General features: G+C 42.7%; 1 protein-coding gene and 1 non-coding gene across 2 annotated transcripts; one reads left to right on the top strand and one right to left on the bottom strand.

The window, feature by feature from the left end:
- Positions 1 to 30255: 30255 nt before the first annotated feature.
- Positions 30256 to 137709, bottom strand: LOC124788955. The gene is made up of 2 exons (XM_047256243.1): positions 137545 to 137709; positions 30256 to 30573 (listed from the first exon to the last, which is right to left on the bottom strand). Exons 1-2 carry the CDS (start codon positions 137707 to 137709, stop codon positions 30256 to 30258), a joined length of 483 nt encoding a protein of 160 aa, XP_047112199.1.
- On the top strand, positions 33297 to 33371 carry Trnas-uga. Its single transcript has one exon. It is a non-coding gene; the product is annotated as a tRNA-Ser (tRNA).
- Positions 137710 to 144179: the final 6470 nt, after the last annotated feature.

Genomic DNA, 144179 nt, shown 5'->3' with positions numbered 1-144179 from the left:
TTAAATCTGTCAGAGACGGCAAAGGACTTGGAAGAGCAGTTGAGCGTAATGGATAGTGTCTTGAAAGGAGGATATAAGATGAACATCAACAAAAGCAAAACGAGGATAATGGAATGTAGTCGAATTAAGTCGGGTGATGCTGAGAGTATTAGATTAGGAAATGAGACACTTAAAGTAGTAAAGGAGTTTTGCTATTTGGGGAGCAAAATAACTGATGATGGTCGAAGTAGAGAGGATATAAAATGTAGACTGGCAATGGCAAGGAAAGCGTTTCAGAAGAATAGAAATTTGTTAACATCGAGTATAGATTTAAGTGTCAGGAAGCCTTTTCTGAAAGTATTTGTATGGAGTGTAGCCATGTATGGAAGTGAAACATGGACGATAAATAGTTTGGACAAGAACAGAATAGAAGCTTTTGAAATGTGGTGCTACAGAAGAATGCTGAAGATTAGATGGGTAGTTCACATAAATAATGAGGAAGTATTGAATAGGATTGGGTACAAGAGAAGTATGTGGCACAACTTGACTAGAAGAAGAGATCGGTTGGTAAAACATGTTCTGAGGCATCAAAGGATCACCAATTTAGTATTGGAGGACAGCGTGGAGGGTAAAAATCGTAGAGGGAGACCAAGAGATGAATACACTAAGCAGATTCAGAAGGATGTAGGTTGCGGTAGGTACTGGGAGATGAAGAGGCTTGCACAGGATAGAATAGCATGGAGAGCTGCATCAAACCAGTCTCAGCATTGAAGACAACAACAAAAGTGGTTTTGTACACTGTGACAGGTCCACCTTTACTAATGTGATGCCATACAATACTGGCGTTTATGAAACAGTTTGTCAGAGTCTGTCTCGCCCTGTGTAGGTGGAGATTGAAATTTCGTTAAAAGATACCGCCACAGTGAAAAAAGGAAGGAAACACCTGTCAAGAATCATTCCATGGTACCCTAACCAGTTCCTCCACCCACCATCTGGCATGTCATTGATACCAATTTCATAGGCTAATTAATGAAATTGATCTTCCGAGTCAGAAGCTCACCACATACATTTTGCATAAGTAGTTCGCTGTTAAAAACACGATCATATTGCCTATGTTACCATCACCCTGCGTAAAAAAAAGGAGTCTTGAGTCTACAGACACACATGAGTCGCTGACAGTGTCGAACTTTCCGATAGAAATGCTGTCCGCGATTTAGGATCTAGTCTATCTATTTAACCACATACTTGCATTGGATTCTGTAGAGACCTCTGTTAATGATTGCAACCACTGGTGAATCATATTTGCGTCACCCTCGTATCTCGAAACGAGTCTTCTTTTTTCGAACCTATCTGCTAAAGAACCCATACACCAAGAACTCCAGCACTGTTTTTTAGACAGTGCCTCTGCATCTTCTAACTGCTCCTAAAAAGTCTGTCCCGTCCTCCCTGCAGCTTCGTCCATGTGATTATCCTAATTTAAGTCGGACCTCAACGGAAGTCGGAGAGCACTATATCTAAGACTTTCTGCACACTGTGGGAGAATGGAACGAGCTGACCACTTAGTGGTAATGGAAACATGTTGTCATAGCTCTGCCATCCATATACAGTGTGTAAGGCCAGCGTCAAATAGAGCAATCCTATGCAATACAAGGTAGCAGAATAGACAGTATGAGCAGTTATGGTGGTGTTTCTTGTTGGGAAAATTAGGGAGACTCCACATCATACATGGCACAGAGGACGAACAAAGATTTTGGTACTGCATTGCACCACAACTCCAAACTACATACAGATACTGCAGTCCGAAGGAGATCTTCTTCTCTCAAGGTGCATTCATGTCTGTCACCCATCATATGTGGCGATCCTATTAAATATACAGAAATTGGTTCATTAGAGCAGTTGGTTTGTGATCGAAGTCGCTTCTACAGACTGGTATAAAGTTTCGTCACCTGTCCTGTAGGGTGCCGCACGGAGTGTCCGCGCGGTCCAAGGGGCCATACCACGGATTGTGAGGCGCCTCCCGCCAGAGGTTCGAGTCCTCCCTTGGGAATGGGTGTGTGTGTTGTTCTTAGCATAAGCTAGCTTAAGGTAGTTTAAGTAGTGTGTAAGTCTAGGGACCGATGATCTCAGCTGTGTGGTCCCTTGGGAATTCACACACATTTGAACATTTTTCTCCTGTAAGGTGACCATATCCAACAGACTATAAATCATACGAGAGGGTTCTTGTATTGTTCCTTGATAAGCAGTTTAATACATTGTTTTCGGTTGTGACACACCCAATCAGTGAACACCGCCATATACTTCGTTTTTTCTACCATGGCTTAGGGATCCATGTCAGCTGCTGCTAAACCAACATTAACATGTTTTGATCCACTGGCTCTCACAGAAAGCTGAACATTGCATGGCATGAAGTATACAGCTGCCACAACACAGGCTGGTAGAAATAAAACACAGAGGCGATTTTTCTCATTGACCATAATGTGGTAGACATAGCAACATACGGAAACTGCAAGAGTTTGCGATATTGTAGAGCACTTCCAACAGCTATTCGAAGGTGATGACCTGTACAGTTAGTCTCATCTTCCCTGTCAACAGTGTAGAGCATGTCTCGGTGTTCCATTTCGAAAAGTATTGTTCCTTCATTTTTCAGTCGTGTATATGATTACTGTTCCAGTGTCGACTATCACTGGAAGGTGCTGTTCACAATATGCAAGGGGTAGTACAAATAAGAAGTGGTACTGCCACCTTATTGGTGAGAAAAATAAAAAAAACATGTGGAGGGCATCGCAGCATATTGAAATAAGACCACTCTGTAGTGTGGAGGAACACTACCAAACAACTGGGTAGAGCTGATGACCTCTACATTTAATCCCATACTCTACAGCGACAAGTAGCAGATGTCCGGTGTTCTGCCAAGGCTCCCTCCAACCCAACGAAGCGGTGTCAGTCAATCATTATGCAGTAATCATCAGCATACCCAGTGGACGGTCGGGATGGGAAAGACACCGTTGATATGGAACGATGTACTGTAATACACACTGCACTTGATAGACACTGCACTTGATAGCGAGATCAATTCTACCCATAAGTCGGAGGGAGCTATATCTACCACATTCTGCAACCTGTATAGAATTAGAGTAAGCTGAGTTAATGCTATGTGACCATGTTTTGACCACTCGGTGGAAATGTGAACATGTTGTTGTAGCTCCACCACCCTTACATGATGTGTAAGGTCAGCTCCAAATGAAGCCTGCTCCTGCAACACGACAGCAATACGAACAGTTACGGTGGTGTTTCTTATAAGAAAAATTAGGAAGACTCTACACCATACAGGTAATGCAGACCAAAGCAGATCCGCGTCTCTCGGGGTCCATTCACGTCTAATACCCAAATATTCTATCATCGATATTCTGTACCATTCAACAGATAAAAATTACGAACTATAAAAGTTCCTCTAACTTCGTCCGATAGATTTTTACCGCATCCCCCTCTTCCAATATATCGTAAACGAACACTGTCTACGTGCTGGCATCGAGCATATGCAGCGATCCTATTAAATATACAGGTATTTATCCATTGGAGCAGGTGGGCAGTGGTCGACGTCACTTGCACAAACTGGTGTAAAGTTTCATCGCCTGTACTGTACGAGAACCATCTCCCACAGTTTATCAGTCGCAGGAGAGGGTCTCTCTTTCGTTCTTTGATACACGGATTTTTCTGCTGGCACACGCTTTGTACACTGCAATACATTTCTTTCTTTTCGCTACGACTTCGACGTTTGCGTCAAATTCTAACCTGACATTAACACGTTTAGGTCCATTGACTCTGCCAGAAAACTAGGCATCGCACGGTGTAAATCATGTTGTTGCTGCTGATCCCTCAACACACCCACACACTGGGTGACTGAAATAAGAGACAGTCACAACATAAGAACCTGGATGAGTTTTTAGGCACTTTGGAGCGTTTCCAAACTGCTGTCCGAAGGTGATTGACGACCTCTACATTTAAACTCATCTTTGACAGTGATAGGATAGCTGATGGCGCTGTGTTCTGTTTGATTGATTCGTCATATTGCTGCCATGCAGGTGATCATTGTTTTGGTGTTAACCATCCCCAGAAGGTGTTGCCTCCTCCACCAAGATTCTTTCTCCTTCTGAAACAAGCGATGTCAGTCAATCATTATGTGGTAATCAACAGCTTACCAGTGAACTGTTGGGATGGAAAAGACACCGTCAATGTACTGTAATAATAAACATCATAGTTTATAGTGCGATCAATTTTAACAAATTTTATCGTAATTTCAACACCGACCAATGACGCAGCAGCATACATACCAAATTCTGTATCAACGCTACACAGCACCCTCCACTACTGTGTGAGTACCATCGCGAATGTAAATAGATGACTGTGAGGTATGATCATTCATTGTTAATCCTCGAACATACAAACCAAAGTATACCAGACAGTGACCTACATATCTCTAGCACTTCGATCATAATGCATAATTTATGATCTTTCTCTATGTGGATGGGAGTCATAGTACACTCTTGCATCCTAAGGTTAAAGTTAGAGACCAAAAGATCTCCTCAGCAGCACTCAGCAGCACTGGCATCGATTTAATCTGCAGCTGACCAGAAGTAGACAGCTACATTCCACGTTTCGTGCAGGAATAGTTCAAATTGAGGCTGTAACTGCTGTCCCACCCCCATCCAGAAAAATGGTTCAAATGGCTCTGAGCACTGTGGGACTTAACATCTGAGGTCATCAGTCCCCTAGAACTTAGAACTACTCAAACCTAACTAACCTAAGGACATCACACACATCTATGCCCGAGGCAGGATTCGAACCTGCGACCGTAGCGGTAGCGCGGTTCCAGACTTAAGCGCCTAGAACCGCTCGGCCACAACGGCCGTCCCGCACCCATCCAAGAGCACAAGATTTCTCCATATGCGCGAATGTCGAGGACGTTAGCAACCCCTTATCAGTGTATATTAGATAGGAATCTGTTGCGATGATGTAATAGATGGTTAAGAATAAGAAACGGGTGGTTTTGGCAGAGCACTGTACTCGAATGCAACCAGTCTCTTCCAACCACATATTCTACAGTTACAGCACATTTGCTCTGTTTTCTGTACGTCTGTAACTGCATTTGTCGCAGAAGGCTCCCATGACGTGCTCTTCCCGCTCGTGGATCCAACTTCAAACACAGAACACATCTCTGGACGTCACACATGATTGATCCACCTTCGAGCCCTATCCCATCATAGCTACAGATATATTGCATGGCGGATCCTCCTCCAAATCTTGTTCTGGACATGGAATATTGTGGATCAGCATCCAAATATCACTCCAGGTATAAAGCTTGGCGGATCCACACTCTAACGCTAACTCGGGTCAACTGTGAAACCTAGGAGCCATCCGTGACACATGCACAGTCGCAGACATACAGAAAACAGAGCAAACGTGCTGTAACTATAGAATATGTGGTCGGAGGTGACTGGTTGCATTCGCTTACACAGCGGTACTTTGCCGCACGACGAGAAAATAGTGCATTTGTGCTGGGTGCTAAATTTACAAGCAATTTTAGAACACGGAACGAAAAGCGATGTTGTGGTTGCATGGACAGAAGTGGTATAAAATCGATAAAATAACGGAAAATACATATGAATTGAGGAAAAATACGCCGAAATGCGGGGAAATTGTGGGAGTACTTGCATGTCTTCTGATTGGTGCATAGCATATCTTGTACATGCGAACGAGTATACGACAGCAAGGGGAATATGGGAAAACATTGAGATGCAAGCACCGGGAACCGGGGAAACAGTCTTTTATTTTTCGTCGAGGAAACATTCTGCTGTATGTCTATTGAGGTAATAGTGACATGTGTGAGTTGACTGCTGTCTTTGATGCTTTCCTGAAAAAAAAAGAGAGCCATCTGCCGCTAAACTTATCTGCATATGCGTTAAAGGATGACAGAGAGTGGATGGAGTGATCGGTTGAGATGGGGCTGTAACAAGGGAGGATTTAATGGTAGACTGATGATGCATACTAGAGAGAGAGAGAGAGACATGTCGCTGTAGTTCATTTGACCGTTTTACTCACTGTTCTGTTGAGATGCATCAGTTACGTGACATAACCGGCGTTCGACTTGCATACAAATGTGTGTTCTGAGTGTGACTCAGAACACTGTCTACTTGCGATCGTTAACAGCAAACCCCTCGGTCATCAGAGGACTTCCATCCTGTTTCGACACATTCCTCTAGACGAACAAAGATTTATGCGACGTACTTCATCTCCCTGTCACATCTTGGGCATAAAATCGAGTCTTCAGTTTCATAACTGCGGTGATTCTAAGTTAGCGACAGGTATTTGTGAGGTACTACAATTCCTGTGTGTATATCTGCTTGACAGATGTCTTGTTTGTGGAGTTAGTGGCGGCATGACATGTAATTTCACATGTCAAACAACGCTGCTATGCGTTTGTCTCTTTCTTTCTAAGAGACATTCTCCGTTACTAACAATCATTTTATATAGGACTGATGTGAGCATATTAAAATTTCGAAACTGTGATAGGATGTGAATAGTGGGGGCTATACACCTCTGGAAAACTATATTGTACATGTATCACAAGGAATCGATGTTTTAAGGAAGTAGTTTTTCATTTCACAGTTTATCACCATAGTTTATCGTAGATAAACCTGTAAGGAGAATGTATGCCAAGAGTTGGGAATATATTTCTTACATTGGGATAGTAACAACGCTGCATTACATATGGCTAATAGGTCGGAAACCGCAACGATCTAACATTATAGTGTGTTCTAAGTGCAGAAACTTGTAGCCTTAGGAGTGCTTGTGTTTATGTTCTCTCTTACCAGTACCTTCTTGGTAATGGTGCCAGGCACTAGAACAGTACTTCAGAATTTATAGCGCAGTTGATTTACGTAAAATTCAGCAAACTCCATCTGTCTGGAGCTCCATCATGCATTTATTTCTACCATCTTGTGTCGCGGTAGTTGTATAGTTTATTCCATGCGATGTTCAACTTTCTGTCAGAGCCAGAGGATCAAAACGTGTTAATGCCAGTTTAGCAGCAGCTGACAAAGCGAAAAAAACAATGTATTAAATTGCTTATGAAAGAAAAATACAGGAACCCTCTCGTGTGATTGATAGTCTGTTTGATATTATCACCCTACAGTACAGGTGACGAAGCATTACACCGGTCTGTGGAAGTGACTTCGATCACAAACCATCTGCTCCAATGAACCATTACATATGATTGGTGACAGACATGAATGCACCCTAAGAGAAACAGATCTCCTTCAGACGGCAGTACCTGTCTGCAGTTTGGAGATGTGGTGCAATGCGATACCAAAATCGTCGTCCTTCCTGCGTGCCATATACTATGTGGAGTCTCCCTAATTTTCCCCAACAAGAAACACCACCATAACTGCTCGTACCATCTCTTCTGCTACCTCGGGTTGCAGGGGCAAGCTCCGTTTGCCGCTGGCCATACACACTGTATATGGATAACGGAGCTAAGAAATCCGAGCGGTCAAAACGCGCCCATTTCGCTCTAACTTAGCTCGTCCTGTTTTCCCACAATATGCAGAGGGTCTTAGATATAGCGCTCTCTGACTTCTGTTCAAGTCCGCCTTAAATTGGGGTCAGCACAGTCCTGGGATAAAGAAATTCCCGCCAAAATTCGAAATTCCCTCCAAAATGGGTGGGAGAGTGGTGAGCGAGGGGAGGGGGAGGGTTGGCTGGGGCACATGTGCAGGTTGGGAAAAACACATGACATCATCCGTGGGTTGGAGTGGGCATAATCGGGGGCACGAGTGGGCAGGGGTTGGCAGGGGTGGGCGGAGGCTGCGATGATTAATTGATCAATTTAATTAATTTTCATATCAATTTGATATTAAATTGCATTGTGAATCCCATCTCCCTACTACTACTGATCAAGAAATGTGTTTTAAAGACTAAACAACTTCCAGAAGACACGAAGTAGCCGGTGACACTATTTCATTCACTTTACAAAACAAATTAGAAGTAAATCTACTTGAAATACGCCAAGTAAATGCTAAATTTATCCAACACCACACTTCCCTAGTTCACAGTGAAACATATTATGAATTTAACCATTGTTCCTGCTGAGCTGTGGGAAACGAGTTGCTGGTATTAAGTGTGAGCAGGGAGTCGTGGTTTTTTGCTCCTATTTTTCTTAATATTAGTATTCTGCTCAGATTCATTTGAAAATTACCTGCCTATACACCTTCACTTCTTGATGGGTCGCATACAAATGACTTACGGAAAACAAATTCTTTCGTACCTACACAAAAAATATTATTTATTAAGGGAGTTACTTCACTGACGAAGACCTACCGGTACGTTAGACCAGAATTGAAATACTTTAATTCTGAATCTCTCTGAAATTATTGTAGAGAATGTACAATGGATAAAGGGTCATCTGTCAGAGTAGCACATACGGAGAAATACATGTCTAGAGTGGTGATAGGACGACGAATTTCAAATTCACAAATTAAAAAGTTAATTATTTCTCGGATTTCAATGATAGTTGGTCGGAGAATGTTCTATACATCTCATATGGAACGTGAAGAATTAAAAGTTAGCAACTTCCTGATTTTATAACTTAATTTACAATGCGTGCCAATAAGATTAATTTTCAACAATTTGGCTCATGTCGGCAGTTAGGTGGAATACAATGTGCTCTTTTTGGGACTGCTTTGACGTATATTTCTGTTCTAAAAGAAATTTTCACTGGGTGTACAACCGAATTGTGTCTGCATTTTATGAATAAATTAAATATAATTCGGGTGAACACCCATAAGTACATCAATAACAGAAGAGTCTGTTAGTCGCAACTCCTGTTATATAAATAGTGATTCACAGCTGAAACTATTAACTCTTCCACAAACACTACTAGCAATGACGTTTCTTGGAGTCGCTGGAATTTGGGAGCACTCGTGTTTTTTGTCAATGTTCACCTAATATCCATTTATGTCTACACGTCACGTGCATTCGAGAAAAGATAAGAATAGTAACAGGAGGCACTCCTAAAGAGCAGTATACGATTATCCTTCACTTCTCACAGAAATGAACGAAAGAGCCTTTATTGAAAAAAAGTACTCCCATACCGCCGTTTGAGTCTCGTACAGATTCTCGTATGGAGGACATAGTGATAGACATCATTGGGGTTGTGAAGCAGCTGAATGAGTTGAAAATAAATAAATCACCAGGTCCTGATGGGATTTCAGTTCGGTTTTACAGAGAGTACTCTACTGCACTGGCTCCTTACTTAGCTTGCATTTATCGCGAATCTCTTGCCCAACGTAAAGTTCCGAGCGACTGGAAAAAAGCGCAGGTGACACCTCTATATAAGAAGGGTAGAAGGACGGATCCTCAAAATTACAGACTAGTATCCTTAACATCGGTTTGTTGCAGGATTCTCGAACATATTTTCAGTTCGAATAAAATGAATTTCCTTGAGACAGAGAAGTTGCTGTCCATGCATTAGCACGGCTTTAGAAAGCATCGCTCCTGCGAAACGCAACTCGCCCTGTTTTCACATGATATCTTGCGAACCATGGATGAAGGGTATCAGACGGATGCCATATTCCTTGACTTCCGAAAGCGTCTGACTCGGTGCCCCACTGCAGACTCCTAACTAAGGTACGAGCATATGGGATTGGTTCCCAATATGTGAGTGGCTCGAAGACTTCTTAAGTAATAGAATCCAGTGCGTTGTCCTCGATGGTGAGTGCTCATCGGAGGTGAGGGTATCATCTGGAGTGCCCCAGGGAAGCGTGGTAGGTCCGCTGTTGTTTTCTATCAACATAAATGATCTATTGGATAGGGTGGATAGCAATGGGCGGCTGTTCGCTGATGATGCTGTGGTGTACAGGAAGATGTCGTCGTTGAGTGACTGTAGGAGGATACAAGATGACTTGGACAGGATTTGTGATTGGTGTAAAGAATGGCAGCTAACTCTAAATATAGATAAATGTAAATTAATGCAGGTGAATAGGAAAAAGAATCCCGTAATGTTTGAATACTCCATTAGTAGTGTAGCGCTTGACACAGTCACGTCGATTAAATATTTGGGCGTAACATTGCAGAGCGATATGAAGTGGGACAAACATGTAATGGCAGTTGTGGGGACGGCAGATAGTCGTCTTCGGTTCATTGGTAGTATTTTGGGAAGATGTGGTCCATCTGTAAAGGAGACTGCTTATAAAACACTAATACGACCTATTCTTCAGTACTGCTCGAGCGTTTGGGATCCCTATCAGGTCGGATTGAGGGAGGACATAGAAGCAATTCAGAGGCGGGCTGCTAGATTTGTTACTGGTAAGTTTGATCATCACGTGAGTGTTACGGAAATGCTTCAGGAACTCAGGTGGGAGAGTCTATGGAGGAAAGGAGGCGTTCTTTTCATGAATCGCTACTGAGGAAATTTAGAGAACCAGCATTTGAGGCTGACTGCAGTACAATTTTACTGCCGCCAACTTACATTTCGCGGAAAGAGCGCAAAGATAAGATAAGAGAGATTAGGGCTCGTACAGAGGCATATAGGCAGTCATTTTTCCCTCGTTCTGTTTGGGAGTGGTACAGGGAGAGAAGATGCTAGTTGTGGTACGAGGTACCCTCCGCCACGCACCGTATGGTGGATTGCGGAGTATGGATGTAGGTGTAGCTGTAAATGATAGACAAGAATGTGAAGAAGAGTTGTACTCGACCCGTACTGTCCGCTGTTTCACAGGCCACTCAACATAATACATCATGACAACAGACGATGAGACAACTTGCGGTGCACACGTAAAACAAATCTCTTCGGTGAAGTCGCTGCGGAAATGGCAGATTCTGTGGTGAGACTGCTGCGAAACTGGCACTCTGTCGCGAGGCGATCGTCAACATAAAAAAGTAAGGTAGTACCTCCGGCGACTTGATCCTGCAGCACTGAATTCAGCGCAAGTAAACATCGACTCACTCAGCAAGTGACGTACGTCTACTAAATCAAGCAACAGATTCTGTTAAAGCGAGGTATACTAAAACTGTACATGCCATATTGCAACCGAGATTTTTGCTGTTTAGCGACAGTGGAGAGTAAATATCTTCTTGTGAAAAAGCACAGAAGCAGAAAATAAAATTCACTTTCTGCGACGAAATGTTGGAACGAAGAAGGGTGAGACTGAAGTATTACTCGTACAGCTCAGGTGGTAACGGCGTCGTCAGCGGAAGACACAGTTTTGGTTTGAAGTCAATGTTTCGCACACGGTTTCAGCTTGACTAGGAGGCCTATTACAGCAAACACATCGCTACAGAGTGACAGATTCATCTTTGAAAGGTAATCGGAATTTTATACGCTGTTAACTAACTGTTGCATAATGTATGCAAGTTTCTGCTTATTCCAATCACATTGCACATATAACGATGCGTTAAATTGCAGTTACAAAGTCAGTTACCAGTTCTGCAAATTATACATGTATCAATGCAGTTCACAAATAATGTACAACACAAAACCTTACGTTTCTATAAAATGTTTGATAATCCGCATAATGTGTGGAACATTTTATACGAGCACAACGGCCGCCAAGTATACTGATAATAAAAAGTCCATCTAAAGGCACGGACCTATAAAAATATGGTACACGATAGTGTTAAATGATTATACAGTACATACCGTGAACGTTAATGAAGGACGAAGTCAGATGATTTTGTAAAGCTGCTCTCTTAGCTTTAACATGGATCACTAGAAGGAACACTTTAAATGGATAAAAGAAAGGCTTATACTTTTTAATGAACAACTTACATCACAGCGTTCAGCCGTATTAAAGTATAGTGCATGCCCACATCCGAACGTCATTGTGTGGACATTCAAAGACTGAGAAATCGTGGTGACTGCTCACTTACTTGTTCCTCAACAAAATCCTTTCTGATACTGGCTTTCCGTCCTCTTGTTAGAACTCGAAAAATTTCGAACACCCTTCGAGAGTAATTATCACTGTAAGTTGTTAGTTAAATAGCACGCAACACTTAACAAAGCGCAAACAGACACTCAGAACGACTTCACTCGTCGCAAACAAATATCGCAATGGTGCCAGGCAACTGTCCGTGACGTATCGCTCGTTATTCTATTGTTGAGAGCCTCGTCCAAGGCCAGTTATAAAAAGCTAAAACTCGCACAGACTGGACGACAGATTTTATTGGACATACTCAATAAGTATCTGATTTAGCACGAAGATGGTTGTTTGTAATGTAAGAGACGAGTACCAAAACCATTAACATGGGAATTTTCTCTGAGAAAGCTAGTATTGAATTTAAACCTTGCCTAAATTTTATCACTCCTGGTTTCTGTAATGCAACTGAAATGTTCTACTTTACTCAAAATCACATATTACGAAAAAATGTGGCTTGGAACGAGATCTCGTTAAGAGACATCTCTAAAAGCTACAGCACAACCATGGCAGAATTGAGACCTAGAGCTTTGACAGTCTTTTTCAGAAACTACAACACGTCACTTTGTGTAGGAATGTTCAGTCACACTCAAAAGTATGCGAACAACACGAACTGCGTTCCGCCTGATTTCTGTGCATCCCACATAATGTAACTTTCTTGCAGGTCATCTGATCTCTTTTTTTATTTAGTAATTTCATTATACAGGATGGTTATTACGTATCATTAGAGAACACTCCTCTGTACATCAGTCAGTCCCAATGCAAATTAATACTTCGATAATACAAATAGCAGGAAATAAGTTATTAGGGACGACGCAGTCTCTAAGACTGCAAAATGATAGTTAATACAGTAAATGGCATTTCAAAAAATAACTTTGAACTTTAAATTACACGACGAAAACTTTTATGCGTGGCCGGCCGTTGTGGCCGAGCACTTCTTTTCGCTTCAGTCTGGAAGCGCGCGACCGCTACGGTCGCAGGTTCGAATCCTGCCTCGGGCATGGATGTATGTGATGCCCTTAGGTTAGTTAGGTTTAAGTAGTTCTAAGTTCTAGGGGGCTGATGACCTCAGATGTTAAGTCCCATAGTGCTCAGAGCCACTTTTTTTATGCGTGACTGGGATCTGGGACACCTATCCAGCAAGTGTTGCCCTGTTAACCAACCACGAAAGTAAGTAATGAACTGTGCGCATGTTTAAACTTGAAACGAAGTGGCGTACACTTTTGCGTTGGATGGATATTCGAACCCAGAACCTAATCGATTGTTTACCAAGCGCAATCAAATGATGCATATCGAAACTTTTCACAGGCACAGAGATGACTGAAATTGAAATGACAAAATAAAAACGTTTTGCCTATAGGAATTTAAACCTGGCATCCATCGCTGTCGTTTTCTGGCCACTAATACGCATTAAAAATCGTGATATGCGTATTGAACTTACTAGGTTACGTAAAATTGTATGCTGACTCGTGGAACTTGCCCATATCACCGCTGTTAACTACACGTAAAGACACATTGACAATGGAATAGCCGGCCGTCCTGACCTAGCGGTTCTAGGCGCTTCAGTCTGGAACCGCGCTGCAGCTACCGTCGCAAGTTCGAATCCTGCCTCGGGCAGGGATGTGTGTGATGTCCTTAGGTTAGTTAGGTTTAAGTAGTTCTACATCTAGGGGACTGATGTCCTCAGATGTTAAGTCCCATACTGCTTAGAGCCATTTGATTTTTGACTATGGAATTCTTTTTCAACACTCAACACTAGCCATGAATGGCATTTTCAACCTGAAATTACAAGATGAAAAGTCTGTATGTAACTGGAAGTTGGAACTGGCATCAATCGTTATTGCTGACAAAGCATGGAAGGACGTTAAAAGTCAAAATTATTTTTCACCCGTAGTTTGAAGTGTGCATGCTACAGTATAAAATGAGATGATGAAAATTTTTGTGCTTGGCCAGGATCCTAAGCTAAACATGATCTCTTCATGGAGACCTTGCGGAGTTTCGAATGTCGAATAAACAACGAAATGATGGAACTGTATAGTCCAGAAGGCTTTCAGATCCAATGAAGGGGATATCTGATCGAATCCTATTCCAGCAACAATAATTTCTACAACTCAAGTTGAAGTACAATGATAAAAAGCGGTCTGTTACCTTACGTTACGACTAGGTCATTAACAGAATAAAGTATTTAATGTAAGAAACATTACTAGTGACATAGTTTCTACTCTTTCAGTCGGTAGCAAAGGGACATAGTGTTTAATGTGGATTTGGAAGCGCAGTGCAACCCTATGGTGTTAAATTGGCGTTGCTAGATGTGGAGAGCGCATGTTTCTGCTACTTATAAATTTTTGACTTAAGTGTGAAACTAACCCAGACCTTAAACATACCAAGCATATCATTTGTACAGTTCACTGAAATGCACATGTGGCTGACATGATTTTATCGTAATGGAGCAGGCACCGCACTCGATGAGAATTCTGACTTCCTGCAGGTGGACTATAAAGTATACAATACTTCCATTTCCTTCTTCACGAGCAAGAATTTTTTAATCACTGGAAGAAAATCACATAGCAGCCTTCGGCATGCAGTGACATGCCTGGAGGAGGGATATTCTTCCACAGGGAGCGCTGTCTCCCGCACGATACGCTCTGGTACTCTGTCTGCCGGCCAGGCCTCCGTCCGCCCACGTGGTCACGACACATGGCGCACGGAAAGGCAACAGCGGGCTTATGAAACTTTTGTGCCTTGTATGGGCCTTTTTACATCGAGGAAATCACCTCAGAAAATGGTTTTCTCGTTTCAGGTAGGGCAGACTGACGTGAATTATTCGCCATTCCGGAAGACAATGGGCACCAATGAAGAATATTCTTACGGTTACCACTTTGCTCCAAGTCCGTGATGACCGTGATCATTTAATGTTATTGTGAAATTTGCGTTGAGTCGGCGAGTTTGGAAATTTGGTTGTATCTCAGAACAGAAAACAAAATTGCTTCCATTGTTGGATTGCCATTCAGTCTCATTTTACTAACATGAGTCAACTTACATCTACTGATGCAGTATGGTGGTGGATATGGCTACTCAGCAACTGCTGATTAATAAACTGTGTACAGCATTTGATTCGTAGTAGTTTATTTTTTACTGTTGGCTCGTTCTCCACAACCCTCTCCAAAGGTACCTACTATTCTGGAGAAGTTTGATTTAACGTGCTGCTCACTGTAACGAAAAGTAGAAGGAACGGTCCGCAGGCGAGATGCTGGATGTTCCTTGACGTTTAAGCCATCCTTGCTTTCAGAAGGATTGAATGTAAAGTTCTAACACTGGAATATTCAGCCTGGACAATTATGTTTGGTACGATGATATGTGTGCATTACAGAATTAAGCACATAAATATGTGAAAGAACAATCACATAATTCACAGTCTACAGTGTATTTTTACAATGTTCCTACAGTATTATATTTACTGAAAAAAATATTATTAGCAGAAAGAAAGTAGCCCTCGATGCTGTATTCTGTATGTGTGCTGAAGACTCCGTGTAGGTCAGTGCCCGGTAGCTCAATATAAGCGATGCCTAGCTGATTTCGCTTCTTGTAGCAGATCGAGTGCGAGAAGTCAAGAGATCGTCACAGAAATCCTTTCTACCTCTGGAGCAGCTGAAACTTACATCATCGCGTAACATATTTGGTAACTCTGTAATCGATGAACTTCATCCTCGTGTGACAGAGCTATCATGCAAATGCACTTGAGACTCTCTCGTCAATTCGATGAAATATTCCGAACATTTCGTACGCAAGGTTTAAAGTAGGAACATCTACGTTAATTTTTCAACTGCAAGAAGGTAATTTTACCTGTAAATCACAATATCTCCTCAACAACTCCATTTCGTCAGATGTGTGTCAGAGCTCGAGTTTCCTTTAGTTAATACAGCAGCTATCCAGCTATCGCCTAAGACCTTCCTTCTTCTTTATAACTGAAAACGACCACAACGCGTCTTTAGCACATAGCTGAGTTCGTGTTAGGATTGTTATGGAAGAAACAATCAGAATTTGACGATTATCAGTCTTCTGCTAGAACGTCGCAAATTCCAATACTTACTACGATATTATCACTTCGGCAATATGTTCTTCTCTCTCGTTCATGCTATAATGGTTTCCTATTGCACAAAGGGTGGTACAAGTCTTTCAACTGATCACCACTTCGGCGACCTGCGTGTCCCTACCTACTCCAGTCATTCAACAGGGGAAAGTGGACCTAGAGTTTAACGTGGAATCTGAACCACGTGTCGTTTTGGTGACTCCTCACATCGCTGAGAGGTGAATGCTAGATTAAAAGCAAGACTGAAAAATCCGTGATCCGACCGAGATTCCATCCCGCGACCTCTTGGTTTCAGGACCTGGAAGAATGGGAGCACTGGGTGTACTGGACCCACAATTCTCCAATATAACGTTAGCTCTTAGCGTCCAGTAGGACAAAGAACGTGGTGACTAATTTCAATGATGTCCTATTTTCTCAAGATGAGATTTTTAGGATTTATAGGGCTAGCAAAGCTTTCTTTGTGGTGCGGAAATACTGCCACAACTACATGTCGCTCGTTCCCTTATGGGCCGCGCGGGATTAGCCGAGCGGTCTCAGGCGCTGCAGTCATGGACTGTGAGGCTGGTCCCGGCGGAGGTTCGAGTCCTCCCTTGGGCATGGGTGTGTGTGTTTGTTCTTAGGATAATTTAGGTTAAGTAGTGTGTAAGCTTAGGGACTGACAACCTTAGCAGTTAAGTCCTATAAGATTTCACACACGTTCCCTTAAGGAGTGATATCAATAGTGTTCGACTTCCGAAAGCGAGTGTTTTGATAAGATACAGATGTGCGAGGTTTGACAGTGGACATCTACCATTATTGGTATCTGGCAGGTAATTGTGGGGACAGGATGATACGACATCTGTTAATATATCGTGGAATAACTTCCGTGGTACTAGAGGGAACTAGAGAGGGTAAAAACTGTAGAGGAAGACAGAGACTGGGATACATTCAGCAAATAACTGAGGATGTAAGTTGTAAGTGCTACTTTGAGATGAAAAGGTTGGCACAGGAGACGGTTTCGCAGTAACCTGCATAAGACCTGTCAGAAAACTGGTGACTCAAAAAGAGATGTGGTTTTCAAGGTGGGCTGTGAGGAGACGTAGTAGAGGCTGGTGATATTAATCGAAGGCAACGTTGTAGAGAAAAAAACTGGTGGTGTTAGGTATCGGTCAATGAAAGGGGTTGGCGAGGCTGGTTACAACAAGACTAGACCATATTGTTTCCGTGGGAACTGACGTATTTTACTTCCTCTGCCTTGTAGTTTATTTTCATTTTCTTCGCTCTTTTTTTGACTGGCTTCCTGAAACTGTATGTTTGGTGAGCTTTCCGGTTAAACTGCAAGATTTTTGTTAAGCGTTATGTGGAAATTGGAGGCAATGAATGTTTCTGGTTCAGCAGTTTGAATTTGGAACTTATCTAAGGGCAGTCGGGCTACTGCAGACATGGCGGTGGTACAGAACTGGTGATGTGATTAACCTCACCCCATGAGCCAGGGCCAGAATGGTGAGTGTTATCTATATTATTTCATTAACAGGAAAGCTAGGGCAATTGGTCCAAGTCTCCCAGTAAATTTTTCTTGTAATTGTGTAGTTGAATCTCGTAGTTTGATGGCATGCTGCTTCTCACCGGGTCTGCGATGACGATAGTGGCAGGTGGCAGACGCTCCCTCACATGAGCTCCAGTTATCAGACTACGTGGAAAACAACTCAAATATACCTTAAGGAGGATGCACACCTACACTAAAATCTACATGGCAAGGCCGCAGTTCACAATTAAGTGCCTGGTGGAAGTTTCACCGAACGACCTTTAAGCTATTTTTCTACTGTTCCACTCTCGAACAGCGGGCGGGAGGAACGAACAGTTAAATCATTCCGTGCGAGCTCTTGGTTTCTCTTCTTTTACTGCGATGATGATTTATCCCTATGTAGAGGACGCCAAAAACATTTTCGCACTCGGGGGAGAATTGTTGGTGATTGAAATTCACAAGAGGATATTACCGCAACGAAAACCGCCTTTGCTTTAGTGACAGCCACCCCAGGTCGGTGGCACTCACGCATCTACTTCGCAAAAATACAAAACGAACTGCCCTTCTTTGAACTTTTCGGTGTGCTCAGTAAATCCGGTTTCATCAGGTAAAAAACAGCACCGCAGTATTCCAGAAGAGGACGGACAAGACCAGTGTAGGTAATTCCTTTAGTAGATCTGTTGCGTTTTCCAAGTGTACGCCAATAAATCTCACTCTTTGATTTGATTTCCTCGTAATATCATCCATGTGGTCATTTCTATTTAAGTTATTCGCAGTTGTAATCCCTAAGTATTCAGCTGAACTCCAGCCTTTAAATCTGTGTGATTTATCGTTTTATGGTGCAGGGGGGTATTGATTGTGTCTTACTGCTGGTGTATTTCCCTCAACGACCAAAATCTCTTTGAATTTCCTGTGGAAACTATTAAAAGCATCTCGCATCGGAGTTGTGCAGCGTTGTTCTGACCTGTTTTGTATGCCATCTCTTATTAATTTGTTTGATGTATATGCTCAACTGACTCAACTGCCATCGGAGTATTTCTTTGAATTAAAACCGTATCTGGTCCACGCTAACATAGTCATATTGGAAGGAGAAGAGACCACCTCTTGGGGAGATGTGAAGCTAATTTTTATGTGCTTTTATTTTTTGGTACATACACCTTCCGTTTATTTTTGGTGGATTTGGATGTTACGGTATTCAGTATTTCAACAACGACGTTGTGGTCATTAATCCCCGTACCAGTCAAGATGTCCCTTTTTTCTCAGGACTGTTTGTTGCTAAGAGGTCAAATATGTTTCCGCAACCATTTACTCATGTTGTTATAGAATTGTTCAAAATTATTTGGGGAGAATGCATTCATTATGATTTCGGGCGATGTTTTATGCCTACTACCGTCTTTAAACATGTATTTTCGCCCATATATCGAGGGCCGTCATAAAATATAACTGGGGTACCTATTTGAAACGAGACGCAAGTTTTCTTTGAACTGTTCAGCAACTAAATCACTAAATCATGTGAGTCGGGAGGGGCGGGGGTTCTGTAAGAGGTACCAATTATTAAAGTATTCCTGTTGTGAAGTATAACCTCTAACCATACTAACTCGCAGGAACTATCTACTTCAATTTCACTACAAGTTAAACTATATCTGACAGCAACAAACACTCCGCCACTAACCGTATTTAATCTAACCATACTGAATACGATTAGGTTCTTTCTAAGAATTTCAGCTTAACTTACCTCCGGCGATAGCCAGTTTCCAGTACCTATATTGATCTACGCTTAAGTGCTTTCTAACAGCGCTTGGAACTTGGATCTTTCCATCACAGCTACGATAATTTACAATTAAACTACCTATTATTGATAAGTCTACTTACTCCTGTGTTTGCCCTAAACCCTTTTAGAATGAAGAACTTTCTGTAGTTTTGTGAGACTCTCGGCCCTATAATGCCGTCAAGTCCCCTCAACACAGCCCCCACCACCCGCGTAGTTTCATCCTGTGTGCAATGAACCCCTGATCTATTAAGGGCCGTTGTCAAAGACGCCGTGTAAGGGTGATTTCAAAACGGGAATACTTGCGGAAGCAATGAATTCGGGTTAATTCATTTCATCAGCGTCGTATCGACTAGAACCATTGCCTCATCAGCTTTCCACTTCTTAGCGAGTTTTTCAGATTTTTCGCTGTGATGTCAAAAGTGATATTTCTTGTCTCCACGTCCGTCTGTCGTTCTGATTTTGCTCTATTTTCTTGCCAAGAGCCGCTACTATCAGACATATTTATGTGTGGAGGAGCTACCTTGAAACCTTAGACCTTTCCAGTAGTCTTCGAGATGAAACGGCTGTAGCGGTCCGAGCTACTGTTTGTTAGGAAGAAGGCTTAGGAACCTGTGTGGCGTCATCAAACGCAATGAAATATGATTAAATATTACGTCACTTATTTCTCCGAATACATCCCGTCGGCGTATCGCAGTTGGTGGCTGGTCGTTTAGGAAACTAGCGAGGAATCTGCTGAACCCAGCGGCTGGCCCAGACTGCCATACCTCTGACCTGTGCTCAGGCCTGTGACTTCTAGAAAGAGGGTTTCCGCCCATGGTGTGGAAGGTGCACCCCTCTGGAAGCTTCACTCGGAGTTGGTGGCGACCAAGATGTGGATGTATTTTGTCTCACAAGCCGTTCTGGGAGCACTCTGCATCTCCAGGTCAGTGACTGTGTTGTCCCACCAGACACCCGCGATATCGGATGCTTTGAGGACATGAACGCTGATCTTGAACCACTGGTTCAGTAGGTCGTCTGACCTAAGCGCTGCTGGAGTTTAGGGCAGTTTGTGCCCCAGGCTGGAATGTTTTTGGTGAACCTTAGACTACACATCAGTGGCGGCTGGTAATGGAGAGTAGCTTCGACCACCCGTGGCTACGAATCGGTAGTCATCTCGTAAGGCCGCAGGAGTATGACCGGTACCCATACACGAGGCGTTACAGTACTGTGATCAGAGAAACCTTTGGGCACGACATAAACGCCGTCGATCCTACTGATCGACTGACTCCAGCCTAACAAGGTAGAATATTTATGGTGTTGAGGAGAGGCTCTGCTTCTTGACGTCATTCGTCGTGATTGAATCGGTTTTGCTCTTTATGAGATGTCAGCGGTCTCCCATTTTGCTACTATTCCTTAACAAATTTATTTCAGTGTTTAAGTGCTTTGTCAAACCACTGATGAGTGTTGCTGCGTGCTCATTAGCTCTTTTTAGGTAATGGTATGAGAGCAACGAAGATAGTTTGGTATGCAATCATCTAACCTTTTCCCTAAGCTTGCTCCACAATCACAAAGAATGTTGATGTCTCACTCTTGGTGACTGATTACGCGTGACTTAATGTTCACGCGTAGCGGCTGATTTGTGCTGATCCTGAGCAATTCCAACATGTTCGGATATACAAAATTTCACTCTTCTTTTGCCTTCCTTTCTTGATGTGTAACATTACAGCCAGTATTAGTCACTGACGTAGAACATTTCCAAGTATAACTAAACGATCTTGATCAAACTTAGCTGGTGTGTAGAGAGGGCAAAATAGAGCAACCCGTATGTTTTTGTTCGCGCACGATTTCCCTGTTAAGGGATAAAACACACCTTAAAATGTAATTTGGCATTGTAGCTTTAGAGAGAATATCTTTGGAGCAATGATATACAAGAAATTGTTTTTCATGTAATGATTGATGTGCAATTAATGTTCTTGAAAACTGTATAAACAGCTTTTGTAGTAACCTGAAATTTTGCAAAATACACCACCACCCTTACTTAATTTTAAAAGTGAATGTTGTTGTTAAAACATAAATTAAAGAAGCTTTCAAGCCACAAACATCCCTTTGTAACAAAGCTGGTTTCTGAAATATCGCTTTTAGAAAATTTGCTGAACAAAACGTGCTGTCAGAGTATTTTCAATGTACGTGATTAAAATATCTAAATATTCATTTCTAGTCTAATTATCTATTTTACTTACATTTGTTTTATGTTTTAATTCTTACTTTACATTTTACATGCATGGTACTTTTAGTTAAACATTTCACATACGTTTATCATGTTAACTGAAAATAATAAGTAACGCATTGTTATACAAGAAAATAATTACAATAACGCTAATCCGTAAAGAAATGCTTGAAACATAACGTCTTTTTATACCATGCACATAAAATGAACAAAATTTCTTCACATAATATACACCATGGAGGAGACAATATAAACTAAATTTCAGTAATATTTCAAATTATAGGGGGCGATCCTCTAAATATCCAAATTCATATCAGTGATATTCCAGTACATTGGTAAGCCTTGGTGAAGAGAATTGATCATATGCTAGTGACTGTAGCCGGATTATATTGCTTCTCAACTGGAGAAGGACATCATAATCGTTCAACAAAATTATATCCGAACGACTCCTCAAAAAGTTCTTCCAACACTGAAACCTGTACGCTTTCCACAGCTGTACGTGTGTTGTCAAACCTTTTGGGATCATCAGATGAACAAGTTCCTTGTCGTTCCATAAAAACACGGGAGAACTGCCGGATATCAGTAACGTTCTGCCACGATATTTCGGCGCAGAGTCTTCTGGCCATCTTCAGGTGAATGCCACTGTAGTAGTACTGGCGAGTACGCGCTGAGCTCCGCTATTTAAAGCCTTCTGAGGTGACATTGCGCATGCGCTGCTCAGCGTGCGCCTTCATAACGGCTCCGTGCGCTGCGCCTCGCGCCCTCCACTGTGAAAGCTTGGCTTATCGGTATCTCTAACGCCAACAGTCTTCAAGTGGAACTGGAACACCTGCAAAAAGTATTTTTGAAGAATGGCTTTTCACCTAGGCAAGTGAACAGAGTGATGAAGACCTACAAACGACGGAACAAGGAAGAGGAAGAGGCTTTCAGGTCGACTGTTTATCTACCATTTATTGGGAATATTTCTTCACAGATAGGCAGAATATTGAGAAAGTATCAAGTGAGAGTCATCTTTCGTCCTCCTTCCAAAATTTCATCACTGGTGGGATCCGTTAAAGACGACCTGGGCCTGCGTAAACCAGGTGTTTACAAAATTCCGTGTGAATGCGGCAAATCATATATAGGGCAAACGACACGAACTGTGCAGGAACGCATTGTGGAACACCAACGGCATACTCGCCTTCTCCAACCCACCAAGTCCGCAATCGCCGAACATTGTATTTCCACAGACCATTCCACGAATTACGACGACACAAAAATTTTGGCCCATACATCAAACTTTTGGAGCTCGATTATCAATGAATCTGTGGAAATAAGACTGTCTGACAACGAGACTCTCATCAATCGAGATAGCGGTTATCATCTAAACTTTGCTTGGAATCCTGTTATAGAGAAACTTTGTAGTCGACGTAGTTATCTACATAAAGATGGAAATCGACCTGACACCGATACGCCAGGCTTTCACAGTGGAGGGCGCGAGGCGCAGCGCACGGAGCCGTTATGAACGCGCACCCTGAGCAGCGCATGCGCAATGTCACCTCAGAAGGCTTTAAATAGCGGAGCTCAGCGCGTACTCGCCAGTACGACTACAGTGGCATTCACCTGAAGATGGCCAGAAGACTCTGCGCCGAAATATCGTGGCAGAACGTTACTGATATCCGGCAGTTCTCCCGTGTTTTTATGGAACAATCAGTACGCCGGGAAAGCTTTAAACATCACATCAAGCAACTCCACGGGGAGCAAGTGATGGAATGTATTCGAAGATTCGACAAGTTACGTGAAAGAAGAGCGAGGCTGCTGAGCTCGTTGATATTCTCATTAAGTTGCAGAGACAAGGGCATTATTCCAACGTATGCCAAAATTGTGCATTTCATAAACACCAATGCTGCAAACAACATCAAACGTAAAGTAAGCATGGCTTTGGTGAGAGAAAGGATTCGTTTTACTCGGCGTGAATTGGATTCTGTGTCAAAGGACATGTTCCACATACATTTGGAATTGGCAGCAATACTATCTTCTCTGTCGTGGGACTGGGTGGATGGTGTGACATCGGCTAAAGCAAACTGGAGCCATGATAAAGCTGTGACGAGGCAAACTGCCAAGATTGACAGACTTTCTAAACAGATGCAGCAGGAAGTTCCAACTCGACGATCTGTTGTTAATTTGACAGAGAAAACTTTAGATGGCGCGACTGTGTCTGTGCTAGCAAAAGGACTGAATTTTGCTCCCACACCTGTTTCACCGCCACTAGTGGATTTCATCAGTGCCATCGAAGAAGCTATACGCCGTCTTGATACAGATGAAGCGGAGGAAGTTCGTCGAGAGTCTTGCCGTGTATTGACCAGGGGTGCACCAATGAAGAATAACATCTCGCCCATGGAGAGGATAGCCCTCCGTAACTTACGAGCAGATGTGGATACAGTAGTCTTAAAATCTGACAAAGGAAACGCTACTGTCCTCATGCCAAGGGATGACTATATTAATAAGATCAATGTTTTATTGTGTGATTCAACGTATCGCAAAATCGATAAGGATCCCACGAGCCGAGTAGTGCGAAAAACAGCAGAATTTTTATCAAATAGTTCTCTACCGAAGGAGGTTATCAAGAGACTGAAACCAAACAGTTCAGTTCCAACTAGGCTATATGGACTGCCTAAGATCCACAAGGAAAATGTGCCATTACGTCCAATTGTGAATAACATTGGAGCAGCCACCTACGACCTAGCAAAATTCTTGGCATCTTTGCTCAAACCAATGATAGGCAAGTGTGCACATCACATAAAGAATTCTGGTGATTTTATCAGTCAACTACAGTCACTACAACTGCAAAGTAGTGACCTATTGCTCAGTCTTGATGTGGTTTCACTGTTCACAAAGGTGCCTCTGGTGGACTCACTACACCTCATGGGCAATATGTTTGGTGCAGACATTACAGCGTTGTTTGAGCACACTCTCTCCTCTACATATTTTATATTTAACAACGAATTTTATGAACAATCTGATGGTGTCACCATGGGGAGTCCTTTGTCTCCCCTGGTGGCCAATCTTTTTATGGAGGATTTTGAGGAGAGAGCACTCGACTCAGCCACTTTTAAACCGACAGTATTTTGGCGGTACGTTGACGACACTTTTATAGTGTGGCCTCATGGTCTGGACCGTCTCCAAGAATTTTTACGTCACATGAACCCTATACATGAAAACATAAAGTTAAGCATGGAGATAGAGAAAGGTGCTTGTCTGCCATTTTTAGACGTCTTGGTGCGACGGAAGAGTGATGGCACACTTGATCACTCGGTGTACAGGAAGCCCACTCATACAGACCTATATCTACAAGCTACTAGTTGCCACCATCCAGCACAAACAATGGGCGTTCTCAAAACCTTGGTCCACCGTGCCCATACTATCTCTGACGCCAACAGTCTTCAAGTGGAACTGGAACACCTGCAAAAAGTATTTTTGAAGAATGGCTTTTCACCTAGGCAAGTGAACAGAGTGATGAAGACCTACAAACGACGGAACAAGGACGAGGAAGAGGCTTTCAGGTCGACTGTTTATCTACCTTTATTGGGAATATTTCTACACAGATAGGCAGAATATTGGGAAAGTATCAAGTGAGAGTCATCTTTCGTCCTCCTTCTAAAATTTCATCACTGGTGGGATCCGTTAAAGACGACCTGGGCCTGCGTAAACCAGGTGTTTACAAAATTCCGTGTGAATGCGGCAGATCATATATAGGGCAAACAACACGAACTGTGCAGGAACGCACTGTGGAACACCAACGGCATACTCGCCTTCTCCAACCCACCAAGTCCGCAATCGCCGAACATTGTATTTCCACAGACCATTCCATGAATTACGACGACACAAAAATTTTGGCCCATACATCAAACTTTTGGAGCTCGATTATCAATGAATCTGTGGAAATAAGACTATCTGACAACGAGACTCTCATCAATCGAGATAGCGGTTATCACCTAAACTCTGCTTGGAATCTGGTTATAGAGAAACTTCGTAGTCGACGTAGTTATCTACATAAAGATGGAAATCGACCTGGCACCGATACGCCAGGCTTTCACAGTGGAGGGCGCGAGGCGCAGCGCACGGAGCCGTTATGAACGCGCACGCTGAGCAGCGCATGCGCAATGTCACCTCAGAAGGCTTTAAATAGCGGAGCTCAGCGCGTACTCGCCAGTACTACTACAGTGGCATTCACCTGAAGATGGCCAGAAGACTCTGCGCCGAAATATCGTGGCAGAACGTTACTGATATCCGGCAGTTCTCCCGTGTTTTTATGGAACAATCAGTACGCCGGGAAAGCTTTAAACATCACAATAAGTTCCTTGTCCTCAGGTACTGTTCTGTAAAAGGTTTGTTGTCACTGAATAATGCAAGAATCTAACAATGATGCAGATATTTCTCCCGCACTGGGAAAGAGAAAATCTTTCAAATATCTTTTGCCCTGGTCAGCCGGTTGTTTACCAGATTTCGATGCTGTCGCAAAGACATTTGGAGCATCTAAAAGAGATTCTAGAATTCTCAGTCCAAACTCAATACTACTTTTTTTCAAAACTATGAAAAGGCAGGTGGTATATGTGAAATAAAAAAGTTTTCAGTGTCATATCTCAGGACAAGAAACGTCTGGTGACCAAAAATGGCTCAAAGCCACAGATAATGCTGTGAAACGTGTACTAATTTCGATGTTCGAAGATATTTTTGACATAGAATGAGATTTTCACTCTGCAGCGGAGTGTGCGCTGATATGAAACTTCCTGGCAGATTAAAACTGTGTGCCCGACGGAGACTCGAACTCGGGACCTTTGCCTTTCACGGGCAAGTGCTCTACCAACTTTTTTTTTTTTTTTTTTTTTTTTTTTTTGTATTCTTTATTATTGAACAAACGGAGAGTACATATATATATACACAAAGCAAAAGTTCTTCAAGGTACCAGTTAAACATATACAAATGAGTGTTAGGTAAACAAATTATTAGAATAACATGAAATACAACAAATTAGAACATATCCTGTTTTCCTTTTTTTTTGTTTTTTTTTTGTTTTGTTTTTGTTTAAAAATTTGTATTGAACAAACTAAAAGTACATATATATTCACTATGCAAAAGTTCTTCAAGGTACCATTTAAAAAATATACAAATGACTGTTAGTTAAAAAAAATTAAATACAACAAAATATAACATATTCTGTCTTCTTCCTAAAAAAAAAAAAAAAAAAAAAAAAATTGTGTTTGTTTTTGGTCGATGCATGAGAACGTGGATAAGGGTGTTGCATCATGTGACAGGTAGGCATGGTACACCCCAACTTTGAGGGGGGTCAAGGAAGACGCTGCGGAGATAACCGGCAAAAGTTTGTCGGTAAGATGGTTTTCGGGTGAGGGTGCTATGCGCGGTCACAACTTTGTACCAGAAGTCAAGGACTGTATGCGGACCACTCCGAAAGAGATATTCTAAAGCCTGTCCTCGAAACCAGATTAGGGTATGGTGCTTAGCAAGAGGGTAGTGAAATGTCTGGGGCAACAACAGGAAATCCGGGGTTACCGTCGTTGGCGGGGCACGGAGGTAAAAGCCCACGATTCGTTGGATGAGGAGCCATACGTTTTGTTTCAGGGGGCACGTAAGACGGTGCTCGTCGGTGTCTTCGAGCTGACAGTCAGGGCAGAGTGGGGAGGTGGCCAGTCCTATGCGATAAAGTCGACTATTAGTCGGGAATTTTCCATAGACTAAAACATACCAGAGTGCAGACACAGACGACGGTAAAAAGGGTGCATGCACACACCCCCAAACCGTGCGCCAGTGAATGTCAGGATGCTGTAGCACCATGGGGTCGCAAGGGTTGGACAGCATAAACAAACGATAATAATCTTTTGTACGGGGAGGACGGGTGACTGGAAGATCGGCCCGAACGTAGCTGAGTTCTATGAAACAATTCGCGACGTAGTACAATAATGGAGAAATAGGTGCCACATTGATCGGTGGATCGAGAGAAGCTGGTCGGAGGATATCTAAGAGACTGCGTGTTTAGGACGGGACCGGCCCCTGCCAGTGCCGCAACAGAGTGTGGACAAAGAGTGCAGAAGAGCGTGCCCGCACGTTGACGAGTCCGAGGCCACCTTTTGCAGGAGGCAGTGTTAGAGTGTTGTAGCGGACTTTGAAAAGTGCCCCTGCTGACACGAAATATCCAAAGGCTGATTGGATGCGGCGGCCAAGGAGTAACGGCATTGGGAGGATCTGGGCGACGTGTACCAGTTTAGGGGCGACATAGATGTTGACATAGGACACACGTTGGAGTTGGTTTAAGTTACGGTGCACTTGACCGCGAACATGGTGCCGAATCGACTGCAAAAGCCGCCGGTAAGCCAGGGCCACTGTGCGGTGTGTGGAGCTCGTAAATTCGATACCCAAGTAACGAAGGGTGGCACTAACTGGGAGTGGGGTCGGCACCATAGCCGGGAGGCCGCGCCCAATGTGCATCATAGTCGATTTACTGACATTAAGAATGCTACCAGAAAGACGTCCATACTGGTGGATCCATTGGATGGCATCATTGAGTTCCGTGGAGGAGCAGGTGAGAAAAAGGAGATCGTCCGCATAAGCCCTACAGTGAAAGGTGTTGTCACGCAAAGTGAGGCCCTGCAGTCTAGAGGTAAGTCCAGTGATGAGGGGCTCAAGTGCAATGGCATATAGTAAAGTAGACATAGGGCATCCTTGACGCACAGAGCGGCGTATAGGAATCGGTCCTACAAGCCTGCCATTGACTTGTACCATCGAGACCGCGGGAAGGAGTAACCGGCGAATGGCATCGACAAAAAGCAAAGGGAACCCCATACGTGTCGCCACCATGAGGAGGAATGGGTGTCGAACGCGATCAAAGGCACTCGTGAAATCGACGGATACCAGTGCTGCACGAAGGCGACAAACCGACGCCAGTGCAATGAGGTCACGGCATTCTCCTAGGGCTGTTTGTAAGGTGGCCCCACAACCACGTGCAGTCTGCTCAGGTGAAAGGACCGTAGGTAAGACGGAGCGTATGCGCGCTGCTAAGAGGCGTGCATAGATTTTATAGTCTGCATTCAGTAGTGTAAGGGGGCGATATGCAGAGACATGAGACCCTCCCTTCGGGTTAGGCACAGGTAGAAGAATGCCAGTGACGAATTCAGGTGGAATTGGGAAGGACGGAGTAAAGAGTTCCTGAATCATTTCCGTCCAGCGAGGAAGCATTAACGTGGTGAACGCCCGGTAAAATTCCACTGGGAGACCATCTGGTCCGGGTGATTTGTTCTTGGCCCCTTTGTTGATCGCATCTACCACCTCTTCTGCGGTGATTGCAGACATCATGGACGTTGACTCCGCTACGGTGAGAGTCCGATCAGGGGAAGGACGGAGATCATCAGGAATGGGCGTCGCCATCGGTTCGTCATCATAAAATTGGCGATAATGTTCAGCAAAGGCGGACACGACCGCCGCCTGTGTTGTGTGGTGAACACCATCGGAGGTCGTGATGTTGGGGACGAAAAGCCGACGTCGACGACTATGGTCGGATGCAGCATGGATTGTGGATGGGGTTTCGTCGTGGAGGAGGTCTTGTCGTCGGGAACGCACCACGGCACCATGCAGTCGTGCACGTTGAAGAGAGAGGAGACGAGCTTTAGTACGTTGTCGTTCCCTGTGGGTGGCAGGTGATGGAGGGAGCGCATCGAGCTCACGGAGGACGGCGTAGTGAAAATTTGTGGTGTCTCGATGCCATGCTGCTGCTTCCTTGCCACATTGTATGAAGGCCTTTCTGATCGCAGGTTTGGCACATTTGAGCCACCAATGGAACGTGGATGTGTACTGCGCAAGGCGTCTTTCGCAAGACGCCCATGTAGTGGCAATACATTGTCGGCAGTGTGGATCATTAAGGAGGGAGGTATTAAGCTTCCAGTAACCTCTGCTGCGCCACACTGACTGAGGTGGCAGAGCCAGAGAGCAAATGACGGCGCAATGGTCCGAAAATGCAAGGGGCCATCGTTCAGCTTGGGCGACTTCATTGCCGAGGTGAGCAGAGACATAAAACCGGTCCAGTCTGCTCGCAGAATGTGCTGTATAATGGGTAAAACCGGGGGTATTGCCATGAATTTTCTCCCAAACGTCCACTAGATGAAAATCTTCGATTAAGGTGAGCAGCGCCGGGCATGGCGAATAACCAGGTACTTGGTCCTGCGGATGGAGGACACAGTTGAAATCGCCTCCCTTGACAAGGCGATCATAGCGTCCAGAAAACAGGGGCGCCACGTCATGTCCGAAGAAAGTGGACCGCTGCCGACGGTTCGTGGAGCCAGACGGAGCGTAGATATTGATGACGCGCGTGTCGAAGATGGTAACAGCCATGCCTCTTCCACAGGGAAGGATTGTCGTGTCCGTGAGTGGGATTCCTTCGCGTATGTAGAAAGCCACTCAGCGCCCTGATTGATCACATGTGGACGTGTATGAGTCGTAGCCGTAGACTGGTGGTAGTGTGGCAACGCGTACTTCCTGAAGAAGGGCGACGTCGACGTCAGAGGCCCGAAGCATGTCACATAGGAGTTGCAGCTTGGGTGCAGTGCCGATCATGTTGATGTTCAGTGTGGCAAACCGGTATGTTTGTTTCAGTGGTGGTGGACGCGCATCTACCATCACCAAGGGAAGTAAGAGGAGGGCACCGACAGGAAGTCCCGTCCCATCAGCTGCAACGCCTCGCTTTTGATGTTAACAGGTAGCCTCGTCCGGCGGAGGTAACTCATCCGGAGGAGGGGGCGTACCTTCCTCAATGTCGTCGGCCCATGCTCCTGTGCCGTGGGTCTGTCCAATGTCCATGGGAATTGCGTCGTGGTGAGAGAGATCTGGAGTTGTCGGCGGGGAGACAGGCGTCTCAACCGGCGCACCGATTGTTACATTGTGCGTGGCGATCTCCATAGTGGTCCCGTCCTGCGAAACGTCTTGTTCATCGTGAAAGTTGTCCGCCGACCTCTGCGTGGAAATGTCGGCTGCTTGGGTGTCGTCGTCGTCGTCGCGGGTGGCAACGCTCTAAGAGCCCGTGGGTGAACGGCGACGGCGTTTGCGCCTACGTGGCGAGCGTTGTTTGCGCACGTGTTCCTCAGTGTCGGACGACGGCAAGGAGGAGCGTCGACCTGGTTCGAAGGCGTCGGTGCGTACAATGAAATTGTCAAACAGGTGTTGTGAAGATGTACTGGTCTCCTCAGCATCCGGTGCGGGAGCCTGTTCGGCGGCAAGGTTGTCAGGTGGGACGTCTGTACCGTCCGTTGGTGACTGGGACGGTGGGACGTGCCGATCGGAAGGACCGGGCGACGGACTGGACGAAACTGTAGACGTGGCAAGAGCCGCTGCGTAAGTGACCGGTAGGGCGGTCATCGTGGGTGTGACGGACGCTTCCGACAACGGGAGCTGCGCGACACGTCGTTGAATGCATTCAGACCGTAGGTGACCTTCTTTCCCGCAACCGGAACAGGTCCGAGGTTGGCCGTCGTACATTATAATGGCACGGCAGCCTCCGATAAGTAGATAGGAAGGCACGTGTTTCTGCAATTCGATGCGGACCTGTCTAACACCGTTTAAAACTGGATAGGTCTGAAATTGGACCCATCGTTCGGCAACATGTTCCAGAACGTTGCCATAGGGACGGAGCGCCTCGATGACGACGTCTGCAGGTAGTTCGAACGGCAGTTCGAAGATCCTTATCGTCCGTGTGCCGAGACCTGCGTGATCGACGGTAACGGGTCCGACGTTGCCGTCGGAATGACAGAAGCGCAGTCCACGTTTTGCCTCTTGAAGCACCTTGTCGCACGCCGCATCGTTGATCATTTTGACGTAGACGGTACTACTAACTATGGACAAGTGGATACCAATTAGATCCGTTGGTGGTATTTTAACTTCATCGCGTATAAACCGTTCTACCTCCAGCTGTGAGTACCGGGCGTGAGTCGTGCTTCGGTAGCTCAGTTGGTAGAGCACTTGCCCGCGAAAGGCAAAGGTCCCGAGTTCGAGTCTCGGTCGGGCTCACAGTCTTAATCTGCCACGAAATTTCATATCAGCGCACACTCCGCTGCAGAGTGAAAATCTCATTCTGGAAACATCCCCCAGGCTGTGGCTAAGCCATGTCCCCGCAATATCCTTTCTTTCAGGAGTGCTAGTTCTGCAAGGTACGCAGGAGAGCTTCTGTAAAGTTTGGAAGGTAGGAGACGAGGTACTGGCAGAAGTAAAGCTGTGAGTACCGGGCGTGAGTCGTGCTTCGGTAGCTCAGTTGGTAGAGCACTTGCCCGCGAAAGGCAAAGGTCCCGAGTTCGAGTCTCGGTCGGGCACACAGTTTTAATCTGCCACGAAATTTCATATCAGCGCACACTCCGCTGCAGAGTGAAAATCTCATTCTGGAAACATCCCCCAGGCTGTGGCTAAGCCATGTCTCCGCAATATCCTTTCTTTCAGGAGTGCTAGTTCTGCAAGGTACGCAGGAGAGCTTCTGTAAAGTTTGGAAGGTAGGAGACGAGGTACTGGCAGAAGTAAAGCTGTGAGTACCGGGCGTGAGTCGTGCTTCGGTAGCTCAGTTGGTAGAGCACTTGCCCGCGAAAGGCAAAGGTCCCGAGTTCGAGTCTCGGTCGGGCACACAGTTTTAATCTGCCACGAAATTTCATATCAGCGCACACTCCGCTGCAGAGTGAAAATCTCATTCTGGAAACATCCCCCAGGCTGTGGCTAGGCCATGTCTCCGCAATATCCTTTCTTTCAGGAGTGCTAGTTCTGCAAGGAACGCAGGAGAGCTTCTGTAAAGTTTGGAAGGTAGGAGACGAGGTACTGACAGAAGTAAAGCTGTGAGTACCGGGCGTGAGTCGTGCTTCGGTAGCTCAGTTGGTAGAGCACTTGCCCGCGAAAGGCAAAGGTCCCGAGTTCGAGTCTCGGTCGGGCACACAGTTTTAATCTGCCACGAAATTTCATATCAGCGCACACTCCGCTGCAGAGTGAAAATCTCTTTCTGGAAACATCCCCCAGGCTGTGGCTAAGCCATGTCTCCGCAATATCCTTTCTTTCAGGAGTGCTAGTTCTGCAAGGTACGCAGGAGAGCTTATGTAAAGTTTGGAAGGTAGGAGACGAGGTACTGGCAGAAGTAAAGCTGTGAGTACCGGGCGTGAGTCGTGCTTCTGTAGCTCAGTTGGTAGAGCACTTGCCCGCGAAAGGCAAAGGTCCCGAGTTCGAGTCTCGGTCGGGCACACAGTTTTAATCTGCCACGAAATTTCATATCAGCGCACACTCCGCTGCAGAGTGAAAATCTCATTCTGGAAACATCCCCCAGGCTGTGGCTAAGCCATGTCTCCGCAATATCCTTTCTTTCAGGAGTGCTAGTTCTGCAAGGTACGCAGGAGAGCTTCTGTAAAGTTTGGAAGGTAGGAGACGAGGTACTGGCAGAAGTAAAGCTGTGAGTACCGGGCGCGAGTCGTGCTTCGGTAGCTCAGTTGGTAGAGCACTTGCCCGCGAAAGGCAAAGGTCCCGAGTTCGAGTCTCGGTCGGGCACACAGTTTTAATCTGCCACGAAATTTCATATCAGCGCACACTCCGCTGCAGAGTGAAAATCTCATTCTGGAAACATCCCCCAGGCTGTGGCTAAGCCATGTCTCCGCAATATCCTTTCTTTCAGGAGTGCTAGTTCTGCAAGGTACGCAGGAGATCTTCTGTAAAGTTTGGAAGGTAGGAGACGAGGTACTGGCAGAAGTAAAGCTGTGAGTACCGGGCGTGAGTCGTGCTTCGGTAGCTCAGTTGGTAGAGCACTTGCCCGTGAAAGGCAAAGGTCCCGAGTTCGAGTCTCGGTCGGGCACACAGTTTTAATCTGCCACGAAATTTCATATCAGTGCACACTCCGCTGCAGAGTGAAAATCTCATTCTGGAAACATCCCCCAGGCTGTGGCTAAGCCATGTCTCCGCAATATCCTTTCTTTCAGGAGTGCTAGTTCTGCAAGGTACGCAGGAGAGCTTCTGTAAAGTTTGGAAGGTAGGAGACGAGGTACTGGCAGAAGTAAAGCTGTGAGTACCGGGCGTGAGTCGTGCTTCGGTAGCTCAGTTGGTAGAGCACTTGCCCGCGAAAGGCAAAGGTCCCGAGTTCGAGTCTCGGTCGGGCACACAGTTTTAATCTGCCACGAAATTTCATATCAGTGCACACTCCGCTGCAGAGTGAAAATCTCATTCTGGAAACATCCCCCAGGCTGTGGCTAAGCCATGTCTCCGCAATATCCTTTCTTTCAGGAGTGCTAGTTCTGCAAGGTACGCAGGAGAGCTTCTGTAAAGTTTGGAAGGTAGGAGACGAGGTACTGGCAGAAGTAAAGCTGTGAGTACCGGCCGTGAGTCGTGCTTCGGTAGCTCAGTTGGTAGAGCACTTGCCCGCGAAAGGCAAAGGTCCCGAGTTCGAGTCTCGGTCGGGCACAAAGTTTTAATCTGCCAGGAAGTTTCATATCAGCGCACACTCCGCTGCAGAGTGAAAATCTCATTCTGGAAACATGCCCCAGGCTGTGGCTAAGCCATGTCTCCGCAATATCTTTTCTTTCAGGAGTGCTAGTTCTGCAAGGTACGCAGGAGAGCTTCTGTAAAGTTTGGAAGGTAGGAGACGAGGTACTGGCAGAAGTAAAGCTGTGAGTACCGGGCGTGAGTCGTGCTTCGGTAGCTCAGTTGGTAGAGCACTTGCCCGCGAAAGGCAAAGGTCCCGAGTTCGAGTCTCGCTCGGCCACACAGTTTTAATCTGCCAGGAAGTTTCATATTTTTGACATGTCTTTCAGATCTAGTTCTGTTGAATGATTATGATGTCAATCTCTACACGATAAACAATACAATCAAGCTACAGTCCCTACTACATAATCAGTTCTCTTTGCCAAGGCCTACCATTGTACTGGAATATTCCTGATATAAAACAGGATATTTAGAGGATCACCTATGAGAATTTGAAATCTTGCTGAATTTTGTTTTATATTGTCTTCTCCGTCGTGTATATTACGTGAAGAAATTTCGTTATTTTATGTGCATGGCATTTAGTTGCAAATTATCATTATTGTAGTTATTCTCTATTACAATAATGAGTTACTTGTAATTTTCAACTTGCAAATACACTTATGTGAAACAGTTAATTAAAAAGCAAAAAAAAAAAAAAACATAGACGTAAATTAAAACTTAAAACAAATCTAAGTAATATAAATAACTAAAATAGTAATGAATATTTAGATAGTTTAATTAGGTACATTCAGAACACTTCTGGTATGTTTTTTCTTTTTAGTAATTTAATTGAAAGCTTTGTTGCTTTGGTAAAATAAAATTGGTTCTTTTTGTCGTGACAGAATAAATTACTATTAATCACACCAGATTTGTCGGAGAACAGCAGCAACATGTGTAATTGATCCAGCTTTAAGTGATTCTATTACCTTTTAGCGGAAAATTCGTGCGGTACTCTCCGACGTTCGAAAAGTCGTGGTGTTCCGTTCGGAGCAGGAGGCGGCTGTCTTTCCTCATTCGCGATATCGAAAATTACTAAAAAATGAACAGAAATTTTTTTTCGGAGGAAGATCGCGCGGAGAAAACAGACAGAAGTTACATGAAAGAAACCTAAGGGACCAACTAATTGGATTTGTACGAACCTATAAACGGAACTGAAAGAACTTGAAATAAATACTATAACGATGTCGTCACGACAGCCTCCTGTTCCGACAGAACACACGCTGGATCATAAGCTGCATAAATCTTTTAAACAGAAAAGATTATCACAAGTATAATCAATGAAAATAAGGTTGAGAGATTTTCTTTGAAACTAAATAAACTTCAAGGCTTCAAGTATTATATTATGAAACGGAAACTTACATTAACATGGCCACCCATTGTGGCGGTGGAGCGAATTTTCATGATACACATCCTCGCTTGTTTGTGGCTACATATATTTTTGATCACTTAAACTCTTAAATTTACAATAAAATGATTATATCAGTATGGAGCACAATACTTTTGCGTCCGACTCGCAACACATTCACAGAAGAACAGCTAGAGAGCGGCGCGGCTCCCTGCAGAAGTAAAAATTGGCAATTGTTATTTTGAAACATAGGTGCATCGTTTTTTTTTTTTTTTTTTTTACTGATCGATAGCAGCGTATAACAGTTTATAGCTATCGTGATATTCTGCGCTTTTCAGGAGCGCGGCAAAGATATCTGGCTACAACATTCATTGGTATATGTTAAAAGTTCGCACATACTATACTGACGCGAATACAGAAAAAAAAATTTACATGTTAAAAATCGCAGTGATAAAGGCTGTAATGTCACACACTCTTTGAACTGCATATTTCTCAATAATGTTATTTCAGAAACCAGCTTGTTACACAGAGATGTACGTGGCTTGAAAGCTTCTTTAACTTATGTTGCAGCTAAAGTTTTCTTGTTTCAAAATTAACTGATGGTGATTGGGTATTTAGAAAAATTTTAGATTATTACTAAAGTTGATTATACAGTTTTCAAGAGCATCATTTACATATAAACTATTATGTGAAGAACATTTTCTTTTGATATCATCGTTCCAAAGATATTTCCTCGAACCCTAAAACACCAAATTAACTTTTGTGCTGAGTTTTATCCTTTAAAAGTGAAATTGGGCACAAACAAAAAACTACAGGTTGCACTAATTTGTCCTCTCTACACACCCGCCAGGTTTCATCAAGATCGTTTATTGGCACTTGAGAATGTTCCCTTAGTCAGATTCGACAGCAAATGCTGTAGTATTTAATGCAACAGTTTGTTGTAACAGTAACATGTAGGTAAGACTGTACAGGAAGTTCAGCAATATGCGAGGATGACTTCAGAAACCGTTATGCGATACTTATCAACGACAGCTGTTAAAAGTGCCCGGGGTTTTTCCATTAGAACGGTAGTTAATAACAATAATTCATGAAACAATAGTGTTTCGAAACTGTGACAACTTTGTGTAGAAAAAAAATGGTTCAAATGGCTCTGAACACTATGGGACTTAACTGCTGTGGTCATCAGTCCCCTAGAACTTAGAACTACTTAAACCTAACTAACCTAAGGACATCACACACATCCATGCCCAAGGCAGGATTCGAAACTGCGGCCGTAGCGGTCGTGCGGTTCCAGAATGTAGCGCCTAGAACCGCTCGGCCACTCCGGCCGGCCTTTGTGTAGACACTGAACGTCTTACATTGAAATACTTTAACAGCAGCTAAGGTATCTCACACGTAGATCTATTACTGTTTAGGAGCAATCATATTCACTAGGTAACATTTGATGTTTGTATGCAAAAAAGAATATAAGCAACAAGTCTTTGTCTTCACGATCTGTGGCGAAGAGCACAGTGTTTTACGTAATTGCTTTGCTGATAATTCAGTGAAGGTACACATTTTGCTGTATCATTTACAAGAATTTTATGTTGCTTTGTGGTGAAACGGTTGCATAAGATAAACGGGTTGGGGGAGGGGGGGGGGGAGAAGGTAGAGAGGGCGGTCAAGAGAAACTTGTGAGTTATGGCAGAATAGTAAACAAGAACAGTTACAGCGAATTAACACCTGAATAGCTGCGATGATGTTTGTCAGTAAGGTACTACACACGGCTAACGTACCGGCCGTATTGGAAAGTTGTGGCTCCTGCCCGCCTTGGTCAGTCATGAAGAATTGTGTAAGACTGAAAGAGCCCAAGCGCCACCAACCACCTAAAGCACATGGAGTATCGGAACTCTAACGAATCTTCAGGTAATATTCACAATGAAATTATCATCCGTCGTATATGATATTAATCTACTACCCAGTCTGTGATTACGTAAGGCGAAATTTGTGGAGAACTGTTGAGCGTTACCCGTACTTGATCCGGAAACGAAACATTAGTGCATAACTGCGGGAATAAAGAGTTACATTTTCCCGTACAATTGTCTCTCCATTGACACAATAACGGGCTAGTAACGAAAGAACCTAAGTGATACTTTACTGGAACCGTAGGTGATACACACTGGCAACCCTACTTGCAATGTGAACTGTTTTACTTTGACTCTCTCAGATTTTCCCCGTATGGAACTTGACAGTAACTTGCACTTTTGACTCGTACTGTGTAATTCTCAGTAAACGCGAACTGTTCTTGGTATCAATAGTAAAAAGAAAGTTTCTTTCTTGGTTTAGTACTTCTACTCAACTCGCTAATGAATGAGATAGACAAACAAGTATGAGAATTTTGCAGTAAAAAATTGAGTAATGATTTTCAACGACTCCCCTGTTAATACACGAAAACGCCAAAGAAAATGGTATAGGCACGCCACAGATGGGCGTGGGCAGACCATTGTTTGTATCGCACATTCCTTTTCCGATTTCTCCTACTTTACTCATTGCCAAGGATCACCACCCCGTGCATCTTACTGCACCTAAGACCACTGTTGGAACACTGTATATCAAACCTATTAAACATGCATATTAAAAAACCTCACATTACTTTGAGTGAATTCGTTACCTTACCACACTGGTACCGGCGTATTCTTTTACGATATTTACATGAAGCCCTTCCCTGTTGTTCTGTCGGTGAAGATCGTATTCCTTCGTTACATAATGGCAATAAGAGGAAAGATCAACAGAATATCTCTCGGCAACATGCCAGTTCCTGATAACCTGGTAGACGTCCTCAAAACTGCTCTCCACTGGCAGCTTGGTATGTGAAGATAATAAGACAGAATCCGACCCACAATTCGATGGGCACGTTCGAGGTGGCCATTTCCTTCATGACAGAAAAATGTTGTCCTCCATTTTTAATTTCAAGAGCTTGCACAACTGTACAATCAAGACGGACATGAAATTAGCCCCCTGATGAAATAGTATCAGAACTTCCGAATGGCAAGACTAAATTATTGCAAACGCACTAGCTGCTACTTCTGCGGTTATGTCAGCTAGTGGCAGCAGATTAAATATCTGTAAAAATGACTGATTGGATATATTTATTTTCTTGTGTAATTTGCGGAAATGTGCCTACGATATCTTGTGTAATGATTTGAAACAGCTTTGAAACCACAGGAACAGTTTGCAAAGACATTTGCGTTCTAAGGGATTGTGCCCTCTGTGCACAAAGGAAACAGTTCGATCTATATTTCTCACCATCACTCTGTCCCCCTTTTCACCAAAATCACATAGCGGCTCTAGCGCTGAGTCGTTCCTTTCGTGGTTTGATTACCTTGGAATCTATTTATGCAATTCAAAATAATTATCGAAATGAAGCACCCCAGGAATTATAGGGGCGGATTTCTTCATTCTAACAGGATAATGAAACGATTTAAATCTGAGCTTCAGGTTTTGATATTTCCTGTTAAACTACTCTCCTTCAGTAAAGTTTCATATGTAGTCCAGGCCAAAGAGCAAGGTTGGCTGGCAATACGCTTGGTGACACTTGACCACATTTGTTAATAAATACAATGCTTATGTAAGAATACTTTAAAAACATGGCTATTGGACTAAGTTAGAAAATGCAGGTTCAGTTTAAACATTACAATACTTCAAACAAACCAACTTCAACTCTGCTTAAACGGCCAAAAAATATAATGATCTGATATTCCTCTTGAAAGGAAAGTATTATTGATTTAATTAAGATCAAAGTAAAAGCAGTTCAATTCGTAAAGTGGTTATTATTTCAGATAATGACAGTACACATGGCACTTAGTCTATTCTAGTCGGCATCCATAAAGAGAAGAAGTGCAATCAGGAAACTATCTCGGAGCATCTCCGAATATCGTAGGTCTAATTTCACTGAAAACTTATTTCTATTGTATCATTGTTCCACTTGTTTTTCATCGGTAATAAGACATTAAAAACGCAAGGGTAATTTATTAATGATTAAATAGTAATTCATAATGAGTATGATACATATGGTATTCGTTCTGAATTTACGTATTTGTTCGTTGTAAGGGGTAATTACACATCAAATAATTCCTTATTGCCACCTTGAGTGTTGTACATAGCATCCGTCCTATACTCTCACTTACAACATTCAGTTTATTTGTTGTAAATATGGACAATACATCATAAATAATTAGTTTTACTTGAATGTCAGTGACGATTTACACGGATTGCTGTATGCTGGATAACTTCGTCAAAGTACTTTCGGATTATATAAGCTTGGCTGTAAGGTTTTATTTTAAAACCAAGTAACAAACATTTTACATATGACAGCTAGCTTTGGACAGCGTCAGTAAAGTCTGGATAGCTGCTGCAACGCTCAGGAATTAATTTTTGCCCCCCCCCCTCCCTGTAGGCATAGGGAAAAGCCAAGCTCAAAACCAAGACAGGGCCTCCAGACTTTGTTTTCTCTGTTTATCGTTTTATGTATGATGGTAGCATCAACACACATAACAAGGTAGTTCAAATTTTGTTGATTGTCTAGGATCTTACATATGTTCATTGGTAAGATCATGTGATTATTTTTTATATCACAATTCACGGAATTTAAATACGTTTGTATAAGAACTGTTATGTTGTAAATACAGAAATATGTCAGTATTGGCCGAATTTCTATGATCATTTTATGCTTCAGCAGCGAAGAGTTTATTTGTTGCATATATTTTATAGATTGTAACTATTTGTTATGGAACACAAGTTTATGGTTAAGTGGTGAGGATTAACTGGATGGATTACAAGGATCTGATGTTTGATGACTGCAGACGCTGTTTTGCTGGTGTGGTGCAGTGATCTGGAACCTGTTAGGAAGATGGTATTCATGATGGAAACCTGGACCCTTGGTAGGCAGGAATGAACTCTGATGAGTAAGCCAGTTCTTTGGTAGACAGTTAAAGCATCGAAACAGGATAGTTATATCCCAAGGAGAAGCTCATCTAATAGGGCTACATGAAACAATTGTACAGTCTTATTCATGATGTCTTATGCATAACTTACTTTACTCCATCCTCTAATAGAATTTCGTTAGTACACAGACAACTTTATAATATACTTTGCAAATAGATTCATTAACGATATATATATGTAGAAAGAGAGAGAGAGAAAAACAGGTTTACCTAACAACAAAGTTGAAACATAGCCCCATGGTAATCACACACAAACACACACACACACACACACACACACACACACACACACACACACACACACACATATATATATATATATATATATATATATATAACTAATTTTATTTGTGAACAGTCTTTCATAAGTTTTACTACAAAAATAAAGATGGCATATAATATGATTGTTCTAGGAAATCTGAACTATTGCATTCTATGTAACTGTTGGCTTTCTTGCACAGCTGTGCTAGTAAAAACGAAATAAATGAATTAACTTTACCTTACTTAAAAATAATTATTTTAATCATCTTTGCATCGAATCTGCTGCCCTCTACTGAAATTACGAACAAATTATATAATGTGGTTCTATATGACATTGTTGTAAATGGAATGTGATGTACTATTATACTGTATTTTACAACTGACTTTCATGCACATTAGTGCTGATTGAACTTTTATTAATTTATTTTAATATTTCTGTTTCACATATCATCAGAAGTGCTGCCATCCACCGATAATAGTTTGTGTTATGGTTCCATTAGCATTTTATCAACACTTACTGTAGTCAGCTGCTGGTTAGGTCTCCTCCTTGTGCATGAAACACTTGTTTTGCTTGACCTTTGTACTTACATTGTTCAATGTACTTCTCAGTGCTTTTAATGATCTAAATGGTATGTACTTATGTTGTTTACAAGTGTATTCAATTAATTTCATCTGATCTATATATAATCTCATTTATTTGATTGCACTGTACTGTATATCATTATTTCCACATTTCTTTACTGTATGTCGCCAGGTCATCTGATGCTGATCTATGCCCAAAACATGTCATGAGTGTAATAAAGGATTCAATACCATCTGGATCTGTATTACTTATGGGACCTACCACCATCTTTAAATTCATTTTCATAGTTCCTTTTATTATGGTCGATACCTCTATGAGGACCTCAGGTCCAATTTGCAAAACATATGATCTGTGTTTGTCATTATGCTTGATTTTCATTTACAGTTACATAAACAACACCTTTACACACACATAAACTTATTACATTAAACTATTTGCATACTGACTTTGCCTTCAGGAACTTATACAGTGGAATCTTTGTACAAATATCACAAACATAAGTGAATATGTACAAAATTAAAAAAACTTACTTATGTAAGTGATAACTGGACAGTAATTGTGCAAAAAAGTATTCATTATTAATATATATATATATATATATATATATATATATATATATATATATTCAGGTTGGTAGGAGGCTTCGTACACAATGAATAAGCTGTTTTCAATATATATATATATATATATATATATATATATATATATATATTACTTTTCTTTCAAACCCTGATGTGTATACAGTCCTCTGTATTCATTTCATTCTAGATAACCCAGTAGATAACTCCCTTAATCAGGTACTTTAACTGCCATAAATGGACCAAAAAATAGTAACTGAGATTTGTGATTTCTCCTTAAAAGTACCTTTCCATCCGTTTAAATTCTTGTTGTTTTGTTAGATTTTTTATTGTAAAGGACTGTGTGACTTTTTTTTTCCAAAGAGTCCTGAGTCCTTGAAATACTAGGAAGTGAGTTTCTCCATTCATTAGATTCTTTAACTTTACGCAGAAGTTCAGCAGGAGTGTATGGCGTAGAAATGTGTGGAAGGCTATTTATTATTTGCTCGAAGGGCATACTCCACCCACTTTATTTGTTGATTCACAAAATATGTATGAATAAACCTATTGAATTCCCAGAATACTTTGCAACTGTGTTCGATTCCGGGTTAAAGTTGATATTAAAATACGTCTGATTCATTATTCTTTAAGCAATAAGTTCCGCTTAGTGCTGTTAAAGTTGGAAGTATTATCTGAAAGGACAGTATTTGTTTTCTGAATCTTTGGTATTTAATCACCAGCAGTTCTCTATGTAACGAGTGTGGTAGTATCCTTTTTGGTAGCATAAAGAATGATGTATTTTGAAAATGTGTCAAGTAATGTAACTAAGTATCTCACTCCTATCTAGCTTGCAGTATAAAGCCTGGCGCATCAATAGACCTGATTTGAAGGGGTTTGAGGGTAATACCGTGCGTCATTCAGTATAAAACCACAAATACTGCACGAAGAGGCAAGGAGGTAAATGCACCTGTAGAAAGTCGCGCGTGCCTCTGAATGGTGAGCACGGGGACGCAGGAGTGTCCCTATATACCAGTAAGAGAGGCACGTGCCTCTACTTGAGTGTGGAGCAAGCACAGACGCACGGCGACTAGCCGCAAGGCGCACAGGCTTAAACGTAACTTAAGCTCCTTTTAGGTGGCGTCCTACGAGAGCGAACTGTTGCGAACGAGGCACGGCGACCGCTTGAAAATATCGAACAGTGGCCAGCGGCTGAATTGTTCTGCGTCCGTGCACACGCACCGCGCATCGAGCACGCGCTGTGCGGCGTAGAGGAATCGATCAGTTGGTTCGATATTTCGGCGCGAAGTCGACGCGGTTGGGGTTTGTGATTCAATTTTTCAATTTGCAAAGTCTGAAATTTTGAACACAGCTGTTCAAGAACGTTGTGTGTTGGAGGACAAGGGAAATGAAATTGCCAATTAATGAATTGTGGTTAGTCTTGTTAGCAATTTAATTTATTGACGCGTTTTGATACACCATCAAAACATAGCGGCATAAAACCTAAAAGGAAGAACTGCAAAGTGAAATGTTACAGAACTACTATATGCACAGTGGTGGCTGTTGCATCAGTACAAAGAACTACAAGGACGAACCACACGGCCACATAGCAGTTGACACAAAAGGTATCGAAAACAGCTCGTACATGTAGGAAGCGTAGTGCCGAACTGGGCGTACATGGAGACCATCAGTGGTGAGGAAAACTCCAATCATCAGACGGTGTTAGCCCCTACTACAGCGCAGCAATGACTATTGATAAATGGATATCATACATTCAATATCGTTTAAGTACTACAAGATTTGAAAACCACGGGGAAACCCTGCAAGCATAGCATTTTTTTTTAAAAAATTGCATGCTACACAGTTACTAAACATAGAGCAGATATCAATAACACGTAAATTATAACGACATGCAAGACATAAACTACGGAAATGATATGACTTTCGCTGTTCCATGTTTATTTATTGTAGCAGCTAACACTCCACTTGAAAACTGTGTATTTTGTTACATTACTTACTGTTACTCTCTGAATCACATTTTTTAAAAGTATTATGCCTGCATGGTCCTTTCGTGGTTTTCAAATTGTAAAGCTCATCATGAATGCTCAATATATGATCTTCTATTGGTTACATTTCTCGATAGTCATTTATGCACTCTATCAGTTGCCAGGGCCGTTTTGAGATGTCAGTTGTTTTCCTCAACCACCACTGCCTCCTACGAACATTCAGGTTGGTAGGAGGCTTCGTACACAATGAATAAGCTGTTTTCAATACCTTATGTGCCTACTGATGTGTAGCTCATTCTTGTGTTTCATTCCAAATGTTGATTCAATTGGTAATCATTGTGCATGTGATGATAATGATGATGATTGTGATGACAATGTACTGAAAGGCGTCAATAAATTAAATTGCGACCAAGGCTTTCCCCAATTAAAAACTAGAAATAACATAATCCAAAAACTGACAGGAAATGGCTGGGGAACGAATGCGATAACCCTCACGACAACGGCCCTTGTTCTTGTCTATTCAGCAGCAGAATACTGCAGCTCTAGGTGGTTAAATAGCGCCCATACAAGAGCAGTAGATACTAAACTCAATAATACTATGAGGCTGATAACGGGAACTATCAAGTCAACACCAACCCAGTGGCTCCCTGTTTTTTCCAACATCCATCTTCCACACTTACAAAGACAGCTAGCACGGAGAAAAGAGTGGCAAAAATGCCTAGACAACCGTCAACTTTCTAACCATCAAGACCTCATCTCCCAATCTTGACTAAAGCCTCGTAAACCATCATGGAAGGTTAGAGAGGGTTTAGTAAAAGACAATTTTAACATTGATGATGCTTGGCGCCGAGAATGGTCTTCCTCCAACTCAGACTCAAATAATCTAATCAATGATCCGAGCATACGCCCTGCCGGATTTGAGCTACCAAGGAGATCACTCAACCGGTTCCGAACAGGCTATGGAAATTGTCACTACTGGAAACATAAATGGGGCGTGGTTGATAGACCTGACTGTGACTGCGGACACATAAAACAGACACCACAGCACATCCCCACTGAATGCTCTTTAAGGAAATTCAAAGGCACCTTCAATTGCTTAAGGGAGAAGTTACCGCCTGGCTGAAAGGACTGGAGATCCATCCTTGAGCAGTACAGTAAGGCAAAGTACATGCTCACCATATGGAAGTATACAGGACTTATTATTTTATTCTATGTGACTTGATATTGTCACATTTGTTTTATCAGTACTTTATCTTATAATCAGTATGTACTGTATATATATATTTTATCACAAAATGTACCAGATGTAATCTAATGCTGTATTGTCGATGTAATCTGAAGCTGTGTTTAAAGCCATACGAAATAAATAAATAAAAAGAAACATGGCCGAACAGGCGCGACCTGTCGCGGGGATCGGCGGGCGCACAGGTTGGTCGCGCGACGAATCGCCCAGTGTTTAGGACTTACGGGAACTGCTTGCTAAATGAAGAACGCGACTCTGCGGCTCGGGAAAGTCGCGCGACCATATCGTCACTACCGAACAGGCATAAAATCCCAACTGCACTCGAATGCTTCTTAGCGCCGGTGACGTTGCAACCCATGCGCATACTCACGCACTGTGGTGCACACAGGCGCAAACGCCAACGAAAGAAGGGGAAACACTTCATCACGAAGTCGAGCTCTTACTCGTCACATTGTCTACACAGCCAGTCGTACTTACAGTCTAAAACGACGTACAGACTATAGTTCTCGCGCGAGGATTTTCTATGCGGCAACCATCCGCAAAAGATAAATAAACTGGATACAGCATCAACCGGTGCATACTGTCCCAAATTCTGAAATCAGTTGTACAAGCTGGCTGATGGAAAGGCGGTTAGGGTCTAGTGGGCATCCGGTTAAGAGGATTATTTAAATGGCGACGTGTTATTCATGCTGTAAAACTCGCAGACCGTCCAGCATTATTTCCATTGTTTAATGGAAACATTAGTGCCTTGAGAAACCAGCAACAGACTGAGTCGTCATTGCGTGCAAGAGGACAGGAAAGGAACGTCTGTTCGTGTCGAGGGCTGGCTGGGAAGAGAGGCAGAGCTCCAGGCTGCACAGCCTCCCAGTCCGTGCCCTGGCCTCACGTGACAGTTCCAACCCTTGATCGGTGAGCTGCTTCTACCAACGCTGTTCTGGAAGCACCTCGTCAGCGACGCCGAGCCAAAACATCACCTCATGAGTACTGCCGACTGTGAGAATGGGATTTGCACTACTTCACCTAACAGGAATGGTTTGGTGTTGGTATCCGGTTGGCGTCCAGCACGAGGCGCCCAGGCCCAACCACAGTTCCCAAGAAAGTTTAGTTACTTCAAATGAAGAACTAAAATTCGATTAAAATTTTTGTTTTCCACACAGTCTGTCGGATCATATTTACAGCTGATGGACAAATAGCAGCAAAAAGCAGCATATTTGAAGAATGTGGGTTGGTGACGTTTACTCAGGATTATATTTGAGAAAACGATAGTAGGAGACAGAGATGAGTTAACGAGGAGGCGAGATGATCAATCAGTTCTTTTAAGTTCACAGTTATTGGTAGCACTGCCGTACAGGTGCTACTATCTCTTTAATAGGTTGGACACTAAAACCTCGCACAGTGTAGTTAAGTAATTGTAGTGTACACTGCCTATCATGCTACAATTTTTAAGGCATTGAAGATAAACTGTCTTGAAATAATAGGTTAGTTATTAGATTATTCTTTGTTACATAACTATCTCATACATTATGTGTTTCACAGCCACTATTCACTCAAGTTATTGCTAATACTTCTCCACAATCCAAAGAAGTTTAACTTTGCCGACTGACGCAAAATGAATAATACAAGATGACGACCTGGTCATCTACTGACCATCTACTGAACACATTGCAAAGCAGCTGCAGTCGACAAATCAGTTATGAGCTGAAAGAAAGTGGCATCGAATCTTATGATCTCCTTAAGTTGAACGAGCACGATTTACCTGTGGCGAAAACAACACATCGCGTTCTAATTTTTTTTTCTTTTTTAAATTTTGAGCATAATCGCTGTTCAGCAACAGTGAATCTGAATTAATGAGGTGAGAAAATCAGTCATCCAGTATCAGGTGTAAAGGTTTATTAACAGCCCTTCGCTATGGTTGTAATAATTGTAAAATTGTCTTCTCCGAAAGTACATGGACCTATTGTGGAATCTTTTTTAAATCATAGTTAAAAAGAATTACCATGCTGAAAAGAATGTACAGAACCCGTGGATGAAAATATAACAAACAAAGAATACCTACCAGCAAAATCACATAACGGCTACAATCAGTTTCAGAGCAAAGAAGCTCATATCAAGTAACACGATATGTGTGACCATAGTTACTGAGTGTGTGTTTAACGATTTCCAATCCTTCCTGTAAGTCTAATTTCCTTCCTGTAATATCGTTACGCAAAACACCGCGCGTTCTAGGGTTAGCCGGCACTGTAGCTAAGCGTGTTTGGTCAGAGGGATAGCTGCCTCCTGCAGTATAAAAACTGAGTGAATGGATCAACGATTAACTTGAACAACTGCGATGGGACGTCCGCCCCGAACAAATTCAACGACCAATAACGAACAAAGTGAGATTTTAAAAAAAGGGGGGAGGGGTGGCGTCTTTGATTAGTAACCAAAACGTCCTCGGTCACCGGTTCGAAAACCGCCCCCCTTAAATTTTGATCAATAATAAGCACTAGTGGCGGAAGACTTCCGGCATAGGAAGTCACTCTCATTCTCCCAACGGCCTTGTCAAGGAGGGCGGAAGAGCGGACAGAGATGTAGGGCACTCTCTTGTCCTTGGGGTGGGAAAGTACCTCTTAAGGCGGAAGAATCAGCAATGATCAATGGCATGGGGATGCAAAAGGGAATAGAAACCACTGCATTAAAGACACGGAACGTATATCCGTAGCACACATGGCCCGTAATTGAAAAAGTGTCATGAGGATCTCTCCATTGGCAAAAGATTCCTGAATAGTCCCCCATTCGGATCTCCGGGAGAGGACAGCCAAGGTAGAGGTGACCATGAGAAAAAGACTGAATAACCAACGAAAAGATAACGTTGTACGTGCCGGGGTGTGGAATGTCGGAAGCATGAACGTGGTAGGAAACCTAGAAAATCTGGAAAGGGAAATGCAAATTCTCTAGCTAGACTTACTAGGGATTAGTGAAGTGAAATGGAAAGATAATAAGGATTTCTAGTCAGATGAGTATAGGGCAACATCAAGAGCAATAGAAAATGATATAAGTGGAATAGGATTCATTATGATTAGGAAGATAGGGCAAAGAGTGTCTTACAGTGAGCAGTTCAGCTATAGGGTTGTTCTTGTCATAATCGACAGCAAACCAAAACTGACAACGATATTTCTGGTATACATGCCCATGGAGAAGTCTCAAGCTTAAGCTGAAGATGAAGAGAGAGAGAAAGTATATGAGGATATTGAATGGGTAAAACAGAACATAAAGTGAGTTGAAAATCAAAGTGCCATGGAAGATAGGAATGCAGAAGTAACATAAGGACTAGAAGAACTATTTGAAACAGTTAACGCGGAACAGGGTATCAGCGATCATAAAACGGTTACTGCAACGATGGTTTCAGCAGTAAATAGAAATATTAAAAAATTTAGGAAGATTTTTCTGTTTAGCAAAAGTGACAAAAAGCAGATTTCAGTGTACTTGACGGCTCAACACAAAAGTTTTGTCTCAAATACAGATAGTATTGAGGATCAGTGGACAAAGTTCAAAACCATCGTACAATATGCAATAGATGTGTATGTGCCAAGCAAGATCGTAAGAGATGGAAAAGAGCCACCGTGGTACAACAACCAAGTTAGAAAACTGCTAAGAAAGCAGAGGGAACTTCACAGCAAACATAAGCCCAGCCAAAGCCTTGCAGACAAACAAAAATTACGCGAAGCGAAATGTAGTGTGAGGAGGGCTATGCGAGAGGCGTTCAATGAATTCGAAAGTAAAGTTCTGTGTACTGACTTGACAGAAAATCCTAAGAAATTTTGGTCTTATGTCAAAGCGGTAGGTGGATCAAAACAAAATGTCCAGACACTCTGTGATGAAAATGGTACTGAGACAGAGGATGACAGACTAAAGGCCGAAATACTAAATGTCTTTTTCCAAAGCTGTTTTACAGAGGAAGACTGCACTGTAGTTCCTTCTCTAGATCGTCGCGTAGGTGACAAAATGGTAGATATCGAAATAGACGACCGAGGGATAGAGAAACAATTAAAATCGCTCAAAAGAGGAAAGGCCGCTAGACCTGATGGGATACCAGTTCGATTTTACACAGAGTACGCGAAGGAACTTGCCCCCCCTCTTGCAGCGGTGTACCGTAGGTCTCTAGAAGAGCGTAGCGTTCCAAAGGATTGGAAAAGGGCACAGGTCATCCCCATTTTTAAGAAGTGACGTCGAACAGATGTGCAGAACTATGGACCTATATCTCTAACGTTGATCAGTTGTAGAATTTTGGAACACGTATTATGTTCGAGTATAATGATTTTTCTGGAGACTAGAAATCTACTCTGTAGGAATCAGCATGGGTTTCGAAAAAGAAGATCGTGTGAAACCCAGCTCGCGCTATTCGTCCACGAGACTCAGACTGCCATAGACACAGGTTCCCAGGTAGATGCCGTGTTCCTTGACTTCCGCAAGGCGTTTGATACAGTTCCCCACAGTCGTTTAATGAACCAAGTAAGAGCATATGGACTATCAGACCTATTGTGTGATTGGATTGAAGAGTTCCTAGATAACAGCACGCAGCTTGTCATTCTCAATGGAGAGAAGTCTTCCGAAGTAAGAGTGATTTCAGGTGTGCCGCAGGGGAGTGTCGTAGGACCGTTGCTATTCACAATATACATAAATGATCTTGTGGATAGCATCGGAGGTTCACTGAGGCTTTTAGCGGATGATGCTGTGGTACATCGAGAGGTTGTAACAATGGAAAATTGTACTGAAATGCAGGAGGATCTGCAGCGAATTGACGCATGGTGCAGGGAATGGCAATTGAGTCTCAATATAGACAAGTGTAATGTGCTGCGAATACATAGAAGGAAAGATCCTTTATCATTTAGCTACAATATAGCAGGTCAGCAACTGAAAGCAGTTAATTCCATAAATTATCCGGGAGTAGGCATTAGGAGTGATTTAAAGTGGAATGATCATATAAAGTTGATCGTCGGTAAATCAGATGCCAGACAGATTAATTGAAATAATCTTAAGGAAATGCAATCCGAAAACAAAGGAAGTAGGTTACAGTACACTTGTTCGCCCATTGCTTGAATATTGCTCAGCAGTGTGGGATCCGTACCAGATAAGGTTGATAGAAGAGATAGAGAAGATCCAACGGAGAGCAACACGTTTCGTTACAGGATCATTTAGTAATCGCGAAAGCGTTACTGATATGATAGATAAACTCCAGTGGAAGACTTTGCAAGAGAGACGCTCAGTAGTTCGGTGCGGGATTTTGTTGAAGTTTCGAGAACATACCTTCACCGAGAAGTCAAGCAGTGTATTGCTCCCTCCTACGTATATCTCGCGAAGAGACCGTGAGGATAAAATCAGAGAGACTAGAGCCACACAGAGGCATACCGACAATCTTTTTTTCCACGAACAATATAAGCCTGGAATAGAAGGGAGAACCGATAGAGGTACTCAAAGTACCCTCCGCCACACACCGTCGGGTGGTTTGTGGAGTAAGGATGTAGATGTAGATGGTTACAGGAGAACATGGGCTTAGGACTAGGAGTAAAGAGATAAGAAAGACTAATTGAGTTCTGTATTAAATTTCAACTAGTAATAGGGAATACTCTTTTCAAGAATCGCAAGAGGAGGAGGTATACTTGGAAAAGACCGAGTGATACGGGCAGATTCGAGTTAGATTACATCATGTTCAGACAGAGATTCCGAAATAGATTTGATTGTAAGGCGCACCTATGAGCTGATATAGGCTCAGATCACAATGCAGTGGTGATGAATGATAGGCTAAAGTTCAAGAGATTAGCCAGGGAGAATCAATAAGCAAAGAAGTCGGAAACAGAATTACTAAGGAATGACGAAACACGCTTGAAGTTCTCTAAGGCTATAGATACAGCAATAAGGAATAGCTCAGTAGGTAGTACATTTGAGGAGGAATGGACATCTCTAGAAAGGGCAATCAAAGAAGATGGAAAGAAAAACATAGGTACAAAGTAGATACTGCGAACAAACGTGGGTAACAGAAGAAAGACCTTGATCAATGAACGGAGGAAATGCAAAAACGTTCGAGGAAATTCAGGAATACAGAAATAAAAGTCGCTGAGAAATGAAATAAACAGGAAGTGCAGGGAAACTAGGACGAAACGGCTGCATGAAAACTGTGAAGAAATCGAAACAGAGACGAATTGTCGGAAGGACTGACTCTGCATATAGGAAAGTCGAAACAACATTCGGTGACATAAGAGGAGGGTTGCTAACATTAAGAGCGCAACGGGAATTACACTGTCAAATGCGGAGGAGAGAGTGGACAGGTGGAAAGAGTGCATGGAAGGCCTTTATGAGGGCGAAGATTTGTCTGATGTGATAGAAGAAGGAAAAGGAGTCGATATAGATTACATAAGGGATCCACTACTACGATCAGAATTTAAAAGAACTTCGAAGGAATTACGATGAAATAAGGCTGGAGGGATAGATGACGTGCCATCATAATTTCTAAAATCATTGGGATAGGCGGCAACAAAACAACTGTTCACGTTGGTGTGTAGTATGTAAGAGTCTGGCGACGTACCATCCGACTTTCGGAAAAATATCATCCACACGATTCTGAAGACTGCAAAAGCTGGCCGGCCGGAATGGCCGTGCGGGTCTACGCGCTACAATCTGGAGCCGCGTGACCGCTACGGTCGCAGGTTCGAATCCTGCCTCGGGCATGGATGTGTGTGATGTCCTTAGGTTAGTTTGGTTTAAGTAGTTCTAAGTTCCAGGGGACTGATGACCTAAGATGTTAAGTCCCATAGCGCTCAGAGCCATTTGAACCATTCACTGCAAAAGCTGGCAAGTGAGAGAATTATCGCGTAGTCAGCTTTACAGCTCATGCATCCAAGTTTCTGACAACAAGAATATACAGAAGAATGGAAAAGAAAATTGAGGACACGTTTGATGACGATCAGTTTGGATTTAGGAGAGATAAAGGCACCAGAGAGGCAATTCTGATGTTGCGGTTGATAATGGAAGCAAGACTTTAAAAAATCAAGACACGTACGTAGTATTTGGCTGACCTGAAAAAAGTGTTGGGCAGGATACAATGTTGCAAGATGTTCGATATTACGAGAAAAACAGGGGTAAGCTGTAGGGAGATACGGGTAGTATACAGTATGTACAAGAGCCAGGCGGGCATAATAGTGGAGGACCGAAAACGAAGTACTCGGATTAAAACGGGTATAAGACAGAGATGTAGTCTTCCGCCACTACTGTTCAATCTGTGTATCACAGAAGCAATGATGGAAATAAAAGAAGGGCACAGGAGTGTAATTAAAATTAAAGGTGAAACGATATCAATGATATGGTTCGCTGATGAGATTACTATCCTCAGTGAATGTGAAGAAGAATTCCATGATACGGTGATAGGAATGAAAAATCTAATGAGTACAGAATATCGACTGACATTAAATCGAAGAAAGACGAAAGTAATGAGAATAGCAGAAATGAGAACAGCGAGAGACTTAACATCAGTATTGATGGTCACGAAGTTGATGAAATTAAAGAATTCTTCTACCTAGGCAGCAAAGCATCAAATGACGGACGGAGCAAAGAGGACATCAAAAGCAGACTAGCGCTGGTAGAAAGGGCTTTTCTCGCCAAGGGAAGTCTACTAGTATCAAACATAGGCCTTAATTAGAGAAAGAAATCTCTGAGAATGCACGTCTGGAGCACATCTTGTATGGTAGTGAAACATGGACTGTGGGAAAACCGGAACAGAAGAGAGTCGAAGCATTCGGGATGTGGTGCTACAGGCGGATTTTGACAATCAGGTAAACTGATAACGTAAGGAATGCAGAGGTTCTGCGCAGAATCGGAGAGGAAAGGAATATGCGAAAAACACTGACAAAGAGAAGGGACAGGATGATACGACATCCGTTAAGAGATCAGGGAATGACTTCCATGTTACTAGAGGGGGCTGTAGAGGGCAAAAACAGCAGAGGAAGACATAGCCTGGAATACATCCAGCAAATAAGTGAGGGTGTAGGTTGCAAGTGCTACCTGATATGAAGAGGTTGGCACAGGAGATGATTTTTTTGCGAGCCGCATTAAACTAGCCAGAAGATTGATAACACACACACACACACACACACACACACACACACACACACACACACACACACACACACACCTCCCCCCCCCCCCTAAAACTATTCTGAGTCCCTTTTCTATATAACGTGGCGATTGACGGTTAACACTTGATTTAACACTTGATATGTTTGCTATTCTCATATGTTTTCGCGCAGTTACGCCACCTACCCATGTCTCCTATTTGGTGGATTGTGACCACTTTGTCAGTCGCCGTGTGGCACCAGCCACACGGCCCTATCACAGTCTTCTGATTGTACGTACATTTTAATGTGTTATTGTGAAGTGCTTTACATACGAATCTCTGGTTTTGTTGTCAGGTTTCTAAACGGAGTTTCGTTGTGAGGACTATTAAATGCATCTCGGCTTGATGTTCGCTCTTAATTTTGAGCTTCTTTAAAATATGCCAAGACTTAGAGATTTTGTGTTCTTTTAAGTTACGCATGTTTTTGCGCTGCTTCCGCAAAAGTGAAAGTGTGTTGTGACCTGTTCTGTGTACCATCGGAGATCAGTACCATCTCTTATTAATTTATTTGGTATATATTTCTCAATTGCCGTCGATAAGATTTCTTTGAATTTAAGCCATATCTGGTCTACGCTTACATAGTAAGTTTGGAAGAAGTGGAGGCTACCTCTTAGGAAGCTGTCAAGTGAATTTTTATTTTTTTAATAGATGTATTCCATATTTATTTTTGGTTTATTTGGATATTATTGTTTTCAATCTTGCACCAACGATCTTGTGGTCATTAATCCCTAAATGTGTCATGATTCTCATTATTCGCTCAGAATTATTTGTTGATAATAGGTCACCAATGACAAAAAAAATGGTTCAAATGGCTCTGAGCACTATGGGACTCAACATCTTAGGTCATAAGTCCCCTAGAACTTAGAACTACTTAAACCTAACTAACCTAAGGACATCACACACACCCATGCCCGAGGCAGGATTCGAACCTGCGACCGTAGCAGTCCCGCGGTTCCGGACTGCAGCGCCAGAACCGCTAGACCACCGCGGCCGGCCAATGACACACTAATCTTTTATTCTATAGCGTTCAGTGAGATATACATAATACGACAATATTTTATTGATTCATGCATTGTCCTATACATTCCAAGAATAAAAATGTATTTCACACATATCACACATATCAGTATTTTCATATTGCTCTGTGGTCAAAGTTATCTTGCCCCAGTACTGGAATGAGATGACGCTTTTGTATTAGCCCGCAAAAATGGAAGATTAACTGTCATTATATTAAAACAGAAAATGGTAAACCTTTGTAGAAATGAAAGGTTATTATATTAATACCCTTTTACCCTACTCCCCCCATGAACCATGGACCTTGCCGTTGGTGGGGAGTCTTGCGTGCCTCAGCGATACAGATGGTCGTACCGTAGTTGCAACCACAACGGAGGGGTATCTGTTGAGAGGCCAGACAAACGTGTGGTTCCTGAAGAGGGGCAGCAGCCTTTTCAGTAGTTGCAGGGGCAACAGTTGGGATAATTGACTGACCTGGCCTTGTAGCACTAATCAAAACGACCGTGCTGTGCTGCTACTGCGAACGGCTGAAACCAAGGGGAACCTACAGCCATAGTTTTTCCCGAGGGCATGCAGCTTTACTGTATGGATAAATGATAATAGCGTCCTCTTGAGTAAAATATTCCAGCGGTAAAATAGTCCCCCATTCGGATCTCCGGGCGGGGAATACTCAGGAGGACGTCGTTATCAGGAGAAAGAAAATTGGCGTTCTACGGATCGGAGCGTGGAATGTCAGAACCCTTAATCGGGCAGGTAGGTTAGAAAATTTAAAAAGGGAAATTGATAGGTTAAAGTTAGATATAGTGGGAATTAGTGAAGTTCGGTGGCAGGAGGAACAATACTTCTGGTCAGGTGAATACAGGGTTATAAATACAAAATCAAATAGGGGTAATGTAGGATTAGGTTTAATAATGAATAAAAAAAATAGGAGTGCGGGTAAGCTACTACAAACAGCTTAGTGAAAGCTTTATTGTGGCCAAGATAGACACGAAGCCCATGCCTACTACAGTAGTACAAGTTTATATGCCAATTAGCTCTGCAGATTATGAAGAGATTGATGAAATGTATGATGAGATAAAAGAAATTATTCAGCTAGTGAAGGGAGACGAACATTTAATAGTCGTGGGTGACTGGAATTAGAGAGTAGGAAAAGGGAGAGAAGGAAACACAGTAGGTGAATATGGATTGAGCGTAAGAAATGAAAGAGGAAGCAGTCTGGTGGAATTCTGCACAGACCATAACTTAATCATTGCTAACACATGGTTCAAGAATCACAAAAGAAGATTGTATACATGGAAGAATCCTGGAGATAGTAAAAGGTATCAGATAGATTATATAATGGTAAGACAGAGATTTAGGAACCAGGTTTTAAATTGTAAGACATATCCAGGGGCAGATGTGGACTCTGACCACAATCTACTGGGTATGAACTGTAGATTAAAACTGAAGAAACTGCAAAAAGGTGGGGTAATAGAAGAAATAGAATAAGATAGATACTGCCTACAGGAAAATTAAAGAGACCTTTGGAGAAAAGAGAACCACTAGTATGAATATCAAAACCTCAGATGGAAACCCAGTTCTAAGCAAAGAAGGGAAAGCAGAAAGGTGGAACGAGTATATAGAGGGTTTATACAAGGGCGATGTACTTGAGGACAATATTATGGAAATGGAAGAGGATGTAGATGAAGATGAAATGGGAGATACGATACTGCGTGAAGATCAGTTTGGATTCCATAGAAATGTTGGAACAATACTGACCTTACGACTTATCTTAGAAGAAAGATTAAAGAAAGGCAAACCTAAGTTTCTAGCATTTGTAGAATTAGAGAAAGCTTTTGACAATGTTGACTGGAATACTCTCTTTCAAATTCTAAAGGTGGCAGGGTTAAAATACAGGGAGCGAAAGGCTGTTTACAATTTGTACAGAAACCAGATGGCAGTAATAAGAGTCGAGGGACATGAAAGGGAAGCAGTCGTTGGGAAGGGAGTGAGACAGGGTTGTAGCCTCTCCCCGATGTTATTCAATCTGTATATTGAGCAAGCAGTAAAGGAAACAAAAGAAAAATTCGGAGTAGGTATTAAAATCCATGGAGAAGAAATAATAACTTTGAGGTTCGCCGATGACATTGTAATTCTGTCAGAGACAGCAAAAGACTTGGAAGAGTTGTTGAACGGAATGGACAGTGCCATGAAAGGGGGATATAAGATGAACATCAACAAAAGCAAAACGAGGATAATGGAATGTAGTCGAATTATTCGGGTGATGCTGAGGGAATTAGATTAGGAAATGAGACACTTAAAGTAGTTAAGGAGTTTTGCTATTTGGGGAGCAAAGTAACTGATGATGGTTGAAGTAGAGAGGATATAAAATGTAGACTGGCAATGGCAAGGAAAGCGTTTCTGGAGAAGAAAAATTTGTTAACATCGAGTATAGATGTAAATGTCAGGAAGTCGTTTCTGAAAGTATGTGTATGGAGTGTAGCCTTGTATGGAAGTGAAACATGGACGATAAATAGTTTGGACAAGAAGAGAATAGATGCTTTCGAAATGTGGTGCTACAGGAGAATGCTGAAGATTAGATGGGTAGGTCACATAACTAATGAGGAGGTATTGAATAGAATTGGGGAGAAGAGGAGTTTGCGGCACAACTTGACAAGAAGAAGGGACCGGTTGGTAGGAAATGTTCTGAGGCATCAAGGGATCACAAATTTAGCACTAGAGGGCTGCAAGGAGTGTAAAAATTGTAGAGGGAGACCAAGAGATGAATACAGTAAGCAGATTCAAAAGGACGTAGTTTGCAGTAAGTACTGGGAGATGAAGAAGCTTGCACAGGATAGAGTAGCATGGAAAGCTGCATCAAACCTGTCTCAGGACTGAAGACCACAACAACAACAACATATTAATACACGCAAAGAAAATACAACAATCTCAAAATTAATTAACTGCAATTGTTTAACGTGCTAACGATACAAAATATCTATAACAAAATTTCTCCTCTGCATAATCTCGCTATCACCAAAGAAAGAAAATGTTGCTAAAGTGAATCATGTGTCTCCTCAGTTAATATAATGAACATCGCTACCCAATTAATGCATAGAGAAGTGTGCTGATTTTGAATGCTCGTGGCGGAGCGTTTGATTCCAAGTGCAAGCATTTATGTTTTGGTTTTTGCTAAATCTAGCCTGTGTAGAATCGTAATCTGGCTTCTTAATCGATATAGGAACATCACAGAAAGTGCAAAACATGTGGAATGATAAACCCTAACACAGAAATGAGAATAAGTGACTGGTGGTGAAAAATGAATTAATGACATAGCATTACCTTTTACATTTTACGTTCTACACTTAGTCGCAGAAATAATGTCTTTGCAGAAAAATATTAAGAAGACAGCATTATACGTTAGCGGTAAACCGAATAAGGTTGAGCTCTTTTAAAATGTCTGGCCTTGTATTTTGGAAGACTGAACTCTAATGGTTAATGGTTAATCGGTCTTCCTGATTTAGGTTTCCCGTGGTTTCCTTAAATTCCTTTTAGAAAATGCAAGGATGGTTCCTACCATAAGGCCAGTCTTGTCAGTCCAGATGTAAGTATGTAAATGCCTCTATATATTAATTATGTTTCTTTTATTCTGAACCTGTAGTACCAAGAAATCTCCCATATTTTTACAAAAATGGCTCATGGATATAGAAAACTGTTACCACTATTTTATTATTCCTCTTCTTAACCTGTATATTGCCTTTAATGTTGATTCTGATCCTTACGATGCACAGAATTCCAGCATCTACTATCAGCATTGCTTTTCCCTCCTTCAGTCTTATCACTTCTACCAAAGTAAAATATACGTACTTCAGCCATCCCGTTAACGGCGTACCGATGCTTTTCCTGTCCTTCACTGTAGATTCACATTTCTCATGTGAAAGCTTTCATCAAGCGTAAGTGTCACATTAATACATCATTTAAGTGTAATGTTTCACCCCACTTCAGTTACTATACTGGAATCCACATTACGACGTGTGTACCACTGCCAATCATTTTCTTTTCCGTTCCGTTCAGTAACAGAGCGAGGGGAAAGATGACTGTCTAAATGCTTCCGTACCAGCCCTGATTTCTCCTGACTTGTATGTTAAGTTACTCGCAGTACAATCGTTCTGCACTTAGTCGCAGATGCCGTCTCTATACTTTCTCAATAATGTTTCGCGGAAATAATATCTCCTGCCCTTCATGGATTCTCATTTGAGTTCAAGGAGCATTTCCGTAATACTTACATGTCAAACATTTGAGCAGTACTCAAGAATTAGTCACACAAGCGTTCTCTACGCAGTCTCCCTTATAGATAAGTAACACATTCCTAGTTTTGTCCCAGAAAACCTAAGTCGGCCATTCTCCTTCCCTACAACCGATATTACGTGATTTTTCTATTGAATGCATTTTTGCACCATTACGCCTTGATACTTCGTCGATGTAACTGTGTCAAACACAACACCACTAATGCTGTATTCGACAATTAGAGGATGGTTTTCTCTTCTCATCTTCATTAATTTACACCTTTCCACTTAAAGCGTACGGTGTCCTCCTACAGTCTTTCTATGATGTGACATTCAGGTACACTACAGAATTAATATACATGTCGTACAATGTTGCTAGGTATCCATTTCTAACGTTCGTTTCTATTGAAAATAAGCACGTGACGACATTTTGTCACAGGCTGCATTCTTTCGGTTATTATTATTATTATTATTATTATTGCTGGTAAGCGAGAAATAACGACTGTAAGTCCAAATCCGAGAATTTATTTTCCTCATGTGGGTCAAAATGTATCCAGTTATTGCTAATTTGATACACACCACATACATTGCATTCCTTGAAATTAAACATAAACCGCGGTTTCCAAACCGATAATACAATCGTTCAGGGCTAAAAGCATTCCTTAATCCTGAGACCAGTCTTACTCCTTCTCCTCCTAAGAATAAAGGCCCCTGACGAAGTCGTCGCTCTCACCGCACGGTACTTGCAAAATTCTGAAGAGAGAAGGAATAGGAGGAGGGCACATTAATTTCGGACGTCTTTTTGGTGTGGCGCGGCACAAACAAGCGTTGGTACCTCTGATAACGGAGTCAGCAGTCGTAAATTACTCGTCTCGAACGCTTAAATTTGGACTTTTATCGGTCGAGCTGAAAGCGCGAGAGAAATTTATACCCGATGGCTTAGATTTCGATCGCTTGTCCGGTATTTTAACGAGGTGACGACCGCTATCACGCTAATAAACCGTCCGATAAATTGACTGGCGCAGCGTTTCGAGTTCATACGAAGACGTTATCCGAGCGAACGGTCACTTGCCGATCGCTCAAACTAGTGACAGCCGATTTGTACCTCGTATCTGATGTCGTTTATTCACCTGGGCTCTTTAAATTTCATTGCTGAATTGTATCAAATCTAAGTAGAGTCAAGATTGTTTCGCAAGGAGTATTGTAGTATTTACAGAACGTATGCTGAGTTCACACCAAGTGTATTTAATCTGGGGATATTTATGAGCTCAGTAGGCAAGTGGGTGTCATTTCTAGAAGGTTCCAGGCTAAGAACGGAGCTAACGTTATTCACCAAGAAGGTATATGTCGCTTTTTCCTTGATACAGGCTAACTGATTCGATAACAATTTTGCTATGTTTTAAGTTTTCCTCTATGCCGTTCTGATTCTACTCTGATACAGAGAACTAATGGTAACAGTAATGCCGAACTCTGGTCACAAACAAATGTGCAGCAAATGACAGAATTAATTCCACATTATGTGTAAAATCAAAAAAAGTAAAATTCGAAAAAGAGAAACTTAAACGAGATGAGTTATATGAACGTAAACGATGGCTAAGAAGGCATTCAAAAAATGGTTCAAATGGCTCTGAGCACTATGGGACTTAACATCTGAGGTCATCAGTGGGTACTGAACTACTTAAACGTAACTAACCTTAGGACATGACACATATCCATACTCGAGGCAGAATTCGAACCTGCGACCGTAGCGGTCGCGCTGTTCCAGACTGAAGCGCCTAGAACCGTTCGGCCACAACGACCGGCAACAAGGCATTCAAACAGTAAGATAAAATCAGAATCATAATGAGAGCATCCAACAGGAGCTACCGTCACCAAGTGCTGAAGTTAAAAGATGTCTTAGGAAACTTCTCCTCGTATATAGAAGACTGTATACGACATTTAGAGTGTTTAATATTAAGAAATATGATGCAGTATCTACGTATACCGATGGAAATGTAAGATGTTACGCCATGAAGCACTAGTCCAACACATATCAAATATCGTAAACGTTTTCACCACATCATGTGTATTAAACGATTAAACTTTCATTCCAGTCGGAAGTGGCGTGACGAGTGATTCTCAAGGGCACGAGTTCACACTTGTATTCCTTGTCGCATTGAAGCACTCTCCGAATGTCATCCTGGTGAATTTCTTGCCCCATCTGAGAAAAATTCAGCGTCAGCTGATGGAGGCTTCTGGCTTGTGCCAGTAAGAAAGTATACGCCTTCCAATCGCACCCCAGACATGCTCCGTGGGTGACACATCTGTTGACTGGACAGGCCAATTAGGGACTGGCAGCCTGATCATGAAGGACACGAGAGCTAGGATCATCAGTCTTGTCACATACTAGCAAAAATTCAGGCTCCAACAATTACCACTCAGGCTTCAACAGTGGCCAAATCAGCCCTCTTCTCATATCCATTAGAGACCAACGGCATTATTGCAGGACTTGGCAATGTATGGGTCTCGTGAATTGTTGCGTCCTGTGATCGTCAACACCTCGTCTGTGGACACACTGGCATCGATCTGACTGCCACAGCCAGAAACGAGACTCGTCGATGAAAACCAAAGAACGCCACTCACTATCCCAGTTGACTCCCCGCTCTACGCTGCACAAGTTTATGTTGCTTCTGGCACCGTACTGACAAACGAAGCATGGCAAGTTGAGATCTCAATCTAGTTCCTGGTAATCTGTTCCTGGGCCTGCAACCACCTGTCCGTGTATCAACTGTTGTCATCGGTCTATTCGTTTCAGCTAGTCGAGCAGTCATCTTCTCCTGGCGTAGTCGTGCTTGAAGGACCTGTGTCTTCTGTTCTTGCCACACTGTTGTGTCCTGAGTCCGATTCGTCAGCGGTCATTCTGCCATCAATGCATGGCAGCCAGGTGTCTACTCGAACTGTTGATGTGATCTTACCATGCCCTCAATCCCATGATTCGACCTTTCCCAATCCGAAATACTGAACTGTGACTAGTGGTCAACAGCACCAAGAACAGTTCAACAGTTGTGAGGCATACCCCTCCCCCCCCCCCCCCCCTTCACAACACTTCCGTTTCCAAACTTTATACGCAATTATCTAGTTGAAAAAGTACTAGACAAAAAAGAGGCAACGGTATGTGAGGGGGTGCGTGCGGAGGGAGCTGTAATCAGATCTGTCAGATCCCTCAACCAAACCTATTAGGTATGTCGGAAAAAAGTTCAAAATATGGTGATAAGTTGCACCTGTACCTCCTGTGGGAATTCTGTGTTGCGATCTGTACTTAAGAATTTCCATTGACGTTAGAAACACCCAATAGCCGTCGTGTACTCACATCATTTTTCCTCTGAAGGAATGGATTTTTTCTGTACCAAAAATACTAAAAATAAGCTCGCATAGACGTGAATTTTAATCATTATATACAAAAGGCCTCAAAATTGTGCAGCATCAGTAAGATAGCGGTCGTTCAAAGTGTTCATGGTAGATAACTTTTGATTACCGTCAGGATACTATTGATTCGGCAATGTTGTAGGGCAGAACAGGAACCTGTGCTAAATGCAGGGAACTAGGATTTAAAAAAAGGATAAAACTTCTTATCTCATATGCAAAAAGAAACAAAGAATACATGAGAAACCAAAAATAATTCTCGGTCCTACTGATGCTTCTAGAACGACATAGTAACAGAACAAATTATTAGCAACGTGAGTTTATACGTACAAATAGAACAGCGTAGAAGAGACATATGCAACTGAAAGATCATAGCTAGTAACAACAGACTGAACGCACCCAAAGCTAGGGCGACAGTGTCAGAAATTGGCGTCAAGCGATTGTATCTCAAAACAAGCACTACAAGAAAATAGGAAAAGGGCCAACACCATCACAACTTCAGTTTTTGCGGATTAATGGGAATTATTGTCTAGACATAACAGCGTAAATCGATTCCAAGATTCTTCCAATATCCTGCTGCTTACTTTAATTACCAGCATTGTATTTACGTATTTTACCAGGTATCTCATGATCAACTTTTCCTTGATTTTAAATGAAAAATTAGGTTAGAAACTGATACTTGTTCTGTAGCAAAATTTGTTTTTATGAGACAGAGCAGTTCCCTGCAATAGATATGTTTTCAACGTCTTTATCTGCATCTACATACGTTCTCCGCAAGCCAAACCCCATGCATGGCGAAGAATACTGTGTACCAACTACTAGTCGTTTCCTATCCCCTTCCACTAGCAAACAGAGTGATGAAAAAGCGACTGACCCTATGCCTTCGTCATCAGTCATCAATCAGTCTTCTAACTGGATTGATGCGGCCCGCCAAGAATTCCTCTCCTGTGCCAATGTGCCAACCTGTTCATCACAGAGTAGCACATGCAACCTACGTCCTCAATTATTTGCTGGATGAATTCGAATCTGTCTTCTTCTACAGTTTTTACCGTCTACAGCTGCCTCTAGTACCATGGAAGTTATTTTCTGATGTCTTAACAGATGTCCTCTCACGCTGTCCCTTCTCCTTGTCAGTGTTTCCCACATATTCCATTTATCTCTGATTCTGCGCAGAACCTCTTCATTCCTCTCCTTATCATCGTCTATAGCATCACTAATATACAGTGTCGTGCTCCAAACGTACATTCCCAGAAATTTATTTCTCAACTTAAGACCTATGTTTGATACTAGTAGACTTCTCTTCGCCAGGAATGCCCTTTTAGCCCTTACTCGTATGCTTTTGATGTCGTCCTTGCTCCGTCGGTCATTTGTTATTTTGCTGCCTTTGTAGTAAAATTCCTAAGCTTCATCTATTTCGCGACCATCAATCCTGACGTTAACTTTGTCGCTGTTCTCAATTCTACTACTTCTCATTACTTTCGTACTTCTTCGATTTACTCCCTAGCCACTGTTCTTTCCACTCAACAGATCATGTAATTCTTCTTCACTTTCACTCACGATAGCAATGTCATCAGCGAATTGTATCATTGATATCCTTTCACCTTGAATTTTAATTCCACTCCAGAAACTTTCTTTTAATCCCACCATTGCTTCTTCGGCGTACTGATTGAACAGTAGGGATGAAAGACTACACCCCTGTTTTACATCCTTTTGAATTCGAGCACTTCGTTCTTGGTTCTCCACTCTTATTACTCCCTCTTGGCTCTTGTACATATCGTATATTGCCCGTCTCTCCCTATAGCTTACCCCTATTTTTCGCAGAATTTCGAACATCTTGCACGATTGACATTGTCGAACGCTTTTTCCAGGTCGTCAGATCCTATGGATGTCTCTTGATTTTTCTTTAGTCTGGCTTCCGTTAACAACCGCTACGTCAGAATTTCCTCTCTGGTGCCTTTACCTTTCCTAAAACCAAACTGATCATCTTCCAACACATCCTCTGCTTCCTTTTCCATTCTTTGGTGTAGTATTCATGTCAGCAACTTGGATGCATGAGCTGTTAAGCTGATTGTGCAATAATTCTCACACTTGTCGGCTCTTCCAGTCTTGTTTCAAGATATTTTTCCGAAAGTTAGATGGTACGCCGCCAGACTCATACATTCTACACACCGTTGCCACTTCCCACAATGATTTTAGAAATTCTAATGGAATGTTATTTATCCCTTCTGCCTTGTTTGGCCTTAAGCCCTCGAAAGCTCTCCTAAATTCTTATTCTAATACTGGATCCCCTATCTCTTCTAAATGGACTCCTGTTTCTTCTTCTATCACATCAGACAAATCTTGCGCCTCATGAGACCTTCAATATACACTTTCCACCTGTCCGCTCCGCATTTAACAGTGGAATTCCAGTTAGTTCTTAATGTTATCACTCTCGCTTTTAATTTCATCGAAGGCTGATTTGACTTTTTTATATGATGAGTCAGTTCTTCCGACAAATATTTCTTTTTCGATTTCTTCACATTTTTCATGCTGCCATTTTCCTTATCTTTCCAGCATTTCCTATTTACTTCATTCCTCTGCGACTTGTATTTCTGTATTTCTGAATTTCCCTGAACATTTTTGTATTTCTTCCTTTGTTCGCTCAACTGAAGTTCTTCTTCTGTTAGCCAAGGTTTCTTCGCAGTTACCTTCTTTATACTTGCGTTTTTCTTTCCAACTTCTCTGATTGCCCTCTCTAGAGATGTCCATTCCTCTTCATCTGTACAGCCTACTGAGCTATTGCTTATTACTGTATCTATAGCCTACAGATTTTCAAGAGTATCTCGTCATTCCTTAGTACTTCCGTATCCTAGTTCTTTACGTATTGAGTCTTCCTGAATAATGTCTTAAACTTCAGCCTACTCTTCATCACTACTATATTGATCTGAGTATATCTGCTCATAGGCACGCTTTAAAATTCAGTATTTGATTTCGGAATCTCTGTCTGACCATGATGTGATCTAACTGAAATCTTCCCGTATCATCCGGCCTTTATTACAGAACTCGATTACTCTTTCTCCTTTCTCATTCCTTAGCCAAAGCCCATATTCTCCTGTAACTTTTTCTTCTACTCCTTCCCCTACAACTGCATTCCAGTCCCCTCATGGCTATTATACTTGTCCAGAGCTCGAATTATAGTCTTTTGAAACTTTGCCTATAATTCCTCGATGTCTCTCCTACTGTAACTAAATGTTATCAGTTTATTGTATAAATGATACGCTAGCAAATGCTTATCTGTTATTTCTAGCAGAAACATTCTCCATACCTTCTTTATTGATTTATTAGCTTTCGTAACCATAGTCGCTATGATGACATCATAATCGCTGATCCCCGTCCCTATACTAACGCCACCGACAAGGTCCGGCCTGCTTGTAGCTGTAAGGTCTATTATATTTTTGTTGCGTGTGGGCTGTCGAACTAGCTGATCAAGACAGTTTTCGGGAAAGGTATTGAAACGTACTTCGCATGTTTATACACACTCTTCATCTAACTCCAAAACTGTTTTTTAATCATTTCCAGTTATGCTGCCTGTTCCTCTCTACCAAGATCATTTTTTATAACATGAAGCGTTTCTTTAATCCATTGAATAAGGGAAGTAATAAAATGCTGAGTATCACCGACAGACGTTATATTGAAAGGATCGTCACAGCATAGTAATCCCCAACTACATCTACATCAACATAGATACTCCGGAAGCCACCACCAGACGGTGCGTATCTGAGGGTGCCCTGTACCACTAGTCATTTCCTTTCCCGTTCCACTCGCAAAGAGAGGGAGGGAAAAATGACTGTGTATATGTCTCTGTATGAGCCCTAATTTCTCGACTCTTACCTCCGTTGTCTTTCTGCGCAAAGTACGTTACCGGCAATAAAATCGTTCGGCGGCCAGCTTCAAATGGAGCTTTCCAAAAACAAAGTCCCTCCAAGGAATCCCATTTGATTTCCAGAAGCATCTCAGCAACGCTTACGTGTTGTTAGACCCTACCGGTAACATATCTCGCAGCCCGCCTCTCAATTTCTTCGGTGTTTTAGTTCCATCCGACCTGGTACGGATCCCAAACACTCGAGCAGTACTCAAGGATAGCTCGCACCAGCGTCCTATATGCGGGCTTCTTTACAGGTGAATCACTCTTCCCTAAAATTCTCCCAAAAAAAAAAAATTCTCATCTTCCATACCGCAGTCCTCACGTGCTAGTTCCATTTCATATCGCTCGACTTAACTGTGTCAGTTAGGACACTAATAACAGTGTAACCGAACATTACAGGATTGTTCTTCCTGCTCATACGCATTAACTTACATTTCCCGATACTCACAGCTAGCTGCGATTCATCACACCAACCAGATATTTTGTCTAAATCGTCTTCTGTCTTCCTACAGACACAACTTCGACACATTACCATACACTACAGCATCATCAACAAACAATCACAGATTGCTGCCCACCCCGTCCACCAAATCGCTTATGTATACAGAGAACAACAGCGGTCCTACCGCACTTCCCTGGGGCGCTCCTGACGATACCTTTGTCTCTGATGAACATTCGCTGTCAGTTAGAACATATTGGGTTCTGTTATTTAAAAGGTCGAACCACTCACGTATCTGTGAACTTATTCTACGCTCTTACCTTCGTCAACAGACTGAAACTGGGCACCGTATCAAATGCTTTCCGGAAATATAGAAATATGGAATCCTCCTGTTGCCCTTCATCCATATTTCGCCATATATTTTGTGTGAAAAGGGAAAGCTCAGTTTAACACGAGCGATGCTTTCTAAAACCATGCTGATTCGTGGACTGACGTTTCTCACGGTATTTTAATCATTCTTACTTTTGGGCCGTCTAACTGCAACTGAATGAAACACAGTTTTCGTTCCATACCCGTTTCGCCTTTATTCTTTATGTTCAGTGGCCTGAAATATGTACGTATTTTTATTATTTAGTTTACTTTTTGGGACACTGTATGTATAAGTTGTTAAGAGTTCTGGTGGTTGGCTATTCGGTGTGTAGGAATAATTTAAATTCTGCTTGAAGATTCCGTCCATGATTTTCTAAATGTTGTGCTTTTTTCCATTTTTGGGGCTGTTCTTCTTCTTACAATTGCCATTTGGGTTTTTGTTTTTAGTTTTCCACACTTCTTAGCAATGGGAATTGAGCGCTTGTTTTGATGCAATTTTTTGGTTTGTGTTGCCCACTGTCTGATGTTTTTGCCAAGATCGAATGTTACTGCCATCTTTCGAGCGTAATTTTTTAGATATTTGTGGTCTGTTTGTGTATATATTTGTGTGTAGTGGGGGGGGGGGGGGGTGTACGCGTGTTACCAGAAGGTGGAAATAGAGAGAGAGAGAGAAACAGACAGGGTAAGTGTAGTAGGGTGTCTCTACTGATGTGTGTTTACTTGTTTATCACATGTTTGATTTCAGCAATGGCTTTCTGAATGTGGAAGTTCTCTTGCATTTGTATAAGGTATTTGTCATGATTGTTTATTCTCATTATTTTCATACCTTGTTCCATGTTTCTCGGTGGTGGTTACGGTGTTTAGGCGCTCTGTAAATGTGGACTGGTTTGTTTCATACTTCAAACATCTGATGTGTTCTATGTACCCTGTTTCAAAATTTCTGCATGTCATTGCATCATAGTTGGTATGGAATATACGTAGTCATGAAGGAAAATCATAGAGTAAAACTGAAGTAATATCTGGCGTTCTCCAAGGATGTGCTGTGGGCCCCTGTCGTTCCTGATGTACACAAACGCTTTAGGAGACAATCTGAGCAGCCCTCTTAGTTTGTTTGCAGATGATGCTGTCATTTTCTGTAGTGTAAAGGCAGCAGATGATAAAAACGAACTGCAAAACGATTTAGACAAGACACGTGTATGGTGCAAAATGTGGCAGTTTATTCTAAATCATGAAAAGTGTGAAGTCAAGCAAATGAGCACTCAGAGAATCTGACAAATTTCAGTTACATGATACAACATACGTATCTAAAGGCTGTAAGCTCAAATAAACGCTTATGGATTACAACTACGAATAACTTACATTGGATCGATCACATATTATTGTATCGAAAGCAAACTAAAAACTGCGATTTACTGGCAGAACATTAGAAAATGTAACAAGTCTCCTAAAAGAGACTGCTTACACCAAGATTGTACTCTCTATTCTGGAGTATTGCTGTGTGTGTGGGATACGCAACAGACAGATCTGACGCAGGAGATCGAAAAAGTCCGAAGAAGGGCAACTCGTTTGGTATTATCACGAAATAGGAGAAAGCGTGCCAAGGGCATGATACGCATTCTGTGGTGATAGTCATTAAGACAAAGGTGTTTTTCGTTGCGGCAAGATCTTCTTATGAAATTTCGACCAGGTACTTTCTCCCCAGAGTGTGAAAATATTTTGTTGTCACCCACCTACATAGGGAGAAATCGTCATTATTAGAGCTCTCACAATAAGATTTGTGAGTTTGTTTTTCTCGCAAGGTGTTCGAGAGTGGAACGGTAGAGAAATAGCTTGAAAGCGGTTCGATGGACTCTCTACCAGGCACTTAACTGTGACTTTCAGAGTAATCATCCAGATGTAGATGTGGACGCGTGTGTGTCTTAGGAGCGTTGCTTATTCTTCGTAGCACCTTGTCTGTACGACCTACGTGTTGGTCGCAAGTCATAAGAAGTGTAATAAGTGTCATTTACACGGAAATCAACACCCTATTATTTAGTGTGCTTTTGCGACATATTGTATGTGGTATCCCCCCCCCCTTCCCCCCCTTGTGAATTTGCGGTCAAGCCAGACACCGAGGTATCTGACTTTCTCACGGAAGCCTGCTGGACGTGCGCGTAGTGTTATTTGAATAGTGTGTTGGTTTTTGCGTAGCTGTTTGGATCTGCGCTTGGACATTACTTTCTCCCACTTCTCGACGTTAACGTCCCGTCTGTAGTCGTGAGTTGTTTGTTTCATGTCTGTGGCTGTGTCATCTGCGTAGATGGAAACCATCGTGTTGTGTTTTGCTGGAATATCGTTAACGTGGAGTTTAAAGAAGAGGGCCCTGGTATGCTGCTCTGGGGTACACTGACTTGTATACTGCGTCGTGTTGATTGTTTACCCTGAAGCCCCACTACCACTGTTTATCGAATAACATCGGGTGATGATGATGTTTGGTTTGTGGGGCGCGCAACTGCACGATTATCTGCGCCCGTACAAACTCCCATGCCATGTTCATGAATGATGATGAAATGATAAGGACAACACAAACACCCATTCATCTCGAGGCAGGTGAATACCTGACCCCGCCGGGAATCGAACCGGGGAAAATATCGGAGCCAATCACAAAGTTTTAATTATCACCTCGAAAAAATCAGACTGAAACCATGGACCTTGGTGTTTGTCTTCTCCACACATTCACCCTTCAATGCCACAAATTTCTCCCATCGAAGGCCGATTTATCAGAGGGCTTGATTATGAAAGACTGCATTTTTGGATGATCAGGAATCGTTCCATCTTCAAAATCACCTCAGCCTCGTTCGGGAAATGGATTCATCATCTGAGAAAAGAGGAAAAGGCCACTGCATGTCACTTCATGACAGTGACTGCCTTGATACAAACTGATAAACCAGAGAACCAGCATGTGTGACTGTGTTCGGTGCAGTACGAGCTGGTGCGTTGTTGTGCAACAAACACGCTTCCTTGTAGAGTCTCCCGCTTCGCTTCGTACTGGCAGCTTTCCTTAAACTCGTCAGATTTTAGCAGCACGCTCCTACGGCGGTTTTTTCTTATGGATGTAATCTGTCAGTACTATACTACTGCAGTCCGGAAAAGTAGTCAGCAACAGTTTTCAGATGATGTTTGGGTGTACGCCTTTTTCAGTGATGATATATCTGCCTCTTTCCATTGTATGATTGAGGTGCTGCACCCAGCACTCGTCCATGGTGGCTAGGGACCTAAGTAAATACTCAAACAGCTGAAACGCTTGCACAACTGCATCGGTTCGGTAAACTTTCTGATTGGCTGTGAGCAGTGGCGGAAACCGGAAGGTGACGAATTTTCTCATGTTCAAAGAGTCGTGCAAGGTATCAAAAACTGACCCATGCCTGATTTTGCCTTTTCCGCTATTCTCAGTTCTTCACAGAGTGATGGTCTGGCACTTTGCTCTTCGCCATTCAGTCTTGTTTGAAACATTTGCGAGGGTTGACATCTGTCTCGTATGATTGTGCATTCTCGGAGTACATTTTCACCAAATAAGCATGGGTTTTTGCCCTGTTGTTTCCCCTCAAATTCTGAGCACGAAACATTGCACGATTATCCACTTTGCACTTTGCAAATGGGGGCCATTATGTTTAGCTCTTCTAGCTGCGTACTGTTGTGAAACTACAATTTAAGTCAGCCTCACATATACCGAGACACATGGATGAGAGCTTACGTGAAGCCAAACAGGAAAAAATAGGTTCCAGTTACTTAAAATTACATGTATATTCCTATGTAATATAGATCGCCTTATTACAAACTACCGCTCTGTTGTATTTCATTTCTTATATTAATTTCATTTCACTGTATGTATAACTTTATAAGCAGGTTTCCCCATAAAAGAAAAATTGGAAAGTAAAGAGGCAATCACAGCCAGGTTCCTTATAGACTGCATACCTGATCTTTTACACGAACTTAGCAGCTTCTCCAAAATGGCGACAATTGGACAAAAAGCGGCCCGCGGGCAGGATCCGGAGCGGCCCGCGGCACAAATTGGAAGGAGAGAAAGCGAGCAGCTCGTATTGTATTTATTTACTGCTACAGAAACAACCCACACCTATGCAGTCAACTATCGTACGTATTTTTAGACTTTTTTGTAATGCTGTTAGTAGGGTGTGTGGGTGTTGACACCCTAAATTCCAAATGCTCGAATTTGCTGCATGTAGGCAAAAATCGCAAACTTACTCCTTATTGGTCGTCGACTGGAACTGCCTAAATCATTGCCGTATTTTGTTTTTCTATCCTTCCCTATACCTAACATTATTAAATGACTCTTCTCCATTGTGGATATACACTACTGGACATTAAAATTGCTACACAAAGAAGAAATGCAGATAATAAACGGGTATTCATTGGACAAATATATCATGCTACAACTGACATGTGATTACATTTGCACGCAATTTGGGTGCATAGATCCTGAGAAATCAGTACCCAGAACAACCACCCCTGGCCGTAATAACGGCCTTGATACGCCTGGGCATTGAGTCAAACAGAGCTTGGATGGCGTGTACACGTACAACCGCCCATGCAGCTTCAACACGATACCACAGTTCATCAAGAGTAGTGACTGAAGTATTGTGACGAGCCAGTTGCTAGGCAACCACTGACCAGACGTTTTCAGTTGGTGAGAGACCTGGAAAATGTGCTGACGGGGGCAGCAGTCGAACTTTTTCTGTATCCAGAAAGGCCCGTACAGGACCTGCAACATGAGGTCGTGCATTATCCTGTTGAAATGTAGGGTTTCGCAGGGATCGAATGAAGGTTAGAGCCAAGGGTCGTAATACATCTGAAATGTTGCGTCCACTGTTCAAAGTGCCGTCAATGCGAACAAGAGGTGACCGAGACGTGTAACCAATGGCACCCCATACCATCACGCCGGGTGATACGCCAGTATGGCGATGAGGAATACATGCCTCCAATGTGAGTTCACAGCGATGTCGCCAAACACGGATGCGACCATCATGATGCTGTAAACAGAACCTGGATTCATCCGAAAAAATGACGTTTTGCCATTGGTGCACCCAGGTTCGTCGTTGAGTACACCATCGCAGGCGCGCCTGTCTGTGATGCAGCGTCAAGGGTAACCGCAGCCATGGTCTCCGAACTGATAATCCATGCTGCTGCAAACGTTGTCGAAATGTTCGTGCAGATGGTTGTTGTCTTGCAAACGTCCCCATCTGTTGACTCGGCGATCGAGAAGTGGCTGCACGATCCGTTACAGCCATGCGGATAAGATGCCTATCATCTCGACTGCTGGTAATACGAGGCCGTTGGGATCTAGCACGGCGTTCCGTATTACCCTCCTGAACCCACCGATTCCATATTCCGCTAACAGTCACTGGATCTCGACCAACGGGAGCAGAAATGTCGTGATACGATTAACCGCAATCGCGATAGGCTACAATCCGACCTTTATCAAAAATGGATTCAAATGGCTCTGAGCAGTATGGGACTTAACATCTGAGGTCATCAGTCCCCTAGAACTTAGAACTACTTAAACCTAACGGCATCACACACATCCATGCCTGAGGAGGGATTCGGAACTGCGACAGTTGCGGTCGCGCGGTTCCAGGCTGCAGCGCCTAGAACCCCTCGGCCACAACGGCCGGCCCTTTATCAAAGTCGGAAACGTGATGGTACGCTTTTCCTTTCCTTACACGAGGCTTCACAACAACGTTTCGCCAGGCAATACCGGTCGACTGCTGTTTGTGTATGAGAAATCGGTTGGAAACTTTCCTCATGTCAACACGTTGTAGGTGTCGGCACCGGCGCCAACCTTGTGTGAATGCTTTGAAAAGCTAATCATTTGCATATCACAGCATTTTCTTCCTGTCTGTCAAATTTCGCGTCTGTAGCACGTCATCTTCGTGGTGCAACAATTTAATGGCCAGTAGTGTATTAGAACACTGCGACTGTTGAAACTGAAGATAATTTATAATGAACTGGTTGCAACCGGTAGCTTCTATAAAGGTTTATTTTTCGAGGATGACATTTCAAGATGCGTGACATCCCATCTCCAGGTCGCTAACATCGTTTCTCTACTAACAGTGATGCAGAATTTCACAACGGAAGTTTTGAAAACATCTTTTGTAAAACATCATAAGTAAAGAAACAATGTTCACGACGCATAAATAAATGTAAATATCTGAAGATGGGCTGAACATATAGGGTGATTCAGCCGCGCCCACCTATGCGCGCCTTTTTTTTTTTTTTTTTTTTTTTTTGCACTGATAATCTAAGATAAAGTTCAAAGTACGATCAATCATAATCCCCAAACACATCCGTTATATGTATTTTCGTCGTTTGAAAAGTTTGGCTATTTTTTGCTCATTTGACTGAGAACCTGGCCTTAAACGTCCGCCCTCTTAGCTGAGTGGTCAGCGCGTGTGACTGCTATGCAGTCACCCGGGGGTTCGCTTCCCTGCTGTTTCGGATATTTTCTCCGCTTGGCGACTGGGTGTTGTGTTGCCTTCATCATCATCGTCTGGCAAGTCGCCCAGCGTGGCGACACCTCAAAAGGTGCAACTTGGCGGCCGAAATACCCTAGGTGGGATCCGCTGCGCACCAGTGCTATACGAGCACATAATTTCATTTCACCCCTTAAACATTAACGTCACAGACGCTACAGTTTTGATTTTATGTGGTAGGAACACTGCTTTTACGTCACGTGACGAAGCTGCTATAGAGCTGAAGAATGTTTGTAGATCAGGCCCGTAGGTTACCAAAGGTTGCTCATGCCTGGTGTAATCCAATGAAAATTTAAGCGGCTCCTTCTCCCTCAAAGAGGCACATTGATGCAGAAAACTTGCTCCATTGCGTCTTTGAGCGCCTCGGTAAGATCGAAATGTCCGAAGAACGAAGGCATTATCTGCTTTCTATATCTCAGTATGCATAACCTGGCAGAAGGCCATTTTTGACGGACACAGAGTACCCTCCGAGGTCATTAATCTCCGGAGCGCAACCATCTTGCCCCATTCATGTTGTTCGGACTTCAGCAGTTTGCTGTTAGACTACACGGACAGAAGATGCCATAGATTACCGCCACATCATGACGATCAGTCGATAACGTGCTATCGTTTTAATATAGCGCGAGCAACTGCTTCGGCCAAGAGTGCTGTAGCACCCTACTAGATGCTGCAAGCCACTTTCGACATAGACATGTTGTAAGGCAACGCAACCTCTCCCCTTTATCGCCTGAATCGACTTCCCACAGGTGTATTTATCCCCATGATCTCTCTAGGTTATGAGGAAAGCTTTCCTTCAACAGTATTTTCAGTGCAGGGTTTACATTTATCTTCTAAATGTCGGTACGTTGGCCACCACTTTGTAACCTCTTCTTGTTTAATACCAGTAATTCATTAACATTACCAGACCCTCACGCTAAATGATAACAGCCAAACAGTTGCAGAATAAAGACTTACTGAAATCCTTGAGCACGGTTTCGGTATAGCTAAATATACCTTCGTCAGATGCAAAAATACGCCTGAAACTACAAGACACCTTCATTAACAAAAAACTTAGTAACATAACTGAGACAGAAGAAAACATAAACACTTATAGTTTTAAGTAACCATGAAAATTACCAAAATATTACAAGCACAAAAACTTTTAGTCATTTACTAAACCACATCCTGCAGTGGAGATGCATAAAACAATCGTGCCAAAGGCGTCGTCAGTGGTTAAAATTAAAATATCACCCCTATCTCTAGAGCATAATTATAAAGAGATGGTCGATGCAAACACGGCATACTATCAGTACTTGGCCTGTAAACTAACGTGAAGACGGTGTGGAAGCACCAGGGCAGACAATTTCACCGAGAAAGGGCACTTGTAATATGCACGAGACACTCGCGCACATTGAAACACTGGGATACATACTCATGCGCATCAAATTTTAAAGGTTGTACTAATTTTAACCCTCCGTCTTAATAAATGAAATATATCAGAACCATTTAAAACACCCGCATACAATAGAAAATATGAACAACAATTTGCCTGTGTCCTAGTGTCAAGCAGGTGAAGCTTACGCTAAGAATCAAATCTCACGAGAGAGGACACCACTGTTATGCATGAGAATCTCGCGCAAATTAAACTTAGTAACCATTACTTACAGCGATTTCCTTAATACGTGCTGTTTCGCTTTTCCTATCTTGCTCACTTAATGGTAGCTTAATGAAGCCGTTAGTTAAGGAAAGAAAATATGCCACTTTGTACATAGCTAGCCACCACGAGATAGAAGCTACAACAAGAACTTTCATACATTAATGTTAGATGCACAACCTAGTTTCCTTCAGATGGAAGAAGCTTCATTCCAGGAATCAGCGTGCTTTTAGGAAACATCGCTCGTTCGAAATTCATCTTCCCTTTTCCCACCTGCGAACCATGAATGAAGTGCTACGAATGCATTCCATATTCCAAGATTTGCAAAAAGCATTTGACACGGTGCCCCGATGGAGATTGTTAACGATGGCACGCGCATGTGGAATGGGTTCCCAGATATCGAGTGGCTCGAAGACTTCTTGAGTAATAGAACTGAGTGTGTTGCGCTCGACGGAAAGAGTTCATCAGAGACACGGGAATCGTCAGGAGTGCCCCGGACAAGTGTGAGAGGATCGCTATTATTCTCTATGTACATTAATGATCTCGCGGACTGGGTGATCAACAATCTGAGGTTGTTTGCTAATAATACTTAGTTGTACGGGATGTCGTCAAAGTTGAGTGACTGTACGAGGATACAAGATGACTTGGACAAAGTTTCTAATTTATGTGAAGAATGGAAGCTAGCTCTAAATATAGAAAAATGTAGGTTAATGCGGATGAATAAGAGAAACAAACCCATAATCTTCGGATACAGCGTTATTAGTACCCTGCCTGACACTGTCAAGTCGTTTAAACATCTGACGTAATGTTACAAAGCGATATTAAATGGAATGAAAATGTAAGGATTATTATAGGGAAGGCGAAAGCTCGACTTCCGTTTATTGGGAGAATTTTAGGAAAATGTGGTTCATCTGCAAAGGAGACCGCTTATAGGACACTAGTGCGACCTATTCTTGAGTACTGCTTGATTGTTTGGGATCCGTATGTAGACATAAATAGCTTCTTAATTTTAAATTTCTTCTTAATTTTAAAGGAATTATGTTAAATGTTTTAAACAATGTCTTATTTACATTTTATTACCACAAAGTATCAGTTCTTCTCCTTTCTGCTTCCCATCTTGCTCCCTCCCCTACACGTCACTCATGACGCTGGGATCTCTATGAAGCGTAGCGGGTTTAGTAAGATGCCTGATGCCGTGAAAACAGTCATAAATGGACGATAGTCATGTTCCTTCTATTTCCAAGGAATTTTTGCTTATCACAGCTCGTGATTTATCAGGCATAATTTTAAGAATTTTTAATTTTACATATTGTTCGTCTATGTTATCGGCTATTCACGTACAATTTTAAGAATTTTAAATGTTTTCAGTGTTATCCACAGAAATATTTATTTGTTAATGTTTTATTTTCATTTTATTTTTAGACTTGAATCTGATGATTAACTGTCATCGAAACTAGTTAATAAGCGTGACTATTTGACTCTGAATCTGTTACAATAAATATATTAAAAAATTAATTATGTAGTTTTATTATTTCGTGACAATAATTAAAAATTTATGACTAGCCCCTGCAGCAACAGATGCGGCGTTCTGCACTACAGAATTCAGATATCGCTTCATGAGGCTATCGTATTTCGCTATTTCGATCTCTCGGGAGATAGTGAGAGCATCAGAACTGTCACGGGAGATCGGGCGTTCTCTCTCTCTCCCTCTCTCTCTCTCTCTCTCTCTCTCTCTCGTTCACTTTCTGTGTATGTGTGTGTGTGTGTCAGGCAGCGTTAGGAAAGGCACTCGGTAACTTCCTGATTGGATCGCGGGACGGACAAGAAATTTCACTCTGCCCGTGAGCCGAGTTTAGCGAGACGTTGCGGTCGGTCTGCCGAGCCGCGGCTGTCGCCTTCTGTGACAACTCGTCTGCTGGCAGCGGGAGAATCCGCTCCACAGCCACAAACCGCAGCTTAACCAGCGCGAGCCTGGCTCCTGTAAGCCGTAATAGGCTAGGCGCAAATTGAGACGCGTATAGCACGTGTGACGTCACACGAAACTAGGCTACGCGCAAATTGAGAAGCGTATAGCACTTGTGATATGACACGACACTACAGCGCGACACGCACGTGCCGTACGAGTCGCGCGGGTCCAGCGCATATTGCGTACACCGTACTTCGCACGCGCCGACTGGCGACGCTCTGCGCTGACAGAACCGAAGCGCGCGCAACCTGTTATCTTTCTCAAACGATTGTACAGAAGCTATTCACTGACAGTATTTGATTTTTGCCTTACTTGTAGCGTTATATGTCAGCTTCATGACGAAGTTCCCATCAACTCGCTAATGACCATTCTTATTGTGATGTACACATTTTAGTAAGACACTACCCAAAACTCAAAAAGTTTGCAACGAAAATTGAGGGTCACTATGATTTTGCGTTTGGTGCGTATTACACCATATGTTGCTGCGTATGAAATTTAGCTAACATGCTGAATTTTTGTTTAGATTTGGAAGGAGGTAGCTATCTGCCTCCGATCTCGAGAAAATGGATCCCATGGAGCGGCTTCACTTCCGATCTCACGCCTACTCGCAACATCTCTCATATCTCCTAAACCGCTCGAGACATCGAAACGATTGTTTGGCGAATGATAGCACACAAGGAGGAGAGTGTTTTGTAAATTCTTAAACACACCGAACTTTCTTATCTATGGTGATATATCAGTACTTATACTTCCCTTTTTATTTATTTCTCTCCAGTGACTGTAATTTTATAAGAGTTATCGATAGCTAGCGAAACAAGACCTTCCTAGTATGAAAATAAACATGAAATTTCTTCTTTTATGTTACTGCATTATGAGATTTTTCGTAAGCTATTGAGCACTGTAATTGCCAATCACTTGTTTAATGAGGCACTCCGTTTCCGAATTCTGTCTCAATAGCTGCTGTGAGATGAGTTTGGCAAATTACACTGTGACAAAGGAAGTACAATTAAACCATTCTCCAAGAGAAATGTGGCCATTACTCACATACGGTGATGCTTCTTCGAATGAGAAAAGATTAACAACTCACACAAAAATAGATTGCCAATTCCGTTGGAATTTTGATGGAATCCACGTAACCCAACGTATTTTTAACACTGAGCGACTGGAATTGAAACTTACCAAAGGATTTTATTCCTTCTCTTGATCTGAGCAGTATAAAAATAATGACGGGCGTTCCTTCAGGCGGAATGATAGACAAATGCCAGATACTGGTCGCTCACCTACGGCTTGTCAAACTGACAATGTGTGATCGCGAATAAAATAGTTGCTATAGATAAAAGAAACAATTGATCTGTCGCACAACATAATGGTCAGTGTATTGTCAGCAGCGGAGGATAATGCACACGACAGGAATGCATAAGCTAGCCATGTGTGCCTTATGAGATGGAGTTCGAAAAACATTGTCATGAAAGTAGATCTGCCTTTGTCAGCAGTACATTTCAACAAATTAAATATATCGAATCATAGTACTCTTTTAGGATATTCCTATTTTCGTAATAATACCGACCATTTTCTTCATTTGTGTAGCCTCTTGTTGTATAATTAGTTTATTAATGCTGATAATATCTATGCAACAATTGAAATGCTTTTTCTCATCACGGCGAACCAATTAAAACATTGTTATTTGTGACTGCTTTTCGATTGTTTCTAGCTTGCAGTGGAAATATGTTGTTCACATGCTTGTAGTAAAGTGTGTCGTATCACATTATTACATCCATATCAGAGTACTATACTTCAGATCTTGGACGCTTTTTACCACAAGAACAAAGGGATCACACCTCTGGAGATTATCCCCTTTCTAAATTTTTGTAACAGATCGTGCAGATACGCTAGCTTACTAGGCGGCGAGAAGATAACCTTGTTTTACTTTCCTGCCTGGCTTCTTAATCACATGATTTTATAATGTTCCTTGCTTCCTTATTCACTACCCTCTGTCCCTTCTTGCTATCTGAAAACATCGCGGAGGCATATGGTACAATTCCAGCACCCAATGGCTCATCAGTTACTGAAGTACGCATTTTTCTTGACAGAAGAAAAACAAAACAGAACAAAACAAAACTATACAGATATAAATAACAGAAAAGTATAACGTACTAACGAAGAAAGCTGGAGCGTTTAAATGGCGAAAAACGAAACACTACCCAAAGGCAATAAAATTTAGTACACACTACTGCAAAATTTATCGTATGGGCAATACTACCACTGCTCATATGCGCCGTTCCGGTGTGAGCATATGGCGGGGCTACTTTTCCGCTCCCCGCCCCACATTTCCCACGGTGCTAGCGAAGAACGCGCGACGCGCGGCGCGAGAAACTGTGCCTCAGCCACAACGCCGCGCGACCTGGCGCAGGCGCGTGTCGCGTCCCAGTCGCGTCGCGTCGCAATTTGCGCGCTCTCGTTTGAACCTGTGATGTTAAAAAAACGCGCGCTGCGCTGCGTCGCGCCACACGCGCTATACGCGTGTCAATTTGCGCCTAGCCTAAGCCAGGCTAACAGCTCGGAGGCTATACCCAACCAAAATCCGCTCCCATCGCCAAACCTACAAAAAAAAATTTAAGTGCACTTCGAAATGTCCTTTTCGCTTTCATTGGTGTTCTGACATGTTTGACGCATCCTGCCGCTTCCTCTCCTGTGCCAATACTTAGAGCAGAATTTAAAAGCATTGTTGTCAGTTGCTTGATAATCCAGTCAACGAAAGGAAGTTAGGGAGGGGCGGAGGGGTTACGTACGTATAGCCACAGACTTTCTTACTGCGGTATGGAAGGGACGCGGGGTGGGAATGTAGTTAACAACATCCTAAAATCCTGACCGATGGGATGTGAGCGAGTTGGTGGGAGAGCGTTTAGTAATAATCTTTTGTGTTTCTCTGGTCTCTCTCGAAAATTGCAGTTTCTAACTCAAATGTTTCCCAGTTCAAACTTAAATTACATTAAATTTGCTACAAAAAAAGGTTCTACTCATTTTTACCCAGTACTAGTAGCATCCGCTTTTCAGGGGATAGAAAAATCAGTGATTACTAAAAGTAGTGTTTACTAGCATAAAACTGATATTTATTGTTAAATGAAATGGCTTAAGGACAAATATTAAATCTTTGTTCCACACCTAAATGCAGTAGAAACACATTAAGGGATAAATTTTGTTCTGGGGCTGTAACAGGTTTCCATGGTGCGGTTTGGAGGTTAGGAAAGGGTGGGAAGGTAGATTGTTGTCATGCACTTCCTCCTTCATAGGTCTCCAAGACAGAGATCTTGGAGACAGTTCCCCTTCTCTCTACCGCACTACATAAAGAGGAAAATAGCTACAGGGTCTTTAACAAAGTTATGCTGACCCTTCCGCAGCTCGTCTTTTGAATCACTGCCGACGTAGTGTGGAGACATGCCCGGAGGGAGTTTATACTGCAAAAGTCCGTTACTACTACATAGAATACTGATATGAATCACTAATAATGCTAACACAAGAAGCGTATGGACAGAATTTACGTAAATCTCTGCACACTGTTCTACAGTGGTAGAGGGAAATTGATTCGCAGTCGTTCTGTGTGGCACCTGCTGCTTTCCTCCGGAAGAGGAAACTTCTCCCATCAATAGTGCTGCTCGATTTTCAGTTTAGAGACAGACTCTGCCTCCTCACCATTTCCTGTCCAGTTCTCTCATGTCAGAAAACGATAACTTCACTGACCTCGTGATTATATAGTGGGCTTATTTTCGGTTTATTATTTATTTGCAGTTGTTAAATGCGCTATTGTGTATAAAAAGCTCAGCTTCTGGAACTGTCAGCTGTCTATCACACTGAGGAACCTGCCCCCAGTGTACCATACTGTCAATATATATTCGACAGTGTCGAGTTCACTGCCTCTACTACCAATGGCTAGAATAATTTTCGTGTCTTGAGGGTATCAATTGCATCACCACCACCAGCTCAGCTCTTCCAGCATCTGAAGAGGCCCAGAGGTTTAAACAGGCTCCTTTGCAACAGAAGTCAACACAGATCAAGCAATGCTTCACAGAAGATTACTGCTCGACATTAAAAACAATCAGTCCTATCCTATCAGACATACTGTCATTCACCTTCCAATACATACCGTGGACGTGTGTTAAGCGACTCCACTCAGTGCAGCCCACTCCACCACTGCCCACACATCCTGAATTGAAGATTCCAACATTGTTTCGCGATTGCTAAATGTGTGTTGGATGTAACTACTGTTCTCCTTCTCCTCTCTCTAACAGTCTCTTCCTCCTTCCCCTCTGTGTCCACCTCGCCCTCTTCCCCCTCTCTCTATCCATCAGCACTGTCCATGTCCATTTCCTCCACCCACCACTCTGTCCACCTCATATCCCCCCCCCCCCCCACCCTCCGTCCTTTCTCTGGCAATAAGCCTTAATTATTGTCACTACATACAGCACCTCGATTGGAAATTAAAGTCATTTAACATGGTAAATCGCTTGGGATCGTTTGTACATGGGCTACGAAAGAGACCTCTCTGGCTACTGGACCTGTGACGATGGCAGCTTTTTCCATAGTATTAATCTGTGAACAGATACGATTACAAAGTTTCGACCGATTTAGATTCCCTGGTAGCACTGTAATCATAAACTGATAAGCCATCAATACAAATTTCCTGTTTTATGTTAAGACCTACTCCGAGAAAGAAAACCATTAGCTGTTCTTGTGTGTACAGTGTTTGTTTAAAATTATATACAAGGGGAAAGAATGTATATGGAAGAAACAGTTTGTCTAATGGTTTCAATGTCCTACTATTTTAGTTAAAACTGACTGCCATAAAGAAAACTAAATCACACATTTTCACAGCACAGCATATTTTCATCCTTGTAGTCGGTTTTAACAAAAAAAACTGGACACTGTTGTTTGAAACATGCATAGCCTGTGTCCATCTGTATGTGTATTAGGATATCTGATCTAATTCAGTCAAAATCTTTCGAGGTATTTATTAACAACGTTTCCCTTTTTTAGATGCATAGTGCAACAAAATTAAAGGACCACTTTTTTGGAGAATCTTTAACTGTTTTCCATTGCGATACCTCTTCTTCTTCTTGTTTTCCTTCAGCGTTTGTCCCGCGTGCCTGCAGGATCCGCTACATGGGTCCGTTGTCTCCATTTCGCTCTACCACGGGCTGCATGTGGGTGGATGTTCACTCACTTAAGGTCTTTATGAATCGTATCAGCGCAACGTTGCTTAGGTCGCCATTGGGTCTTCTCTCGACGACTTCAAGTGTGTAACCCGCCTTGGGAATAGAGTTGTCACCGGCCCGTAAAACATGTCCAAACCATCGAAGATGACTCTCAAGCATCTTGTCTTGTATCGGTGCTACACCAAACTGTTTCCTAGTGCTGTCATTGTAAAAGTGATCTAACTTGGTGAGGCCCACTGTCCACCATAGCATCTTCGTCTCCATTACACTTCGGTGGCTTTCTGACCCAATTGTAGTCGGCCAGAACTCACAACCATACAAGGCGACGGCTCGGATGACAGTGCGATAGATTTTTTATTTTAAATTATCTTTCATTCTGCGGTCGCAAGTGACTCCGGTTGTTGCTCGCCACTTCCTCCAGTCTACCTGAGTTCTGGTGTTGCCCTCTTCGGGGAGTCAGCCGTCAGCAGTGATCGTGGAAACAAGGTACGTAAACTTACTCACACGAGTCAGAATTTCACCATTAATCGTGATAGTTCCAATTTCATGTCTGTCTGACGTAGTGTACTCGGTTTTCTTCAAATTAACGCGCAAACCGTGTTGCGGCAACCGGTCACTCGATTTTTTTTTACTTTGGCTCTGCAGATCAAGCTTGTTTTCTGCTGCAGCATCACGTCGTCAGCATAAAGTAGGTCCACAGTAATGGCCGGTGCAGGTCAGCTATCACGGTGTCCATTACGAGAATGAACAGGACTGGTGATAATACAGAACCTGATGGACGCCGACTGTGATGGGGAAGTCCTTGGATAGTCCTGAGGTTGTACAGACGTAACTCCTTGGATCTGCATAAAGTAACTGCACCCAGTTAATAAGCTGCTCTGACACGTCATACTGTCAAAGTGCTAGCCAGATGAGACTGTGTGGCATTCGATCAAAGGCCTTTTCGAGATCCAGCAATGCTATATGCAGCGGCTTGGCTTTCTCATGATGTTTCTCGACTAAGAGTCTTGCAGCATGAATCGCATCAGTTGTGCCGCAGTTCTTCACAAACCCAGCTTGGTTTCCAGAAATCTCTGTGATCTCGCGGATCCTTTGGTCCGGAACATGCGCAAAGATTTTCATGGCGTGGCAGAGAAGTCGAATTGGACGGTAGTTGGTGCACTCAGCTGGATTTCCCTTCATCTTAAAGACAGGCACGGTGGTTCTCAGTTGCCAATGAGTTGGTGTTTGTCCCTCGTCAATGATCTTATTGAAGAGTTCCGTTAACCATTCGGCTGCCTGCCAGTGATGGAAGCACCATAACTCTGCCGGAAGGTCATCTGGGCCATTGGCTTTCCCAGGCTTCATTTTCCTCAAAGCAGTCTTGACCTCTTCGACTGCAGTTTCTCATGCGGGCCCTTCAACAACATGGCCGATGGGTATTGGTGGATGAGGGAACTCTTCTGTTGAAATCTTCTTGTAGTAGCTGCGCCATCGTTCTCATGTCTTCTTCCAACCATCTAGCAGATTACCGGTTTTATCACTGACTCCGTAGAACTGATGAACATCTTCCGAATTGCGATGCCTTGCTTTAGCAAGTCGATATAAGTCCCGCTCTCTTTCACATTTGTGAAGTTTTGTGTATAGATCAGCATAACGTGAGGATTTGTTTGCTTCTATAACCTGTTTTGCATCTCTTCGGGCTGTTCTGTACGCATTCAATCGCTCCGGCGTATTATCGGCAAGAAACTCATGATACAATCGTTTCTTTGTGTTTACTGCATCTTTGACGGTGTCATTCCAAAGCCACGTATCTCTACCGATCCTCCGTCGTCCTGGTTTTGTTGTCCCAAGAATTGTATGTGCAACTTCGTGAGCAGACTCTTTCAGTTTCTCCCAGCTTTCTTCAACTGTAATAACTGGTGGCAAAGTAATTCGGGTTATGATGTCGGCTTCCTTATCCTTGAATTCCCACCATTTGATTTTCGCAGGTCTGCCATTGCGATACCTAAATTTGAAATTTGGATCAGAGGTGCCTACAATCTTCTTCCGTAATGGTGAGAAAGCATGTCTCCTCGAACTTCACCCTCCGGCTCGGTGACAGTTCAAACACCAAGGTGTCGACACATGAGAAAAAATGACCACAGAGATGTTGGTGTGAGCTGTAAGGTAGGTTAATGATATCACATAGCTACTAAATTTCCCTATAGTTTTTCTCAGCGCCGCCGTAGACGTATCACACGATGGGAAAGCCGTCACACACGCTCTTTAACCACATTTCATCCCTTCTTTTGACACCTCTGCAATGGAGATGCGGTTCCCGTATGGGTGAACGAGGTAAATATTTCAGGCACATCGCCGCTCAGGATAAAAACAAAAAGGCGGGGGGGGGGGGGGGGGGGGGTAGAACAAAGGACGTCAATGAAACCACCTCTTCCTTTAGGGTGTTGATTCCCACACATTTCGAGATCGAAAACGACTTTTCGCAATGTGATGAGCAAAAGGACCGCGTTCTGGACGAATTAGACCCCTGGCCGTTTTAATCCTACTTTAAGAATATCGCGGGTCTGAACTCCAATGAACGTGACCTGACCCCTTTAGAGTGTCGCGTGACAGCAATTTTTGCCGTGCCGTAGAGGGTGGAACCACAACTGACCGTTCGAAATCATTCGACGAAATTTTAACTTGATCCCAAACAGCAAAGTGTTTTGATGTTTTTCATCCCCCCCCCCCCCCCCATTTTCGCCTCTTGTATGGCGTGATGGTTGGAGGGTTCGACATTGATACATGGGGTGAATAAAATGACTAAGTGTCCCTCTGAGACCACCCAGTTTGGCAACAGCCTCGGTGTTACTCTTGCAATTTTCTTGAGCACGTTGAAAATGTACCCATCAGATACTTCGACACCAGTCTTGTGGCTGCACTAAAGCCTGAAAGTAGGAACTTCGCCTAAGGGTGTCGAAGTGGTTGCTAACCCACAGGCGCAAGAGCAGCCGCTAGGCTGAAACGGGTCCTGACATTACTGATAGGTACACTTTGACGTGCTCAAGAAAGCTGCGTGGATGGAACGGAGGATGTTGCTGAACTAGGTGATGTTCGATGGGTACTTGTCATTTTATTCACGTATGTGTTATCGTCGAACCTTCGCGTCATCACGCCACAGGCGTTCACGTAAAAGGAGGGACGGAAAAGCATAAAACCACTTTGTTTCGGATTACGTTAATACGTCCTCGAATGGTTTTGAGCAATCCCTAGAAGTTCCATCTAGTAGGGCACAGAACAAACTGCTGTCACCCTACTGTCCGTACACTCCAAAGGGGTGATATCACGTTCAGTGGTGCCGCAGCCTCATGATATCTTTAGAGTTAAAACCCCAGGGGCTAGCAAAAATGACCGTGCTTGTCAAGAACGTCTTCATGCTGCTGATCGCACTGCAAACTGTATTTCTCGACCTCGACATGTATGACCACCGTCCAGCCAGGGGAAGAGATGGTTTCATTGACCCCCTTTATGCCTCCCCCTAAGGCTTCTTCATGTCTTTTCTGAGCTGCAGCGTGTCTGGAATATTTTCCTGGGCCACCCATACGAAACCCGCGTGATTTCAACGCTGGAGGTCGCGGTTCACAACAAGGTGTGAAATAGGGATAAGAGGGCGTGTGGTGACTTCCATGGTAGCGACGGACAGAATTGTGATGAAATTTGGTCTCAATGTGACAACATTAACCCGCATTACGGCTCCCGTGAACCACTGAGATGTGTCATTTTTTTTCGCATGCTGTTCGAAGCGTCACCGATCCACAGCGTGACGTCGGAGGGCGCGGCCCTTTTGCATTGCTACAGAGGGAGGTTGTAGGCATCTTTGAGACAAATTTAAAATTTATGCGTCATAATGGGAGGCAATTACACGGTTTCGAAAAAGTTATCCTTCATTTGTGTTGCACAATATATGGTGTACTACATGTAAGTGCAAATATTTTTATGTGTAGTACATTAATCTCTAGAAACATCAGGGTGTTGGTTGTTTTTCCTCTACGTCAAACCCACAAATCGTCACAAACTTTATGACCTGATGCTTCCTGCGCTGCCGTAACTACATTACTAAGTGGTCCACACTTCTGATGTCAGTCTTGTAGCAAATCTCATTTCTGATCCCCTTTAATGCTCTCGTCTATCTTTGATCAGCTCCTAATCTGTATTTTGTGTTCAGCAAAGCGTTCAATCCATTCAACAGGTACTTCAATTCTTCCTGTCATTTGCCGACGATTGAAACAAAATTAGCTCAATTTCAAGTACAGTTACGTTTACCTGACATAGCCACTAGCTGATACGTCAAATGTAAATGACAGGAAAAAGCAAAACTTTTTTAAAAAATAAACCTTTAGTCCGGTGACATGAATGCTGTTGAGCACGTCTGGGACACTATTCAGGCAGTGTGAGAGCCGTAGACCAAACCAAGTTAGAGGGAGGGGGATTAGCGATTACGCATGAAATAGGCTCCCCAACGTTTTCAATGCCCCGACTTTGCTACGAGACGTCTCCCCCATTATTAGGCGAAAAGAGAGATCTCTAATTAAAACTACTAACGACTGTATTAAAGACATATAGCTTAGCAGTATGATTTTAGATTGTGAGTACAATCTGCAATAGGTAGTATAATGCGTAGTCCAGATATGCAAAGACTACAGTTTAATACAACTTCATCCGTTCGAGAGGTGAGAAATTACGCAAATGTGTAAGAGATGTCACAGCAATAAACACTCAACGTGTCCGCCATTGCGAATGCGGCACGTATCATACCTCGCGTCTATGTTTCCCCATGTGCCGCGCAGCATTTCTGCAGTGCATTGCTGAAATGCAGCTATAATCTTCCTCCGTTGGTCGGGCAGATTCTGTGGTCTTCGTGCATACAATGTCGGCTTGGTGCAGCCCCACACAAAAAATATGTAAACGCTAGGTCTGAACTTTTAGGACATGTAATAGGCCAATGGGCCCACCACGGTTGCACTAGCAATAGCTGAATATCTGATTGAATTGTTACCGCATTATGAGAACCCAATGCGGCGGAGCACCGTCCTGTTGATAGTGATGTCCAATGTCCCATCTTGCTGTAGCTGAGGTACCATGTCAACGTAGGGGACGGCACAAACGGTTCAAATGTATCCAATCACCATGGGACTTAACATCTGAGGTCATCAGTCCCCTAGACTTAGAACTACGTAAACCTAACTAACCTAAGGACATCACACACATCCACGCCCGAGGCAGGATTCGAACCTGCGACCGTAGCAGCCGCGTGGTTCCGGATTGCAGCGCCTAGAACCGCTCGGTCACCGCGGCTGGTGGCACAAACTGTATCTTCTGCAAAAAAGAATAGGCGGAAGACTTTCTCATGGATCCCTCAGCAACACACTTATATCATAGCGCTGACTCTTTCGAGTTCTTATGAGACGTGTGGATTCTCTGTTCCCCACATGATACAATTATGGGTATTGACTCGGCCACTCACATGAAATGTACCTCCGTCCGTAAGCTTCCATCGATGTAACCATTCATCATTTGCTTCCTGCTGCTCACACATCATCATAAACTCTGGTCGAGCTCCGTAATTCAGCTGTGTCAGTGCTTGCGTACCATTGAACAATGTCTCGATGTGATGGGACAGACCTAACCCAGTACCGCCGTCCGAAAGCTGACTGGGTCTCTATGACACTTGAAAATCTCGCATACCGTGGTCAATCTGTTTTAACTCCCATCATTCTCATGTATATTACAGAAAATTACGCAGACATATATACATCTATACAAACACTACTGACCGTTAAAACTGCTACACCAAGAAGGAATGCAGATGATAACCGGGTATTCATTTGACAAATATATTATACTAGAACTGACATGGGATTACATTTTCACGCAATTTGGGTGCATAGATCCTGAGAAATCAGTACCCAGAACAACCACCTCTGGCAGGAATAACGGCCTTGATACGCCTGTACATTGAGTCAGAGCTTAGATGGCGTGTACAGGTACAGCTGCCCATGCAGCTTCAACACGATACCACAGTTCATCAAGAGTAGTGACTGCCGTATTGTTACGAGCCAATTGCTCGGCCACCATTGACCAGACGCTTTCAGTTGGTGAGATATCTGGATAATGTGCTGGACAGGGCAGCAGTCGAACATTTTCTGTATCCAGAAAGGCCCGGCCGGCAGATGTGGCCGTGCGGTTCTAGGCGCTTCAGTCTGGAACCGTGTGACCGCTACAGTCGCAGGTTCGAATTCTGCCTCGGGCATGGATGTGTGTGATGTCCTTAGGTTAGTTAGGTTTAAGTAGTTCTAAGTTCTAGGGGACTGATGACCACAGATGTTAAGTCCCATAGTGCTCAGAGCCATTTGAACCATTTGAACCAGAAAGGCCTTACAGGATCTTCAACATGCGGTCGTGCATTATCCTATTGAAATGTAGGGTTTCGAAGAGAACGAATGAAGGGTAGAGCTACAGGTCGTAACACATCTGAAATGTAACGTCCACTGTTCAAAGCGCCGTCAATGCGAACAAGAGGTAACCTAGACGTGTAACCAATGGCACCCCATACCATCACGCCGGGTGATACGCCAGTATGGCGATGACGAATACACGCCTCCCATGTGAGTTCACCGCGATGTCGCCTAACACGGATGCGACCATCATGATGCTGTAAACGGAACCTGGATTCATCCGAAAAAGTGACGTTTTGCCATTCGTGCACCCAGATTCGTCGTTGAGTACACCATCGTAGGCGCTCCCGTCTGTGATGCAGCGTCGAGGGTAACCGCAGCCATGGTCTCCTAGCTGATAGTCCATGCTGCTGTAAACGTCGTCGAACTGTTCGTGCAGATGGTTGTTGTCTTGAAAACGTCCCCATCTGTTGACTCAGGGATCGAGACGTGGCTGTACGATCCGTTACAGCCATGCGGATAAGATGCCTGTCATCTCGACTGCTAGTGATACGAGGCCGTTGGGATCCAGCACGGCGTTCCGTTTTACCCTCCTGAACCCACCGATTCCATATTCTGCTAACAGTCACTGGATCTCGACCAACGCGAGCAGCAATGTCGCGATACGATAAACCGCAATCGCGATAGGCTACAATCCGACCTTTATCAAAGTCGGAAACGTGATGGCACGCATTTCTCCTCCTTACACGAGGCATCACAACAACGTTTCACCAGGCAACGCCGGTCAACTGCTGTTTGTGTATGAGAAATCGGTTGGAAACTTTCCTCATGTCAGCACGTTGTAGGTGTCGCCAACGGCGCCAGTCTTGTGTGAATGCTCTGAAAAGCTAATCATTTGCATATCACTGCATCTCCTTCCTGTCGGTTAAATTTCGCGTATGTAGCACTTCATCTTCGTGGTGCAGCAATTTTAATGACCAGCACTGTATTATGAAGATGGGTGTACGTATGTATGTTCTACATCTCCTTCTAAACTACTACACTGATTTTATCCAAACCTGGTACACACATCCCTGACTACCAGACAACAATCGCTGTGAGGGTACGAACATCTGCCTGTCACTGTTCAGGAGAGATGACATTATAAATAAGGAGATGTGTGAGAAATCGCCGCATCATAAATGACGTTTAAATATATTATATCGGTACTACGAACTGTATTCGCATTAAATTTCTCAGGCAGTACCCATACATGCCGCTGAATGCACCTGCAAAAGGGTATAATGGTGCTAGACATATGATGTCCTCAACAATGAATGGGTGAAAAACTGCCGCATTTTGCATGACGTTTTAATTTATTACATTTTTCTACCAACACTATTTGCAACACATTTTGCACACAGTGTCCACATGTGGCCCTGCATGTGTCTACAAAGTTTTACCATTACATGACACAGAAATCAGGATGATGTCACGAACACTGAGATGAGTGGAAAACTGCGGCTTTATTCATGACGTTTAGATTTATTACTTCTTTGCTGCTAACTCTAATCGCAACATATTTCGTTGACAGCACCCACATAACCCGCTGATTGTAGCTACACAAATATGCCATTATGCGACACTTAATGCAAGAGATATGACGTCATTAACACCGATATACGTGAAGAAAATGCCGCGTCATGGATGAAGTTTTAATACAGCTCTTCTTTATTAAGACAATCATACAATCAAGTCAAGGGCATCCATAACACCTGGAAGCACATCTGACAGCTTTCAGATACGAAACAGAAATGTCTGTAGGCAAGAAAGAAAGCCATTAATAGAGCTACGCAGAGGCGTCGCCATAGAGACGTTTACAAATTTGAGTTATAGGCACGTGGCACAGCGTACAGACACTGTTTTCGGGATCAAACTTCTTATTTTGGATACTGTACTTAAACATTTGTACATTATGCATAATTTCAAATGGGTTTCCAGGAACACAAGGAAATGAAATTTCTTCGATACTTCACAACGAACACAGTTCATTTTTTGTTTTTATTTTTAGTAGAAGTTGTCAAAATGAATACCTGTGAAATGCCATTTTTGTCAGTTAGTTAACAAATACAACGTTGTACTTTTCTGATGTCTTAAACGAATCACCCTGTACTTCAGACGGGAAGACTGAGATATGAGATTTCAACGCAGAAGTACTGTATGCCCATGATTTAGAACATCTTTCTGAATTTAACTTTTTAAGTTACCCGCTTGAAAATGGTACACAGACTAATTTAAAGAAACGTTAGATGCTGAATGGTGCAACACACGCAACATTAGGCGGAAAATGGTGAAAAGAATTATATAAAGCATAGTAATGGATACGGCTCAGTGTCGTGGGCAATCGAAAGCAGGATATAACACACAAACAAGCAGCTGTACACTACAATGCTGGTTATTAAAATTTCAACAGAAGAAACTCGACCTGGCACTAACATTTTTAACAACCTTTGTACTTCTAAGAAGGTTACAGTCTTTTCAGGGCAGTCCCTCTTCTGCGTACAGCATTACAATGGACATATCCATCAATTTGACACCCTGTGTACCCCAAAATTACCTAAATTTTCAATGTACTCCTTTTTACTGCGCTGTATACTGAAGTGACAGAAAGCATGGGATACCTCCTAATATCGTGTCGGGCCTCCTTCTACGTGGTGCAGCGACTCGGCATCGCATGGACTCAACAAGTCGCTGAAAGTCCTCTGCAGAAATATTGACCTATGCTACCTCTGTACCCGTCCATAACTGCAAAAGCGTTGCCGGTGCAGAATTTTGTGCACCAAGTCAACTCTAGATTATGGCCCATAAATATTCGAATGGATTAATGTCGAGCGGTCTGGGTGGCCAAGCCACTCGCTCTAATTATCCAGAATGTTCTTCAAACCAATTGCGAACAACTGTCATCCACAAAAAATTCCATCGTTGTTTCGGAACATGACGTCCTTGAATGTCTGCAAATAGTTTCCAAGTAGTCGAGTTGCTAGAGGACCCAGTCCACTTCATGTCAACACAGCCCACAGCATTACAATGCCACTACCAGCTTGCACAGTGACTTGTTGACGTCTCGAGTCCATGTCTTCGTGGGGTCTGCGCCACACTCGAGCCCTGCTGTCAGCTCTTCCTGACTGGCGAAGCCACAATTTTCCAGTCGCCTGCGCTGCCACGAGCCCGGGAGAGGCGCTGCAGGTGATGCCGTGCTGTTAGCAAAGGGACTCCCGCCCACCGTCTTCTGCCATAGCCCATTAACGCCAAATTTCGCCGCACTGTCCTAACGGATACTTTCGTTGTGCATTCCACATTGATTTCTGCGCTTATTTCATGCAGTGTTGCTTGTCTGTTAGCACTGACAACTCTAAACAAAAGCCGCTGCCCTCGGTAGTCAAGCGAGGGCTTCAGCCACTGCGTTGTCCGTGTTGAGAGATAATCCCTGAAATTTGGTATTCTCGAGATACTCTTGACACTGTGTGTCACAGGACATTGTATTCCCTAACGATTTCCGAAATAAAATGTCCCATGCGTCTAGCTCCAACTACCATTCCACGTTCGAAGTCAGTTAATCCCCGAGGGGAATTTTTTCATACACTCCTGGAAATTGAAATAAGAACACCGTGAATTCATTGTCCCAGGAAGGGGAAACTTTATTGACACATTCCTGGGGTCAGATACATCACATGATCACACTGACAGAACCACAGGCACATAGACACAGGCAACAGAGCATGCACAATGGCGGCACTAGTACAGTGTATATCCACCTTTCGCAGCAATGCAGGCTGCTATTCTCCCATGGAGACGATCGTAGAGATGCTGGATGTAGTCCTGTGGAACGGCTTGCCATGCCATTTCCACCTGGCGCCTCAGTTGGACCAGCGTTCGTGCTGGACGTGCAGACCGCGTGAGACGACGCTTCATCCAGTCCCAAACATGCTCAATGGGGGACAGATCTGGAGATCTTGCTGGCCAGGGTAGTTGACTTACACCTTCTAGAGCACGTTGGGTGACACGGGATACATGCGGACGTGCATTGTCCTGTTGGAACAGCAAGTTCCCTTGCCGGTCTAGGAATGGTAGAACGATGGGTTCGATGACGGTTTGGATGTACCGTGCACTATTCAGTGTCCCCTCGACGATCACCAGTGGTGTACGGCCAGTGTAGGAGATCGCTCCCCACACCATGATGCCGGGTGTTGGCCCTGTGTGCCTCGGTCGTATGCAGTCCTGATTGTGGCGCTCACCTGCACGGCGCCAAACACGCATACGACCATCATTGGCACCAAGGCAGAAGCGACTCTCATCGCTGAAGACGACACGTCTCCATTCGTCCCTCCATTCACGCCTGTCGCGACACCACTGGAGGCGGGCTGCACGATGTTGGGGCGTGAGCGGAAGACGGCCTAACGGTGTGCGGGACCGTAGCCCAGCTTCATGGAGACGGTTGCGAATGGTCCTCGCCGATACCCCAGGAGCAACAGTGTCCCTAATTTGCTGGGAAGTGGCGGTGCGGTCCCCTACGGCACTGCGTAGGATCCTACGGTCTTGGCGCGCATCCGTGCGCCGCTGCGGTCCGGTCCCAGGTCGACGGGCACGTGCACCTTCCGCCGACCACTGGCGACAACATCGATGTACTGTGGAGACCTCACGCCCCACGTGATGAGCAATTGGGCGGTACGTCCACCCGGCCTCCCGCATGCCCACTATACACCCTCGCTCAAAGTCCGTCAACTGCACATACGGTTGACGTCCACGCTGTCGCGGCATGCTACCAGTGTTAAAGACTGCGATGGAGCTCCGTATGCCACGGCAAACTGGCTGACACTGACGGCGGTGGTGCACAAATGCTGCGCAGCTAGCGCCATTCGACGGCCAACACCGCGGTTCCTGGTGTGTCCGCTGTGCCGTGCGTGTGATCATTGCTTGTACAGCCCTCTCGCAGTGTCCGGAGCAAGTATGGTGGGTCTGACACACCGGTGTCAATGTGTTCTTTTTTCCATTTCCAGGAGTGTATGAACCTCGCCTGTGTACTGACCTTTCTCTACCTTGTGTAAGCGATACTAATTCCATCTGTATACGTGAATACCGTTATCGCATTACTTCCGTCACCTGTGTATACGCACAATGAATAACTTTCATTATATTCTATCCGTTCTGACGTTGCAAACGTAATGGCTAGCAGTGTATGTTATAATAAGTATAGTGCCCAGAACATTATAGAATTGTTGTTGTTGTTGTGGTCTTCAGTCCTGAGACTGGTTTGATGCAGCTCTCCATGCTACTCTATCCTGTGCAAGCTTTTTCATCTCCCAGTACCTACTGCAACCTACATCCTTCTGAATCTGCTTCGTGTATTCATCTCTTGGTCTCCCTCTACGACTTTTACCCTCCACGCTGCCCTCCAATACTAAATTGGTGATCCCTTGATGCCTCAGAACATGTCCTACCAACCGATCCCTTCTTCTGGTCAAGTTGTGCCACAAACTTCTCTTCTCCCCAATCCTATTCAATACCTCCTCATTAGTTACGTTATCTACCCACCTAATCTTCAACATTCTTCTGTAGCACCACATTTCGAAAGCTTCTATTCTCTTCTTGTCCAAACTATTTATCGTCCATGTTTCACTTCCACACATGGCTACACTCCATACAAATACTTTCAGAAATGACTTCCTGACACTTAAATCAATACTGGATGTTAACAAATTTCTCTTCTTCAGAAACGCTTTCCTTGCCATTGCCAGCCTACATTTTATATCCTCTCTACTTCGACCATCATCAGTTATTTTGCTCCCCAAATAGCAAAACTCCTTTACTACTTTAAGTGCCTCATTTCCTAATCTAATTCCCTCAGCATCACCCGGCTTAATTAGACTACATTCCATTATCCTTCTTTTGCTTTTGTTGATGTTCATCTTATATCCTCCTTTCAAGACACTGTCCATTCCATTCAACTGCTCTTCCTAGTCCTTTGCTGTCTCTGACAGAATTACAATGTCATCGGCGAACCTCAAAGTTTTTATTTCTTCTCCATGAATTTTAATACCTACTCCGAATTTTTCTTTTGTTTCCTTTACTGCTTGCTCGATATACAGATTGAACAACATCGGGGAGAGGCTACAACCCTGTCTTACTCCCTTCCCAACCACTGCTTCCCTTTCATGTCCCTCGACTCTTATAACTGCTATCTGGTTTCTGTACAAATTGTAAATAGCCTTTCGCTCCCTGTATTTTACCCCTGCCACCTTTAGAATTTGAAAGAGAGTATTCCAGTCAACATTGTCAAAAGCTTTCTCTAAGTCTACAAATGCTAGAAACGTAGGTTTGCCTTTTCTTAATCTTTCTTCTAAGATAAGTCGTAAGGTCAGTATTGCCTCACGTGTTCCAGTGTTTCTACGGAATCCAAACTGATCTTCCCCGAGGTTGGCTTCTACTAGTTTTTCCATTCGTCTGTAAAGAATTCGTGTTAGTATTTTGCAGCTGTGACTTATTAAGCTGATAGTTCGGTAATTTTCACATCTGTCAACACCTGCTTTCTTTGGGATTGGAATTATTATATTCTTCTTGAAGTCTGAGGGTATTTCGCCGTTTTCATACATCTTGCTCACCAGATGGTAGAGTTTTGTCAGGACTGGCTCTCCCACGGCCGTCAGTAGTTCCAATGGAATATTGTCTACTCCGGGGGCCTTGTTTCGACTCAGGTCTTTCAGTGCTCTGTCAAACTCTTCACGCAGTATCGTATCTCCCATTTCATCTTCATCTACATCCTCTTCCATTTCCATAATATTGTCCTCAAGTACATCGCCCTTGTATAGACACTCTATATACTCCTTCCACCTTTCTGCTTTCCTTTCTTTGCTTAGAACTGGGTTTCCATCTGAGCTCTTGATATTCATACAAGTCGTTCTCTTATCTCCAAAGGTCTCTTTAATTTTCCTGTAGGCGGTATCTATCTTACCCCTAGTGAGATAGGCCTCTACATCCTTACATTTGTCCTCTAGCCATCCCTGCTTAGCCATTTTGCACTTCCTGTCGATCTCACATTTGAGACGTTTGTATTCCTTTTTGCCTGTTTCACTTACTGCATTTTTATATTTTCTCCTTTCATCAATTAAATTCAATATTTCTTCTGTTACCCAAGGATTTCTACTAGCCCTCGTCTTTTTACCTACTTGATCCTCTGCTGCCTTCACTACTTCATCCCTCAAAGCTACCTATTCTTCTTCTACTGTATTTATTTCCCCCATTCCAGTCAATTGCTCCCTTATGCTCTCCCTGAATCTGTGTACAACCTCTAGTTCTTTTAGTTTATCTAGGTCCCATCTCCTTAAATTCCCACCTTTTTGCAGTTTCTTCAGTTTTAATCTACAGGTCATAACAAATAGATTGTGGTCAGAGTCCACATCCGCCCCTGGAAATGTCTTACAATTTAAAACCTGGTTCCTAAATCTCTGTCTTACCATATATAATCTATCTGATACCTTTTAGTATCTCCAGCGTTCTTCCATGTATACAACCTTCTTTCATGATTCTTAAACCAAGTGTTAGTTATGATTATGTTGTGCTCTGTGCAAAATTCTACCAGGCGGCTTCCTCTTTCATTTCTGTCCCCCAATCCATATTCACCTACTATGTTTCCTTCTCTTCCTTTTCCTACACTCGAATTCCAGTCACCCATGACTATTAAATTTTCGTCTCCCTTCACAATCTGAATAATTTCTTTTATTTCATCATACATTTCTTCAATTTCTTCGTCATCTGCAGAGCTAGTTGGCATATAAACTTGTACTACTGTAGTAGGTGTGGGCTTCGTATCTATCTTGGCCACAATAATACGTTTACTATGCTGTTTGTAGTAGCTTACCCGCATTCCTATTTTCCTATTCATTATTAAACCTACTCCTGCATTACCCCTATTTGATTTTGTGTTTATAACCCTGTAGTCACCTGACCATAAGTCATGTTCCTCCTGCCACCGAACTTCACTAATTCCCACTATATCTAACTTCAACCTATCCATTTCCCATTTTAAATTTTCTAACCTACCTGCCCGATTAAGGGATCTGACATTCCACGCTCCGATCCGTAGAACGCCAGTTTTCTTTCTCCTGATAACGACATCCTCTTGAGTATTCCCCGCCCGGAGATCCGAATGGGGGACTATTTTACCTCCGGAATATTTTACCCAAGAGGACGCCATCATCATGTAATCATACAGTAAAGCTGCATGCCCTCGGGAAAAATTACGGCTGTAGTTTCCCCTTGCTTTCAGCCGTTCGCAGCACCAGCACAGCAAGGCCGTTTTGGTTATTGTTACAAGGCCAGATCAGTCAATCATCCAGACTGTTGCCCTTGCAACTACTGAAAAGGCTGCTGCCCCTCTTCAGGAACCACACGTTTGTCTGGCCTCTCAACAGATACCCCTCCGTTGTGGTTGCACCTACGGTACGGCTATCTGTATCGCTGAGGCACGCAAGCCTCCCCACCAACGACAAGGTCCATACAAGGTCCATAGAATTAGACGTACTTTTACCTGGCAAGTTTATTCGCATGTTTTTTTTTCTCTCTTTTTGTTTAGTTAAAATTTTTGTATCTCAGTCAAACATTTTTGGCGTCGCAACCATTTTGAAATACTAAATACACGATCCAGTAACATTATTGTAATCACCGCCTTTGTTCAAGGCCAACGTGCACTAACTACTCACAGATAGCAAGTGGCAGCACTAGCAGTGAAGGATACATAAAATTCGTTGCGGGAACACGGACTACAGTGCAGTAAGTGTCGTAATGCGAAAATGGCCAAGGTTAAAGTATACCGTAATGGCAAAATAGCGTATTCCAAAACCTGCAACGAGGCAACTGTGGTGCGAGCAATGGCTGTCAATAGACGTGCAACTAGGGATGTATAGTTCATGAAAGAAATGGTTCTAATGAACTATTCCGAGAAGGGAACTGTTTGACGCTACCTTTCTTTTAGTGAACTATCTTTCTTTTACTCCTTGCTTCACCTTCCTCCGGAAGTTAGTACTCGCATGTGTATGCATGAATGCTCCCCCCTACCCTCCCCACCCTTTTCACTGAGTACACTCCACATCTCCGACATAAGTGTCCTTAGTTCTGAGGCTATAACAGTGATTTGTGTGAACTGCCTTGGATCAGAAGGCCGGAACTGATCCATTAGTTCACTTACTTCAGTTCAGGTTCCAGTTCTGCACTGTGCAAACAGGGTTTGATTGGGAGAACGAAACAGTTTCGTTACTTCGCTTAATTCAATTTAGGTTCCTGTTCCAAACTGTGTGAAACGCTTAGGATAGAAAGACCAAAATAATTCCGTTAGCTCACTTAGTTCAACTCAAGTTCCAGTTCAGAAATGCGTGAACTGCGTCGGATCGGAAGACTGAAATGGTTGTTTTAGCTCACTTAGTTCTGTTCAGGTTACAGTTTCAAGATGTGTGAACTGTGTCAGAGTGAAAGAGTAAAACCGTTCCTTTGGTTCACTTACTCGCCGCGCGGGATTAGCCGAGCGGTCTGGGGCGCTGCAGTCATGGACTGTGCGGCTGGTCCCGGCGGAGGTTCGAGTTCTCCCTGGGGCATGGGTGTGTGTGTTTGTCCATAGGATAATTTAGTTTAAGTAGTGCGTAGGCCGAGGGACTGATAAACTTAGCAGTTAAGTCCCATAGGATTTCACACACATTTAAACATTTTTTCACTTACTTCAGTTTAGGTTTTCTTTTTTCGAAACTGTGTGAACTACATCAGATCGAAAGACTGAAAGTGTTCCATGGTTCACCTAGTTCAGTTCAGCTCCAGTTCCAGTCCTCCATCCCCTTGACACTTGTTTACATTTATAACACAGTTGCGTTTTTCAACCCTTATTTATTTAGTATCTTAAGAATTAATTTTTGTGAACTATTAGATAAGAATGAGTTCTCCTTTTCCAGACCCTACTGGGAAAGAAAAGCGACGAAACGCTCTTGATGACATTGAGAATAATTTAATCTTCACTGGTCCGTGCTTCCGTGGTTTCCTAGTAAAGGCATGGGTTAAAATTGAATGCACTCAACCTATTCTAACAACAAGATTGCATGTACCAAAAAAATTTTGTGAAATATACACACTGGGTTGTTTCCTGAAGGTCATTCATTTTTTTGCTGGCAATAAAATTATGCTACTGATTTATTAGTTTACAGGTTTTTCAAAGTGCTCTATTTTTCTGACCTTTAGCAATAAAAATTAATTATGTTGTTCATCGAACTAGTTCAATAAAAAGAACTATCTCAAAAGTAACGGTTCTGTAAAAAGAACAACATTGCCCATCTCTAAGTGCAACTATAGAACAACTGAATGCACACATGAACCAAGGGGCTACCAACAGTGTCTCCTCAACGGCCTTTCAGTGAACGTTGCTGCATATGAGCCTCTGCAGCAGGTACCTGGTTGATGTAATCATGCTTACCGCTATTTATATGCGAAGATGGCTGGAATTTGCACGGGAGTACAGCTGGACGTCCGCTGAGTGGAGACAGGTGGCCTTCTCAGATAAATCATTTTGTATTCCATCGGGCAAACAGCCATTGGCGTGTAGGACGCGAATCGTGTGAAAGCAAAGGGTCCAGGCCGGAGGAGAGAGCGTTATGGTCTGGGGAATGTTTTCGTGGTAGTCCCTGAGCAATCTCGTCATTCAGGAAGGCACAATGGATAACACTAGTTCGCATCTATCCTTGGGGACCGTGTCCATCCCAAAATGCAGTCTGTTTTTCCTCGGAACGATGGCATCTACCAGCAGGACATTGCAAGGGTGTCACAGCTTGCAGTGTACACGCGTGGTTTGAGTAGAACAAGGATGAGTTTGCGGTACACCCCTGGCTATTAAACTTCACGGGTTTAAACGCAAAGGAGAATTTATGGGACCACCTCGGTCGGCTTTTCGCGCCATGGATTAATCGAGAAGTCTAGTGCAGCTGACGATGGCGCTGCAGTCGGCATGGCTCCACATACCTATTAGTACCTTCCAGCAAGTCACTTACACTCCTCCTGCATGTCTCGCAGCCGGCGGGTGGCCATTCAGGCTTTTAACAGGTGATAACGTGAATGTTACAGGGCTGTGTAGTTATAAGTACTCATATTATGATGCTAAAATCCAATATTTATCACTAACACAAAGATCTGATCATCTGGCACATATTTTACATTTTTCCAGTATGAAGATGTTTTTATTGTTAATTTCTCAAGCAGCGTCCGTGACTTTACTAGAACCCCAAGGATAGCAAATTGCTCAGAGGCAGTATCGTAACTTATTTATTATATATGCTGGCTTGGCATTTTATGTCAGCAGAGCAAGATAGAGTAGGTACACCGCAGTTCATTTATTAACAAGACAACGTAGTCAACTATTTTCGATAATGTTAGAAGCTGAATAAATAAATCAAAATTTGTGCCACAAGTAGGACCTGAGCTCGTCTCTCCTGCTTTGGAGGCACATGTGCTAACGTTACACTGCTGTAGTAGTACGGCTCAAACAGCTACACGGATAGCTCTAGTCCAATGCCCTCCAAACTCAAACTTCATTTCATGTCTTCAATCCACTTTTCCCTTCTTAAACAGTCAGTACTGCCTAGGCTCTCCAACTCTGGAAGAGCACCCCATCTTTGTAGGTAAAGGGGAAATCCTGCTCTTATGGAATTACATTTTCCTTGTTATATCAGACATATAGCATCAGACAGTGAAGTAAGAGAACAGGGTTCAAATCTTGTTCAAGTCCTGGCTGTGGCACAAATTTTAATTCATTTCTTCATCTGCTGTCCATTATCGAAGACAAAGTTGAAACTCATATGCCTCAAGGTAATCGTGATTCCATCAGATCAGTAGTCAAATATGTTCATATTTTTTCCATCGATGTAGTAAATACCCCTTTATGATCTGCGAGGTCATAACTGGCACTAGATGAAATTTTTTGTTTATGCACCAATTTATGTTTATCAATAAAATGTTCTTAAAACTTTCTAATCAAGCTATTGAACAATTCTTACAGCGACTTTTTTCAGTGATGAAGCTACTTCCTTTCACACCTGTTTTCTGAATCACCACATTACCCTAATTTTGTGTTCACGCAATCATTTTCTGTGTGGAAAGATAAACATTTGGGGCCTTCTCACGTATGAGCGTATGACACAAGTCTTTTTCAGCGGGCACTCTGTAGCACATAATTTCGTTGATATACTCGGACAGTTTTTTATCCCCTTGTTTCAGGAAATTCAGCCAAATGCAACTTTTTTATTGGACGTTGTGCTGTCGCACAAGAGGTTGACTGTTTCTTGGTCAGAGCGTTGGTCTACGTGGAGTCTCCAACCTCAGATCCGTCTCCACAGACATTCACCCCACCGTATTTCTATACATCACAACAAGAGCACTGAAAACACTTGGTCCATATTCCAGTAAGTTAATTTAAAAACAAGCTAGTTTCTACATAAATGTTTGTTGTAAAAGCCAAAAACATAAATTGAAAACATTAATAGTCATGATGAGAAACTTGTCTCCCTATTTCTTGTGACACTAAAATCATTATAAAAATCAGAAAATGCAGGTAATCGAATTAAAGACAGCTCTGCACTCTGAAAATTAGTTAGGAAAATGTTATTATAACATGCAATCGAATGCCGGCCGCTGTGGCGGAGCAGTTCTAGGCGCTTCAGTCTGGAACCGCGCTGCTGCTACGGTCACGGGTTCGAATCCTGCCTCGGGCATGGATGTGTGTGCTGTCTTTAGGTTAGTTAGGTTTAAGTAGTTCTAAGTCTAGGGGCCTGATGACCTCAGATGTTAAGTCCCATAGTGCTCAGAGCCATTTGAACCATGCAATCGAATAAATAATCCGTGTACCGTCAATGTCCTTGGACGGTAGCAACGACAGCGTAACAGAGAACTCAGTTTCCTAGAAGGGCGAACAGACGTACCAGTGGCCTTCTTCGTTATTTTTGGACGCGTTCTTGACCAAGTAACTTGCTGTAAGAGGTTTCCGCGAGTTTTTTATTTGTTTATCCCCTCGGTCACGCATGTGGCACTTCTATTGACCCCATAGACGGTGGACAGGTTGACGTCAGCAGAGACGAAATATGATCGCGCCGATTCCTGTCCCTAAGTTCATACCATACACTTCTGGTGATTGCGCTCCTCTTGTCTTTCGTATGCGAAACAAAGTTTGGCGATCTCCAATAAAATAAATCACAAAAATGCCGAATCATATATATCTTGCTGCCAGAATGTGATCTATTACACGATTCTTTCTTTTAGTCAAATTATGTCATAATTTTTTTCCTACTGGATTCTGCTCAGTTCGTCTTCACAATTATCCGATCTACTCAGTCTATAGCACCACGTTTTAGATGTTATTTTGTTTTGTCTGTACAGCTTATAGTGTATGGCTACACTCAATGCAAGTAGTTCCAGAAAACATTCCATAACATTTAAATTTCTACAACGTATTAAAATTATTCTGCTTTTCTGAAAAGCTTTTCTTTCTGTTTCCAGCCTGCTTTGCATATCCTCTTCACTTCAACTAATGTCAGTCATGTTGCTCCCCATAGCGTTTACCCTAATCCAATGAAGAAGGAAACAGTAGCCTCGGGAACATTAACATTTCACGCAGACCTTGATGAGATTCTGATTTCTTAAGCAACTGTAAATCAAGGGATATAAATGAGATTTGATTTTCAGGTGGAGACCACTTTATAATGTGTTTATTAAAGTACGCGAGATGAAATGTGAAGTATAGCAGCACCAACTAAGTATGCTGACCGTGATGGATACGAAACCATGACGAACTACCGGACTATAGGTATGGGCGTGCAAATACCATCCCCCCACAGAAAGATTGTATGATAAGGAAACAAAATGAGGTTTGGAAAGTAAGGTGAGTGTAACACAATTAAAACCCTCTTCTTCTGACGTATTTGTGAATGATTATAGTACCGTACATTGTTTGGGTACTTTCAGTAATACAGTGGATGAGATGTGTTTATGCGACAACAGCAAATGCCTATGACCTTAATTAACATGTTTTGAACCATTTTCAGTCACTGCTTCTGCTTCGCTATGTGAAGTCATGTATTTGTGTAGTTATGTTTTATTTTATGTACCCTTTGTGACTTTGTCAAGTGTGTTTTCAGCAATTTTTCTTCTGAAACAACATAGGTGGTGATTTTTAAGGTTATCTGTTAACAGCTTTGGTACGGCTATCCCCTTGTACTTGATTTAAATGATTTTTCTGGTCTATTTGTACTTACTCTATGTTATGTAATATTTATTATGATTGTTTTTCTTGAATATTATTGATTGATACTTGTGCATAAATTGCTTCTCTAACTTTTTCGTATCCACAATCAGTTTCCTCTGTATATTAGGTTCAATACGTGACACTGAGTACATGTACATTTTTGACGTTTCTTGGTCTTACACTGTGACATCTAATGAATTATTGTTTCAGTTTTTGTTGCAAATGTTTTAAATTTTCCTTGTTCATTATGTTGTTGCTTATTCAATAGCTTATTGTGATTTCTATTTTATGTGATTGGATGCATTGTCGTTTTCATTTTGTTGTAATATCTAGTGATTTCCTTTGTTTCTGTTAGCCGATTTCTACGCCAGATCATTAACCTAATTGAACAACACTATGTAGGCTATATAAATTTTAAACTTATTTCGATCTGTGTCTGAAGACGTTTACTTATGTAATTGAGATATAATTGTTATAAGTGTATTGGGGGTTCGTCCCTAATTTCACGGCTTTAGTTGATTTACTGTAAGGACACCGTTTTCAAATATGTTATATTTTTGATCGCGCTGTGAAAGAAAAAATAAAACATTTTTTTGAAAAATACTTTCAACGAACTTTCCACTGCAAAAATAATTTCTACAAATTATTCTTTTTCGGGATTTTGGTATGATGAGAGATCTGTCAGATCCCTCTCATATCTTTTTGCTTTTTTAATGTTTTCATTGATTTTTGCCACTTGCTTGATGTTTGTGAAAATAACCAACCACTGAAGGTTGTTTGCCACTGTATTCTTGCACGTTTGATAAAATATGGGTCCGCCCTCCTGACACTTTCCTAATCCAACTAATATGAAAATCGAATCTTACAGACGACAAACAGGCATATCAACAAAACGAACCTGTCAAAAGATGCCGGCGTGTGTCTCACTACTTGCACTTTGACCGAGACGTACTCGTGCTACGATTAGAAACCAGCCAGTAATTTCACTGTGAGCCTAAGTAAGGCAGAAACAATTTGCAGTCACCCTAGAAATTAGTTCCTTTTAATAGAATATAGATAGATTGATTACCATGTTAACAGTTCTTATTGACATATTAGTTTTTTGTTGGTATGAGGTAATGTTCTGAGGTCGAGTTTCCCACGCGTTCCGTGCACCTCGTACGGCAAGTCAGTTGTTAGAGAGGGCACATATAAGATATACAGCAGAACCTGTACCCTGAGCGGTCGCTTCTCATACACACCAGGGCACCGTCAAGGTTCATTCTCGGTTGTATCCACCAAGCGGGACTCTACACTGATTAACGGTGCAGACTCACCTCTTGCAGATGCCGTCGAACCAGTCTTGAAAAGACAGCACCGAAATTATCAATCGTTTATACATCCAAGCACCAGCGGAGAGCTGACATGCTGCTGATTAAATAGGAAGTTATACCCACAGCAGACGTACCGATGCCAAATGTGTTTGCCGAAGCCGTGGAAATGACTGAGACACTTTTGAAAAATAATCAGAATTCTAGAGGAAGGAACGGCCATTTGATAATTTCTCACAGGCTACCGCCAATACTTTGTGACGTGAACCTTTAAGAGGCTCATAAGAGGAGCGGAGTCACGTGGAAAATTTTCTCTCTTCCGACAAGTCAACAAAGAAGCACGAACCCGGTATCGCTGACAGGGGTTTTAGAAGGAATTATTTTTGATGAGACGCCGGAGTTCTAGAAATGAAAAGTTGAGTGAACATTTTGTTCTGGAAAGCGATGTAGAGATGATTCAGTGTCGGATATCGGTGGAGAACAGCAGCTTTCTTTTTCTGAGATTAATGGAGAGCAGTTGGTGTTCGCCTGAGAACCGACGTGGCAGCCGCAATGGTGAATAATCACACTGCATTGTTAGGGCTTAACTGGGGTTAGCATCCTGTGAAGTTTAGGAACTTCGAGACCAAGTCACAGTCGTAGTCATGCTTCTTAAATTATTTTAATTTCAGCCGCGCGGAGTGGCCGCGCGGTTTGAGGCTTCATGTCACGGATAGCGCGGCCCCTCCCGCCGGGGTTCGAGTCCTCCCTCAGGCATGGGTGTGTGTGTGTTGTTCTTAGTATATGTTAATTTAAGTTGGTTTAAGTCTAGGGACCGATGACCTCAGCAGTTTGGTCCCTTAGGAATTCACACAATTTTAAACTTTTTTTTTTATTTGTTCAGTTCTTTCGCGACTCGGGACTCAGAGTTTCTTACAGTGAATCCTGAGTTATCATGACTTGCTCATTAACTAGCGTAGTGCACGGAATCATTCTGGTGCTTGTCCAACCTCTCCTTAATACCACAGGTAACGCAGTTGTTAATGCGACATCATTCAAAGCTGATTCAGTCTGGATCTCCGGAAGTACTCCTCTTTCACACTGTGTTCCCCAGTACTTGGCAGACATACCCAACGTGCATTTCTTGCGTCTGATACAGTTCAGTAATTCATGTATTTCTTGTTATTTTTGAAGATGTTCCTCTGTTTGATTTATCTTATGTGTTTCGATCCCTTTAAAATAAATATGTAGAAATCGAATTCTTCTTGATATCATTTTGGTAGTTACTCAATCCCACATCATTTGAATGTAGATTAGCCAAGGCCTTCGTCGAGGGACATTGTTTCTTATGGCAGTTTCGTGGTGCAAATCTTATTTTAAATAACAGGGATCTTCCGATCAGTCTGAAGGCCATAGGACAAATTCCTTTATTTTATGTTAACCATTCACGCTCAGGCGTATAGTGACCCTTGTATTTAATCATTAGTAGAATCAAACAACGGCAATATCTTACATAGTACCCCCATAATAAACTTCTTTCAATAGTTCGGGTTTCGTTGCATTTAACAACAGGTAAAATATTAAATTGACTTTATTTGTGTAACTGAAACTTAATTTAACACAGGAGGCCAAAAAAATAAATTTTGGTCATTTAAAATTAAGCTCGCATTCAGTGTCACATATTTATTGCTTTGAAATATTTCCAGTGGGATCATCTTAATATTTCTTAACAGTATGTAAAACTTCAAAATTTACGTCTTATAACGTAAGATGCTGAAAGCCAGTTCGTGACCAATTACATAATATTTCGCAGAACTCAGGAAAACGCTTCATTTTTAATACTGATGCCATGTTCTGCCAATTTCTGATGGAAAATCAGTTATGTTATCAATGTTTATTAGGTCACCCTATTTCCACTCTTTAGTCATTTTTATTATCCTGTAATCATTCTTACTCGATGGCAGTGAACCCTTCCACTCTCCATCCCTGCTGAAGCGCTGGGCACCTTGGTGTAAACACCTGGCCACAAAATTCTCTGCCTGTAGCAATTGGCTCTGCCTCTTGGATGGACATTTGCAAACTGCCAGGAATTTTAAGGGAGATACAACACAATTCTGACCGCGGAAAGGCATCGACGTCGGTTGTACTTGCAGGGCATCCAAGTTAATTGGTAGACTGGGGAAAATGCACAGGGCGCACAACTCTAATTAAAACAGATGAATTTTAAACTACAGGATGTATTCTTCACGAATTTAGAAACGTATTGTATTGGCAGATCAGCGTACACTGAATCATTAAACTACATAAACACACAGATAGTAATCAATGTACGCAGAAATCAACATACTTAATTATCAAAAGAACTTAATCGACTCCCGGAGCTTAAAGTGCGAGAGATAGGTGAATTCTCATGAGAATCCTAAATACGGTGTCTGTCAAAAAAAAATTAAACAATCTGAAGGGAAGGACAGATTGAATGAAACTTTGCGGATTGAGAGTGTATGTGATGTTATGCCAGTGATTACAAAATCGAGCCAATATACAAAGAACTTATCAGTATGAGCTCGCCTATCAGTACGCGTTTCACTCCCTCTGGTAAGGATACTTGTATCAATTTGGTTAAAATTGTGTCATAAAGCAGTTGTGTCCGCTCCTGGCGTAAAACTGACCCACAACCGTTGTAAATAGTTATTCATATCCTAGAGTTTGGGGTCAAAATGGTTCAAATAGCTCTGAGCATTATGGGACTTAACATCTGAGGTCATCAGTCCCCTAGACTTAGAACTACTTAAACCTAACTAACCTAAGGACATCACACATCCATGCCCGAGGCAGGATTCGAACCTGAGACCACAGCAGCAGCACGGTTCCGGACTGAAGCGCCTAGAACCGCTCGCCTACAACGGCTGGCTACATTTTGGGACAGGTAGAGAATTGATGTCCGAGCTGGCCCCAAATATATACTAGGGGATTGGGGGGGGGGGGGGGGGGCAGATTTGGGGGTCTTACTGGCCAAATGAATACCTCAACATCACGCAGGCAGTTCATAAAGAACGTCTCGTGTGTAGATGAACACTGTCGTCTTGAAAAGTGGCACCAAGGTACACTCACGTGAGAGGTATCACACGTCCGTAATTCCCGTTGTGCCGTGAGAGGTCTCTCAATAACGGTCTGCTTAGCAGAGTGGTAGCGTACTTCCCCACATGCAGCTTCTCCGGATTCGCTTCCCGGCCTGGTTGTAAATTTTCTCCGCTCATCGACTGCCCGTTGTGTTGTCCTCATCATCGCCGGGCAGAGTGGCCGAGCGGTTCTAGGCGCTACAGTCTGGAACTACGCGACTGCTACGGTCGCAGGTTCGAATCCTGCCTCGGGCAAGGATGTGTGTGATGTCCTTATGTTAGTTAGGTTTAAGTAGTTCTAAGTTTTGAGGGACTGATGACCTTAGAAGTTAAGTCCCGTAGTGCTCAGAACCATTTGAACCATTTTTTGTCCTCATCACCATTTCATCCTCATTACCGGCACGCAAGTGGCCTAATGTGACGTCGACTGAAATAGGACTCGCACTCGGCGGCCGAACTTCCCCGGATGGAGCCTCCCGGCCAACAGTGCCACATGCTCATTTCATTTCATACCCAACGACTTCCCACAGTATTACATTAGGAGTAACACTAGTATAATTCCCCAGAACATTGAAACAATATGATATCTTCCCAGGTCGGCGCCATACTAGCTGCCAATGGTCATCCGAAGCATCACAGTGCCGTAATTCACGGTTGATCACAATACGACACCAAACATCAGTAGTCTGTTCTTACTTATCACGTCATCTCTGCATCGGAGCGGTTTCTGTTGTAGTAGCGTACGTATTGGATGGTCAGTCCCTAATCAGGTTGTTGCTCTCACCGATGGTGCAAGATAACAGAGAATCTTGCAGGGGTCAATAACTTGCTCTCGAAAGTCAGGGGCAAATGCGACGAGGTCACGATGTGACTGGTGCTGTAAGGGTACCGATACTGATCCAGTACTCGAAGGATCGACTCTACTCCTTCACTTCGTTACCCCTGACGTGGATGCCCCAAAGCTCTAGAAGGAAGAAACTGGCACCTGGAGATGGTCTGGCATGAAGGAGTGAGTCAGTCATGCCGGAGCATACCTGCAAGAGAAAATCTCAGTTGACCGCTGTTCCTGCGGACAAGTGTAAAAGCGAAGTATTTTGTGCAAAGTATGTAGAAAGTCGCACCTGAGGCTTCATGCGAGTAGGACGTGTATATGTGTGAACAAAATGTGAATTTTGAAGCTCAGGGATACTACCTCTTACTTTCGTAACCGGAGGTACTTGAATAATTAAATGGCCATCGCACAATAAATAATCGGTCATGATAGATTCATACAAGCTCTTGATAGATGACTGACTGTAATTGTAGCCTGGCGCGCTCGGTAACAACCTGACACTTCAATTTAATGTGGAATAAATTAACTGTGTCATAGAAAAGTGTTCACATATTACCACTTCTTCACTATTATATATGCTCGGTAGCAACGTGATACTTCAGTTTAAAGTGGAATACATTAATTGTGTCATAGAAAAGTGTTCACATATTACAACTTCTTCACTATCATATGCGCTCGGTAGCAACGTGATACTTCAGTTTAATGTGGAATACATTAAATGCGTCATAAAAAAGTGTTCACATATTACAAATTCTTCACTATCATATACGCTCGGTAGCAACGTGATACTTCAGTTTAATGTGGAATAATTAAACTGTGTCATAGAAAAGTGTTCACATATTACAACTTCTTCACTATCATATACGCTCGGTAACAATGTGATACTTCAGTTTAATGTGGAATAAATTAACTGTGTCATAGAAAAGTGTTCACATATTACAACTACTTCAGTATCATATACGCTTGGTAGCAACGTAATACTTCAGTTTAATGTGGAATAAAGTAACTGTGTCATTGGAAAGTGTTCACATATCACAACTTCTTCACTATCATACGCGCTCGGGTGCAATGTGATACTTCAGTTAGATGTGGAGTAAATTAACTGTGTTGTTGAAAAGTGTTCACATATTACAACTTCATCACTATCATATACCCTCAGTAGCAATGTGATACTTCAGTTTATGGTGGAATAAATTAACTGTGTCATAGAAAAGTGTTCGTATATTTCAACTTCATCACTATCATATATGCTCGGTAGCAAGGAGATACTTCAGTTTAATGTGGAATAAATTAACTGTGTCATAAAAATGTGTTCACATATTACAACTTCTTCACTAATATATACGCTCGGTAGCAACATGATACTTCGGTTTAATGTGGAATAAATTAACTGTGTCATAGAAAAGTGTTGACATATTACAAGTTCTTCACTATCATATACGCTCGGTAGCAATGTGATACTTCAGTTTACTGTGGAATAAATTCACTGTGACTTAGAGAAGAGTTCACATATTACAACTTTTTCACTATCATATGCGCTCAGTAGCAACGTGATACTTAAGTTTATTGTGGAATAAATTAACTGTGTCATAGAAAAGTGTTCACATATTACAACTTCTACACTATCATATACGCTCGGTAGCAATGTGATACTTCATTTTAATATGGAATAAATTAACTGTGTCATAGGAAAGTGTCCACATATTACAACTTCTTCACGATCATATGTGCTCAGTAGCAACATGATACTTCAGATTAATATGGAATAAATTAACTGTGTCATAGAAAAGTGTTCACATATTACACCTTCTTCACTATCATATATGCTCGGTAGCAACGTGATACTTCAGTTTACTGTGGAATAAATTAACTGTGTCATAACAAAGTGTTCACATATTACAACTTCTTCACTATCATATATGCTCGGTACCAACGTGATACTTCAGTTTAATGTGGAATAAATTAACTGTGTCATAAATAGTGTTCACATATTACAACTTCTACACTATCGTATACGCTCAGCAGCTACGTCATACTTCAGTTTAATGTGGAATAAATTGACTGTGTTATAGAATAGTTTTCACACATTACAACTTCTGCACTATCATATACGCTCGGTAGCAACGTGATACTTCAGTTTAATGTGGAATTAATTAACTGTGTCATAGGAAAGTGTTCACATATTACAACTTCTTCACGATCATATGTGCTCAGTAGCAACGTGATACTTCAGTTTAATGTGGAATAAATTAACTGTGTCATAGAAATGTGTTCACACATTACATTTTCTGCACTATCATATACGGTCGGTAGCAACGTGACACTTCAGTTTAATGTGGAATAAATTAACTGTGTCTTAGGAAAGTGTTCACATATTACAACTTCTTCACTATCATATATACTCAGCAGCAATGTGATACTGAAGTTTAAGATGGAATAAATTAACTGTGTCATAGAAAAGTGTTCACATATTAGAACTTCTTCACTATCATATTCACTTGGTAGCAACGTGATACTTCGGTTTAATGTGGAATAAATTAACTGTGTCATAGAAAGGTGTTCACATATTACAACTTCTTCACTATCATATACGCTCAGTAGCAACGTGATACTTCAGTTTAATGTGGAGGAATTTAATTGTGTCCTTGAAAAGTGTTCTCATATTACAACTTCTTCACTATCATATACGCTCGGTAGCAACGTGATACATCAGTTTAATGTGGAATAAATTAACTGTGTCATAGAAAAGTGATCACATATTACAACTTCTTCACTATCATATACGCTCGGTAGCAACGTGATACTTCAGTTTAATGTGAGGGTGTAAGGCTAGTTCACGTCCGTAGTAGAATACTACACGTGCACCCTGGGTAACGCTAAATGAACTAGCACCAAAGGCAACTAGACAATCCAGATAATCCTGTGCTAGATCTCCTGGTAAACACATCATGAGTGATACCGACCAAATGAACGATGAATAATTGACTGGAGCACTCGGACCGTGCCTCCGAGTCTGCCACCTAAACATTGATGGCATAAGTAGGAGCAAATGTGAATTTCTCCAGGGAGTTCTCACTCAGAACAAAATCGACGTAGTCGCGATACAAGAGACTCATGCGGAAAACATAGATCAGCTGGCCTCTAGAGGAAAAATCCCTGGATTCGAGATACTGGGAGCCACCTATCACCGCAATTACGGCGTGGCAACCTATATACGAAATAAGATAGAAAATTCTTCCCTGTGTAAGATATCCACAGACAACAACTTACATGAAGTTGCTGTCAAAATTGGCGAGACCACTATAGTTAACATCTATAAGCCTCCCGGCTGTCCATGGCCTCCAGTAGTACTCCAAGAATATCCCCACCCTGCTATACACGTAGGAGACTTTAATAGTCACCATGAGAACTGGAAGTACGCACGAAATGACCAGAACGGTGAATACCTGATGAGCTGGAGTGAGGAGACTAACACCCACCTAATTTTCGACGCCAAGGACCGCAGAACATTTTGATCAGCAGCATGGAGACGAGATTACAACCCTGATTTATGTTTTGTCACTAAAAACAAAAACAACCAACCGCTAGCCGCAACTCGTGAAGTCCTGTCTGATTTCCCACACAGCCAGCATCGCCCTGTTATCTTAAAAGTCGGAATTAACATCCCAATCATAAAATCCTTTCCTCGCCCACGATGGAATTTCCAGAAGGCAGACTGGGCCACCTTTGCAGAAAACCTTGACAAGTGTCTATGTTGGATACCCCCGACTAGGGACAACTATGACAGATTTGTGGGAGCAGTCATCGCCACGGCTAAGAGGAATGTACCCAGAGGCTACCGGAAAGAGTACATCCCTGGCTGGAATGAGAGATGCGAAGACCTGTACCAGGAATTTACCGAAACCAACAACCAAGAAATTGCGGACGAACTGTTGCACAGCTTAGACGCAGCTCGACGGGAAAAATGGATGGACACCGTGGAGAATCTAGATTTCGCTAAATCCAATAGGCAAGCATGGACCCTACTCCGTAACCTGGGAGGCAGTAAACGTAAAATAAAAGACACCCACCCGATACTCCCTAACAATGTGGCCGCACACATAGTTAGAACCTCAAGAGCACCAAGGGACAGAACACACACCACGACCGTCAAACGTGAATTAAGATACTTAAAACAAAGGGCATCGCCTACCTCCGAATTTTCCCAGCCTATCACAGCGGAAGAAGTTGCAGCAGCCTTGTCAAAAATCAAAAGTGGCAAGGCTCCCGGCTTCGACGGCATCCACCCGGAATTCCTACTTCACTGTGGAAAATATACTAGAACATGGCTCGCAAACTTCTTAACAGATATTTTAGAATTGGGTAATATCCCACACCAGCTTAAACGAGCAAAGATTATAGCAATACTAAAGCCAGACAAACCTAATGACATGCCCCAAAACTACCGCCCTATCGCTCTGCTGAACTGTGTCTATAAGCTGTTGGAACGTATCATCTACAATAGAATAAGCGGAAAAATTCTTGAAATGGTACCGATTGAACAGGCAGGTTGTCGACCCAACCGCAGTTGCACCAACCAGATCCTCTCCCTAGCAACTCATATAGAGGCGAGCTTTCAGAAAAAACTCAAAACATCAGTAGCCTTTATTGACCTATCAGCCGCTTATGATACCGTTTGGCGACAAGGCCTGATATTTTAGTTGCTGCAGGTCATACCATGTAATAAGGTGGCCAACCTCATTGATAACATGCTCACAGACAGAAGTTTCAGAGTCATAATGGGCGACTTAAAAAGTGACCAAATAAAGCTCAACAATGGTTTACCACAAGGCTCCGTTCTGGCGCCATTGATGTTTAACCTCTACATATCTGACTTACCTGAAACCACTTCTCAAAAATTCGGATATGCCGACGACTGGGCAATAGCTGCAAGAGGCAGATCAATGGAGGCAACGGAAAACACATTAACTGCGGATCTAACAAAGCTGGGAGATTACTTCCGAAGGTGGAGATTACGGCCAAACGCGACAAAAACGGAGGTGACATGCTTTCACCTCGACAATGCCCAAGCAAAAAGAATGCTCAACGTTCATTTCGAAAACAGGCAGCTAAACCATAATAATTACCCCAGATATCTAGTTGTCACCTTTGACAGAACCCTAACATTCAAGGAACACCTTCGTAATACAGCCGCAAAACTTAAAACCCGAAATAATATCATACAGAAGCTATGTGGGACCACGTGGGGCTCTACGGCGGCTGTACTGAGATCTTCGGCACTGGGACTTGTCTACACAACAGCAGAATATGCCGCACCGGTATGGCTAAACAGTAAACACACAGGCTTGATCGATGCTCAACTAAACTACACAATGAGGATGATATCAGGAACAATAAAGCCAACGCCTTTACACTGGCTACCTATACTGAGCAATATTCCCCCACCGGACTTGCGCAGAGAGAACGCTCTCTTACGCGAGTATGGAAAAGTGCTGAACAACGAGAAACTGCCAATCCATAAGGATGTTCCTGCCCTGGAGATGAACAGATTGCGCTCAAGACACCCCTCTTTAAAAAAGGCAAAAAATACGCATCCTCTCAACCCGGATTATGGCAACCTCTGGAAAATGCGGTGGAGAGAATCTGTGCCCCAAAACCTGCAGAATACGCCATGCATCAATGTCCAACCACCAGGATTCAATTTGCCAAGGAAAACTTGGACGACCCTTAATCGAATTCGGTCAAATAATGGCAGATGTGCAGACAGCCTCCACTGGTGGGGTAAAATCACCACCCCGAGATGTGACTACGATGCGGACCGGCAGACGATTCGTCACATCGTGGAAGATTGCCCTCTGAGACGTTTTGCAGGAGACCCCAATGAGTTTCTGACCGCGACTGAAAGTGCAATAGGCTATGTCACAAATCTGGATGTTTGTTTGTGAACTTTTGTTTGTAATATACACTATTTTTAAACACTTTTATATCTACAACTATATGTTACACACTGTGACTACTCTTTATTTCTGTATCTTATGATTTTTATCTCTTTTCTATATGATGTGTTATATGCCATAAGCTAAATAAATAAATAAAAAGTTTAATGTGGAATAAATTTTTGTTTCATAGAAAAGTGTTCACATATTACAACCTCTTCACTATCATATACGCTCGGCAGCAACGTGATACTTCAGTTTAATGTGGAATAAATTAACTGTGTCATAGAAAAGTGTTCACATATTACAACTTCTTCACTATCGTATACACTCGGTAGCAACGTTATACTTCAGTTTTATGTGGAATAAATTCACTGTGTCATAGAAAAGTGTTCACATATTACTAATTCTTCACTATCATATACACTCAGTAGCAACGTGATACTTCAGTTTAATGTGGAAGAAATTAACTGCATCATAGAAAAGTGTTCACATATTACGACTTCTTCACTATCATATACGCTCGGTAGCAACGTGATACTTCAGTTTAATGTGGAGTATATTAACTGTGTCATAGGAAAGTGTTCACATATTACTACTTCTTCATTATCATATGCGCTTAGTAGCAAACGTGATACTTCAGTTTAATGTGGAATAAATTAACTGTGTCATAGAAAAGTGTTCACACATTACAACTTCTGCACAATCATATACACTCTGTAGCAACGTGATACCTCAGTTTCATGTGGATTAAATTAACTGTGTCATAAAAATGTTTTCACAATTTACAACTTCTTAACTATCATAGAGGTTCGGTAGCTATGTGATACTTTAGTTTAATGTGGAATAAATTAACTGTGTCATAATAAAGTGTTCACATATTACAACTTCTTCACTATCATATACGCTTGGTAGCAACATGATACTTCAGTTTAATGTGGAAAAAATTAACTGTTTCATAGAAAAGTGTTCACATGTTACAATTTTTTCACTATCATATACACTCAGTTGCAACATGATACCTCAGGTTAATGTGGAATAAATTAACTGTGTCATAGAAAAGTGTTCACACATTACAACTTCTCCACTATCATATACGCTCGGTAGCAACGTGATACTTCAGTTTAATGTGGAATAAATTAACTGTGTCATAGGAAAGTGTTCACATAATACAACTTCTGCACTATCATAAACGGTCGATAGCAACGTGATACTTCATTTAATTGTGGAATAAATTGACTGTGTCATAAGAAAGTGTTCACATATTACAACTTCTTCACTATCAAATACGCTTGGTAGCAATGTCATACTTCAGTTTAATGTGAAATAAATTAACTGTGTCATAGAAAAGTGTTCATATATTACAATTTCTTCACTATCATATACACTCATGATACTTCAGTTTAATGTGGAATAAATTGACTGTGTCATAGAAAAGTGTTCTCATACTACAACTTCTTCACTATCATATACGCTCGGTAGCATCATGATACTTCAGATTAATGTGGATTAAATTAACTGTGTCAAAAAAATGTGTTCACATATTACAACTTCTTCACTATCATATACGCTTGGTAGCAACATGATACTTCTGTTTAATGTGGTATAAATTAACTGTGTCATAGAAAAGGGTTCACATATTACAACTTCTTCACTATCATATACGCTCGGTAGCAATGCGATACTTTAGTTTAATGTGGAATAAATTAACTGTGTCGTAGAAAAGTGTTCACGTATTACAACTTCTTCACCATCATATACGCTCAGTAGCAGTGTGATACTTCAGTTTAATGTGGAATAATTTACCTGTGTCATAGAAAAGTGTTCACAAATTACAACTTCTTCACTATCATATACGCTCAGTAGCAATGTGATACTTCAGTTTAATGTGGAATAAATTAACTGTGTCATAGAAAAATGTTCACATTTTACAACTTCTTTACTATTATGTTTGTGGAGGGAGTGAATTATAGTACAACGTGGGAGAATAGGTATGGCATACCCTATAGGCTCACAGTTACAACTGTAGTTGACAGCACATGTACCTTTGGAGTATGTTCGCCCTCAAAAACTGGCTCATTATAATTTTGTAAAGTGTTACACAGTTGTAAGTTGTTTCTTTTGAAAGCACCTCTTTCGTACCCTAATAATTATATCTGGTCACTTCTTCTCTAATTGACAAGTTTTCCAATTACTGCAAGTTTTCCTCCTGTACCAGTAGTTCCACCTTTCCTTTTTATATAACTGCCTCTTTGCATTGGTCAGTACACCATCTGTGTCTCCTTTGCTTATTCTCTGCAGCTGTTTCAGATGCAATGTATTTAATTGTTTCTCTAAATTAGGTGGAGTCAAAATATTCACTTCCTTCACCAGTTTTTGAAAATCGAAACTCCTTTTCCATAAAAGTTTCGTTGTTAATTTTCTTATTCATACTATTTTGTTTAATGATTTTATATTTTGGAGTAAACATCATGTGGATCTCAGTTGGGTAGTGATGTGAATCAGCTTCCATTCCTCACTTGACTCTAATGTTCTTGTGCTACTTATTTAATATATCACTAAACTAAGCTCTACATATCATATTTGGGATGCTTCTTTTCCAAAAATTACTTCCAAAAATTACTCAAATATGAAACAATTCGGACCTCTTAAGATACAAAGGCGGTGAGTCGCTGCAACCTTGATACAAATTGTGCAACACTGCTGGTCCTGAAGGACAGAAATTGAAAACAGACTTATTGTTAAGGTTCATTAAAAAATATTTTCTTGGCTGGGATAAAAACATAGTGATCTGCACGCACTTGGAATAGAGAGCGTATCACATCTTCTTGTCATGTGAATAGGAGCTTCCATCTGGTGTGAAGTGGTAGCTCACCTGACTCGGCATTTGAATCACCCAGGAATCAGAACTTCCGGACAAAATTTATGAGTTATCAGGACATGAATCATCCTTCTGACAGAATAAGTCGGCAGATCTGCTATCTAACTTATATTAGAGTGATATACCTCAATATTTACTGCTTTTTTCTGCATTTTGAGTTCAAAATTTCTATCACTTTTAATAGTAGCCAAGGTACAATTCGTCACATCATTCCCATTCATCTGTTGGCGAAGATATGCAACAGAAGGTTAAAGTAATAGGTGAGAACAGGTGATTTTGTTTAGTGGTTTTGAACTTTGAAGGAATAGTATTTAAAGTAAAATTTGTCTTTGACAACAACATATTACTAATTTATTAATTATACTGCATAAGCAAGCATTGGTTTTTAACTATTTATGAAGAGTATCTTTCATATTTATTCTTATAATAACTTTCATAATAAATCGTTTATTTTAAACTATTTATATATTATGCTTGCTTTCGCTTTTTATGAAGAAGTTTATTTCCCTGTGTTGCATTTAGGGTTGGCATACTCACTTTACATTTCACTGTCATTTTTGTACAGCAGTTTGATTTAAACCTTGCATAGTTTTTCTTTGTTGTTGCATTTTTGCAGATGTGAAAAAATATTGTGACACTGGCAAGCATCATAGACATGGAAATTAATTAATTTAAGGCTCTATTGTGTCATACACAAGGCATGCTACATAGATCGAACTGTTAACCTTTTTCCCAGAGCAGACATCTGTTGGTGGCAGTAAGCAACCCCAGCAACAATCAGCAATGATTTTATTTTGTATTCTTAGGGGTTTGCAATAAAATTCATATCCAGCAACTACATATTTCTAATTCATTAATTACACTGGATAAGCATATCTTGATTTTTTTTACTATTTATAGACAGTATGTCATATACTAATTTCAATATTCCATAGCAAATGATATATAGTTCCTGATGAAATGACTGCTGAAGACTTCATCCGTTTATTAACCATAGTCCTCCAAAACATCCACCCTTTCCAACCACCCCACGCCCTACAATAGCTCTCTATCGCCACCCACTCTGTCTTTCACCTCAACAGTTCACCTTGTACTCCCACAACCAAGCCCACTTCACCTTCACCCACCTCAACACCCTAGTCTAAGCCTCTCCTCTCCCTTCCCTTCACCACCCTCTCTTCCCATCATGGCACGGCCAGAGTGTCGCATCCTCTTCTAGAACATCTGCCCCTTCTGCAGGAACAAATACCTCTTCAAGAACACCCTCTCCCAGCACTGGATCGACACCCTCCTCCTGAATGAAATCTTCCTCCAGCCCCAACCATACTGTCCACACCTCTCCCTATATCCTCCACCGAACTGATGTTCTTGGTCCCCAAGCACAGGGTGGAGTCACTATCAGCCACCTTATGCACATCCCCATCTGGCCACAACTCCTCCTCAATTATCCACTGAACACATCACCTTAGCGTATTTTTCTCCTCTCTCACTGTCACTTGCGCCACCATTTATATCCACTCCACTGCTCCTATTCGCTATGAGTTCATCTCCCACATTGACCTCACCTTCTCCACCTATATGATTACCGCCAACATCAACATACACAGCCGCTCCCCTGCCGCCCTTCCGTGGTGACATCAGTTCCTTCCCATCATCCAAGATGACCCAGTTACTCTTCCTCAGCAAACCCATCCCAAAAGCAATACCACCCCCGATGTTGTCATTGCCTCTTCCAACCTCCTTGGGTGGATCACCATAGCCATCCTTGATCACATGGGTAGTGACCATCTCCTGTTCCTTCTCACCATAATGTCTGCTCACCACCCACCTCTGGCTCCTCAACCTGCACCCCATCCAAAGGTAGTCCATGACTACAGTCATACCAACTGGGATGCCTACTGGGAATCCATAGGCACCCAGGTCAAAAGCTACTCTCTAGCCTATCACCATCATTACGACATCACCACGCCTCATCCTTCCTTCAGAAGGCCATTCTTGATGCTATGGAGACCCATGTTCCTACTAAAACCATACATCTCCACCATCTCACTCTCCCTCCATGGCCTGTCCTCCCCCTCTGTGAATCCAGCCATCTCTATCGCTCCTTCCTGCACACTCCACCTCCACCGGCAAATCGAGCAACATGTTCAGAAACTGATTACAGCAAAGAAACGCTTGGATTGGCGCCAGACCTGCACATGACTCAACACCACCCTCCCTATAAACTCCTCCAAGTACTTGTCAGCCTTCCATCGCCTCACTAGTTCCCATTCTGCACCCCATTATCCCCTTCACCATCACAACTGCCTCCTCCCTGACAACCTCAGTAAAGCCAACCTCTTCGCTTCCCACCTTTCCGATGTCTTCTCCATCCATGATGATTCCCACTTTGATTAGTTCTTTTTCCCCACCATCATGAAACACAACAATACCTCGGTCGCTCCACTCACTCCCAATCTGCAGTATAGTTAACACCCTCTAACATCAGGACTCCAATCACAGCACAAGACATTAAAGTTATCCCCCAGTCAGAACTAAATGTGGCCCCTGGTCATGACAGTGTCACCTACTACCTCCTCAAAGAATGCCCCTTCTCATTCCTATCTGTCCTTGTCACTTTATTCAATGTCATCGTCTCCACTGGCTTTTACCCTGACCTGTGAAAGACTTCCCACATCCTCCTGTTCCTCAAACCCAACAAACCCCCTTCCACCACCCCTTGCTATCATCGTATCTGCCTCATCTCTATCTTCAGTAAAGTCTTCAAATCCATCCTATCATATCCATCACTACCTTAATCAACACCACCTCCTCCCCCTTACCCAGTGTGGCATCCGACACACCTTCTTTGCTAAAGACCAGATCCTTAACCTCATCCACCTCCTTTCAGTCCAACTAACCTTTCGTTTGTCCGCCATTTTTGTTTCCCTCGACCTCCATAATGGTTATAACCATGTACGGCATTGCCATCTACTCTTTAAACTCCAAACCTATGACTTTCCTATCAGTTCTGACAACCTGGTCGCTTCCTTCCTCTCACACTGGCTTTTTATGTCACTCTCCAAGATACCAACTCCCGTATCTTTTATCCCACTGCCAGCGTCCCCCAAGGCTCGGTCCCCTCTGATCTCCTCTATCTCATGTACACTGCTGATACACCCAAGTCACCACCTGTACACCTTCTCCAATATGCTGATGACACCGACTTCCTGGCTCTTTACCCTACCCTTCAACAGTTCCAATGCACCCTCCAAACCCACCTTGACCAGTTCACCACTTGGTGCAACAAGTGGTTCCTTCATATCAACCCCTCCAAGACCCTGGCAATCATCAAAGGCTGCACTACTAGCTCATTCCATCTCCATGATTTCTACCTAACTATTTATGGTCATCCCATCCAGCTCACCTCCACCCTGAGATATCTTGGCCTCAACCTTGACCGTCACCTCACCTGGACCCCTCATCTCCTGACCATCCGGCAGAAAACCCATACCCCCTCTGCCTCCTGAAACTCCTGTCTGACAGGACATGGGGATTGCATCCTCCCACCATCCTCCACACCTCCCTCATCTGTCCTATCCTCTGTTACGCTAGTGTTGCCTGGACCTCCGCCTCCCCCTCCCCCCCCTGACTTTTATAAGGCCATCCAAATCCTTGAACACCACACACTCCACCTTGCCTTCCACCTTCTGTTCCCTGCATGGCTGCTGTATGATCTCATCCCCTTTACCCGCCTCAACCTTTTTCTCCAACATATCTGCATCCTTTACTCTGTCCACAGGCTTGATCCCCCCATCCCCTGGTGTCCTCCTTCCCTTCCCCCCCCCTCACCTGTTGCTGCACCACTATCACTGTATCCCTCCCTCTCTAGACCTCCTCACCCTCCTTCATCAGTGCAGTTTCCAGAACCTCCCCATCCCGGTTGATGAAAATTCACCATGAAATCTACCCATCCTACCAACTGTAGCCTGGCTTGCCCGCCTCCTTCCCATGTGTATACAAAGTAGTAGCATAAAATGAAACATAAACAGTGAAATTTAAAGTAAATAACAACAAAAATTAACTGCTACAAACCCACTTTATCAGTATATGTTATGTTAAAACTGCAGTGAGTGAATCTGTAACAATCGCTACTAAGAATGAAGATTGTCCTCTATGTGCAGTTCATGAACTGGCCTTCGATACATTATGTATAACCACAGCAAAGGTAAACTAAGGTGATACCAAGGATATGGATATGAACTGTCGAAGGCAACCAGCCACCGCTCCATGTTGAAATGGACTGGCGGACACGATGATCCGTTAATGTGTTGAGTAGATGCTACTACAAATCATGACGACATGTAGAAGACGATGAAATGCCAACAATGTGAACTTAAAATGTAGCTGGAGCGACAGAAATGTTGCTTTGAGTAATGTGGAGAAAACCAGTAAATCGTGGTTGAGCCACACAGAGACGTGAAGGTTGAAAAAAAATTGCTCAGTGGTCTTCATCACAAACTAAAAAACTTAAGACTTAATGTATACATAAGTAAAAATTTCAGTAAAACCTTTGCTGACATAAAATGGAATGATAGATCAATGTAATCTCTTTCAAAATAAATCTGTGTGATGCTAAGCAGTCACAGCTAAAAGTCGTAGTATTGTAGCTGCATAAATATCAAGGTCAGGAGGCAAAGTATCCTGATAGCATTACTTAATGGAACACTTTTGGACAAATTGAGATGTATCAAATTAAAGTATACCGTAGAGACAGGCTGAACAGTGAAGGGGGAGGCGTGTTTATAGCGATAAGAAGTGCAATAGTATCGAAGGAAATTGACGGAGATCCGAAATGTGAAATGATTTGGGTGAAGGTCACGGTTAAAGCAGGCTCAGACATGGTAATTGGATGTCTCTATAGGCCCCCTGGCTCAACAGCTGTTGTGGCTGAGCACCTGAAGGATAATTTGGAAAATATTTCGAGTAGATTTCCCCACCATGTTATAGTTCTGGGTGGAGATTTTAATTTGCCAGATATAGACTGGGAGACTCAAACGTTCATAACGGGTGGCAGGGACAAAGAATCCTGTGAAATTTTTTTAAGTGCTTTATCTGAAAACTACCTTGAGCAGTTAAACAGAGAACCGACTCGTGGGGATAACATATTAGACCTTCTGGTGACAAACAGACCCGAACTATTTGAAAAAGTTAACGCAGAACAGGGAATCAGCGATCATAAAGCGGTTACGGCATCGATGATTTCAGCCGTAAATAGGAATATTAAAAAGGGTAGGAAGATTTTTCTGTTTAGAAAAAGTGACAAAAAGCAGATTTCAGAGTACCTGTTGGCTCAACACAAAAGTTTTGTCTCAAGTACAGATAGTGTTGAGGATCAGTGGACGAAGTTCAAAACCGTCGTACATTATGCGTTAGATGAGTATGTGCCAAGCAAGATCGTAAGAGATGGGAAAGAGCCACCGTGGTACAACAACCAAGTTAGAAAACTGCTGCGGAAGCAAAGGGAACTTCACAGCAAACATAAACATAGCCAAAGCCTTGCAGACAAACAAAAATTACGCGAAGCGAAATGTAGTGTGAGGAGGGCTATGCGAGAGGCGTTCAATGAATTCGAAAGTAAAGTTCTATGTACTGACTTGGCAGGAAATCCTAAGAAATTTTGGTCTTATGTCAAAGCGGTAGGTGGATCAAAACAAAATGTCCAGACACTCTGTGACCAAAATGGTACTGAAACAGAGGATGACAGACTAAAGGCCGAAAAACTAAATGTCTTTTTCCAAAGTTGTTTCACAGAGGAAGATTGCACTGTAGTTCCTTCTCTAGATTGTCGCACAGATGACAAAATGGTAGATATCGAAATAGACGACAGAGGGATAGAGAAACAATTAAAATCGCTCAAAAGAGGAAAGGCCTCTGGACCTGATGGGATACCAGTTCAGTTTTACACAGAGTACGCGAAGGAACTTGCCCCCCTTCTTGCAGCGGTGTACCGTAGGTCTCTAGAAGAGCGTAGCGTTCCAAAGGATTGGAAAAGGGCGCAGGTCATCCCCGTTTTCAAGAAGGGACGTCGAACAGATGTGCAGAACTATAGACCTATATCTCTAACGTCGATCAGTTGCAGAATTTTGGAACACGTATTGTGTTCGAGTATAATGACTTTTCTGGAGACTAGAAATCTACTCTGTAGGAATCAGCATGGGTTTCGAAAAAGACGGTCATGTGAAACCCAGCTCGCGCTATTCGTCCACGAGACTCAGAGGGCCATAGACACTGGTTCACAGGTAGATGCCGTGTTTCTTGACTTCCGCAAGGCGTTCGATACAGTTCCCCACAGTCGTTTAATGAACAAAGTAAGAGCATATGGACTATCAGACCAATTGTGTGATTGGATTGAGGAGTTCCTAGATAACAGGACGCAGCATGTTATTCTCAATGGAGAGAAGTCTTCCGAAGTAAGAGTGATTTCAGGTGTGCCGCAGGGGAGTGTCATAGGACCGTTGCTATTCACAATATACATAAATGACCTGGTGGATGACATCGGAAGTTCACTGAGGCTTTTTGCAGATGATGCTGTGGTGTACCGAGAGGTTGTAACAATGGAAAATTGTATTGAAATGCAGGAGGATCTGCAGCGAATTGACGCATGGTGCAGGGAATGGCAATTGAATCTCAATGTAGACAAGTGTAATGTGCTGCGAATATACAGAAAGATAGATCCTTTATCATTTAGCTACAAAATAGCAGGTCAGCAACTGGAAGCAGTTAATACCATAAATTATCTGGGAGTACGCATTAGGAGTGATTTAAAATGGAATGATCATATAATGTTGATCGTCGGTAAAGCAGATGCCAGACTGAGATTCATTGGAAGAATCCTAAGGAAATGCAATCCGAAAACAAAGGAAGTAGGTTACAGTACGCTTGTTCGCCCACTGCTTGAATACTGCTCAGCAGTGTGGGATCCGTACCAGATAGGGTTGATAGAAGAGATAGAGAAGATCCAACGGAGAGCAGCGCGCTTCGTTACAGGATCATTTAGTAATCGCGAAAGCGTTACGGAGATGATAGATAAACTCCAGTGGAAGACTCTGCAGGAGAGACGCTCAGTAGCTCGGTACGGGCTTTTATTGAAGTTTCGAGAACATACCTTCACCGAAGAGTCAAGCAGTGTATTGCTCCCTCCTACGTATATCTCGCGAAGAGACCATGAGGATAAAACCAGAGAGATTAGAGCCCACACAGAGGCATACCGACAGTCCTTCTTTCCACGAACAATACGAGACTGGAATAGAAGGGAGAACCGATAGAGGTACTGAAGGTACCCTCCGCCACACACCGTCAGGTGGCTTGCGGAGTATGGACGTAGATGTAGATGTAGAAAGTTAAAGCAATTACAGCCCTCTGTCACAAAATGTAAGTTTTTTGACCAGGTTTCAACACTTCTATGAGTGCCTACATCAGAAATTAAATATTCAAATTGGCATGTCAAGTATAAGATAAATATCAAGTGAGAAAGGCTTTAGTCACAAAAAGTTAAAAATACATGGAAGGCGAGCCACTATGGGCTGCTCATGCCTATAAAGCCACAGGTAGCAACAGACTGAGGTGCCCCCACATTACATGTATGCATAACATGTTACATTTATTTACGTTTAGGATCAACTGCCAGAGCCTGCACCATGAATTCCGGTTATCACAATTACGGTACAGAATTCTATAAACGCCAGAGTTTAAATTTTTAATTTTGCGTTACGAATTGTGTTTGAGTCAATTTTGTAAACGAATGCTACTAGTGAAAGCTATGGTTAATTCAGTGTTTCAAAAAATTTATTTCTTTGGTCGGGAATATTCCCCATATAGGTCGTTTAGTAAACTTCAAATTTCAGGTGCTGAAAGAGTTATGTGACGATTTAGCTTAATAAAAGAAAAATCAATTTCCTCCGTGTTTAAATCGTTGGAATTAGTAACTTGTTTGAGAACCGTTATTTCTCTTTGTATTTCATCATATGTGAAGGGACTTTTAACACTGATTGTTAAAAAGGTTTTTATATTTAAAAGATTGGTAGTAAGCATCATTAATGATGGTGTGAATCACAGTCTGCATTCTGTATATAGTAAAGCAATGTATTTCATCAAAATTATAAATGTTGAGATCTAAAAATTAATATTTTTATGGTTTTCACGCTCAAAAGTGAAAACAGCGTTAGGTTGAACTTTATTTAGAATAACAGTTAGTGAATATATTTTATCTTTGGAGCGATTACAAAGAAAGAGCATGGCATCAATACATGTTTTGCAGTAGAGGATTTAACTTGTGATTACATGACAGTCTTTGAAAAACTGTAATTTTACTTGATTTACAAAAATGTCTGCTGAGGTACCAGCTAGGTAACTTCTCATTACCAAACCATCTTTTTGTGAATTTGTTTTATCATTGTAAGAGAAGTAGTTAAAGGCTAAAATACTTTCAAGTAGTTCAGAAAATTCTGTCACTTTACCTGTAGTCATAATTTTTTGTTGTAATAAATTATTTTTATTAATCTCAATTGTTTCTGCAATCTACGTATCGGTATATAAATTGATAATATCAAATGAGGCAAATTTAACATCATTTGGGATGTAAGTGTTGTAAATTGCTTGATACGATAACTATTTTTGATGGTAAAATTTTTCTCACAGTCCGATCAAATCCATATAGAAATAACAAGTCTCAGACTGGTGGCTAAGGCCTGTGTTATGTGACACTGCGCCCTTTAGAGGTTAAATGTTTTAAAGTTAAATTTCTGGCAAAGGGTTATTTTCAATATTAAAATTTTTCACGTAGTCTGATGAAATCCGAAAAGAAATAACAATTCTTAAACCTGTTTCTAAGGCCTGAAATGTACACCACTTCTATGTCCCAATCGTCCTTTAAAGGGTAAATGTTTGAAAGTTAAATTTCTGACAAAGGAGGGACACATTACATAGCCGATATGAAAAGGAATATGTTTTGCTGTGAAATTCAATGATACGGCTCAAGTTTATCTTCAGTGTCTTAAGGTAACTACATAAAAGAGTTTTGATTAGTTGAGTATGGTAGTACGTTTGCCTCTACTAAATAAAACAAAATTCATTTAAGCATGTCGCTATTAGTTCGTAATAAACTTGCACTGACAAAATATACAAGACTTTCTCGTGTAGAAGCGTGAAGAGGAAGAAGAACAAACCTGAGTTGTGCATCGTTTTTAAAGTTTTTAAACATTAGAAAAACGAAAATTGCATACACTTTAGAATATGCACAAGAGGTAAAATTTCCACAGTTCAGTTAAGTCTTTGACACAGATATGGGCGGTGTCTGTTCTTGTGGACAGAAAGCACTGAAAGGAATGCAAAGGAAATGGGGCAGGAAAAAAATAATATCTTCCAGCTGGACAGTGCATTGCAGAAATGCAAGAGTGCGAACTGAAAATTTGCACCTGACTGGTACTCAAACCTGGATACTCTGCTTCTATAGAGCGGTTGCTTTTACCGTCTTCACAGTCCAGACACGGTTTTTATCAGACCCAAATCCTCAACTTCACGCTTACCACAACGCATAGCTACCAAACCATTAATGCCATATTATCAGATTTCTGATTCCCGTAGGAATTCGGACGTTGGTTGTGCATCCACACTGAAACTTTTGGTCAGACATCCATCGCGTCAATAGAACTATAGGTATATGTGGACAGGACAGGTAAACTCGCGATGAAGCAGCGGGGACACATACATGAACAAGCGAAGTGAAAGATATGGGAAGGAAGCGGGATAGAAAACAGACAGGGAGGAGACAATGACCTCCAGCTGCGCACAGCACTGCAACAATCCAGCGCCGAGAGTTGAAAACTTGTGCCGGACCAGGACTCGAATCCTGATGCTCCGCTTCTCAAGAGCGACAACCGTTACCTTAACCACTGTTTTTTTGTTTCTTTTCTTTTACGCTACACCCTTTTTTGTGGACCTGTCTCTTTATCTAACTAAGCTTAATCTTAAGAAAGAAAGAAACAATCTACCACTACTTGTCAGTGCCACTTCTACCCTACCTTAAAAATAATTAACTTAGGCATTGCTCCTAACTATTCCCAAATTTTCCCAAGGCGATAGACTCCACAGATCTATAATTTTTATTTGTTTATTTATTTTTATTGCATCTTTATAATTAGTGGAGGATCTTTGACTGTCTAATTGCTGTTGCAAAAGTCTGTCAAATCGTCGTTTAAAGTAGCTGTTGCAGTTCATGAAGTCTGTTGTGTCATAGTCTGATTCAAGAGAATCACCCTACTCTAGTTCGTTTTAGCACAGAGGATACGATTTTTGTGTAATCGATTCAAATAGGACGGTTTCGTGGGCATGGTGAGCTCCTTACACGGCTACAGAGCGGCGCTAGTGTCAAACGCTAACACCGGAGCTGCGTACGTGCGATGAAGTGGGCACGCTATTGAAACTTCCACGACTGAATTGACCCAACAAACACTGGCTGCTCCAACAAAACAACGATCTACTGTTTCTACCGAAAATATGATCTCATATGAAAAAACTCTCATCACCAGCAATGTTTCCAATACCGTAACAGATGACTACATAAAAGCGCTAAGTGGTATAATTTATGGCATCAATATTGCGCATTGTTCTCGCATGTCTGGCGGAAATATTTGTATTTTTACGAGCACTATTGAAAGCGTAGACCGATTGGTGCAAGAGGGTAATTTGTGTGTTAAAGAGATAATGACGCCAGTAAGGCGTTTTAAAAAAATCAGTACACGAGTTGTTTATTCTAATGTATTTCCAGTTATCATCAATGCTGTAATAGTTAAAAAATGCTTAAATAGGAACATATACTAGGGCATGTTATATTCCAACCGGCTCCTGGATTCAGGGACTCTCTCATATAAAATCATTTCGTCGCACCACTCAGAACATATTCGACGATTTAACCAAAGTGCCATCCACGATACAGATTTCCTATGAAGGAAATTACTTCAGTGTGTATATTACCATGGATGACGTCATATTTCACCATTGCAAATGTCTTCGTCAAATCAAGAAAGACTGCTTGCAGCTACTTTCTCTTCCGAATGATGAAACCGAACTTCCTGTTCATGTACGTAATGCTGCAACACAAAAATCCATACCATTGGTACAACAATCACCTCCAAAAAATCCACAGTCTCCAAAACAGTTTGGAAAAGCGAAACATACATCTGGCTCTTTTATTACAGTGCTAGAAATGTCACCACCGGTACAAGAAGAAGTACCTAAAATTCCTCTTCCTCGCACAAGGTTTTGAAAAGAACAACATACATCTGACTCTGGCACTAACGTTCTAGAAATAACACCTAAACACACTAAAAGGCGTCGATCTGATTTTTATTTTATCATGGCTATTGTCAATAGTTCAGTAACAGCAATGATTCTTCCAGTGAACACCAGATTAAAAATCTGTCAAATTATACCTTCCCATGGAAATTAACGACTTACGTGAATTTAATGGGACTGACGAATCTAATACTAAAGCTCACATAGCGTCAGGCGCAGCAGCTACAACCGCACATTACCTGCATCTGGTTCTACACAGTAAAACAATGATGTGACAGATACGACAATGAGAGGAGCGACAATGGGGAAAGATATCCACAAAGGATAACTCATGTCTTCACAAGAATTCTAAGCCTTTTTGAGAGCAACAAGAAATCAGAAAATAATGCTTCTGATTGCAAAACAGTACACTAAAGATTTTGTACCTTGCAACAAGTAACTGATAAACAGTTTATAAAAACCAAAGCAATCGACGAACGTCTCCACCTACAGCGATTGTTAAGTGCAAATAAAAAGAAACGGCCTGTAAACGAGATAAGTCTTCGTCACTTCTGTGTTCTGAAAAGAACAATGCAGCGAGCGAGGTGGCGCAGTGGTTAGCACACTGGACTCGCATTCGGGAGGACGACGGCTTAAACCCGCGTCCGGCCATCCTGATTTAGGTTATCCGTGATTTCCCTAAATCACTTCAGGCAAATGTCGGAATAGTTCCTTTGCAAAGACACTGCCGACTTCCTTCCCCATCCTTCCCTAATCTGATAGGATCGATGACCTCACTGTTTGGTCCCCTTCCCTAAACCAGCCAACCAAGAACAATGCAGTATCGTGGACACGTCCGAAGTAAGAAGTGCATTATGCAAACGGAACACTGATTACCACTAATTACAACACCAAACACACTACTGGCCATTAAAATTGCTACACCACGAAGATGGCGTGCTACAGACGCGAAATTTAATCGACAGGAAGAAGATGCTGTGATACGCAAATGATTAGCTTTTCAGAGAATTTACACAAGGTTGGCGCCGGTGGCGACACCTACAACGTGCTGACAAGAGGAAAGTTTCCAACCGATTTCTCATACACGAACAGCAGTTGACCGGCGATGCCTGGTGAAACGTTCTTGTGATGCCTCGTGTAAGGAAGAGAAATGCGTAACATCACGTTTCCAACTTTGATAATGGACGGACTGTAGCCTATCGAGATAGCGGTTTATCGTATCGTGACATTGCTGCTCGCGTTGGTCGAGATCCAATGACTGTTAGCAGAATATGGAATCGGTGGGTTCAGGAGGGTAATACGGAATGCCGTGCTGGATCCCAGCGGCCTCGTATCACCAGCAGTCGAGATGACAGGCATTTTATCCGCATGGCTGTAACGGATCGTGCAGCCGCGCCTCGATCTCTGAGTCAACAGACGGGGACGTTTGCAAGACAACAACCATCTGCACGAACAGTTCGCCGACGTTGGCAGCAGCATGGACTATCAGCTCGGAGACCATGGCTGCGGTTACCATTGACGCTGCATCACAGACAGGCGCGCCTGCGATGGTGTACTCAACGACGAACCTGGGTGCACGAATGGCAAAACGTCATTTCTTCGGATGAATCCAGGTTCTGTTTACAGCATCATGATGGTCGCATCCGTGTTTGCCGACATCGCGATGAACGCACATGGAAGCGTGTATTCGTCATCGCCATACTGGCGTATCACCCGGCGTGACGGTATGGGGTGCCATTGGTTACACGTGTCGGTCACTCCTGTTCGCATTGACGGCACTTCGAACAGTGGACATCACATTTCGGATGTGCTACGACCCATGGCTCTATCCTTTATTCGATCCCTGCGAAGCCCTACATTTCAGCAGGATAATGGACGACCGCATGTTGCAGATCCTGTACGGGCCTTTCTGGATACAGAAAATGTTCGACTGCTGCCCTGGCCAGCATATTCTCCAGATCTCTCACCAACTGAAAACGTCTGGTCAATGGTGGCCGAGCAACTGGCTCGTCACAATACGCCAGCCACTACTCGTGATGAACTGTGGTATCGTGTTGAAGCTGCATGGGCAGCTGTACCTGTACACGCCATCCAAGCTCTGTTTGACACAATGTCCAGGCGTATCAAGGCCATTATTACGGCCAGAGGTGGTTGTTCTGGGTACGGATTTCTCAGAATCTATGCACCCAAATTGCGTGAAAATGTAATTACATGTCAGTTCTAGCATAATATATTTTTCAAATAAATACCCGTTTATCATCTACATTTCTTCTTGGTGTAACAATTTTAATGACCAGTAGTGTACAATCCAAAGAACTAGGTCTCTTCAAAAACAAATCAAGTCCACACATATAAATCTATAGAGCTTTAGAGCTGCAACAGCTAAGGTAATGCAGCTCATTGTGCAACATCACACATTGCTTTCGTACAACAACCATACTGTTATCAACAAAACGTAGTTGGTATCACTAGAGGCTACAAGACATTTACCACAGGTGATACAAGGACAGGGGCAGCAATACTGCTAACCAGTAAAGATATTGATTCTCTAATGATCAGCCACTTGTCAGAAGAAGATCCAGTATTTGCAGAAATAAAAATCTCTTTACTCCGTTCGAACAGGCCTTGGAAGGGCCAACGGTACCGACCGGCACAGTGCCATCCTCAGCCCACAGTCATCACTGGATGCAGATGTGGAGGGCATGTGGTCAGCACATCTCTTTCCCGTCCGTATGTCAGTTTCCGAGACCGGAGCTGCTACTTCTCACTCAAGTAGCTCCACAGTTTGCGTCACAAGGTCTGAGTGCGCATCGCTTGCTAACAGCGCTCGGTCGACCGGGTGGTCACCTATCCAAGTGTGAGCCCAATCAGACAGCGATTAACCTCGGTGATCTGACGGGAACCGGTGTTACCACCGCGGGAAGGCCGTTGGCTTATTAGTAGAAATAGTAAAAGTAAAATAAATTGCTTTTCGTAACTAGCACGTCCTTAGATATCTCAAAACCCACCAAAAATGAACTGAGAAAAATTGACGATATAATAACCTACAATGAAAGAATTGGTTTAGTAATCACTATGGAGAGCAATTCAAGATCCGGCATGTGGCATGATGGAGCAACAAACTCCAGAGGAAAGGAGATAGAAGAATTTCTGTCTTCCACTAATCTGTACCAACTGAACGAGAGGAATCATGGACCAACTTTTGAAAAAAGTGAAAGGCAGAGTAATATTGATTTAGCTATGGCCACCTCTCATCTGCTGCCGATGCTAAGCCAATGATCTTGTGGTGAAGAAGAAAGTTGTTCCGAGCACGATATTATTACTTTTAGCATGGCAGTGTGCCCAACGGTACATGCTGGAAGCATAACTCAAACTAAAACATTTATTGTTAAAGACGATAACCTGAGAGACCTTGACGGGTACTTGTTGGAAGACCTTACGTACAAACATTTACCAAACATGCGTCTACATAACTTAAAGGAAATTTGGCATTAAAATCTCAAGCGGAAACAAATACTGAAACTCTTAGCACAGAATTTTGGGAAGTTCTAGATACCTCATGCAATAAAACGTTCAAGACGCAAAACCATGTTAAGCACAGAACTGGGAGAAAATCTGTCCCCTGGTGGACGTCGGGATTAAATGCAACGCGAAAAAAAAGCGCATTATGGCAAGTTTATCAAAGGACAAAGGACAGCGAACAGTTGAGGGGGCTACAAAGGTAACGATATTGTAAACAGAAGAAGCAATACAGCACCGCTATACAGGAAGCAAAAACACAACCCTGGAAGGAATACTGCACGACGATCCCAACAAATAACTATTGGAACGCAGTCTGTCGAATAACATCAGGAAAAATAAAAAATAATACTCCCATGAAAACGCTGAGGAAAAGTGAATACATGACAACAACGGATTTAACCGAAACTGCTACCTAAATCCTCGAAAATGAGGACGATGTAACACAAGACATGGAACACCACAAACTAAAAAATTCTCAAATGCTACGACCCAACAGATGCAGCTGTTACACAGACAGAAATAGAGGAAATAATAACTAAACTGCCTGCAAACAAGACGCCTGATGAGAATGGTGTTACTAGTAAGACCCTTCGTCGATTGTATATCGTTTTTCATAACTATGTTACTGTTTTATAGAACAGTTGTCTAAAAACTCTTGCTTACCGAGAGTGTAGAAAAAAACAAACTGTTGTCCATTCTCAAACCTAGTAAAGAAAGCAGTACGGAAATACCCATCAACCTTTTGTAATAGGAGGGAAACGTGTTAGATTAGCTTCGTAGAGGAGAGCGTATCACAAGGACAGTATATAGTACAATAATGGTCATTCCGGATGTTCAGGGACCTATTGACACAGCTTGGTGGCCCAGTATCCTTAAAGCGCTACTAGAATTTTAATGTCCTAGGAACTTACACACATCAAAAAAAGTTTTTCATCACCTCCGTTCCGAGAGTTCCGGAACTTGTACATAAAGTTGGAATAAAGATCAATATAAACATTATTTCCGCTCTTTTTATTGCCCATGAAAAGCACACGTTGCATGTTGTACCACCATACAGTGAGACCTTCAGAGTTGGTGATCCAGATTGCTGTTCACGCCAGTACCTCTAGTATCCAGCAGCACGTCCTCTTGTATTGATGCATGCCTGTATTCGTCGTCAACGGCGATAGCGTAGATCCCTTAGATTGTTCGTTGGGTCACGTCGTCCATAAACACCCCTTTTCAATCTATTCCAAGCATGTTTGATAGAGTTCATGTCCGGAGAACATGCTGACCACTGTAGTCGAGCGACGTCGTTATCCTGAAGGAAGACATTCATAAGATGTGCACGATGGGGGCGCAAATTTTCGTCCATGAAGACGAATGGGTCACCAATATGCTGCCGATATGGTTGCACTATCGGTCGGAGGATGGCATTCACGTATCGTACAGCCGTTACTGCGCCTTCCATGACCACCAGTGGCGTATGTCGGCCCCACGTAATGCCACCCCAAAACAGCAGGGAACCTCCACCTTGGTGCAGTCGCTGGACAGTGTGTCTAAGGCGTTCAGCCTGATCGGGTTGCTTTCAAACACGTCTCCGACGATTGACTGGTTGAAGACATATGCGACACTCTTCGGTGAAGAGAACTTAATGCCAATCCTGAGCGATCCATTCGGCATGTAGATGGCCCCATCTGTACCGCGCTGCATGGTGTCGTGGTTGCAAACATGGACCTCGCCGTGGACGTAGTGAGTGAAGTTCCGCATCACGCAGCCTATGTCACACAGTTTGATTCGTAACACGACGTCCTATGGCTGCACGAAAAGCGTTATTCAATATGGTGACGTTACTGTCAGTGTTCCTCCGAGCCATAATCCGCAGGTAGCGGTCATCCACTGCAATAGTACCACTTGGGCGGCCTGATCGAGGCACGTCATCGACAGTTCCTGTCTGTTTGTATCTTCTCCATGTCCGAACAACATCACTTTGGTTCACTCCGAGACGCCTGGACACGGCCCTTGTTGAGAGCCTTTCCTGGCACAAAGTAACAATGCGGACGCGATCGAACCGCGGTATTGACCATCTAGGCATAGTTGAACTACAGACAACACGAGCCGTGTAGCTCCTTCCTGGTGGAATGACTGGAACTGGCTCAAATGGCTCTGAGCACTATGGGACTTAACATCTGTGGTCATCAGTCCCCTAGAACTTAGAACTACTTAAACCTAACGACATCACACACATCCATGCCCGAGGCAGGATTCGAACCTGCGACCTTAGCGGTCACTCGGTTCCAGACTGAAGCGCCTAGAACCGCACGGCCACACCGGCGGGCTGACTGGAACTGATCGGCTGTCGGATCCCCCTCCGCCCAATAGGCGCTGCTCATGCGTGGTTGTTTACATCTTTGGGCGGGTTTAGTGACTTCTCTGAACAGTCAAAGGGACTGTGTCTGTGATACAACATCCACAGTGAACGTCTATCTTCAGGGGTTCTGGGAACTGGGGTGATGCAAAACTTTTTTTTGATGTGTGTATATAACCTATAAAAACTATTTCATTGACAGAATAGCAGTGTTGGCGAATAGCAGACCCAACTAGAGAAGATGACAGAAGTGTTCTCACAGGGATCTTGCTGTGGCCCCCGTTTTTGGAATATACAGCATAACACAAAAACGGTAGCATTTGCAGATAAGTCACTCATGTTGACCAAAGCAGTTATTGTTCTTATTGTCGAGGAGTTGAGCAATAAAGAAATGTAAGAAATCACAGCTTGGGCCCAAATCAACAAAATCCGTTTTGATGAGCAAAAATCGAAAGTACTGCTAATAATAAGGAGAAGGCCAAAAAAGGAAGCAACAGTTAGTGTCGTTCTAAACAATACAGCTTTGCAAACAAGTTGAACGAATAAAATACTTGGGTGTAATTACTGATTCTAAATTTATGTTTAATGAACATATACAGTACGTAGCTAAGAAATACATGAAACTTATTCATCCTTTATCTAAATCAGCAAGGCTCAAATGGGAACTTGGTTCAGGAGCAATGAAAATAATTTGCAAAGGCGCTGTACTACCATATTGGCATGCTTGGAATCACCCACTAAGAAGAAAATATAACTGTACGAAGATTCGTAGAACCCAGCGCTTGATCAACATAAAGATTGCTAACTCTTACGGAACGTCTTCTGAGGCGTTGTACATTCTAACAGGCTTTACACAAAAAATTATTAAACTCGAGAACACAGCTGAAGAATTTAAAATTCCAAAAACCGAACAAATTGCCCATTCTATAGACATTCTATAGATTACAAACAGTGGCCTCATCCAGCAAGTGCAATAATTTTAGAAGAAAATTACAAACTCAAGAAGTATTCCATAGAGGCTAACACTAATGGAAGCTATTCAGAGAACGGAACAGGTCCAGGAGTCGTAATAAACATTAATGGGTGGGCCTCGCGTGTTAGACGCGCGGTCAGGGGCGTCTTGCCACGGTTCGCGCGGCTCTCCCTGTCAGAGGTTCGAGTTCTCCCTCGGGCATGGATGTGTGTGTTGTCCTTAGCGTAAGTCAGTTTAAGTTAGATTAAGTAGTGTGTAAGCCTAGGGAGCGATGACCTCTGCAGTTTGGTCCCATATAAATTACCACAAATTTCGAAAAAGCGAATGGGTGCGTCATTAACCAAGCAGAACAATTAGCAGACTTCTGGGCCTTACAGCAACCAAAGAATTTAAGACAAAAAATGTTGAAAAGGCAGACAATCTAATTACGTTGGTTGCATAAAAAATTCCTTGAATCATAAATATTAGGGAGGAGAGATCAGAAGCAAAATTACTGCGTCAGAGGAAATGGCATGTTACGTAAATTCGAACGGACGAAAGCACATGTAGGAACTACTGAGAGTGAACTGGCAGACAAACTTGCCAAACAAGCAACTCGAGGAAACGCAGGAGAAAGATACAACAGAATTCCTTCATTTGTGATCATAAGAAAGTTAAGATGCACTTCGAAAGAAAAATAGGAAAGAGAATGGACCTAAACTACACAAGGGGCGATCATCAAAGAGTTTTTCCGACTGTTTTACGTCGTCTTTGCCTAACGTTACGGCTGTCATCCAAGTTTCAAGCTCAGTGAGAAGCCAAACCGCAGGATTATTCCCGACATAAGATTTGTAGCGGTTAAGACTCGAATCACAGGACCATAAAATTTGGAATGCAGCCGTGTATGATACGTGTTTGTCTGTGAAAATAGTATGTTAGGCTGTTGCTTTCCGGGCAGGAAGGCGTGTCGGTCCCCGGCACGAACCCGCGCGGCGGAATAGTGTCGAGATCCGGTGTACCAACCAGCCTGTGGAAGGTTTTTAAGGTGGTTTTCCATCTGCCTCGGCGAATGCGAGCTGGTTCCCCTTATTCCCCCTCAGTTACACTATGTCTTCGTTTGCTGCGCAAAAACTGTCTCCAGGTATGCGTACACCATCATTGCTCTACCACCCAAGCATTTGGGGTTACACTCGTCTGGTATGAGACGTTCCTGGGGGCGTCCACTGGGGGTCGAACCGCACAGTAACCCTGGATTCGGTGTGGAGCGGCGGTGGATTGAGTGGACTGCTGTAGTGTGTTGTGGGGTTGTGAACCACTGAGGACTATGGCGGGGACGAAGCCTCTCCGCCGTTTCTAGGTCCCCAGTTCCATACAACACAATACAATACAATGCAATGTGGAGCTGCGGAGTCACCTTCACAGTGGTCGCAAGAGCGAGGAACCATTCGAAGTCGGGCATCATCCCGGATGGTGAGCATTCTTAAACTTCATGAACTTGTTTTCATCACTAAGGATAACAGTACGTACAGGTGCCTTCGAAGAGCAATCTTCTAGATGCTTTGCTAAAAACTCACTAGTCGAAAAGGCACTGAGGCACCGTAAGCAAATGTGCTCTTTACCCTTAGTTTACTCATCTGGAAGGTGAGAAGGAGGGGCATGTTTGTGATCCGAATGACAATTGCCTTTATCCTTATTCTTCTCATCTGAGAATTACAGCATGTTTACATGCATCTTATGCTCCTGGCAAATTTTGAGAAATGGAGGGGACCGACGGCTATAGGCTTGCTCTGCTCATCTGACTTGTTTTTCTTCTTCACGCCATAAGCATTAACCGATATTCCGTTATTCTCAGCATAAAATTTAGGTATGTCCTGGATCTTGTGAGGGAACTCGATACCGTCAAAATTATAGCATCCACAAATGTCATCTTCCATATCGAGATGTACCGTGTGGATGGTTCCAATAATTGTAATTTCATTCGCAAGCCAGGATTGACTACGCAAAACAAGCCTGGTCGGTTTCGTTTTCGGCATTAGTGCATGCCTTCTTATCAGCTATATCGTTAGGAAACTTCATACAGTTGGATCCACCATTACTGGAACACAGGCATGCGTAGGGATGTCAAGATTTAGTACTGGTCTGAGTGCTTTAGCTGACCCTCTACCTTTCATCTAGGAAAACCGGTCCAGGGTAGCACTAAAGGTGGGCTCACGAAACCACAAGGTGATTGATGTGCCCCGGATTATCACTCCATTGCCCCCCTCCCTCCCCAAAGATAGTGAAGCCTTGTCTCTTCAATGTCAGAGGCCTGTTTTTGGGAGTGCGACAGTTCGATACACCACATAGCAGGATATATCAGATCATTAACAACCTTGAAGAGCTCCATTTCCAGAACAGGAAGGCAAGCTTTTAGAAATCCTACAGGATCGCGTACCCCCCTGTTGGGTTGTCGACCGTAGTGAACGAGCCCCGCTCCTCAAAGGCGCCCGTAGTAATCATGTATTCTAATTGTGTTATGGTATTACTGATCTAATCTCCTTTACTTAAAGGACAGGAGGTGGAATTGCCGCTAGTCACAGGATTAGTATTACTATTACTATAACTACAACTAATTGACGACGATGATGCTGTTGCAGATGACTGTTGCATGGAGGAGCAGGGAAGTACACGTCTGTCGCGGTTTGGCCAAAAACATGGCGGAGGAGAAGATAGGGCGTTGCTCCATTGTGAGCAGACTGGCTGCGGCTCTGGTTGCGGCTGTGGAGATGGTTGTTGCCACTTCCCTGAACCATTTGCACGAGGGAGCGTGGTGCGTGGACGCCAGAGCGGTAGTTTGGCGGCAACAGGGGCGGGGGCGGGGGCGGGGGCGACAGGGGCGGCAACGGCTGCGGCTGCTTGCATGACGGTGGCCCGTCTTATACGGTGCACAGGACCGCGTCTTATTGGTGGTTTCTTCACCGTTCCCGCTACCCACGCCACTGCATACTGCGGTTGGGTTGGGTTGTTTGGAGGAGAAGACCAGACAGCAAGGCCATCGGTCTCACCGGATTAGGGAAGGATGGGGAGGGAAGTCGGCCGTGCCCTTTCAAAGGAACCATCCCGGCATTTGCATGGAGGGATTTAGAGAAATCACAGAAAACCTAAATCAGGATAGCCGGATCCGGGATTGAACCGTCGTCCTTCCGAATGCGAGTCCAGTGTGCTAGCCACACTGCATAATGCATGGACGTTGGTGCTGTAGAGAAAGAATAACGAAGTACGTCGCCCAGACATCGCCCACTGCTGCAATGCAAGAGAGAACACTGGTTATTTGTAAACAGAGTGAGTACATGTTTATAAATTACCTACATCGCTCTGTCTCCGGGACATATCACTCAGATCATCCAGCATCTACGCATGATGATGCAGCTCCCTCTCCATCTCCTCCACCCACTCAGCCATCTCCTCATCCATATCACCGTGGATTGAGGTCTCCAAAATCACATACAGCAGGAACATACTGATACAAGACAAAAAGGTCTACACACAAAACTAAGAAAAAAATCGACGAACGAATGTGTGCTTGAACGTTAGCTGTGATGTCGGTGGAATCACAACCTCTATTCCTCCCTCGTCCTGCTCCTCGAAATGATCTACAACAATAACAACAAAGAACAAGCAACATATTTCACTCATAAAATGAAATATTTGTCTAACAGTACCATATTATGTATATGCACACTACCATGAAGAAGAAACTATAAACAACTTACTGCCGTTGCTGGTTTTCAGCAGCTATGCCATCAATTGTTCCCTGGATGTATACTGAAACAATAAGATGACATGTATTCAGTACTACGAAATTCTTAATGAGAAAGTTACAGTTACCGATTCTGAGCCTCAGAACCATGTACAACAGCAAACACTCACTGACCACTAAATAACAGCAGCATACTACATTTACAAGAAGAACGCATACATTACTTACGATGCTGTTGCTGCTACTGTTGCCACTGCGACCTCTCTGACTTTCAACCGGTCCACGATTTGGTGGATGTATGCTGAACCAACAACAAAAAAGTTAACAATGAAATCTGAACAAATGCTATGACACTTTTTTAAGTTCGAAATCAAGACACACAGTCACTTGATACTGCGAAATCTTTTTAAAAAAATATATAGCACGAAATCCGACCTCATGTTGTAATTTTAATATGAGGTTACCTGGTAATTCCCATTCCTGCGACAGTCTTGGACGTTTGCCACCACTGCTGATGCCTGATAAACGCTACATGTTAGGTCAGAGATGAAACAAACTAACGATTAACGCACACGCTAGTGAGAACAAGGCAATCGAGCTGACCCCATCAGAGACAATAGCAGAATGAGGACTGGAGTGGAGGGAGTACGATTTATATACGCTCACTGTTTCGGCATTAACCAATGTTGTTGTTGTGGTCTTCAGTTCAAAGTCTGGTTGATGCAGCTTCCATGCTACTCTAGCCTGTGGAAACCTTTTCATCTCCGAGTAACTACTGAAACCTACATCCTTCTGAATCTACTTTGTATATTCATCTCTTGGTCTCCCTCTGCGATTTTTACCCTCCAGCCGGCGGAGCGCTTCTAGGCGCTTCAGTCCGAAACCACATGGGTGCAAGGGTCGCGTGCGACTGCTACGGTCGCAGGTTCGAATCCTGCCTCGGGCATGGATGTGTGTGATGTCCTTAGGTTAGTTAGGTTTAAGTAGTTCTAAGTTCTAGGGGACTGATGACCACAGCTGTTAAGTCCCATAGTGCTTAGAGCCATTTGAACCATTTGCAACGGTCGCAGATTGGAATCCTATCTCGGGCATGGATGTGTGTGATGTCCTTAGGTTAGTTAGGTTTAAGTAGTTTAAGTCTAGGGCACTGATGACCTCAGATGTTAAGACCCATAGTGCTCAGAGCTGTTTGAACCATTTTACCCTCCACTCTTCCCTCCAGTACTAAACTGGTGATGCCTTGATGCCTCAGAACGTGGCCTACCAACCGATCGCCTCTTCTAGGCAAGTTGTGCCACAAATTCCTCTTCTTCCCCAGTCCTATTCAGTACCTCCTCATTAGTTACATGACCTGCCCATGTAATCTTCAGCATCCTTCTGTAGCACCACATTTAAAAAGCTTCTATTCTCTTCTTGTCCAAACTACACTCCTGGAAATTGAAATAAGAACACCGTGAATTCATTGTCACAGGAAGGGGAAACTTTATTGACACATTCCTGGGGTCAGATACATCACATGATCACACTGACAGAACCACAGGCACATAGACACAGGCAACAGAGCATGCACAATGTCGGCACTAGTACAGTGTATATCCACATCTCGCAGCAATGCAGGCTGCTATTCTCCCATGGAGACGATCGTAGAGATGCTGGATGTAGTCCTGTGGAACGGCTTGCCATGCCATTTCCACCTGGCGCCTCAGTTGGACCAGCGTTCGTGCTGGACGTGCAGACCGCGTGAGACGACGCTTCATCCAGTCCCAAACATGCTCAATGGGGGACAGATCCGGAGATCTTGCTGGCCAGGGTAGTTGACTTACACTTTCTAGAGCACGTTGGGTGGCACGGGATACATGCGGACGTGCATTGTCCTGTTGGAACAGCAAGTTCCCTTGCCGGTCTAGGAATGCTAGAACGATGTGTTCGATGACGGTTTGGATGTACCGTGCACTATTCAGTGTCCCCTCGACGATCACCAGGGTTTACGGCCAGTGTAGGAGATCGCTCCCCACACCATGACGCCGGGTGTTGGCCTTGTGTGCCTCGGTCGTATGCAGTCCTGATTGTGGCGCTCACCTGCACGGCGCCAAACACGCATACGACCATCCTTGGCACCAAGGCAGAAGCGACTCTCATCGCTGAAGACGACACGTCTCCATTCGTCCCTCCATTCACGCCTGTCGCGACACCACTGGAGGCGGGCTGCACGATGTTGGGGCGTGAGTGGAAGACGGCCTAACGGTGTGCGGGACCGTAGCCCAGCTTCATGGAGACGGTTGCGAATGGTCCTCGCCGATACCCCAGGAGCAACAGTGTCCCTAATTTGCTGGGAAGTGGCGGCGCGGTCCCCTACGGCACTGCGTAGGATCCTACGGTCTTGGCGTGCATCCGTGCGTCGCTGCGGTCCGGTCCCAGGTCGACGGGCACGTGTACCTTCCGCCGACCACTGGCGACAACATCGATGTACTGTGGAGACCTCACGCCCCACGTGTTGAGGAATTCGGCGGTACGTCCACCCGGCCTCCCGCATGCCCACTATACGCCCTCGCTCAAAGTCCGTCAACTGCACATACGGTTCACGTCCACGCTGTCGCGGCGTGTTACCAGTGTTAAAGACTGCGATGGAGCTCCGTATGCTACGGCAAACTGGCTGACACTGACGGCGGCGGTGCACAAATGCTGCGCAGCTAGCGCCATTCGACGGCCAACACCGCGGTTCCTGGTGTGTCCGCTGTGCCGTGCGTGTGATCATTGCTTGTACAGCCCTCTCGCAGTGTCCGGAGCAAGTATGGTGGGTCTGACACACCGGTGTCAATGTGTTCTTTTTTCCATTTCCAGGAGTGTATTTACCGTCCGTGTTTCACTTCCATACATGGCTACACTCCATACAAGTACTTTCAGAAAATGCTTCCTGACGCTTATATCTATACTCGATGTTATCATTGTTTCGCTTTTGTTGATGTTCATCTTGTACCCTCCTTCCGATACACTATACAGTCCTTTCAACCATTCTTCCAAGTCCTTTACTGTCTACGACAGAAAATTACATTGTCATCGTCAAACTTCAACGTTTTGTTATTCTTATCCCTGGATTTTAATTCCCAGTCCAAATTTTACTTTGGCTTCCTTTACTGCTCATTCAACGTACAGATTGAATAACACTGGGGAGAGGCTACCCCTTGTAACATTTACATCGATTAGGAGTAGGTTTATTTAAGTAACTGTGCATTTGCAATTTATGAAGTGTGCATTCTGTGTTGATTGAACTCCTTGATGTACGACAAGAAAATTAGAGTTTTGTAATGCATATACGAAAAAAGCAAAAGAATATGTTGATATTTCAAATTATTATAATATGAATTTATTTATGGTAGAAGTATGGTTGTCAAAAGCTGGTTCATGCCTAGGACACTTGTATTTGCAACATGTAAACGCTGCAGGTAAGTCCCTCCGCAACGAAAGTGGCATGGCACGATGTAAAAGGTGGGTTTAGCGGTCGAACTGAGCGACTCCTTTGTGTGACGACGCTGTGGTTGGCTAGCCTTAGCACGGTACACCTCGACGGTGCTAAGAGAGGCAATTTGAAGCTGCATTAGAAGGGATTTGCCTTGGATATGGATCTGGCTATTGTTTGGTATTCATGGGATAATGTAATGGCTCTAATATGATGAAAATCCGACGTCAAGAAGAGATTTTATAGAGCATTCGCACATAAAGAGCCGTGAGTACAGTTAGCCGCCATTTCGCCTGCCACTAATCTTCAGAACTTCATACATTCAGCTACGTAATGTATATTGGCATAGGCCAGTTAATTTGTGTGTTGTTTTAATAATAATCACATAAAATGGCAATTCGTGTTCGAAACCATAATTTCAATTCTGATCACGTACCTACGCAAGGCCCTCACCTAAGTGGTACTAAAACCGAGTATCCTGATTTAAATAAACAATTTTGGCATTTATTTGTTTAAAAGTTATTGTTTGTCTAAAGTAAAATGAGTAGCAGAAGTTGAAGTAAGAGTAAAATTTGCATACTTTGTTAATAGACTACTGCAAGTGAAATGGTTAAAGTAGGAAACTTAAGTACAAAAATTTAAAGATCAATCAATATGAAAGTGAATCCCTTAATTATTTGAAAGCTAAAAACCTTAAAAGTGAAGATGGATAGGGTTTTGCTGACGTATCCTTGGTTTATTATATACCTGCTTCACAGGTGATTAAACTACATATAAATCTTTAATGAAACGATTTGCGGTAGTACTGTTAGCAGTGAAGTTATGCACATTTTCAAAGATGGTGTAGTTTTAGTACCCGTCACGAATGGTTCCTTCTGAAGATAATTAAGCCCAGTGTTGTATTTTACTACCTTTCAAAGTAATTTAAGTGAATGACTACCTTTTAGAGAGAGGTGTTCCTTTTAAGATAATCAGAGAACCTTGGCTAGTGAAATTATACCAGTTTATAGGTCCCCATCATATTGTCCTCCTATTAAGAAAGAAATAATCTACTATTGTTACTAAGGAAAACTGCTATATGTAGAGGACCTTAAACGGTGTATTTAAGATGTTATTCATCTTTATTTGTGTTAATCAAGTGCGTCAAGATAGAAGCCAGTGATGTCCAAAATTAGTTCTGCGCTTCATGCAGTGATGTTTCAATATTTTGATTAAGTAATGCTAATGATTGTGACTCATTAGTAAGAGCTCGGTGCAGTTTTGCTCCCCATAATTTACTGGTGTGTGTGTTATCGGTAATTGCTGCTACATACAGTACGGAGTTCACTGCGTCAGTTTGTATCCTGTTTGCTGTTCAAAAGGGGAAATCTGAACAAAAGTAACTTCAGTAACTAATATCCAATTTTCCCAAGTATGTATTTCCAAATTAATGTGCCTAGTTAGGCTGGCGACCGTTCATTTATTTCGTTCACTTATAATTTTACAACTTCTGTTAACTCCCAAGGTGAAGGCCAATTTGATTTTACTGACAACTTCCCAAAATTCTAAATTATAGACCGATACCATTTCCGATAGACACATGCACGGTCGAACTTTTAAATCCTCTCAGAGGGTAACATTAGCGTGTTTCACGGCATGTCAGTGTTATATGCAGCTTTTACCATGACAGAGCTGAAGGTTCAGTTATTTGGGAATTGTGTTTTACCCTGTCTCACTCGCTCCTCAACCACAGCTTCCCTTACATACCTCTCGACTCTTATAACTGCCTTCTGGTTTCTTCACAAATTATAGATAGCCTTTCATTCCCTGTATTTGACGCCTGCCACCTTCAGAATTTGAACGAGATTATTCCATTCAACATTGTCAAATGCTTTCTCTAAGTCTACAAATGCTATAAACGTAGGCTTGCCTTTCCTTAACCTAGCTTCTAAAATAAGTCGTAGGGTGAGTATTGCCTCGTGTGTTCCAGCAATTCTATACAACTGAAACTAATCTTCCCTGAGTTCGTCTTCTACCAGTTTTTCCATTCGTCTGTAAATAATTCATGTTGGCATTTTGCAACCGTGACTTATTAAACTGATAGTTTGGTAATTTTAACACCTGTCAGCACCTACATTCTTTGGGGTTGGAACTATTATATTCTTCTTGATGTCTGAGAATAGTTCACCTGTCTCA

The sequence above is a fragment of the Schistocerca piceifrons genome, chromosome 3 (assembly GCF_021461385.2).
Source record: "Schistocerca piceifrons isolate TAMUIC-IGC-003096 chromosome 3, iqSchPice1.1, whole genome shotgun sequence".
Classification (NCBI taxonomy): Eukaryota; Metazoa; Arthropoda; class Insecta; order Orthoptera; family Acrididae; genus Schistocerca; species Schistocerca piceifrons.
Note: the sequence above shows the minus strand (reverse complement) of the source record. Positions and strands in the feature narration are given on the sequence as shown.

Coding starts and splice junctions, on each gene's coding strand:
- LOC124788955 (XM_047256243.1), bottom strand. CDS start 137,709: ATGCAAGCAGCCGCAGCCGTTGCCGCCCCTGTCGCCCCCGCCCCCGCC. Junction 30,574..137,544: donor CGCAACCAGAGCCGCAGCCA/GTCTGCTCACAA, acceptor ACGGGCTCTTAG/AGCGTTGCCACCCGCGACGA.